This window comes from Pteronotus mesoamericanus, unplaced genomic scaffold (assembly GCF_021234165.1).
Source record: "Pteronotus mesoamericanus isolate MK-2021 breed Mesoamerican mustached bat unplaced genomic scaffold, CSHL_Meso_final contig_29, whole genome shotgun sequence".
Taxonomy (NCBI): domain Eukaryota; kingdom Metazoa; phylum Chordata; class Mammalia; order Chiroptera; family Mormoopidae; genus Pteronotus; species Pteronotus mesoamericanus.
The window spans coordinates 5435021-5574825 of NW_026555123.1; the positions used below are offsets into that span (position 1 = coordinate 5435021).

The 139805-nt window shown below is 58.5% G+C and overlaps 1 protein-coding gene and 1 non-coding gene across 2 annotated transcripts; one reads left to right on the forward strand and one right to left on the reverse strand.

The window, feature by feature from the left end:
* Nucleotides 1-1909: 1909 nt before the first annotated feature.
* ANKRD55 (ankyrin repeat domain 55) lies at nucleotides 1910-84218 on the reverse strand. Its single transcript, XM_054575369.1, has 17 exons — nucleotides 84049-84218; nucleotides 57894-58073; nucleotides 57400-57451; nucleotides 57162-57354; nucleotides 43889-44109; nucleotides 43738-43839; nucleotides 43043-43106; nucleotides 42484-42651; nucleotides 38180-38310; nucleotides 34744-34853; nucleotides 31289-31349; nucleotides 22812-22940; nucleotides 17779-17963; nucleotides 13513-13680; nucleotides 9979-10628; nucleotides 3782-3874; nucleotides 1910-2031 (listed from the first exon to the last, which is right to left on the reverse strand). The coding sequence occupies exons 1-17, from the start codon at nucleotides 84216-84218 to the stop codon at nucleotides 1910-1912; spliced, it is 2799 nt and encodes a 932-aa protein (XP_054431344.1).
* A 51051-nt stretch (nucleotides 84219-135269) lies between these two features.
* LOC129071992 (small nucleolar RNA SNORA38) lies at nucleotides 135270-135399 on the forward strand. Its single transcript, XR_008529328.1, has one exon. It is a non-coding gene; the product is annotated as a small nucleolar RNA SNORA38 (small nucleolar RNA).
* Nucleotides 135400-139805: the final 4406 nt, after the last annotated feature.

The window sequence follows — 139805 nt, forward strand, 5'->3', positions numbered from 1 at the left end:
GGCAGCCGCTCGGTTTACAGAGGCCGCCGGCAGGGGGACCCCGCTTCACAGCTCACAGAAGGCTCTCTCGGGGCTCGGGGGGCGGCCCCACACGGGAGGAATCTGAGCGTGTGAGTGTGAGTGCGCCGTGGGGCCACGCGGCCTTTTCCCGAGTTTCCCTCCCTCCCCTCCTTCTCCCCTGCCCTCCCCGGCTCCTCCCTCCCCTTCTGTTCCCTCCTCTCCCCCGCTCCCTTCCCCCCTCCCTTTCTCCCTCCCCTCCTAATCGCTTTGACCCCATACTACCCCCTCGGGAGGGCCATGCCTGCGCCCTTAGGGGCTCACCTGGGGCCTGAGTTTGGGTTAATGCGGCAGTTTCTTGGATTGGTCATAACCCTGCGATCCCCCGCGGCTCCCCGACACGCCGAAGGGCTGCCTCTCTCTCCCGCTCTTAAGTCGGCAGGGCTCATGACTCAGTTGGGCACAGGAAATGAGAGGCGGCGACGAGACTCACCTCCCACCTCCTGTGCGTGGGTCACCGGGAAGCGTGTGTTCAAGTGGAAACGAGGCCCTGGTGCGGGGCGTGAATCGCGAATGAGAAGAACGTGTTGGCCGACGAGGCTTGGGGGCTGGAGGGCGGCACCGTCTCACAGCCACCAGCTCAGTGCAGCCACATGACGCGGGGCACGGCCTCACCGACCAGAGAACGAGTCTTCCCCGGAAGAGGCCGCCGCACGCAGAGCGCAGGGCCTGCCCCGAGCGCCCCCTCGCGGCTGCGGGCCGGGCCCTGGGGCCGCCGCTGCGCTTACGTCACTTCCGGCATCGCTCCTCCCCCCGCCCGCTCCCCGCTCCCCGCTCCCTTCCCTGCCTTCCTCCCTGAGCAATGCGAGATGACCAAGTGCCTACCACGTCCCGGGCGCTGTGCGAATTTCTAGAAGGGCAAAGACAGACGGCTGTGATTTGGCTTCAGAGGAGCGTCCATCGAGTCTGCCCTCCCTAAACAAATGATGCTCATGTAAAAGGCGAATGTTACACTCGAGGTATTTACAGAATAACGTGTGGGCTTAAAAATACCGCGGAGTGACTGCGCTCTTACACAGCTCAGTTTCGAAGTTCACATCCAGCCAGACAACACCCACACACCCAGGCAAGGAGATCGGCAGCTAGTTTCAAACTTGGCCAAGTCATACCCTGGGGATTGTCGTGAGTAGGCTCAGATTGTTATTTTGAAACAGAGGGGGAAAAAAAAGGTTAAATACGTAGAGTATTTGAGGAATGTGTGAGAAATGTCTCTTCCACTCTCTTCGGCCAAGATGTAGACCTTCCCAACTCACATAATCTTCTTTCTATGGAAACCATCAGTCAGATCTGAAAAAGCCCATACATGGAAATAATCAAATAACAAAGAAGACACAGAAACATTGCCCAGGGACTCGCGCTGGAGCCAGGAGTGAACCATGTGAGCAAATATTTTGCAGAAGACCGCCCCTTTAAAAGTCATCAGCTGTGACTGCAAGGAATTTACTACTTTAATCAAGTCTGATCCGTACAAGGTAGAATTACACTAAATGTGAAGAACAGTTACAGAATGTGCTTTTCTGTTTTTTATTCAGCAAAGCGTACTCTGAGAAGCAAAACATAAAGCCATTCAGAAAGAACACACGTCACGAGGCCGGCCAGATGCCACCGTGCTTCCCTGCCGCTGCCGCAGGTGGACATTTCACGTGGGCACGCTGGGGGCACAGTCAAAGGCTGTCAGTGCTGAGCTGGGATGTGTCTGTAGTTCGAGCAAAGAACTCTGAGTTATAAAACTGTGAATGGCTTATCAAATGCAATTCACTAAATCAGCCTCTGTCCTTGCAAACCAGAGGGATCTCCTCCTTGGACAGTGGAAAATATGCACGGTCTGCGTCTGGCGGTCGGTGACCCGCGCTCAGTCGCCGTCAGTGGTGGGGGTGGCAGCGTGGTTGCTCTCCCCGGCTGCTGGGCTGGCTCCCCGGTGGCTTGGAATGGCCGGAAGCACCCGGTTCGCTCGTAGAGGCTCTCCAGACAGAACTGGGGTGGGAGACAGAAGGAGATGCTTTCAGAGGCAGCCGCCCTCAGAGACTCAGGAGGAACGGTGGGAGGAGAAGTGTGTTCTTTCCTAAGGGGTGAAGGCACGTCTAAGGGGCATGGGGGGCGGAGCTGGGCTGCAGGAGAAGGCTCTGTGTGTGTGTGTGGTATGTTCAGGCTCACACACATGCTCGGCGATGTCAAACACACACAAGCACCGGCCAGGGCCGAGCGCGGCTGCAGCGTGGCGGGTTGTGCGTGCCGGGCAGGGCTCGCCTGCCCAGGCAGAGGCCTGTGGATGCCCCGCCAGCGCCGGCTCCCCGCCAGCCCCCGATGTGCACACTGCGCTTCTATGTTAGTGCACCGGCTCCCGGGTGTCCTTTAGGAAACACACTGCGTACCTTTCCATTTCTTGCTCAGAGAGCGGATCAAAGATCTTTATCGTCCCTTCTCTCCTGAAATGCAGCTGTGAGGAGCCAAGCCCCCGGGCCCTGCCCAAGAAAATCCTCTCCGAGCCCGGCCAGGATTTCAGGCTAATTAAATAAATGGCTGCCTTTGTCTGGCCATTGAGACTCATTTCTGCTTAAAGATAGGACCAGGCTTGAACTGCACTCAGCGATGGCGTTCTCGCCACCCGGGTTGCTCTCCGGAGGGGCAGAGGGCAGAGGGGAGAGGGCAGAGGGCAGAGGCCTGGGCTTCTGCTGCTCTTGGTGAGACCGGGACCCATCCCTCCCCGTCTCCCTTTCCTCATCTGCAAAAACAGAGGGTCCTCCCAAGGCACCCTGGCTCACTGTTGTCATCTAAAGAGTTCTAGAACTTCCGACTGGCCTCTGCCATGCTATAGGCAGGGGCAGGACAGGCATGTTGGACACTTGCTCTGGCAAATAGTTGCCAACTGTTTGACGCTGAGCAGCTCCTACATCCCCTCTCGTCTGTCGTTCAGGGACGAGGAGGGTGCGTGTGGGCCTGGGCACGGGCTGTGCCCCGTGGCTGGGCTGGGCTGGGCTGGGGAGGAAGGAAGAACGTTAGAATCCAGGAAAGCGGCTGACTCGGTGCCCGGAGCTGTGCTCCTGGCTCCGCTGCCGACTCCGAGTCCAGTGGCCTCTCTGATCTCGGTTTCCTCCTCCGCGCAATGGGACGCCGCCCGGAGAGCAGAATTTCCTGGGTCTGGCCCGAAAACTACTGCATAACATGTGCCCCAGGCAATGCTTGGAAACGCTCAAACGTGAAGATCGCTGGCTGAGTGGAACCTATTAACATGTTATATTGTGAGAAACTCTTGTTTAAAATATAACAGAAATCAGTGATGCCAAACGTAACCCAGCGAGACTCATCTGCTGGACTGCGCCTTTCTGCTGAGCGATGTACCGCCTGTGCACGCAAAGGGGATGGGCCCTTCGGCTGCCATCGCAGGCCAGAAACTGGTGTCAGAGGTCAGCCGTGGGGGAGGGTTTTGGAAGCGCCCTCTTACACAGGTTAACTGGTGCAAAGCCAAATAAACTGTTTTTGCAGTCTACACGGAAACCTTCCTCAAGGGAATGAGTAGCCTTTTTTTTTTAAGAAAAACAAGAACAAACAAGCACCACCGAGTTGGATGAAGCTTTAAGGGCTATTTCTATTCTGTTTTCCTGTAATTTACAAGGGCTGGCACGAATGCTCACTTGAAAAGTGAAAGTAAATTGAAATGACGCTTAGTCGTGTCCAGACATGCTGGCACAGGCCCTGGAAGCCGAAGGAGACAGGGAGCACTTACATTTTTGGTCGGGCAGTGGGGCTAGGCTGCTCCGGGCGAAGGCGAGTTCCCTGGTTTTGGGTCCGTTTGGAGACAGAGGCTGAAAATTTTGTCCTGGAGACAAACACATTTGCATCAGTCACTTAGGAGTGAACCAAGTGCAAATCAGGAACTGCCGTGGGCCAGAGAGCCATAAACATTATTAGAGACCACTACCTTTAAGATGAATACCAGCATAGTAGCTACGCTTTATTGAATTTCCACTACACGCCCATTGCTGTTTAAAGGAAAAGGTATCAAAAGGTGCTTCTGGGATGAACTAGTTTAAGTAAAATGTTAAAAAACAAGCACAGCGGGCCACCCATGCTAAAAAACCTAAAAGTCTGAAAACTACAAGAGGGCATAACGTCTCCCAGAGTCACCAGCTCTGTGATGAGTGAGTGGGCGCTGAGCGGGATTCGCTCTTCTGCCGCAGCGCTTCTCAGCCCTGGCAGGACACGGGAGTCGCCCGAGGGTCGGGGAGAGGCCGCTGCCCTGGCCCAGCCCCAGATCCATGCGACGGGCAGCTCCGGGGCGGACAGCCGGGCCTGGGAGTTGCTGCCTAGGAGGCGGAGACGGTGCAAGTCCGGGGACGGCCGCTGTCCGACTCAGACTCTACGCGGCGCGGCGCTCCGGCCGCGGGCAGCAGCTCTCGGGAGCCGAGGGCCAGGTGTTCAGGGGTTTTGAGGGCCGGTGGCCGTCATGCTGGTGCCTGGGCCAGGCCACGGCAGACGTAGTTGCACCTCGGAGCGGCGAGCGCCGCCCCTCTGCCGGGGGGCCAGCTGGTACACTTTCGGCGACACGCTGCGGATCCCCCGAAAACAGAAGGGAGCGCGCCCGTGACGGAGGCCCCTGCAGCGGCTGGTCCTGGGGGCACAGGCAGCGGCGCGGGCTCGGGTCCGACGGGGTCGGGCTCGGTCCCCAGCTCAGGAGAGCGAGGTGTCCGTGTGAACCCTCAACTTGCTCGTGTGTAAAGCTCTGAAAATCGTCGTGGATCTGCCTTCTCCAGTTGTCACAGAGAAGAAGTGGGGGAACAAACGCACGCGTTTAGCGGGCAGCGTTACCACTCAACAAACGTGAGCAGTGGCCGCGGTTTTGTTCCGCGGAGCCTGGACGCCTCCTCCGGGGCCGCGGGGCCTGCGCTGACTCGACCTCTGGCCTGCAAGCCGACGGGACCCAGAGCTGGCGTGGCCCCGCCGGCCGGGTCCGCGCCCTCCGTCTGGGCGAAGGTGCCCGCGGATGCGGAGGGCGCGGGAAGGGCACCAGCCAGCGCGCACGGCCGCCCTCGCCGGCGAACCCAGCCGGCCCTGGCGCGGTGCCGGTTCACGAAGACGCGCGACATGCCTGTCTCCCGGCGGATGTCCTCCCATTGCACGTCTGTCCCTCTGGACGCGGACGGTCAAATGACTTCCTTATTTAAAGAACAAACCCACCAACCAACCAACCAGCCCTCCTGAGCGGAATGACAGTACACCCCGAACCCGCCCACGCGGGGTCTGTCCAGCAGCACCTGAGCAGGCGTTTGCAAAGCCAGTTTCTGAGAGGACGACTGTCGCCGGCCGGCGACGTTTCCCGAGCGCTCGCTCTGGTTAGACGCTGGGCCGCGCGCGCTTGTGTGAGCGCCCTCCCTGGGGAGACAGCGCTGTTGCCACCCCAGGCGCTGGCCGGGCCCCAGCTCCGGTCGGCCTGACTCGACACCCCGGCCAGGCCTCCTCCCAGGAGCCAGAGCAGAGCTGGCAGGCGGGGGCGGGGGCGGGGCGCTGCGGCCGCGGTGTGGGGTGCGGGCTCCGCTTTGAGGGAGGGTGGGGCCGGCCGCAGCCCGGGCCCCCTGACGAGCACTGCGGCCCTCGGGGTGTCCGCTGTGGGTCGGCCGACGGCCGCTGTCCTGACCGCGGAGGCAGAGGGGCTTTCACACGCAGCGGGGGAGCCCGGGGTGAGTGGGGAGCGACAGTCGTTACAGCAGATGCGTCCGGCCCCGGCGGGTGCGGCTCTGTGGACAGAGCGCCGGCCTGCGGGCCAAAGGGTCTCCGGTTCGATTCCTGGCCGGGGGCCCTCCCGTGGGGGGCGCGCGAGAGGCAGCCACACAGGGACGTTTCTCTCCCTCTCTCCCCCCATCCCCCTCTGTCTAAACGTAAGCACGCAAGACCTTTGAAAGCGCATGCGCACCGCCTGCTCGCACCTGGTGCGTGGCCGCTGTGCCCCGCCCCGAGCTCGGGGAGGCCGGGCCGCAGGAGCTCCCCGCGGGAGGGGCAGGCGGGCTCTCGGAGGCCCTTGAGTGCCGCTCGGCAGCCGAGAGAGGGCCCCGAGGGGTCAGGGCATCTTGAGCCCCATAGGCCTCGCTCCCTGGCCAGCGCCGGGGCCGCGGGCAGGCGTGCTGGTCGCTCTGGCCTCCATTTCTCTCCCTCTGGGAGGGCGACGGGCACCCCTCTGCCACGCTGCTGCTGGGGGAGGGCAGCTCACGGCCCCAGAGGGCTCAGCGAGGTGGGGCTGAGCAGTTACGCTCAGGGAGCGAGAGCCCTGGCCCCATCCCACAGAGGTCAGAGGTCAGAGGTCAGGGCGGCTTTTATGCCGACGGTGGGGGCGGGGCGGGGGGGGGTTCCTGAAAGGCTGCAGGACTCTGCTCAGCACAGGGCCGGGGCCGAAGGTGCTGGGTCGGCCGCAAAGTCCATTGCATTTTCTCTGGAGGAGGCTCTTGCAGTGCGTTGTTGTCTTTAACCTCGTTTGAAGCAATTTTGTTTGATTGTATTGTGACAGTTGTCATATCAACGTGCATTAAAAACAACTTACCAAAATTGGCGAATTTTCATGCTGACATTTTAATATTGAAGATGAAAGAAAATACACAACATTTCTGGCATGTTATGCTTTGTTATTTCAAGAAAGGTAAACACACAACCGAAACACAGAAAAAGATTTGTGCTGTGTATGGAGAAGGTGCTGCATCCCATTGAACGTGTCTAAAGCGATTTGCAAAGTTTCTTGGCACGAGTGGCATCCTGGCCAAACAATTCCTTGCCGGGGGGGGCTGCCTTATCACTGGAGGGTGCGGAGCAGCAGCCCCGGCCTCTCCCCGCGGGAAGGCAAGAGCGGGAGAGACCGACACGCTCAAAACATCCAGATCAATGAAGTTGCTGGTGAAAATCAAAACGTGTCTTTTATGTTATGGAAAGAAAACCACATGGACTTCTTGTCCAACCCCCCAAAAAGGGACATGAACAAGGTCGTCCTAGGGCACAAAGGCACGAGGGATCCCGAAGGAGCCGTTCAGGGGGTGGAGGTGCGAGACGGAGGGAGCTGGGCGGGTGCGTCGGGGGACCGCCTGCCTCAGGCCAGGCGGCGGGACGCCCTGGCCGGGCGGGGACGGAAGGGTCACAGGGCCAGAGCCACCCCGGAGGGGAGCGTATGGTGCTGGGATGGTCTAGAACATTCTGGAGAAGGAAGTCTCTCGTGAGCGAGGAGGGAGCCCGGCGCGACCGTCCTTTCCCTGGGAAGACCCGTGAGCGACTGGGCTGGGAGCAAGGCCTCCCCTCCCGTCCGAACTTTCTGTTCCATGTTCTCTGGAAGCCGCTCCAAGGAATGGGGCTGATGTGCCTGGACGGCCGCAGGGGCGAGGCCTCCCCTGCGTCTCTGCCTCCCCCCCGCCAGGCGCACCGACAGGTCGCAGCACGCGCCGGGCACTAAGCCTCAGAGCCGACGTCCAGGGCGCTGAGGCAAGCGTGGGGCGTGGAGCCGGGAACTGCAAGGCCGCACCCCCCGGCCCACACCATCTCCACTGAAACCGGGGCCAGGCGGGAGATGCCCAACGTGACGTCCGCGCTCGGCAGCCGGCGGCTCTGCCGCCTTGGCTTTCACGTCGGGCGCACGGGCTCAGGCTCGCAGACACTACTACTAACAAAAGCGCCCATTGTGGTCCAGACGCCTCGGCAGGTCTAAAAACATTTCGAATTGGGTTAAAAATGTCCGCAAAAATAAAACCCACTGGCAGCGGACCTTTTTATTGCGAGGAGCACAGCGCGATCCCTAAGAAACTGCGCGGTGCGGCAGGTAGGCCCTCGGGGGGGAACGCCGACACACCGCACTGTGGAGTCTGAGAGACACGCGTCACCACGGCGGTGCCTCCTCGTCCCCAGACCGGGGCTCAGGCTCTGAGTACGTCACCAGTGGGCTGTAGGGCTTCGAGCCCATTGTCTTTGCTTCTCTGGGCCCCAGAACTACAAGTAGGGAGGGTCCTCCCTAGAGGTGTGGCCTGACTTGCTTCATTATTGATCAGCCTTCACCCAGGAAAACAGGGGCCTCTCCAGGTCTTTGAAACAGGGAATTTCAAACAAAAAGCTGGTTATATTGGTCAAGGGAAAGCCAAGAGGCCAAACACAGCACCGTGTGGAAGGGCAACCCAGGCAGGAGCTGACCCCGCTGGGCTGGAGGGCGAGGCGAAGAGATGGTCTTACCACGGCCAGAGGCTCCTGGGAGCCGGACCCACGGGTGGGGGCAGTGGGGAGGGAGCTGGGAGGCGAAGGAGCCACTGCGGGGGGCGGGGCGCAGGGAGAGGTCCATAGCAAGCGCCTCCCTTCCCCTGGCGTCTCCTGGCACTTGGCCCAAAGCCCCCGGAAGCTGCTGGCGAGGGAGGCTGCGAAGTGGAGCTCCCCGAGGCGCCAGAGCGAGTGCTCGTTTCACCGCCCTGAGTGCGGGGCGTGTGCCGGGCCTGCGAGGCACAGGGCCAGGCGTGGCAGAAAATCAGAGCGGGGTCCGGCTGGTGCGGCTCAGAGGCGGGGCGCCGGCCTGCGGCCAATAAAAACGAATGTAGAAAAGACACCCCAAGGCTGTCCTGGGAAACAGGAAAGACTAGACTCCCAAATACTTCCAAAGATTCTCAAAACACAAAGCAGTAGCTCGAACAGGGCGACCCCCAGAAGGCAGGCGGGTCGAACCTGGAGACCACACGGGGTCCAAGGGGCGAGCGGCCCTGCTCCTCCCCTCCTGTCCTTCCGCGGTGAAAGCAGAGGCACAGGCCGGGCGACCCACCAAGTGGCCTCTCAGACGCCAGGGAAACTGCCGCCCTGGGCTTCTGTAGGTGCCAGCGCGTGTGAGGAGGCCGCCCCGAAGCCACAGGCCTCGCGCACCAGGTTCGCGCGGGCGGGCGGCGGCAGCCAGACTCCCGCCGCATCTGGCCACTCACCACACCCCCTGGCCCTCCACGCTCTCCTTGGAACACACATGGGGCGGAAGAGAGGTGTCGTGCCCCTGTCCCTGCCCCCGCGCCCCGTCCCTGCTGTAAGGGCGATGACAGGGAGCGCGGCCCCGGAGCAGCGGCCCCATCTCAGGCGCATCTCGGTCGCCTGCTTTTAAGAAGGAAAAACAAATGCTAGTGTGGTGCATTTATTTAAAACGGGGGTGTATGCCTATTTAATGCATGTAAATCTAGGGGTGTGTAGAAAATATCTCTGAAAAAATACCCCCAAATTACCACCCTTGGCAGCTGCGGACGAGGGGCACGGGAGGGAGGCAGGGGGACAGAGGCAGGAGAGGGTGTGGCCCCGTCCTCGGCGCGCGGCGCCCCGAACCACGAGCGCGCGCGTGCGGCCCCTTCTCCGTGGTGCCCCCCACCGCCCCGCGCCAAGGCCGCGGCTCAACGGGTCTGGAAGGGGCGGGCCCTGGGGCTGGCGAACGGCCGCGGGGACGGACGGGCAGCGGGGGCAGCCCCCCCCATGCCGCGCCCAGGGCCGGGCCGGGGCGCGGACACCCCCTGCTCCGCAGCGGCTGCCGCCCAACTGCTGGGGAGGCCGGGCGGCCCCCGCTCTCACATAAGGCGCCTGAATCCGGGGGGGGGGGGCGCTGCTCTGGCCGGGCGGCCCCATGGCTGGAGGGTCGCCCGGTTGATGCTTGCTAAGGTTACCAAAAGGTCGCAGGTTCGATCCCCGGTCGGGGTGCAACCGATGGACGGTTGTCACCTCACGTCTCTCTCCCCCTCTTGCTCCCTCCCTTCCTCTCTCTGAAGCCAATAAACATGTCCTCAGGGGAGGACTAGAAACAAAGAAAGGGAGAAAAAGAAAAATCTGTGACCGGTCCCGTTCTGTCCCAGCGCAGGCCTCCCAGCGGCTGCCGCCCCAGCCCCTCCCCAGGCAGGACCCCTGTGTCTGCAAAGGCTGTCGGGGCGAGGAGGGAGGGAGCCCGCACTGTACCTGCGGAGGGGCTGAGCAGGTGCGGGAGGCGCGGAGGCCCCGGGGCGTCCGGCTGCCTGGGCCTGCCCCACAGCAGCCTGTCGGCGGGGGACGCCGGCCACGCCCGGCAGAGCCCCAGGCGGGGGCCGCTGCGCCAGGGGTTGCCCAGCAGCGCCTGGCCGCCTGGCTGGCCACTCAGCAAGTCCTGCTCGCTCCGGCTTTTCTGCGACGGTGGGCCCGCGTGCTGGGGGCCGGCGCCGGGGCCGGCGGGGGGCGTGGCCCCAGGGCCAGCCGTGGGGAAGCGGTTGCCCGCGGTGATGGGCGGGAGGCTCTGCGTCCGGATCGGTGGGAGCCCCTGCCGGGCCAGAGGCCTCTTCTCTGGCCAGAGGTACTTTGACTCCTCAGGGGTCCTCTTTTTGAAGCCGACCATGGGCGCCTGGTCCCCAGGCTGTTGCTGGCAGTTGGTGCCCAGGACGCTGTCGAAGGTGGCGATGATGTCATCGACTTCCGAGGGGGGCCCCCCCTTGCGGGTGTCCCTGCTGCCGTCCTCCGCAGCGGCCCGCTGCTCCTCTTTCCTGCTTTTGCCGAAGATCTGGTTGAGTACGCCGAGGCCTCCCTCCCTCTTCAGGGGCCTGCCGCTCTGGGGCGCCGGCGGGTGAGCGGGCTCCGTCCTGTGAAACACCGAGGCAGAGGCGAGGTCAGAAAGCGCAGGCAGCCCCTCCGGCCCCGACCTCGGTCCGGCCCGGGCGCTCGGCCGGGAGGCTGTGGGCGCCGAGGCCCTGACGGCCCCTCAGGTCGCAGGCCGCATGCCAGGGTTCACGGTCCCTTCCAGGCCAGCCGTTTGCAACCCACACGCCCCAGAGAGGTTTAAACCCGCGCTACCTGACTGTCGGGGGCCCTGACCTTAGACTGTGAGATAGAAAGATGAGCACGGCCGGCGCAGCGGCAGCCGTCGGCGCGGATGAACCAGGGTCGCACCGATTTGTTCTGTCAGATCAGCAACACAGACCACCGTTTCGCTGTGCCGTGGGATTCCAGGGATGGGTTTGTGTGTGCTGTGAGGTGACAGGGGTTGGACGTCGCGGGTCTCGATGGGAGAGCTTCCGGGACACGGCCCATCCCTCCGCGTGAGAGCGGGTCCTGGGGACAGCCCCCAGCTTGCCCTGGGGCTGCCCTGTCAGATTTGTCCTGAGGGGTTGTTTTCGCCGCTGAGCGCAGCCTGTGGCGCCAGGCCAGGCAGGCGGAGGTGGGGCCCGAGCCCTCAGCCTGAGGTGACAGCGGGCCAGGGCGGCTGCGTGGAGTCAGGAGCCACGGCCGGGGCGGGGGGGGGGGGGGCGGTGCACGGGGGTGGCCCTGGCCTCGGCCCCTCTGCCTGGCCACGGGGACCCCGGGAGACCCAGGCTCAGCTCTGCCCGTCTCCACCGCAGGAAGCCTGTAATCTTGGGCAGGCTGTGCACTTTTTGAGTCCCTTTTGGTGTTTACCAAGTTTCCCACTGAAAAGTACTTCATAGCAAAGGCTAAAGGAGACCAAGGGGAGAAGCTGGCATCGGGGCTGCAGCCGCAGAAGAGGGAGCCCGAAGGCCGGGGGCGGGCAGGGTGGGGAGTGAGCAGCAGGGGCGGCGGCGAATCCCAGGGGGGAAAGTCAGCTCGGCCGCGGAGGGGTTCCCGGAGGCTCCGCTCCGCCTTTGCCCCTCGGAGACCCCTGCGCTTCTCTCTCCACGCAGAGCCAGGCAAGGGAGGCACGGGGTCTGCGATCCATGCGCGCGGCGCGTGGCTTTGCCACGGGACACACAGCGCGTACTCGCGCTCTGTTCCGGGAATGTCGTTCTGCCGCCTGCCCGGCCCCTGCCGAGCGGCTGTGGAATGCAGAGGGAGCAGAGAGCGCCCCAGGGGGTTTCTAGCCCTGTTTCAAGCTCCCTCCTGCAGACCGCAGCCCGGGGTCCCTGTGCCGACGGACTGACCCTGCTTCGTCTGCCGTGACCATCGTCTCCTTCCCGTTAGGGGACGCAGGCCAGCGGGCCTCCCCGTGTGGGCCGCGCGCTGCAGGGACAGATCCAGACGGCCTCTAGGGGTTTCGTGGGGTTGGAACAACATTCCCTATCACACCAGGAGGGGGCTGCCCTTGCCCCAAGGGTGCAGTGGGGACAGACAGGGTGAAACTGAGGGTGGCTCGGCACAGGTCGGGACAGCCGCCTCCAGGGACTCGCGTCACAAAAACTGCCACTTAACTGAATAGTGTCCAGTCATGCTTTTTGCCTTTTTGAAATATGGGTCCCTGACCACATGTTTTGACAAAACGAGTGCTCGTGAGCGGTCCCGCTACGCCGAAGAGGGCGGCTGTTCTGCGGTGAAGCGCCAGCCCGCTGCACTCGGCGCGGCGTTTGCGGGACACCATGTTTACACCTTACAGACGAGCAGCGGCTGTTCTGAGCGGTCGCCGGCAGAAACCTTCTCGAAAAAGAGCAGAGCAAGCCTGTCATTTCATGGGAAACAATTGGCGGTAATTGTTGCCAATGACCAAAGTCTAACTTTCAAGCAAAGATTAGAATTTTGGAAAACGTGGGCGGGTGCTGTCAGCCCGGCGTCTTCCTGGCCCGTCAAGGGTTTCCAAGAAGATCGGTGGTGACATTAACGGATGTGCTGTTTTAATGCTGGGCAATGGAATGTGTCATTGAGATCCTCCTAATGAAGTGACCCAAACGTTTTTCAAACGACCAAAGCATTATGCTATAAAATCATGCGTGTAGACAAATGGATTTGAACATAACAGCGTAAACAGCGTGCATTTGTAAGGTGACAGAGTCCGCCCTGCAAACAACTGCTGGCCAAGTTTTGTGTCATATCCAAGTGCCCACAGTTGTCTGAAGAGGCTCCCGAAACATTTCCTTGTCCAGCTGTGTGTTCACATGAGACCAGGCTGTTCTTGTCGCCTCGGTCGCAGCGAGGGCTGTGCCAGACTGGCCGTGGGGGCCGCGGGAGCCCCGCTGAACCCCGCCAAACCTCTGTGCCGATCTTAGAGATTTGCGAAGCCATGTCGAACAGCAATGCTCTTTTCATGACAGTATTTCTGTGTTTTGAACAACAGGTCATTTCAACTAACAGTATGGTATTTATGTTAACATGTAAACATAAAGGGTTAATCGTTGCTTTAAATGAACAGCGAAGTAAATATGATACTATAAACTTTCCTCACGTCCAATGTTTAATGTTTATGTGTTACGTCCCATGATCACAAGCTCTTTGGGGGTCTTCCATGATTGTTGAGAGGGCAAAGGGTCCTACGAAGAAGAAGCCTGAGGGCTGCTGATTCAGGCAAAGCGGAGGGCGGGCGTAAAGGGAAGGGGGGAGGGGAGGGGAGGGGAGGGGAGACTGAGAAGCCCCGTGGGCATCAGGCCTACAGGGGGGCGGCTGTCATTTTGCCCCACGGTGCTGCGGGCACGGCGCCGCGTGCAGGTGGTGGCACACACGGCCGCCGGGTGGCTGCTGCTGGCCTTGCACGCGGGTGTGGGGCAGGCTCCCCCGAGGGGCGCAGGGGCCCGCGGCCGGCGCACTCACCTGCGCGGTGGGGAGAGGAGCCGGGCGCAGGCCAGGTGGCCGCCGCGGAGGGCGTAGGCCAGCGCCACGCTGTCGTGCACATCCCGCAGGGTGCTGTCCACGCCCAGGTCCAGCAGGGACCGCACGCACTCCGCCTTCCCCGCCGCCGCCGCCCAGTGCAGGGGTGTCCTGGGGACCAGGCGGGAGGGAACACAAGTGTGAGCACGGGGCGGGGCAGGCTCCTGCCGACCGCCGGACGCGGCAGGGGAGACCAGCTGCAGCCGAGCGTGGGAACAGCGGGTGTTACAGGGGCCGCAGGGCGCGGGCGCGGGCGCGGGGCCTCTCCGCGAGGCCAGGGCTCCCGGCCTTCCGCCTTCTCTGGCCTTTCCTAGGAGAGGGAGGCGTGGGTCAAAGGGCAGGACCGATTTTAAGGCTCCTCACACTTCGTGCCGAACTGCCTTCCAAGCCGACTGACCCACTCACCTGCTGCTGACCGGCCCGGCTGCTCCGCGCTGAGCTTTGGCGCGGCCTGAGCACCTTGCCCGGCTGGAGGGCCGGGCGGCGCTTCACTGTGGTTTCCTTGGGCATTTGTTTCCTCAGCCGTGAGGCTGAGCTTTTGGACTGTGTTTAGCTGCCATTCGCTTTCCTCATTGCAATGACCCAGTGCCCTTGCCTGTTCTTCTATTAGTGCGTTGGTTCTTCTTATCAATTTACGTGGCTTTAGTGCATGTGAGACGTACGGATCTTTTATAAGATATCCTTATGCAAACACGCATCCAGTTTGTTACTTGACTTTTAAGCTTTTAGTGATCTTCTATAAATTTTTAAAAATTATTGCTTCCTTTTTGTTTCATGATTTAATGTCTAGGAAGTCTTTCATCAGCCAGAACCTAAATAAATATTCGTCAATATTTAAAGCTTTATTAAAATGTAAAACAGGTATTTTTTTTAATGAGATGAAAAGAAAAAGCTAGAGACTTGGAGAAAATATTTGCAAATTGCACATCCAATAAAGGGCTTATATTCAGAATGTATAAAAATCTTTCAAAACTGAATAAGGAAACACAGAAGCCCATTTTAAAAGCTAGCAGAAGGTCAAAACAGAAACTTCACCCGAGAAGACGTAGGAATGGTAAACGGGCTCGCGAGAAGGTGCTCGGCAGCGCTGGTCCCTGGCGGGACGCAAATGAAAACCACAGTGAAACACCACCACGCAGCCACTGGCAACGGCCAACATTCAAACAGAGAACCAGGCGAGCCCTGGCCACACCAGGCGCGGGGAAGGCGTGGAGACGCGGGGACGCCGGCACGCTGGCGGCGGCAGGCAGAATGGCGGCAGCTGCCTGGAACACGGCCTGCCAAGCGCGTACTCACCGTAGGAACAGCCGTCTCACCTATAGACCCTGCGGAGCCCGAGAAATGACAAGTTCCACACACACGGACACCGGGACTGCGTGCTCGGGGCAGCGCTATCCATCGTCACCCCAAACCGGAAGCACCCGGAGCCCTTCCACTGGTCGCTGCGGCAGCGAACAGCAGGTCCTCGCCCAGCGGAGTGAGCCCAGACCCGCAGAGCGGCCCGAGCCGTGCAGGGCAACGCGGGTGGGCCTCCGGGGCCGCCTGCTCGGGGAGAGAAGGCCAACGATGCCGCACCGCGGGTCCCGCATACGCGGCCTCCTGGGAAGGGCGGGGCTCGGAGCTGGCCAGCAGCCGGGCTGAGCGGCGGGGGGGCGGGGGGTGGTCTATGGAAAGACCGGACAGGCTGACGCTGGAATGACGGGCTCGCTCTGAGCCGTGTTTGTGGAGCTCAGGGACCTGGGCTCCCCCTGAAGCCCACGTGACTGCACAACAAGAGGGAGAATTTGAATGTGAATTTCAAAGAAAATAAATATTTATTTCCATATTTATTTGGATTAAAAAAAAACCCCCAAAACTGGGTGTGTGCTCGTGTGGGGGGTGAGGTGTGCAGCCGCCCGCTTCCTGGTACAGAGCCGGGTCCTCGGCGCCGTGTGTGGCGCGCACCCCACCTTTCCCCCTTCCCCCATTCACGCCGGCGGGTGGCCTCGTGTTCAACCTCGGGGACGGCTGTGGTGGGACAGACACGAGAAAGAGTGTCTCTCTGTTTCCAGAGCCAAGCCCAGGACTGACAGCAGGTCTGGCGTGGAAGAGTCCCCCGCCCCGTCAGATGGGGTAGGGGGCGCACGTGGGGGCTCTGCCCCCGGGAGCAGAGCCGGCCACAGCCGAGCTTCTCGCCTGAGCTGCTGGGAAGTGGGGGCAGGCGGACCCGTGTGGCTTTCTAGGTAGTAGGGCCACAGGAGGACAAGGGGCACAGGGAGAAGGACCTTCCTGTAAGTGGGGTTCCCCACGAAGAGAATGGCTGGGCTTCCCGTCAGTCGCTGGAAAGGGCCCGTCCTGGGAAAGGATGGGGGGCCTCCTGGCCCGCCCAAGGCACACAGAGCTCGCTCGGCCCGGCTCCTCCCTCGCCTCTGCCCCCAGGTCCCGGGCAGCGGCAGCCGGCCGCCTCCTGCCCCAGGGCCAGCCTCAGCCGCCGTAGGGAGGGGCGGGCTCAGGGCTCCTGGCGCAGGGCAGACCCCCGAGCGGGGCAGCGGGTGCAGGCGGCAGTGTGGCTGGGGGCCCGCAGCCCTGGAGCGACTCCAGGGATGCGCCTGCGCTGCCTGGGGAGCCCAGCGACGCCCGGGGCAGGGGGCGGGGGGCTGAGGCAAGGCTCTCCGTCCTGGCTGCCGGAGCCGGGGACCGTGACGCCGCCCGCTCTTTCTGGGTCCGTGGCCTGTGCTATCCGTCGCGGGCCAGCGCCCCTGTGTTTCGAACCGCGTGGATGTGCGATGCATCTTAGTATCCGGGAGGAGTTGCTCCCTTTACTTTTCTTCATCCTCTTTTTTTTTTTTTTTTTTTAATCAATGCCTTATTTTCTCACCCTTCCCACACAGACTTTCTCTCTACCAGGAAGGGGAAGAAGAAAAGGGAAGTCACAATGGCTGCCTAGGCACAAAGTGCCAGAACCTAACAATATTTTGAAAAATTCTGTTACTATAATCACACGCTGGACAGTTTCAGTGCGAAGCTGTAGCTGCCCAACGTGGAAAATGGGGAACAGAACCGGGCGGCATGCGCCCCGTGGCCCGGGTGCCGCGCTTGTGCAGGAACCGGCCTGGGGGATTTCAGGTCGCCTTGAACTCTCATGGCCCTGCCTCGTGTGCCCCCACCCGGTTTTGCTTCCTCCTCGAGGGCCCGGCCAGGGAACTAGATTCTCTCTGCACGCATGGCTGCACAGTGGGCCGGGTCTGCCCGGCGCGGTGTGAGCCGTGTTCTGAGGACCCCCGGCCTCTGGTCGCCTCCTCGAAGGCGCCCCCATCCTCCCGGTGGGGCGTCCACTTCCCTCCCCGGGGGCTGGAGCGCTGGCAGCCTCTCGCGGGTTCGGGCGGCTCCTGCCCGTAGGGAAGGCCTGCCTCGGGCGCCCACTCTCCTCCGAGCCGAGGCCAGCGGCCCGCCTGCGGCTCCAGGGCTTCCCCGGGTCGCAGGGGCCTCGGGCGCCGGGCGTGTCTTGGGGTCTCTAAAATCAGGGCGAGCACGTGGCTAATTCCGCACTTCAGTAACAGGGGGTGAAGAACACCATACCTAACACAGAAGCCTTAACTCATTTCCCACAGTCCTCTTCTTTGTTACGCTACCCCACTTCCACGGAGCCAGTGCGCGGCCTGGACGAGGGCTGGGCCGGCACCGCAGCTGGGGAGCGCCCGCCGTCGAGGGCGGGGCAGGCGCGGTGGCGGAGGCCCCTGCGTTGGCTGGGGAGACGGGGCGCGGGTCTTGCCTTAGTTGCTAACCACCCCTGAGCTAATCTCTTCCCTTTCTGGACCCCGCTCTCTTTCCCATGCCAAGGCCTCTTTAATGATTGGAAAAAAACGAACCCAGAGCCCTACCAGGGTCGCGCCTTGTTCTGAGTACAGAGCCTCTATTACGCTCCTGCCTGGAGAACAAAACTTGTTGACTCTATGACATAATTCAGGGATGAAGGAAAATAAAGCCCTCGGTCAAGAGCGGCAAGTGCACGGAGCGGGAAGCTGACCCCACCCTGAACGCCGTCCGAGGACGCGGCCCTGCCCTGAGGGGACGGGCGGCCTCTGTCCACACGAGCATGCGTGTCGACGCCACGGGGATGGCGCTGGACGCCCGCAGGGTCACCCCTGCAGCGGCTCTCTCTGCTGAGAGCGGCGTCCGCTCTCAGGAGACGCGGGCGGCTGCCGCCCCCCCCCTGCACCCCCCGGGTACCTGTCGTCCACGTCCAGGGCCTGCAGGTTGCACTCGGGGACCCTGGCCAGCTCGGCGAGGACGTCGCTGAAGCCCGCCGCGGCGGCCAGGTGCACGCACGTCTTGCCACTCCCGTCGTCGCAGTTGATGATGGACGGGCCCCGCTGGTGGCTCAGGATGAGGGAGCACAGCGCGCGGTTCCCGCTCTGGAAGACAGGGGCGCAGGGGCGCGTTGGGTGCCATCGGCCCCCCCCGCACCCGCACCCGCGCCCGCCACCCCCTCCGTCCGTGCAGGTAAAGATAGAGAGAGATACAGAGTAAAACATCCCGGACAGGAGCAGAGAAAATGCACCCGATCGGATCCGCCAACAAGCTGCACTGCGTGCAGTGGCTGCAGAGATTTGCCTCCCCTCAGAGCCAAGTCGTCTTCCACAGCTGGGGGTCCGAGGAGGCGCGGCGCCGCGCTGCGCAACACGGGTGCAGCAGACGGACCCCGGGGCTGGTGCAGGGTGGGCTGCCGGTCTGAGCGCTCGCTCCGTGGGCCGTCCGTCCTGGTTCCCCACTTGGCCCTCGAGGCGGACGGCGAGACGGGCCGAGCGCTTTTCCACGTTGACACCCGGACCAGCGCGCGCACTGCATAGTGACGTCACGCTGACCACGACAGCCCCGCGGCGATTACATCGCTGTTGAGCTACGTGAACATCGATCCCTGAAAGTCCTTTGTGGAAGGAAGTGGGTCCTGAAGTCCGGTGGCTAATCCGTTAGGAGACGAGACGCACTGGGACCAGGAGGAGAGGGGCCCGGCAGCCCGCGAGCTGGGCCGCGCTCGGTGTGGGTCTGCGCTCAGCCCCTGGTCTCACATCCCGGGGGCCGTTCCACACTGACTCGGCCACGGCCCCCAGCCCTTCCCGAGAGCGCGCGCCCCTCTGCAGCCTGCGGAAGTGACATCTGTGCCTTTTCCGGAGTTCGGCACCGTTCACGGGACTGAAACATCAAAACACTCTGCGCAAGCGCCTGCAATTTAAGAGGATAATGGATCGTCCTAGGGCAGTAACCGAAAACCTAGGTTTCTACTGCTTAGGGGCACGTCTTAGTGTCCCGATTTCTCCTGGCACCTGTGGGAAGACTGTAAGGCGGTCCACACTGTTCAGCAGCGCTTTGCTCTCCTCAGCGGGTCCTCGGCGAGGCCCAGCGATGGCGCACGCCAGGTCTTGGCAGGTCCCTGGGAGGCAGGCGGCGCAGCTCTGGGGGCAGCGGGGGCCTGTGGTCCTGGGAGCCAGGAGGACCCGGCTCAGGGCACGGAGAGGAGCTGGGGTTTTAAAAAGCTCCAATTCTGACAACACGGCGGATGCGGTTCGGGGGCTACCTCTTCCTCTGTCTTCCCCAAGTCTCCCGCCCCCGTCCTTCCCGCTGTCCCGCGGCGCGCCTGGCCAGGGCTGTGCTCTCGGTCCCCGGTCCTTCGCTCCGTTCCACGGGGCAGCAGCCCGCACCCTCCGGCTCCCCCTCCTTCCCCTCCCTTTGCGCCCGTGGCTCTCCCGATGGCCCCTCACTCAGCAGCCCCGGCTCCGCCGCAGGCATCGCACCCCGAGGCCCGGGGGTGCCTCCCTGTCCCGGGGACGGCTGCTGACGCCCCACCGGGCACCTCTGCTGGGCCAAGGGCGGGGCGCGTGGAGCCCTCGGAGTTGAGCCCTGAGTGGGCCCAGAACACTGCAGCCAGGGCCGGCTGCGGAGCTCGTGGGGCCTGGGGCACAGGGCCACGCGGAGCCCCTGCTCGCGTGGTGGGGAGCTCGCTCCCCCTCCCACGGCCTCTCGCCCCCCCTGCCAGGCGGTCTTCACCTGCTGTTCAGCGCTGCGCTCCCTGGGGCTGGGGGGTCTCACCGAGGCACACCCCTCGGGGGGTGCCTGCCCCGCCCTGCGGCTCCGCAGCGGTTGGCCCTGACCCCGTCCCTGCCGGGGACGGGGCTGCGTGTGCCAGGGTGTCACTGTCCAATCAGACTTTGCTTGACAACACGGATGCGAAGACGTCACTCTTCAGATTTGCCGGCGGCGACCGCAGCGCACGGCAGCCCAGGCGCAGGCTGCCCCGTGAGCGCAGGACCCTCTGTGGCCACGCTGCCTGTCCTGTGCGCATTGGGCGGTCCCTTCCCGCCCTCGCGGCTCCCTTTCGGCCCCTCTTCCACCCTCCCTCCTCCTTCCCCCGTCGGACAATGGCTCTGGGATAGTTTGGATCGAGATGTGCGGCTACGCTGAACACAGCTAAGCTTTTGTGCCAGCTTCACCGTCTTCAAGACTCCCTGGCCTGATGTTACTTTAAACATGTTCTCCTGGGGCTTGAAATGTATCTAGAACAATCAAGAGGCCCCTCCCAGCCCCCTTTAAAAACCACAAGCTATTAGAAAAGGAAAACAGAAGGGTATGAGTTCAATGAATTAATTTTGTTTCCAGTTTTGTGAAGGTGCAAAGGAACGCAGGTTGCCAAGGCGACCCAAAGGGCAATGGCCCGGGAGTGTCCCCTGGGCGTGGACGCCCGGGCACCCAGCCAGGACGGAGAGAAGGGACCAGCTCCCGGTGCGCGGACTCCTCCCTCCTCCCCGACCCCCGGGGAGCGGTTCCCAGTGGCGCCCTGCCCTCGCGGCTGCTGCCCCAGGCCCTCGGAGCCAGAGGACCCCAGCCTCTCGGGCAAGTGCAGACACGCCGCCCCGGGCCCTTTCCTCCCAAGGCCTTTGGCCTGAGCTCTCCAGGCCTCGCCTTGGCCTCTCCAGCTCCACTCAGTCCTGGCCCACACGCGGAACCGGAGAGCGCGGCGGGCGCCTCACCCAGCACAGGGAAAGCCGGCAACGCGGGCGCCCGCACGTTCAGTCCTTCAGGGACTGACCCGGGACCTGCCCTGTTCCTCTTTTCACCCCCAAGGCCGGTCGCACAGCAGGGGCTCCAGAAGTCTTTGCTACGTGGCTGAGTCAATAAAGGAGGTGTGATGCCAACAGGAGCCAGCGGCCGCACACGATGCCTTGGGCGGGGCCCGCGAAGGCTGTGGCGCCTGTGGACGGGGCTCATTTATCGCCTTCGACCCCGCTCCACGCGACGCCTGCGGGGCGGCAGGGGGAGGTTTCGGAAAGCATGGGCGCCTCACCCCAAGGAGGGACCGGGACTCCAGGGGGCGGCCTGGGCCTGGCCCTGTCTGAGCTCTGCGAGGCCCCAAGGGCGGGCGGGGGAGGGGGCGGCGGGCTCGCAGCCTTGGGGGTGGCCGGGGGAGGGCTGTGCCGGGGCGGCCGGGGGGCCCAACCGCCACAGAGGAGCCCAGGAGCCAGGACAGAAATGGCCCCTCCTCTGGCCACGCAGGTCGTCACGGCCGCTGCCACGGGCACGCAGTCAGCCACACCGCAGACACACGGGCGGTGGAGCGAGCAGGCGGCGCTGACTCTGCTCGGGTCAAGCCGCGGGCGGTGTCTGCGGGGCGAGTGCCCGCGCGTGTGAGTGCACGTGTGACGGCCCAGGCTGTCTGAGTTAAGGACACCAGCTTTCGGTTTTGCCAAACTGCCTCCTTGAGGAAGAGAACCGGGGTTCCTGCCCCCAAGGGCCCAGCTCCCGGGCGGTGGAGTGGGGCAGGCCCAGGACAGCAGCTCTGTGCTGGCAGCGGCGCAAGACGGGGCGGCGGGGACGCACACTGTTCCGAGGCCCCGGACAAGACTGCCCACGTGCAGGTCCCCAGTGGCCCCCCGCCCCACCGCCATCCGGGGGGGCAGGAGGCAGTGTGCGGAAAACAGCTTCGTTCTGGTGCCACGCTCCCCTCAGGGGACAACCGCCTTTGTGGGACCCTCCCTGGGTGCCCAGCCAGGCCGCCCCTGGCCCACTGCTATAGCGGTGACCATGCCCAGCCGGACGGCTGGGCCGGGCAGGCGGTCAGACACGGAGCGGACTGCGGGCTGGAGGCGGGGCGAAGCCTGGGACCCCGCGGTCGGGCCCGGGCTGGCGGGTCCAGCAGCAGCCGCCACGCTCGGAGGGACAGACACAGAGCGGTTTCCAAACCCCTTCTGCGTGCCCTGACCTCAGGCACCTGCATCAGCCCTGAGCGGCCAGGTGCCCGCGCGAGGCCCGTGGGGACAGCTGGGCGCCGCCCCTGGGGGAGGGGCGGCACATCTCCCGCACGGCCCCCAGCCCCCCCCCCGCCGCGCCCTTCGCCCTTCCTGGGCTGATGGGGGTCAACGGGGGCGGGGCGGGGGAGGCGTCCCACTGAGGCATCGAATGACAGAAGGGCTGTGCTGGAGGGAAGCAGTGGCACTGTCCCCCGAGGGACCGAGGGACCGGGCAGGTAGCCCTCAGTAGCCACTCGCCTCGGGGAGAAGGCGCTTCAGTGCAGGGCAGCTACTGCCACTCTCCCGTTTGGGCCTCGCGTTCCCTCCCCGGACAGCAGACGTCTGGGGTCTGTCCTGACACCCTTGGCTGTGTGTCCTGATACACACTCCCTTTTGAGATGGTGACGGGGGTCACGAGCCACAGCGGCTCGGCACAGAGTGCAGGGCCCCGGACTCCTCTGCTGCGGAGGGTTTGGGAGGAGGGAGAGGGTCACGTCCAAAGGCGTTGAGGGCTTATCCTGGGGCCCGTGAGGCGCACGGGGGTGGGGGGGTGGAGAGAGCGAGCGAGGGGGCGTGTGTGAGCGCACGCGTGTCTGGGCGAGTGCGTGGGACTGGGTACAAGTGCGTCTGAGTGTGAGTGTGTGTGCACCTGTGTGGGGGCGCGCGTGCGTGTGCGTGCCTGTGTGAGCGTGCGTGAGCGTGACTGCGGGGCGAGTGCGCGCGTGTGTGAGTGCACGTGTGACGGCCCAGGCGGGTTCTGCCTGAGAGCCCGCCCCCTTCTCGGCACAGTCTCTTCCCGGCGACCGAGGCCCCGCGTCCTCCGCAGGGACCGGCGTGCGCCGCCCCGGGTGTGAATGGAGGGGACAAGGGCGCTGTGAATCTCTCTGTCAAACAGGGAAGCCCCCCGCCAGTGTGGCGGCCGCCCGTGGGACCGCCCGCGGCTCAGCCCCGCGCCCCGCGAGCCCCGCGGCCAGGCCCTACCTGCACCGCCCAGTGGAGGGCCGTCTTGAAGTCCCGATCCGCAAGCGTGGGGTCCGCCCCCCTCTTCAGCAGCATCTGGGTGTGCTGCGGCTGGTTGTGGAAAGCTGCCCAGTGCAGGGGCGTCATTCCCTGCGAAGGCAAGGTCCGAGGGGGCGGGGGTGAGCGCGGGCTGCCGGGGGGACGCGGAGCCCCCACTCTCTCCCCAGGCCGGACGGCCGTCACCGCGCGCTGGCTGCCGCCTGCCAGGCCGTTCGCTCCTGAAACCCTTCACTCAGCCCAGATCCACTCGCTTCTGCCTTGTGCCAGGACATGCGTGCTGTGGCTGCTGCAGGGACCACGGCGAGCAAGACCCTTGCCCGCGTGGGAATCGCGCTCGGGGAGAGGAAGGCAACAGCTGCACACGAGCGACGGGAGGGTTGCCGGGCGCTGGGAAGAACACGCGTGCGGAGCCTGGCAGAGCGACCCGGGGCGGGCGCTGCTCCGCGGGCGTCCGGGAGCCGCCAGCAGGTCGCGCACGCTGGCCCCTGGGACCGGAGCCCCGCTGGGATGTCCCCTCCGCCACGAGGGCAGCGCGCGGCCTGCTGGGCTGCCGCCCCTACGGCGGGACCAGGAACGAGCCGGTGACCGAACGGAGGAGGGGTGAAGAGGGAGAGGCGGAGGGCCGTGGGAGGCGCAGCTGCGCGGGAGGCCGGCGCTGGCCCTGAGGGGTGGGGGGGTGCCCACCCCGCGGAAGGCACTGGATTCTATTCTGAGGTCAACGGGAGGACGGCGCAGGGTTCTAAGCAGATGCCGACGCGATCTGGTTTGCGCTGTGGAGAACTAATGATGCCGTGGCCTTTGGAGAACCGAGGTGGGCGAGTCAATCTGGTGAATGCCTGTCTCGCTCAGAGCCTAAGGTCACATGCTTCCAGCATCACTTCAGTCAAGCGAGCTCCTGGCGGCCTCTCTGCGCTGCCCACGCCTCTCGATGGCACGTAGCAGAGCTGAAGTGACTGCAGGTGGGACAAAGGGCTCGGCCGGCTCCAAAGCCTCTCTTGCTGTGTTCATCTCTGCAGACAATGCAAAGGTAGGCGTCCCGGCCTTGGCCTCCGCCTCACCCACGGCGGGCCGAGTGGGGAGACGGGGTCAGCAGGGTCAGGAGAGCAGGGCCCTTTGTCCCAAGTCAACGCTTGCTGGCCCAGGGCCTCTGCGGGTTCTTATGTGTGTTATCGCACACCGTCTGGGTTAAGTGGGGGGGAGGCCGCTACCTGCCTGCCAAACTCTAGTTTTCCCTTGTCCGGCACACAGACCCCACTTCCCAGCCTCCCCACAGGCGGGTGTGGCGTGGACGGCGTCCTGACCACTCCACGTGACCCCCCGTCACGGAGCCCCTCGGGACGCCCACGTGGTCCTGCAGGCATCTTCCCTTCCTCATCTGACAACTGGATGCAGGGGCGCATGGGCTCGAGAACGTGCTGGAAACGTGCGGTTGACCAGCCCGCAGCCCCGACTGAGCCGGTAGGACAGGGCCCTCTGGTCGACCAGCTCTGGCTTCTGACGCCAGCAGGGCGTAGGCGGGCAGCGCGCCAGGGCCCCGAGACGCGGGCTGGTTTGCGGTAGCAGTTAGCAGCTCTGGCAGGTGCCGCTCTGCTTCTCAGTTTATGGAAGAGGAAGCTGAACTCCGGAGAAGTCCCCAAGTACGTGGGCGGCCAGGGAACCGAATCTAGGGCGTGAGGTCTGCGGGGCACTGGGGGTAGACGTGAAATCCCCGTGGCTGGTTCCGTGTTCTGCGTGGCTGGGTTATGGTCTGCTTTCAAGTTTCAAGTTCCAGCCGCGTAACACTGAGCCTCTGGAGAGATCCTTGACAATATTTCAAGGAATTGGTTACATAGGGACAAGAACGCTGGTCTAAAGGTGGTGGAGCTCCTCACTCTTGTTCCAACAGCTGTGTGTTTTCTTGCGACTCAGAATATATCGATGCATCTCGCTTCCCAGCTGGGCCTCTGGAGCTGGAGGCCTGAACTCGAGAGCATCGGCTTCTTCCTGTCACGCATGGCTTTCCTCTTGCTAGTGCTGAGTCCCCTCTGCTTCAGCCATTGGCCTCGTTCTGAAGTGCCACCCTGCCCAGGGTTAAAGGCATCGGGACGAGGGAGTCACTGAGTGGGAGCTTCACAGGGCCTGGAGGCCTGTCTGTCTGACTCCCTGTAACGCCTGACCAGTAAACACCTGTTCAAGGAACGAATGACTTCTCACTGTCCCTGAGTGAATTTTTTGCTTTTGTATAATCTGGCTTTGCTTTTTAAAACCATGCACACAGGAAAGGAAGGCCGCACATGACCCACCTGTGTAGGAAATGAACTTGTCTAACACGATCGCTGTCACCAAATCACCCACGAAGCCTGTCAAGATGCATGATGAGCGCGCCCAACAAGGCGGCCCGCAGCCGCCGTGCGCAGAGACAGGACTGCGACGGGAGGACCCCACGGGAACATGTGGCTGGGACGGACCCCCGTCTACTGGTGGACCCTTGTCTCCTACACACAGTCAGGTTCCAATTGTCTGGAAACAACACCCCACCAGCTCCAAACAACCAACCCACCTACCCAGCTCTGCCTGCTTTGGTGAGGGCGTGGGGCTGGCACGAGCGCGGCTGTTGTGCGTGCGTGTGCCTGGGGCCCAGAGCTTCCTACACGTCACCTCCCTCTGTCTCCACGACAGCCCCGGCCATGCCCAGGGAGTTCCTCCCGCGCCGCAGGGGTTCCCGGGGAGGCGCTGAAGCGCAGGCGGCTCCCTGGGCCTCCCTGTGGAGGCTCCCGGGCCCGAACGCTGAGCGAGCCTGCAGCAGACACTGGTGCAGAATTCCACTTTTCTGATGAACAGAAACTACCGGTTCAAAGAACAAGGAGAGACTCGCATTCGGTTAAGAACGGGCTCTCCCGGTGTGCTGCAGGGAGGCGGCCCTGGGAGGCCCCTGGGGCAGAGCGTGGTCACCGCCGGGCTCAGGGGCCGCTTTGGAACCACACAGCTGCACTGATGAGTCATTTTGTGCCCTGAGCCTGTGCCACCAAAATGCCAGCTAAGGGCTTACAAGTCCTATCAGCTTCTGAAAGCTCCCCCCTGCAAACCACTGCAGCCCTTGTATTTCCTGAACCGGAGAGCTGGTTCAGCAGCGAGCAGTCTCTGCGTTTCGGAAGCGCTCTTTCAGGAGGGCCTGGTGGCGCTGCGGGCACCGGGACAGGTGTGTGCTGCGCCAGGTGCTCTGGGGACACGGTCCGAGCAGGCGGCGGGCGGGTTGGCAAAGCCACCCAGGTGCTTCCGAGGCCCCGGAATCGCCCGGAGTCCAGCCAGGCCTGGCGGGCCTCTCCCGCGCACGCACCATCGGCACGGATCTGTACCGGGCCAGGCCGCCCCCACAGGGGTCCGGAAGAGCTTTCTGTGGGCAAAGAGTCGCCAGCGGGGCTGTGCTTCGAAGGAATAAAAAGCCTTTCAGAAGTGCGGTCGTGAGAGCTGTCTTCTTTAATTTTTCATTGGAAAACATCTCACAATTACAGATCAAAAAGACTAGTAAATGGATTTGTCGCCTTCGTTCTAGGGTTCCCTGGTCTGCACAAACGGTGCGCCCCCGGGCCCCAGCGGGAAGAAAGCCGCCTGAGCTGGACGTCGGGGCCCCGCGCCCGCCTGCGGGCCGCGGCCTCGTTTGAAGCTCTCGCCCTCTCCCTGCGGTAATGACCAAGGCGATGTGCCTGCCAAAAAGAAAAACTGCCAGAAGGGACGTTTTCTTCACGTAAATGAGACACACATGCAAGAAAAACAATATAAATCCACGTAGGTCAGATTTAGATGTTGCGATGAAGCATCAGAGCGAAGTCTAACAAGAACCAACGAGTAAAACAAAGCCTTCAGAGCGCAGGCCTGGGTCACGCTCAGTGAAGCGGAACCTTCGTGTGCTTCTGCCCTGAGCTCTGGCCTCGCTCAGCACAGGGCGCAGCCCGCCCGGGGCACGGCAGGCCCCCGGCAACGCGCCGAATGCGTGAAACGACTGCTTTCCCTCGACGCGGGGGCGCACGGATGACAGAGGCGAGTCTCCCCCTGCAGGCTGACGCGGCGTGGGGCTGGGGCAGAGGGGCGCAGGCGCCTACAAGCCGCGACTCCGTTCCGTTTTCTCGGGGTGCGCATTTGTAGGATAACGATCCTGGTGCACTAGGAGAAAACGGGCTCTCTCATCGTACCTTTTGCCAACTATCAAGTGAAAGGATTTCTAGAGTTGGGGACTATTTGTTTTGATTTGCCTTTACAGTGTACAATGTGTGCTTGTGGCTGTATCTTAGGAATGTTAGTGCTAAGCATTACAGCCGAAGGTTCACATCTGTTTTTTACAGCTTGGCTTTGTTTTCTCAATGTGCTGCGGTAACGGAAGTTTGGCTGTGCGGCCACTCACAGAAAAATCTCCCTGGGTCCGAACGTGCATGGATATAGAATCCACGGCGCACCCCAGGCACCGCACATGCTGGTGCTTCCCGGGGTGGAGGTCCGGCTCTAACACGCGTGTCAGCAGCTCCTAGGCCCTCACGGGGTGTCTCCCTGCCCGCGCCGGGCGAGAGCAGGACTGGGCAGCTTCCGGGCTGTCCGTGGCCTGTGGGCTCCCCGGCGCCGCAGGGAGAGGCCCCCCTCGGCGCAGGCCCCCCTCGGTGCAAGAGAACAAGGCACAGCGTGCCTGGCCCGCCTGCCTCTCCCTCCCTGTGCAGCTCTGCACGGTGGCTGCTCCTGAATAAGTCACTTTTTAATTAAGCAGTGAGGTTAATCAAACAGAAAAAACAGAAACAGAAACTAGACCATTAGAGCAGACCGAGTTCAGAAGAGGAAGCAGGTATTTAACAAGGAAATCTTGTAGCCGACTGAAAGCATCGCAGACAGGCCCCGGGGGGCGGGGGGCCCACACAAAGGCAGCAGCACAAGCGGTCATGGGCAAGGGGACCGTTTGAGCGCAGCCCGTTTTAAAATCTGTGCGCAAGGAAAGACAGCATGAACAGTTCTGAAGGAAGAACAGGCTGAAAAGCAGTCGTGATCCAACAGCAAAGGATTCATTTTCAAAATATAAACTCCTACGAACGCAAGAGACACGGACAAGGAACCAGCGGGTGGGCGGACCGAGAACCCGAACAGGCAGGTCACAGAAGCAGCTCCAAAAACAACCCTCACGCCTGTGGGTGATGCTCCACCCCACCGGTTACCGGGGAGCACAAGTAAAGTGACAACAAGATCCAACAAGAGCAGGACAAGCCCTGTCGCGCTGCGGGGCGGAGCCGCGCGCTGCCGCAGCTGTGGGGGCCGCGGGGAGTCTTTGAGGGGCACGTGCGTGTCATGTGCGCAGGGAGGCTCGGACAGGGACACTCCAGGGCGGTTTTGCAAGGGTGGAAATGGGAGGCGACCTAAATATCCCCCCGGAGGGGACAGCGAAATAAACGAGGGTGTTTCGTAGGACGGTGGCCCCTCTTATCTGTGGGGGTCCTCGGACCGCGGCTTCGCCAGCCCTGCAGACACCGCGCTTTTCCTGAACACGCGCACGCAGGGTGAGATTTAGTTTGTAAACCAGGCACAGTGGGAGGTGAACAGTGACACCCAGGAGAGCTATGACAGCGCGCGGGGAGGGGGCGCGGGCGGCGCACTGTCGAGTAAGACCCGCCGTTCGCGGGACCCAGGCGGCTGCTCAGCGACCGGCGGCTCCAGCCCAGGAGCTCAGGGGCGCCGGCCGGAGGGCTGAGCCCCGTCCCGGCGGGACAGCGTGAGAGTCCGTCGTGCTGCTCGGAACGCTGTGCCTTCAAAACTCACGAGCTACTTATTTCTGGAATTTTCCATTTACTATATATTTTTTTTACCTCCGCTGACTCCTGGACACTGGAACGTGGAAGAGGGGGCCTGGGCTACCTGTGAAACACGAGGCGGTGGCTGAAGGGAAGGAGCCAGACGACACGTGCCACGTGAAGAAGGCCCAGGACTCTCCCCGAGGGAAGGCAACGAAGCTGCGGAACGACAGAGGGAGGGCGACACTCCCTCCGTGCATTCCGCGGGGTCCACGGACACAGAGAGGAGACCGGGGCGGAGACGCCGCGACGAGGGCTGCCTGGGGCCCCGGAGGTGCGGTGGCAGGACCCGGGGTGTCCCCGCATTCCTTGCGATCCTTGGAGCTTAGAAAAGCAAACGTGTTCATGAATTAATTACATAAGTAAAAGCTAATAATAATAATAGAACAACAACAATACGGACGTACTTCAAGGCCCTGGACTCGGGCAGGACGCCCCCGGCTGCTCGCCGCCCCGACAGAAAGTGGCTCCGTGCCTTGTTTTCCTGGGGCAGCTACAGCGCGGCTTCGGAAACAGACTTTCCTTCCCTCTCTCTGTTCTTTTGCTTCTGTTCTCATGAAGCTCAATTTCCACTGATTGACCCACTACTCTTTATCCGTTCTGGGGACAAGCTGGGGAGCCCTCCGGTGACCCCCAGAAACAGCCTCACTGGAACCGCAGCGGCGCTTCCCGCTCCCCACCGGCCACGGGGAGGCCAGGGCCCCCCAGCCCACACCTGGCTCCGCCCCGCCACCTGCCCTTGGTCTCTGCCGTCGGCTTCCCGCTCGGCGGCACCTCCAGGGTCTGGGCGCAGGCACTGCACCTGCCACCCTCGCGCCCGGTGGACACGGTGCTGCGGGAGCTCTCTGGAACTTTCCATGGGAGGTGGTGGGCGATGGTGTGTTCGGGACGTGGGGGAGCCAGAGGCAGGCCCTCCCCCATGGGAATGCGGAGAGAGGCAGCCTGGCTGCGTCCGCTCTGTTCCAGAACCATCCTCGTTTCCCGGGGCCAGGGAGCCCCCGCTCTTGCGGAGCTGTTTGCAGGGCCCCCCTGAGCGACGACACGTCTCTGCCCGAAATGGACAGCGTGGCAAGCACGCGCAGGCGGCTCTAGGTGGGGTCAGCCCGGCCGACAGGCCGGGACAAGCGGCCACACGGGGTGGGAGGTGGCCTTCCCAGGGCCCCTGCTCTCTGCACCTAGAAGTCCAGGGTCCGAACGTGGTTTCCCAGCTGGACGGAGGAAACTCCTCCGAGTGGTCACTTGGCAGAAGGACCAGAGGGCTTTTCCAATACTCGCGGCCCCCTGCCCCAAGCGCGTTACAAGGGGCACGGTTAGCAGGACGCGTCTCCTTTCCCTGGGCCCAGCAGCCGGGGCCCCGGGGTGGGGAGCAGAGTGAGGTTGCTTTGCTGTGGGGTGTCTGCCAGGCGGAGGGTCTGTGAGGGGAACTTCCTTTTCGGGTATGAGTGACTGAATCTGCACCACTTCTAAGCAGCCCGGTGTGGGGGCCCGGGGAGGGCTGCAGGCGGGCAGGGGCCGGCGCCTGCCCGAGGCCTTGATGTTCACCGTCAGCGGAGGCGCAGGCACTGCTGGCGCGCCCTGCCCTCACACCGCGGCCGCGTGACCGCTGCGTGCTTTCTCCTCTCTGGTTCTTGTTTCTAAAGCAGAAGTCGACCGCAGCGCTGTCCTCTCCCTTGGGTGTCCTGTTTTAAACCTCTGGGGACGTGGGAGTGAAAGCGGACTGCGGAGGGTGCAGCCGCCGGCTCGGGCGCGCCCACCCCAGCCCCAGGCTGCGGTGCAGGGACTCCCTGCCGTGGCCACCGGCCCAGGCCTGCTGGGCGGAGGCCCGGCCACCGAAGGCTGGCGGGGGGGCAGGGAGGACCAGGCTGGCAGGGGCTGCACCCGCCCCTGTCCCCCCCCACCCCCCGCCGTCGACAGCCAGCCTGCTCGTCGGCAGCAGAGCCGCTCGGCATTCGGGGCGGATGCACGTTCATCGCTGTCGGGCTTGCTTAACCATATTGCACGCTCTTAGCACAGGGTGGCCAAACCGAGCACAGATTTATAAAATACTTCATTAAAAACCAGGCATTTGAGTTGGTTTTCCGGAGCTTGTTAAAGCCATCAGGCTGGCTACGGCCAGTCAGCCCCGCTTCTGGAAAGAGCTAAGCAGGTCCCGTGGGGGTGGAGCCGCCGCGAAGCAGCGCCACGTCTGACCGGCCCTGGCTGGGAGCTGGCGTCTCGGGAGCCGCACCGGGCTCTCCCTGCGGCAGGAACGAAACAGCGGCCGTGGCCGCTGGCATTCAGAGCGTGGCCCCCCGGGGAGAGGGCCTGGGGTCGTCGTCTCTCCGACAGTGGCCCCTCCGAGAGAACGTGGCAGCCGCAGCTTGCCACCTGCGCTCTGGGGACTTGAGGGGACACGACAGAGCCATGTGGGTTTCTCGGTGTCCGGAGGGAAGAAAGTCACAGAGTTTCAGGGGCATGACAAAGGCCGAAGTACTTAATGCCACAACGGCCTCTCTGGGACGCTGCCCGCGGCCGCCGTCGGGGACAGGCTGCCTGAATGAAGGCCCCGGCGGCCCCAGCTGCGGTCTGGAAGGCCTTCCTCCCCCGCCACCCACCGACCTGCACAGTGGCCGCCGCCCCTCCCGCGCGCAGGCTCACCTCGTTGTCCTGGTGATTGATCTCACCGGGGTTCGACTGCTGCAGCAGCACCGCGAGGAGCCTGGAAAGAGAGCGAGGGGACGCTCCAGGGGCAGGCCCCGGGCGCGGCGGGCGGCGGCGCGGCGGGGGTGCCCCCCTGAGGCCGGCCCGGCAGGGCCTCCCGAGGCCCGTCCACTCCCTGTGTGACGGGGCGGGGGCGGCCCGGGGCGGGGACCGTGGCGCAGGGGCAGTGCGCCCGCCGCCCGGCCTTCACAGCAGCCGTGGCTGCCCGGCGCGCCCGCGCCTGCGGCTTCCTTTCTGAATTCTGGTAGACGAGGCCGTAAACAGGATTGCGTTTTGGATAACGCTGTTCTAGATTTGTAGTTACATTCTGCTGCTGGGCATGTTTTCCCCCAAAGCGGCCTTGTGGGGGGCAGCTGCTGGCTGCCTTTCTCCCTCCCTCTCCCTCGTTCTCGCTTCCCTCACCTCTCTCACCGGCCCCCCCCCCCCCCCCCCCCCGTCTTCCAGGAGGACATGCGACCGGAGGCTGCCTGCACGGCCACCCCACGCCGCCCCGGGTGCCCGCCTCCCACCCGCCTGCCGCCCGCGGCGGCTCGTTGTTGAGCTCTGTCTCCACCCCTCTTCCGTCGCCGCCGTCAGCGCCGGCTCCCTGGAGGCCGACGGCCCCCGGCAATAGCGCTCGGTGCCTCCGCGTGCTGCCCGGTCCTGCTGCCGCCCGCCCGGGAGGGGAGCCCTGCGCCTCCGCACTCGGAGGGAAGACAGCGAGCCTCGCCTCGCGCATCGGCGCGCCCCGGGGGACGTGGCCGCGGGGAGACGGCGCCCGCTCCACACTGACGCCTGAGCTGGCACCCCGCCGCCCTTGCCCCCGTCCAGAAGGCTCTCGCGTGGTTTTCCGGTGCACGCAGTGACGCGAGAGGAAAAGCGAGGGCAGGCGAGGAGGGCGGAGCCATGGTCCCGCCGCGGCCAGAGGCGGGGCACACGGTGGGCGCGGCCTTTCTGAACGCGACCCTAAGCCCCAGGGTCCACACAGGAAAAACGGAGAATAACTCTCCAGGGAAAGCAGAACAATTCCTTTCTCAGGGAAATTTTTCTTGTGGACTCTCAGGAAGGATTGCTGGACTTTGTAATGAATAAAACGCTTCCTGATCGCGAAGCGCCTTCGTAAGGCTGTGGGCCGAGGGCCGATGGCAAACTGTGGCCATCGAAATGACCCCCCAGGGCCCTCAGCAGACCCCGGCAGCTTGCTCATCCTCAACACGCACCAGGCCGCTCGTTCCGCGGGTGCCTCCGCTCCCTCGTCTACAGGATGACGGCAGCTGTCACCGTCCCCTAGGGGGCGGCGCCACCAGATTCCAGGAGCAGGGCCGCGGAGAGCACTGTCTGCCGTCGTCGCCCCGTTGCAGTGAAGACCTGCGCCTCGGGGGCAGCCGGGCCGACGGGTCCTCGCGTCCACGCAGGACAACAAAACCGCGTCCTCAGCAGGCTCTCCCGAAGGCGGTGGCCGCGCCGTCAGTCCCGCTGCAAGCACAGGGGAGCCAGCGCTGCCACGTCAGGGACGGCGGCGTGACGACCCCCCAGGGCGTCGAGGGTCACTGCCGGGCGTCAGAAACAGACTCGCGAGAAGAGAACGTGCCGCTGGACCGGGCTTCAGTTTGTTACGGCAGCGACTGCAGCCGAGGCACCTCACCGACAGAACAGCGTGGCCTCGGGTGTGACGTCGGCCGGCCGGGCCCAGGGCGCCCGCGGGAGCCATCACGCCCTTCTTCCTTGGTGTGGGGTCGCGGTCGCAAGGTGGACCCCTGGTCAGGGACTCGAGTCCCCAGCACCCAACACCCAGGTGTGGTCAAACCACAGACTGGTCCTTGAGTATGGAATGCGGGTGGGGGTGGAGGCGCCCTTTGCAGGCTGAGAGTTTAGAGGAGGAAGCGGGGCTTCCCTGCCCCCTCTCTCCCCACCCGCTGGCCGGACGCAGAGGGTCTGTGATCCCAGGGGAGGACAGCGTCGTCAGAGGGAAGAAGCGTGGGCCGCGGAGTCGCCACGTGGAGGGGAGCCAGCCGGCCCCCACGCGGGGCAGCGGGCAGCCGGCGGGCCCTGCAGCGCGGAGAGACACCGCGGCGCTGGGCTCGGGGTCACAGTGGCAGCATCGGCCGAGCCTGGAGGGCGCCTCCACCTCCCGGCGCCAGGCAGGCAGATTCGGGGGTGGCCGCAGGGTGAGGCGCACAGCAGCCATTACGTAGAGTGGATCAAGGCAGGGCGGCCCGAAGAGATACGTTTTGGCCCTATTTCCTGCAGGTCCCACCTAGGGAGCCGGCAGGATGTCAGGGCGCCCACTTCTGAGGCGTCTGGAGGGCGGCGCTCCCGCTCCGGCCTGGACGCGCCCCGTGCCTCGTGGTGTCTGCCGACTCCAGGCGCTGCGCGGGCCGCTGCTTCTCTGCACGTCTTTGTTTTGTGAGGCTGAGTAAACTCAGTTTTCTGTTATTCCTGGACGTAACCCAATGCTGGTAAGAAGCGAGGCTTGGCTGGGCGCAGACGTGGAATTTCCCAAGCCCTCTCACTTCAGTGCCCAGCAGGCTGAAGGAGTCCTGTGACCTCCGCCCCACGGGGCCAGGGCCAGCTTGGGGTGCGGCGTCCCCGCCCCCAGATGCTCAGTTCCTGTCAGTCGTGTCCTGTGCAGCTGCGGCTGGGGAAGTACCCAGGGTGCTGCTGACTCCCGGCAGGACGCGCAGCGGTCAGCGGGCCCGAGGGGCTTTCAGGAGATGGCAGACCGAGGCCGCTGGGGCCCCAGGCTGCGGAAGCTTCGCTTGGCCTGGGCAAGACTCTCCCCTTTGCTGCTGAGCTGCCTCGCAAAAGCATGGCCTTTGCGATCGCGCCATTGATGTGAGCGCATCTCTCCCCCAGCCCTCCTGCACGCCTGGTCGTCCGTCCCACCCACCGGCGCCCCGTCCCCTCCTCCCCCCGACCCAGGAACGCCCGCTGGGCCTGAGTTCCGGCACCCTCCTTTCTGCTGCCCCCCGCGCCCTCGCCTTGTTGGGTTTTCTCCCTGGCACTCTAGCCTGAGGGATCCTGTTTATGGTTTTACAAGTGGCCACGCAGCTCTGCCCTGGGGCGTGAGCCTCCTTCCCATGGGACGCGCAGGCCCTCGAACAGAGTGCGGCCCGCGGCACCTGCTCAATCAGTAGTTATGAATTAGTAGGCGACTGATTAATTGAAGGGATGAATGTATGAATTTGGATGATGACAAACAGCACTGCTCCTTAAACCAGACTAGGAGAAAAGGGTCGGTCGGCTAGAGTGTGGTCAGTCCAGGCTATTTTGATGTACTCAGATGCAGCCCTGTCCGCTCCAACCTCAAATAATTGGATGAATTTGTCTTGACTTGCGACAGAGGGTTGGGGCAGGTAACCTTCTGGTCCCCGTCGGCCCCCCGACCCGAGTGCCGGGACCCGGCCGCTCACCTCGCGTCGGGGTCTGCCGTGGCCGCGTGCAGCGGCAGGCGGCCGTTCCTGTCGGGGATGCTGTGCTTGGCGCCGTTCCGGAGCAGACTCACGCAGCCTTCCAGCCAGCCCTGGAACAGGAGAGCGGCGGCTCCGTCACGCGGCAGCCCCACGCCGCAGGCACCGTCTCTCGCGCCTCCCCTCCCCCCTGTCATGGCTGGACACACGCCATGCCTGACTCAGGGGGATCAGCACGTGCCAGGCGCGCACACCTCAGCCGGGGCCCGGAGCTCTGGAGGGGCCCTCGAGCTCTCCCGGCGGACGGAGCCTGGCCCCTAGACTGCCCCACGGCCCCCTTTCCAGGTGTCCCACTTCTGCCCTCGGCCCCGGGGCATGGGGTGGGGGTGATGGATCCGCTCTAGCCTCTCATTCTGCAGGTTCAGCCCCAAAACGCGCCCGTCCATGGTGCGACCTCAGCCCCACGGCCCCACACCCCTGCCGCCTCGGGGGCCGTCCCTGAGCCCCAGCCCCGCTCCGCGCCTCAGTTTACCTGCACCCGACAAACAGGCCGTGGCCCTCTGGTCCGAATCCCCTTCCTACTGACCACGGGGACGACGTCCGGCTCGTTCTCGTCAATCCCCTCCGTGCGCCCCGGCCCCCCGAGCCCTGCCCCGGTGGCCGGGACCTGCCACCTCGCGACGGACTTTTCCGATGGCAAGGAAGGGGTTATCGGCAGCACCCTCAAAGGGCCCCAGGGCTGCGTTTTCTCCACTCACAGGTCCCAGGACACCTTGCGCGAACCCCCGCTGCCTCCGCCGCTGTCCCTCCCTCCTCGGTCCGCACCTGCCGCTCGTCTTTCCACACGTCTCTCCCCCAAGAGCAGAGAGAATTGCGGGCTGGGCCCCTTTCTGTCCCATAGACACTGCGCAGCCGACTCAGCCCCGCCGATGACCAAGATCGTCTCGGCCGCCGAGGAGCGGCCTCCTCCATCGTCCACCGCCGCGGGGTGGGCCCCTCGCTCCCGAGACCGGTATGTGGGCGAAGCTACTGTCAGGAAGGATGATCGACAGCTTTCTTCCCAGCTCTCCTCCTCTTGTGGAAAGTTAAGCCTCAAGATTCCCAAGGAAGGTGAGAAAGATGCCTGGAGATTTCCCTCACAAATTTGGAAATAGTAAAAATCAAAATGTTATTAAATGCTCAGGGGAGAAGGGAGATAATGATAAGAAAAGGATTTTTAGGTTCCGAAAAGTCTGGGAAAAAACCTTTCAACAAAAGTACAGAAGAATCCATAGGTTATGATGTTGAATATGATTTTGTGGAGTTGACAAATCTAAGTCTTAAGTAGTTTTCTTCTTAAGTCAGCGTTTGCTAAGGAATTAGGTCTGGCTAACGCCCAAATCGTCAAGCTTGTTTATTAAGAGAAAAAAGTGGGACCAGGAGACCCCACACTGGACAAATTCCAGGAGTGCCCGAGTTTACAGTCCGTGAAAAACACCTGATGGGGGAGGGGTGAAACAGTCTCATCATTCCGCAACGTTCCCGGGCGCTCTGTGTGTATGGTTTTCTCTCTCTTCAGAAAGGAGCTGGGGGGCAGCCAAACACCCTGCAGCCCGCTGTTCGGAGCCCACGGCCCGTCCCTCCTCCCACGGGGGAGCCTGGGCTGCCGCTGCTGCCCCGTCTCACAAGCGAGGAAAGAAGCGCAGGGGGAGCGGCTCGCCTGAGGTCGCACGACTGTGGCGAACCCGCCTGTGTCCTGAGTTTGGAGCTGCGGCTGAGCCTTCGTTTCTGAGGCCCCTCTGCCAAGTCCCTCTCGTGTTTGGACGCAGGCTCTGCCAGGGCGCCTGGTGGGCGTTGCAGGGCCCGCCCGCGGCAGGGGGTCCTGGGACGGGCGGGAGGGGGCTGCCTGGGGGGCCACGCAGAGGCGGTGCGTTGTTAACTGGGTGGGTGAAGCCCCCTGGTGTCCTGCAGGCATGCTCCCCCGCCGCCCCCGGGTCTCCGCAGAGCGCGTCCCCAGGGAGGGCTGCCTGCCCGGCGGGCAGGGCCCTGGCTCGCAGTCACGGCGACCTGGAGGAGGGCCTCTCTGCGGCCCGGCTTGGAGCTGTCTGGCCCGAGGAAGTCGGGATTCTAGTATTTGAAGGAAGCGCGGCTTGGTTCCCCGCTGCTCGAACTGCCAGCGGCAGGTCAGCCTCCGAAGCGTCTCTGCTGCCTTGCCCCCCCCCCGCCCCCCCCCCAAGGGGGCTCCTTTCCTTGGCTCCCCGACTCCGAACAGCTCCGCAGCAGGAGGAGCTCGCAGGCGTGGACTCCAAGGGAGGGCCTGGGAGGGCGGGCCGGTGCCTGGCTGAGACCCTGACCTTCACCCAGGCCCTCGGACCAGCGGCCTTCTAACCTGAGTGGGCAGACAGACGGCCAGCAAGGGCCGTCTGCCACGCGGGCCCCCGCCCGCTGCCCCGCATCCGACCTGGAGGCCTAGGGCGCCCTCCCGCTTGGAAAACGCTCCCGACCCGTGGGAGGGGCCAAGAGGAAGGGGGCGGGCGGACAGGCTGAGGAAGCGGCCTGCACGAGCGCCTAAGCGCAGGGCCAGGAGGCACTGCGGCCCGCAGAGCGCGCCGGCGCCGCGCTGGGGCTTCACGGGTCCTGTTTCTGGGGGCAGCTGCAGCCTGCGGGGTGGGGCCCCGGGGGTGGGGGCCCAGGGCGGGTCCGCTGCCCCGGGGCAGCAACAGCAAATGCAAGAAGCGGCCTGGCAGCCGCGGCGGCTACGGTGGTGGTTTCCAGGAGCCTCATGGACGGAGGGAGAGTGACGGCCGTCAGGGGGCGCTAAGGGGGCCTCGATCGGCCTGCAGCGGGGCTCCCCAGAGGACCCCGGGGCGGGGCTCCGAGAGCCGGGCCTGCGGGTTTCCCGGAAGGCTCGCCAGGCGAGCTCCGAGGGGGCGCGGACTGGACCCTCCCGTGGCGAGGCCCTACTCAGGCTCTAAGCCGAGCACGGACTGTGGACCGAGCCCTCTGCCTGGGCCCGCCCCTCAGCAACCCCGTGTCTCTCCCCTCCCCCCGACCCCCCAGGTCTCCTCGCTCCCCGCAGTGCTCCTCCCGCACCTCCCACCCCACTCCCCCGGCCCCCGGGTCCGTGCAGCTGCAAGGGCGCCGCCCCCTTGGGGGACCCCAGGGAGCCCGGAGACGCCCACGGGACATCCCGACGCCGTTCCGATGGAAAAGACTCTCTCTCACGGCACTGCCATCTCTGTCTTAATTTTAAGGGTTGTTAGGAAGCTCCAAAGTGACTTGAATCCATGACACCAACTCTAAGTGGTGACATACACATGGGCGAGGACTGACGCGCAGCTTCAAGTTCAGTTTCCGCGGGCCGCACCAGCCCAAGGACGGCGCTCTGCAGGGGGACCCCGACACGACGCGCTCAGCACCCCCAGCCCCGCTCCCGGGCCGTGGCAGGCGCGGCCGGTACCAGGTAGGAGGCCAGGCACAGGCTGGTGCGGCCGTGGGCGTCCTGGGTGTTGACGCTGGCGCCCATCTTCAGCAGCAGCTTCACCGTGTCCGCCTGACGCCCAGACACCGCGTGCATCAGGGGGGTGCACCCTGGAAAGAGACATTGGACAGCCTGTCAGAAGCTGCTGGCCGGGCCCTGGCCGCGACCGCGTCTGCCGGGCCCGCCCTCCCCCCAAGCGCCGCTGCGAGCGGCCCGGGACTGAGCGGAGGCAGCGGCAACGCGCGTGTGAACGGTGCTTCCGGCCCGATCCGCTCCCGCGGCTTCGCAGCCCCCTGGGCGTGGAAGCGTGTCGCGCAGATGATGAACGCTGCGTGCCTTGGCTGGGGAAGCGGCGCCAGCCGGGGAGACGGGCCGGCCTTCGCCGGCGGCGGCCTCGCCCGGGTCGCGCACACGCCTGCTGGGAGGGGCTGCTCTCTCTGAAATGCTCCTCTGTGATCGGAGTCAATACAGATCAAGGCCTTTCGTTTCCCAAGTGTTTTATCCCCGAACAGAACTCAAGACAAAATGACACGTGTCGGCGGACCTGGCAGGGCCGGTGCCACAGGCGAGACGGGCGGGAGAGCCCCGGGGCCCGCCCTCCTCGGGGGCGGGACCAGCCGCCGCGCGCCCTGCCGGCCGCGCTCGTTAGGGGCCTTTCGGCTGGAGATGCCCGTTGAGGTTGTGATTCTCCTGTGACCCGCAAGCTACGCGCCGTAGAGGGCCCCGAGAATGACAGATTCCAGCTGCTATTCTCACCGAAAGATGGTGGCCGGCAAGCCAGTTTCCCTCCAAATGTTCCCAGCGCTCTCTCAGGCACCGCTCGGGGCGAACCGGCAGCGAGACGCCCCGTCTTCCTCCCTCCCTCCCCCCCCTCCCTCCCCTGCTTTGAGCATATCTGTGTGTGAGTCTCTGACTTCTCCGTTCTTTCCCATTGACCTCTGTCTGTCCCTCTGCTATACCGTGGATTTATGTAGCCATGTAATGTCTTGAAATTGGGTAGACTGATTCCTCCCACCTCGTTCCTCTTTTTCAAAATTGTTTTTAACTATTCCAGTTCCTTTGCCTTTCTATATAGATTTCAGATAAGTGTGTCTATATCTGCAAAAGCATCTTGCTGGGGTTTGATAGAAATTACATTAAACCTGTGTATGACATCTGGGGAGCTTTACTTGTTTACTATGTTGTATCTTCTAATCCATGAACATGGTATGTCTTCCTATTTATTTAGATCTTCTCTGAGTTCTTTCTTCAGCAGTTTATAGTTTTCAGAATACAAGTCCTAAAAATATTTTGTTATATTCACACCTAAGAATTTTTTATTGAGTGGTTTTAATTTCGGTGTCCATGTGTTCATTTCTAGCATATATAAATACAATTTATTCTGTATATTGATCTTATATCCTGTGACCTGGCAGAACTCACTCAGTTGAAGCAGTTTTTTGGTAGGTTCTGTAGGATGTTCTGTGTAGACAATCAAGCCATGCAAAAAAGGAACACGTTTATTTTTCCCTTTTCAATATATGGGCCTTTTATTTGTCTTTTGCCTCTGTACACTGGTGAGAACTTCCTGCACTATGAGTGAGAGTGGACATCATTGTTTTGTTTCCGACTTAAGAGAAAAGAATTTAGTCTTTCACCATAAAGTAAAATGTTAGCTCTAGGGGTTTTGGTAGATATCAAACTGAGGAAGTTCCCCTCTTTTCTTATTTTCTTCTGAGAGTTTTTATAGAATGTGTGTTAAATTTTGTCAAATGCTTTTCCTGCATCAATTTATAAGATTATACAATCTTTTATTTTAGCTGGTTAATATGATGGATTACATTGATTGATTTTCAAATACTGAACAAGACATATCCCTAGAACAAACCCCACTTCACTTGGTTATGGTGTATAATTCTTTATTATATATATTACCAATTCTATTTGCTAATATTTGCCAAGGATATATGTATATTCATAAAGAGTATTGGTCTGTAGGTTTGTTTTTTATATCATCTTTGCCTGGCTTCATAAACATAATTGAGAAAAATTTCCCATTCTTATTTTTTCTGCAAGAAATTATATAAAATTGATATTAATTATGATCTAAAAGTCTGCAGAAGTATTTAGTGAAACTGTCTAGGCCTAAAGATATCTCTGTCTAAGAATTTTAATGTTAGGAATTTAATTTCCTTAATAGCCATAGGTCTATTCAAATTACCGATTTCCTATTGAATTGTGGTAGTTACTCTTTTTAGTGAATTAATCCACTTAATCTAAATAGCAACACTTCTGCATGCAGAGTTGTTGGTTGCATTTGTCTGTTGCTCTCCAGGTGTCTGCTGCGATACTTTGGTCTCATTCCTGACAGTGGAGGTTTCTATCGTCTCTCAATTTCTTTTTGTCAGTACTATTGCTAGAAGTTTGTCAGTTTTATTGGTCTTTTCAAAGACCAGGTCCTTCCTTAATTGATTTTTCTATTGTTATTCTGTTTTTAATTTCATTGGTTTCTACTCTTTATTATTTTTTCTTTTGTTTGCTTTGGGTTTATTTTTCTCTTAAGTGAGAATTTAAGAATGTTGACTGGTACTTTTCCTCTTTTCTAATGAAAGTATTTAGCGTTATGAATTTCCTTCTTAGCATGGCTTAAGTTGCTCCCACAAATTCCGCTACATTGTACCCTCTTTCCCATTCACAGCCAGTCAGTACAAGTCAGGATTGAACTCAAGTGGCTCTTCCATTTATCACACAAGGGGTGTTTAACCTTTAACTCTCATTTCCACATTAGCCCCAAGGTAGATGTACAAGTCTGCTTTAAAAACAAACAAACAAATTAACAAACACTACCATGAATACATTAGGGAGCAAAATCCACAAAACACTTAGCAATTATGATAGGGGAATTCAAAGCTCCTTCTGGGACGGGTCAACTGGTCAGAAATTATTGACTTCACAGAAGCACTTGGGAGGGAGAAACCAGGATAATCTTTTATTATATCATAGCTCTGTAGGTCCCTGGGGCTCTGTTCTTTTTTGTTTTTTTTTTTTTTAACTTCTTTTTGGTGGTTCAGCGTGGCTCATTTCTGTGGAGGGGCTTGTCCATCGAGCTCTAAATCATGTATTTTTGACTTCTAAAAATTTCTACCTGGTTTTTCTGTGTCTGTTCTTTGCTGAGGCTTTCTAGTGTTTCATTTGTTTCAAGCATTTTTGTAATTGAAGTATTCTTTTTTCATGGCTACGTGAGAATCTGTGTCCGATGATTCTAGCATCTGTCATCTCAGTGTTGTGACATCTATCGACTGTCTCCCTTTTCATCCAGTTCGAGGTCTTCCTGGGCAGGACAAGTGATTTTCTATTGAAACTTGGGCTTTTGGGGTACTGTGTCACAGGTCCCTTAAGCTTACATACACCCTCTATTTTCTTCTGCTTCCTCTGACCCTATTCCAAAGCGGGGGAGGGGAGCCCCTTCGTTACTGCCTTGTGGGCCTGGGGGTCCGGGTTCCCTCCGGAGCCATCTGAAGGGGAAGACTCTTCACGACTGCGGGCTGATGGTGCGAGTCCCGTTCCCCAGAACCTCCTCTGGCCCCAGCACAATAAGTCGGGGGGTGGGGGAAGCTTGCCCCCCGCAGGCGGAGGCGGGGCGGGCGGGGCGGTGCGCGCGCGCGTGCGCACACGCGTGGCGCCTGCCCGGTCGGGGGTCGCGGCTGTCCGAGAGCCTCTGTCTCGCCAGCCGGCTCTTCTCTGGCTCTTCAGCTGCAGGGCGCAGGCTTCGGCCGCGGGTCTGGTCTGACCCTGCGGCTCCCCTGCGTCTCTGGCTTCTGGGGCCCCACGTCTGGACTGCAGGAAGCAAGGCTCCGGGAGCGCACCGCCGTGTCACTGCTTGACGCCGCGGTCCCAACCAGTCCGTCACTTCACTGCCACCCTCTGCAGCATCCCGTGTTTATTTTGTGTGACATCAGGGAGTGGCGGGCGTATTGAGCCAGAAGGGCAGGGACGAAAGCGCCCCCATCCGCCCTCTCGGAAGCGGGCCCCCGCTGCTGCCTGCCGCCGTCCCCCTGGCCTGCGCCGTCGCTGCAGAAAGCAGCCCTTCTCCCCATCCCTGCTCTTGGCCCCTGACTTCCGACATTCCGAGGGAGACGTCGGGAACAGAGTCAAACCGACTGGCTTCCCTAGAAGAGGGGACGCAAAGAAATCTGTCACCTGTGCCCGAGACCCTCATTTAAAGAGGCCGAGGCGCCCTCCGCTGCCCCCAGCGCGCCCTGCCTGCGGGGGCGAGCGCCCCGCAGGCCCGGGCCCAGGCTCACCTTCGCCGTCACAGCACTCGAGGACAGACGGGTCCTCCCGGATCGCAGCCGTCAGAGCCCCGACATCGCCATTCGCTGCCGCCTGGTAGACCAGGGTCAGGTCGACTTCCTCCGATGACTCGCCTGCGTGACTCAAACAGAGACACCCTCGGTGCGTGCCAAGATTCACTGAAAGGGCAGCGCCCAAAGGTCGCCCGCACCGCGGATTCAGGAACAGCTCTCTGTGAGGGTGGGCGCAGGGCTGAGTCAGCCGCTCACGGGCACCGCCGCTGCTCCCCGAGAAAGGCGGCGGGGGTGGCCGCAGGACCGTGCCGCCAGCCCTGGGAAGGAGCCTGGGGGACTAGCTGTGCCCTGAGACTTCTCCGATCCCTCCCGGCATTGGCTACGCGAAGCCTGAGACCCGCCAGTCTGGGCTTCCCCTTTTTATCTGAAACATGTCACTTTTCCTTTCAGTGACTCGGTGTATCCACCTTTGAAAGCAACCTGGTGCCTCTCCTCCTCTGTCCTCCAGCTGTGCTCCCTCCCCTTTTCCCGCCCGCTCTGTGCCCCGAGAGCCCACCCTTGTTGACAGCACCCCCACTGCTGCCCCCCACCAGCCTGTCCTTGGAGATGCGGGGCAGGAGCTGGCGGGGAGAGGGGCAGAGGCCACTTCTTCCTGCCCTCCTTGCGCACCGCGGCCCACGGAGGCTCCTCCTGCCCCAAGCCGCTCGCCGGCTCCCGTGGGGAACCAGCCTTGTCCTCGGCTCTGCCTCGTCTTGCAGTCGCCCCCCCGCCCCCGCCACGGGAGCCCCTCCACGGGGCCGACGGGGGTGTCAGGACAGGGGCGGCCAGAAGGAACAGAGCTGTGTGCAGCCCCTTTGACTTTGGTGGCGGCCGGCACAACGCCTCTGGGCCCACCTGGACCGGCGGTGCCGGCGGAGCTGCGGGTGGAGCGAGACCAGGGCAGCGCCGGGAGGCCCGGGCGGCCGGTCCCGCTCGCAGGGGCACCTGGCGCGACGCTGTGCCGAGCCGCCACTCACACGCTCCCCCGTGCACAGCCACCATCCGGGGAAAACGTGTGTGAGGAGAGCTCTGCATTCTGCTCCTGACGTGGGCGTGGGGCCTGAGGAGCGTCTCAGCCCAGCTGGCCTCTCGCTGGCAGGGGTCCTGGCTCTCAGGCTCGGTCTCCCTTGCCCGGTATTCCTGGGGCGTCGCCGATGGTGTTTTACGCGGCGGACCCATCCTGGGAGGAGCTCGTTATTGAAAGCAACCCACCCGGAACAGCGAGCTGCCTGGGATGTGCGTGGCTGCCCCCCTCAGGCACCGCAGCAGGCGGTGGCTGCGGTGTTTCTCAAGCCGCCCCACGGGGACGCCTGCCTAGGGCAGGGTGGGGCTGCAGTGGGCGGTAAGGGGGGTCCAAGGCCACCTCCGCAGCGAGCACCGCTGCCTGGGCTCGGGTCTGGGGCGTGACCGTCGACCTCAAGCATTCGGGCCGGTTTTTGCTCCTCGGCCTCCATTGCCTTTTCTTCCCCTGGCCGCTGAGGGCGATGGCCACCTGCCTCGTCAGCTCATTGCGGAACAAGCGAGTGGCTCCCCCGTGCGGCGAGAGCGGTGTGTGCTTTGTCACTGCCACTGCCGCCTTCTCTCCTGCAGCGAGAGGCCACCGGGCACCCAGGCCACAGAGAGGAAGAGGCCTTTCTCTGGGCGCCGAGGCAGCGCGCCCACAGGCTGCGGGGACGCTCGCTGTCGTCAGAGGCCCTCCCCGCAGCGCAGGTGCTTTGCTGAGGCTGCTCACAGTGTCTCTGGCACAAGAAAGGGAAGCCAGGCCCAAGGACAAAGAGGGGGCCAGTCTTTGTCCGATGCCACCTGGTGCAGCCGGCGGCGTCACCCGGGAAGGGAGCGCCTGGGGATGGCGGTGGAGCTCTGTGCTGATGGCCTGGACATCACACACAACGTGCCCACGCAGGGAAGGTACGCGCATGTATGACATGCTCATCGCTGCACGCGGAGAGACCTCTTCAGGCTCTCACACTGTTGGGCACACGCAGCTGAGAGAGGTGGGAACGCATGGCCTGATAGAGTCAGGGTCCAAAGTCACTTCCCCTTAGGACTCCAAAAGGGTTGTATTCATTAGAGGTAAACGTGGGGCAACGTGTCTTTGTTCGAGACACACCCACCTGAGCTCGCTGGAGGGCAGCTGAGCCTGCCGCTTCTCTTGCTCCCCAGCCCGCGCCCTGGCGGGGGCCCGCGCCCGAGGGTTTCCTGGCCGCCGCCACTCCGCCACTTCCAGCGCCTGGCCTGATTCAGGGCAGCTGGCGCATCTCCGCTCGGGGCAGCAGAGGTGACCTAGGACCCAGCTGTTTCGCATAAAGGCCGCCCTGGGCCCAGAGACCAGCCCAGGAACATGCCCCTGTGAGGGCCACTAACGGGCCAGGACAGCTGGACCAGGGTCGCTGGGAGCCATGCTATCCTTTCTCCTGCCACCCGTGAACCTGGGAGCATGCGGGGGCGCCTCGCGGGGGGAGAACCTAAAAATCAAGGCTCTCAGCGAGGGGCAGAGCTGGGCTGAGAGGAGGCGGCCCCCCCCGGGCTCCGAGCCAGCCACGCCCGACGCCAGCGCCGTCCCTGGAGTGGGCACAGGTGCCACCATGTCCTTATTTGCTTAAGTGAGTTTGCACACACATAATGTGTTTTCCTCTTAGGACCTGAAGAGCTCTCGCCAGACGCCGGTCTCCGTGGTGACACTTGGGGGAAAGAGCCCAGGTTTTGGTTGGCAGCTAGAGCCACAGGAATGAGCAGGTGACGATAAACTAGGCAGAGCGATGGCAGCACTAGTGACAGCCTAGCAACCAGACCGAGGGAGGTCACGGGCCTTTTCCAACCTCAGCCGGCCGGTGTCACGTGGGCGTCTGCGGCCTGTGGATGAAAGGGCTCCGGGGCGGCAGGAGGACACGCAGCGGCGGGTGACGGGAACGGGCTGTGAAGGGGTTCCAGGTCCCATGACCGACCGGGAAAGGAAACAGCTGTGTTTATTCTGGAGCTTGCTCCCCGGGGTCATGACTGGAACCTTCAGGGAGTTGCAAAGCTTGCTTTTAAACATTTTTTAGAATAATTGTGCTAAGTATACAAAGCATAAAATTTGCCACTTCAATTATCCCTCGGGGCACGGCTCGATGGCACACGGCGCAGCCGCACCGCTGTGCAGCCATCGCCACCGTCTGCCTGCGGAGCCCCTCTCATCCTTCCCAAACGCCTGCGCCTGCTCGTCCGCGCTGGTCGGACGGGCGCTCCCTGCCCCGCCTCCCCCCGCCCCTGGACACCAGCAGTCCGCTCCCTGGCCCTGGGGCTTGGCGGCCCCCAGGCACCTCCCGCAAGCAGAGTCAACAGTACGTGTGCTTTGGCGACGGCTCATTTCACGCGGCCTCACGTCCCTGTGGCCGTCCGCACTGCACTGCGTTTTGTGTGTCCGTTCACCGTGGGTGGACATTTACGTTGTTTTACACTCTTTGGCTACTGTAACGATGCTGCTGCGAACCCAGGTGTACGAACGTCTTCCAGACTCTGCTCTCAGTTCTTCCGGGTATATACTTAGAAGCAGGATTGCTGGACCATAGGATAATCCCATGTTCACTATTTTAAGGAACCACCCCACTGTCTTCCACGGTGGCTGTGCCAGTTTATATTCCCACCAGCAGCGCATGAGAAAATCTCCAGCCCTCCCATGACCTCACCAGCCCGTGTTAGTCCCTGTTTTCGTGTCATGTGTGTGTTTGAGTAACAGCTACGCTAATGAGTGTGAAGTGACGTTTGATGGTTTTGATTGTGCATCTTCTTACGATTAGTGATGTTGAACATGTTTTCATGAGCTTTCTTGGCCATCAGTAGATCTTTGGAGAAATGTCTATTTAAATCCTTTGCCCATTTTTGATCGGGTTATTGGGCGCTTTTTTGTTGTTACACTATTGCAGGCACTCTTTCTACAGCCTGGACACTAACCCGCCCTGGTGTGTGGCTTGGTGCATCTCCTCCCGCCCGTGGGCTGCCTCGTCACTCTGCCGACAGTGTCCCTGGCGCATGCCGCTTTAACGTGGGCGTGGTTCAGTGCGTCTGTTTCTCTGTGCTTTCGGTGTCATCCCCAAGAAACCAATGCCAGATCGAATGTCACGAAGCTTCCCCCGTGTTCTCCTCTAAGGGTTTTATAGTTTTAGGCCTCGTGCTTTGGTCCATTTTCAGTTACTTCTGCACATGGTGTTCAGTGACGGTCTGACTTCAGTGTGTGCGTGTGACTGTCAGTTGCCCCAGAGCCATTTGTTGAAAGACAATTCTTCCCCCACCGAATGGCCTTAGCACCCTGGCTGAAAATTAAGTGAGCATAGGTGTGTGGTTATTCTAGACTCTCGGTTCTGCCCCACGGGCGAACGGTCTGTCTTTGTGCCAGTACCGTGCTGCTTTGGTTACTGAAGCTACGCAGGAAGGCTTGAAATCAGGAAGTACGAGACCCTCAACTTTGTTCTTCTTTTGTAAGATCGTTTTGGCTCCTTGGCACCCCTTGAGATTCCATATGATTTCAGGGTGGATTCTTCTATGTTTGGAAAAACACCATGGGGGTTTTGATAGGGATCCCATGAAACCTGCAGCTCTGTCCGGGCAGTATCTTAACAATATTGTCTTCTAAGCCATGGAACCCCGGGGGCATTTCACTCATTACTATCTTTTTCAATTTCTTCCAGCAATGTTTTGTAGTGTTCGGTGTACAAATCTGCCACCTCCTTGGTTATGTTTATTTTGAAGTATTTTATTCTTTTTAGTGCTATTAGAAATAAAATTGTCTTTTACAGAGCTTCTCAGCAGACGCTTTCTGGTTCAGTGAAACTCTGGCAGGGAGCAGCAGCCGCAGGTGCAAGTGGCGGCCAGAAGAGGGTGTTAACTGTTAGAACGCCATGGAAACCTTCCGAGTCACCTCGGCGGCGCCCCTGTGTGGGGCGGGGGGAGACAGAGGAGGCAGAGCGGGCCGTGCTTCTGAGTTCCTCCGCCCCGAGACAGCACCTGACCACAGGGCGGTCAGGACACGGGGAAGCGGGGAAGCGCGAGGCTGTGGAGCGCCAGCCCACTCACTGCAGGCGGAGCTAGCAAGCGAGCCCGCTCGCGAGACTCTCAAGACTCTGCGTGGAGATGGGGGAGGGCGAGGCAGACATGCCAGGCACGAGGAGGGGAATGGCGGATGGTCCTCACGGAAACTCCAACTGGGCAAGAAAAAAGTTTCTACCTAAGGGCACAAAGCCATCTAGCAGAGGGGTCCCCTACCCGCAGGCCACGGGCTGTGCCGGTCTCTGGCCTGTCAGGGCCCGGGCCTCACAGCAGGAGGTGAGGGGGGTGAAGCCACGCTCGCATTACTGCCTGAGCTCTGCCCACCCCTGCGCCCCCACCCCCATCCGTGCAAAAGTTGTCTTCCATGAAACTGGTCCCTGTGCCACACAGGTTGGGGACAGCTGACTTAGGATATGCAGAAGTTCTGTATCAACAGAGAACACATAAATTCCTCCTTCCCTCCTTCCTTCTCTCCTTACCTGTTTATCGAGCTAGCTGGCTAGCTGTCATCCATCCGTCTGTCTCTATCTACCTAGCATCACAGATCTCCCTCCTCTTTTTATCATCTTTCTTTCCATTCAGCTTAGAGAAGGAACTCAGTCTGACTGGCTCTCGTCTCTCTGGCCCTGGGAACTTTGAACAGATAGACTCACACATGGCTCATAAAGAGCAATCCCAGAATTCACACAGAGAAAGAGAGACTGAAGGTCGAGAAAGTGGGGAAGACATAAAGAAATAGGAAGAGAGAAGCGTGTGCACAGAGGTAGCCATGTCTTAAAAAAGAATTGTCCCCGTGTGTGTGTGAACTATGTAAAAGGCTGGAAGAACACGCCTCAGAGAGCCGCACAGGCGGCCTCCCGGACAGTCCAGTCCTAGTGCCCACGCGCCCCCAGGGGGCCCGTAGTTCCCCGGTCACCCAGGTGCACCAGGCTGTTTTCTCCGGTGGTGACAGAGGGCCTTGCAAGCTTCCTGCGCACGCGCGACGGGGAAGGGGTGGCAGAGCCCAGCGGGGCTGTGTGCAGACCGGTCCTCGGGATTAGACAGAATTATGAAAGATGATGTATCTTTCTAACTCTGACCTTTAAACTGTCTTGGCTTCAGAAGACAACAGGTACATATTCTGATTTTTATTAAGGTTTCCCTAAAGATTGGAAGGGTAGGTGGTATCTCCCTCAGTGGCACTGCTGGAAGCGGAGCAGCTTTCGGGCCGGGCCCGCCCTGTAACTGCAGGGCCCCAGCCGTGTGACCGGCCGCGGGGCGGTTTTGACAAGATGGCCTTCGCAGAGCTCCTCGGGCTTCTCACGCGTGGCTTCCTCTGGTTGTGCTTCCCAGGGGCCCTGCCTGGGGAGCCCAGACCCTCCGACCACGGGGCCTGCGTTCGGGAAACGACCCAGGGGGCAGCGTGGCGCTTGCTCTGCTTAAGCGGTGGCCGTTGGTGGAGGGGCAGGCCGCTGGGAGGGTGGATGGGCGACGGCAGTTCCGAGAGGCTGGACCAGGATGGCCTGAGGCCCCGGGGCGGCCGAGCCAGAGTCGGCTGCGAAGCCCCGCTCCATGCGGGGCGACGCCCGGGGACTCTGCAGATCCTCCTCGGGTCGCTCTCGGGGTGGAGGCGATCCCTCCGAGAACTGAAGCTGAACCCCTCGCCCGCTCACCCGGCACCTGCTCAGGGGAGTGAAGCTCCTGGCACAAAGCGGGTGGAGTCTCTGTCGTGGAGAGACATGCCCTCGTGGGCAGACGGTGCCGTGTGCGGCTTTGCTGTCCCGGGGTCTGAGCGGGACAGGGATAAATAGCTTAACAACCAGGTCCCTGAGCACTGCCCCGGCTCACAGCCCCGTGTCCCCTGCAGCCTCCTCCTGGGTGTGGGGGGACGGTGGGGAGGTCACATCTGAGAGCAGCCTGGGAAGACCCGTCCATAAGGTGCTGAGGCCTCGGTCCATTCTTGCGAGTGCCAGCCCTTCGCTGCACCTGGCTGGCTCCACGTGACAACAGTGCCGCCCACCAGTGAGGGAGAGTCTGTGGCCTGGACCGGGACCCTGAGCCAGGACGGTGCCAGGTCTGCGGGTGGGGTTAGGAGCCCTGCGGGACTGAGCTGGAGGTCACTGACATGCGTGGCCAGCACGAAAACAAAGCCGGCCCCACGTGGCACATCGTGTGCCGGACGCGTGGAGGTGATGCGGAGAAACGGGCGCGCGCAGCCCCGAGCTCAGGGTTTGAGCCCCGGCCCCCCACCCCCACCTGCCGGCTGGGCGACCCCCGTGAGCCCCCCGCCCCCTCTATTTCCACTTGTCCAACAGGGCGACCGCAGCGTTCCCCTCACAGGGCCGTCCTGGCAGCCAAACCCATGTGGCTGCAGAGAGCAGTGTCGGGCTCGGGGCCTCAGTTCACACCGTCCGTGACCGGCGCCGCTGGCACTTCTTGGACGCAGACAGGCGCCTCCGTCTCTTTCCCCTAATGGCGGAGACCCTGCGCCTGGCCGAGCGGGCTGCAGGGCCCTCCCGCACGGAAGCCTGTGCCGCTGCTCCTGTCTCCTCCCCCGGGCCCTTGGGAGTCCTGGCTGAGGCTTTGAGAGTGTCTTATCATGTGCCAGTCAGAGCAGAGGAAAAAGAGTTTCTTTCTAACATTTTGAGGTGAGAAGTCGCTCCAAGCCTTCTGCGCGGAGCAGCGGAGATGACACAACCTCTGTGCCTCAGGACCTCCCCCGGTCGGGGGACGGGGGCGGCGACTGCATCTCGAGGGCCAGTTCCGGCCACGGGCAGGCCGTCGGTCACCAGCAGCCTTGCAATGCAGCGCGCTGCAGCGCTTTGAGCCTCAGCGCCCGCTGTGCTCCTCCCGGCTGCCCCTCCGGCCTGTGAGCGCCAGCCCCGTCAGCACCTCTGCCGGGTGGGGGTCGGGGGGTGGGGGCCGCGCTGGGATGCACTTACACAGGTGCACTTTCCTTTTAATAGTGTGAGTTCTTCAAACGGAAGACCCAGTCTTCCCAGCACAGGGCTCTTGGCGTGTGTGCAGCAGCTGGTCCGCGGACGCGGTTTGCGTGTCCGGTGGTCTTCTCCCCTGGAGTCTCAGGGGAGCCCCTCCCCGACGCCGAACGCTGCGTCGGGAGCTCTCTCGTGAGTGGGCGGGTGTGCTTTGCGCACTTCGGGCAGGTGGCCTTGGAAACAGGGGTTGTCACTTCCAACGCCCTCCTTGGAGCCCCCTGCCGTCCTTCTGAGGCAACTGGGTGACTCCACCCACGTCTTCCACTCCAGGAACGCCGGTGTCGGCCCAGGCCTTTACGGTTTTAACGGAGACTTGGAAGGTGAGCCATGGGGGAAGAAGCAGGATTTGCTTAGTTTGGAGAACATCAGACTCACTTGGACCAGGCAGCTGTTTTCAAACACTGGAAAAGGTGGAAGAGAGTTGAGGCTGCTTGTCTGCGCAGCCAGAGGGCAGAGCAGCTCTGATGGGTAGAAACGGGAACGTGCCAAGCTTTGAGCAAGGAGAGCGGCTCAGGGCGAGCGGGGCCGGCCGGTGAGCTCGTGTGCGCCTCTGCCCCGTGTGTCTCGGCAGGTCCTGACCAGCCGCGTCTCGGGCGCTCCTGGCGAGGAAGTGTGCACGCAGCGGGAGGCAGGCCCCAGAGGTTCTTTCATGCGGGACAGCCTGTGTGTCCTTCCTTCTTGTTCGCATCTGTCGAGCACCAAATAGTAAGTCACCTGCTGTGGACGCGCCATGGCACCCAGGCTGTGAGGGGTGTGGGGAAGGGGCCTTCCCGGTGGCTCTCCGCTGTGGCCGCCCGTCAAACAGCCCCAAGAGCTGGGGTCTCCTGAAAGGAGCTGAAGAAGGCAGGAGCCGTTCGGGCGGCCGGCCCCCGGTGGCAGGGGTGGAACAGGCCTGTCTCTGTGGTCGTTGCGTCCCTCCCGCAGCCACGTGGCAGCCAGTCTGCCGCCGGGCCTCCCACGCGCGCCCTCGCCACCTTGCCTGCGCTCTGCCTCCTCTGTCGACAGTTTGTTCCCAGAGGGGACAGGGTCTCTTCCTTCTTTAAAATTGCGCCCACCCCGTAAAGCACCCACATACTCTTCCTGTCCACAGTCAGACTGGCCGTCGGCCCTGGGCGGCTGTCCCACGGGTCCCTAAAAATGCTTCAGGGCAGTTCTCAAGTGGCATCATGTTGTGACATCAGGGTTGTGGCTGGCCCCCCGCCTTGGTTTCATGGCCGCTGTGTGAAGACAGAGGATAAAACGGCCCTTGAGCCCCGCCCCCCCAACATGTGACCGCACTGGACTCTGGCTGCGCGGTTTTGCCTTTATTTCAGAAAACAGTTCCTGCCGGAGGACAGTGGCAGGTGGAGGCACGTGGGCTGCGTGGTGGAGGCCGGGCAAGTACGCGCTTGCGGGCTTCATCAGCACTTCCGTGCCCCAGTGGAAAGCTGAAGAGGGAAGGACAAGCAAAACGAAGCCCATCCCTCGTAACCCTGGAACAGGGTTGGGAGCAGTGATGGAAGACGAGACATCTGCTCCTTTACGCACCTTGATAAGGCGCATCACAGCGCTTTAAGTAGAGCTGAGATGAGAGAACACTTTCCTCAGCTCCCCCGTGACAAACACGTGGCTTACGTGAGGCTGATGGGGCCCAGAGCACCACCATTTTGCGTGAGGCTTTCTTTCCTCCAGGACGTGTTCTGGCTCCTTTGTTGAAATTATTTGTCCCTATATATGTTGGCTTTATTTCTTGGCTCTCAATTCTGTTCCATCGTTCTGTGCGTCTTGTTTTTCTGACAGTACCAAACTGTTTTGATTATTGTGCCTTTGTAGTATAACTTGAAGTCAGGGAGTGTGATACTTCAAAATGGATCAAAGACCAAAATATAAGACCTGAAGCAATAAATTACATAGAAGAAAGCATAGGTACTAAAGGTATGGACTTGGTCTTAGAAAGGATTCTATTAATTTGACCCCAAAGGGCAAGGGAATTAAAAGCAAACATAAATGATGAGACTCTGTCAAACTAAAAAACTTCTGCACAGCAAAAGAAACAATCAACAAAAAAAGGTAACCAACCGAACAGGAGGAGATACCTGCAAACAGCAGCTCTGACCAGGGGGCTAACATGCAACCGAGGGTCCGGCAGAGGCCACACTTGACTGAGTGTGGATGAAGGGCACGTGACTGTCTCCCACGGGACGGACAGCAATCTGAACATTTCACCTAAGATGTCATATGGCGGGCTTGCGTGCGATATCGTTATGTTACACAACGGCGTGCTTACGCTTTTGTAATAAAAGATTTTATAATAAAAAGGAGCATTATTTCTGCTGGATCCTGTATATATAAGGGACTCATACAACTCAACACCAGAAAACCCCAAACAATCCAGTTAAAAACTGGGCAGAGAACCTCAACAGACACCTCTCCCAAGAGGACATACAAATGGCCAGCAGATCCAGGAACAGGTGCTCCACTGCACTAGCTACTAGGGAAACGCCAGCCGGAACCCCAGTGAGATGCCGCCTCCCCCCGGGAGGGCGGCCGTCACCAGCGAGGCGGGTCCTGCCAAGTGCGGGGAGGTTCTGCAGGGAAGGGAACCCTCGCTCGCTGCGGGCGGGATGCGAGCGGGGGCCGCCACGGCGGGAACCTGTGGAGGCTCCTCAAACATTAGGACTAGAGTCACCGTATGGCCCAGCAGCCCCTCTTCCGGGCCTCCGCCTTCCAAAACTGGAAACATGTATTCGCAAAGACGCACGCACCCCTCCGTTCGTGCAGCGCTATTCACGGCGGCCGGGACGTGGAGACAGCCCACTGCCCTTCGGTAGGCGGTTAGGTGAAGACGGTGTGGGGCCCACACGCCGAACGGAGCACCGCTCAGCCGTGGGAAGAGAGGAGACGCTGACATTCGTGACAACATGGATGGACCTTGCGAGTATCACGCTAAGGCAGACAGAAAAGTCAATAACCATATGATTTCCCTCATATGTGGGACATAAAACTAAAAGCAACAAACAAACAAAGACTCATAGACACGGAAAAGAGCATGGCAGCCACCAGAGGGAAGGGGCGGGGGTGGTAAAGGGGGCCAAACACAGGGTGACGGGAGACTGGACTCTGGGCGGTGAACGCACAACGCAGTGTGCAGACGACGTGTCACAGGATGGCACACTTGACCCCTATGAGATCTTACCAACCACTGCCACCACATACATTTACTAAAAAATAACCACGCCACCGGAGACCGGAGCATGTCATCTTGGGAAGTCCGCGAGCGCGACAGCGGACAGGGGTCCGCAGTGACTGAGCTCTGGCTTCCCAGTTAAAGCTGAATCCCAGCGAGAGCTCTCGCCTTGGACGGCACGCGTGTTAGCCAGGGCTGCTCCTGTGGAGCACGGGCTCAGACGCTGGCCGTGCAGAAGGACGGGCTGAGGACTCCCTGGGCGCGGCCCGCACTGCACTTCAGGGCCGCCTGGCGCTTCCCCCGCCGATGCCCCATGCCCTCCCCAGATACCTGACGTGATCGCTCTGTCGTTTTACATGTTGTCTTATTGACAACACTCTCAGGCCATTAAAACTATGAATGTAGGGGAAGAAGAAGAGCAGACGGAGTCCAAGACGGTCCCCGCTAAGGTGCAGGTGTGTTGCACTTACGGGATGCGTGTGTCCAGCCCGCCTTCCGCCCTCGCCCTCCACCCACCTGCGGGCCGGGCCAGGCACGGGCGCGGGCGCAGGGCCGGCAGGAGGAAGGGTCGGGCTGCTGGAGGCGCAGGCAGGAGCCTCTGCCCCGCCACCCCCCCAACCTGAACTGTCTCCTGCTTTCACTGCATCCAAAGGGACATGGCTCGAAATGGGTCGTAGGCCAACCCCAGGGCACATGGAGGAGAAGCTGAATCCCCCCAAGGAGCAAACAAGGGGAGGCCAGGAGGCAAAGAGCGGGCAGGGGAGGATTCTGGAAGGTGCTCCACAGCCTGGGGTGGACAGCCCCTCGGGGATTGGGACCCTGGCTGGCACCCGGGGGAGGCGGCTGCTGCGGGGGAGGACCGGCTGACCACGCTGGGAGTGGGGCCGGGCACTTCCAGCCGCTGGATCGTGGGAGTGGGCGAGCTCCTGGGCGGTGCCGCCGGCCGGGCGAGGGCGGCGTTTCCCACCGCAGCAGCTGGAGGCAGTGTGAGCCCCGTGCTCGGCTCTCGCATAGAGTTGCTCTCGACAAAAATAAGATCATGCTGTATGCGTAATTTTGACTTTTGCTCTTTTTCACATAATATTGGATTATAAATAGTATTTTCCCACGTCATAAGGTAAGATTTGAAAATGTTATTTATAAAATATCACATTAAATTCCGTTGACTGAAAACTTAGCACAACTAATTTAATCAATTTTCTTACTCTTGGACATTCACATTGTCTCTCTTTTGGGGGGACTAAAGCTTGATCGCTCCTCCATGGAAACTATCCGGACGATGCAGAGGGCTTTCGGGGACAATGCAGGGAGTGCAGCACAAAGGCAAGTGTGGCACAAACGCTTCCAAGACGGTCGAGGGTCTGTTGAAAGTGCTCCACGTTCTGGAAGGCCTGCGACAAGCAGGACCCCTGAGACTGCGGAACGTGTCCGGGCGGCGATCAGCGAAGGTCGGCGACTGACAGTGCGAGAACTAGAGGCTGATCTGGGGATTCCAGAAACTACCGTGCCCCAGATTTTGACGCAGGATCTTGGCCTGAAACGTGTGGCGGCCAAATTTGTTCCGCGGCTTCTGCTGCCACAGCAGAAGGGACATCGTGCTGCAGTTGCTAATGACTTGATTCAAACCACTCCCAATGAACCAGATTTCTTCACGGTCATTACTTTGAGGGGACCGAGGTGTCACTGTCCCATGTACAATGTTTCTTGTATCTTCTCCGATAAATGTCTACTATTCACAGTACATGGCCGGGCCCTTTCTGGACAGGTCCTGTGTATCTGCTCCTGCACCGCTGATCGTTTGCTTTGGGCACATTCCTAGAAGGAGCTTGGGCGTCAGTGGATCTGCCTTTGCCCATCTGCCCCCTGGGGAGGTGGAACCGACCCCTCCCCACGCACAGCGCGAGGACACACCCTTAGCCCTGTTGGTTATGACACTGCGCATCACCGTTGGTTAAAAAATCAACACCGACGTGAAAGGACGATAGCATACTGTTTGCTATGGCCATTTCTTGCATCGTCTGAGAGAGAACTCTCTCCATGTTTACGGCCACCCTGCGAACGGTTCGTGGCTGCCTTTGTCATCTTAGTACGGCAAGGCACCGGCCTCCGCCTCGCTGGCCGGGCGCGCTCCCCACGCAGCCGCCACGGACTTCGCCGTCGGCCCCGCCGTGGCGGCCTTCCCCGATCTGCCACTGCAGTGCTCAGCTTGCTTCAGTCGGCTTTCGAAAAACACATTTTTAGTGTTTATGGTAGAAAATATGTGGATATTGCATTAAAAAAATATATTTCATTGTTTTCATGATTAGAAAGGTCATCCCTCTGGAGCCTTATATCTATTTATTTGTTAACATTTTACTGTAATTAATATGACATTTTTAAACTTATTTTTCATGGCACAGTTAATTTTGCTGGAAATAGTCACGGGCTGGGTTTCCTCCCTTCCCTCGCCATTTGCAAGGGCGGCCTCACCGGGGGCCCTGAGGCGACCCCCGCCGCTCCGCAGGTGGGCTGCGGCCGCGGCCGCCCGGGCTCCTGGTCGGTCCGCAGTGATGGTTCTTAGTCCGCTTCTTCGCCTGCTGGACCACAGAAGTTTTAGTAGCGCACCTGAGGGAACTGAGGCCCAGAACAACCCTACCGTTCGCAGACACCGCCCCGCGATGACTCCTCCAGGACAGCGCTGTCGCCCAGCGGGCTGGTCACGGGCGGTCCCAGCACGTCAGCGTCCGAGCACCACTCCTACCGACGGCCCACACTTACGTCCCACCTCACACTGAAATCAGCTCGTGACGGTGGCTCATTCCAATGAGAATGGGGAATGCCCAGGAATAAGTGTTCAGCATGCGAGCGGGGAAAACTTCAGCGCTTGACTGAGGGCACGGCGGACGCACTGCAGCCAGGGAGGCACACGTCATGCTCTCCGACGGGACGCCCGGCCTGGGTGACCCATGTTAACTATTACACCGACTCATTTGTAAGTTTAATGTCATTTCAGTAGACGTCCCGACAGTCCTTTTTGGGGGGTGTGGGGCTCAAGAAAATGATACTAGTTTTCATTTGTAAAACTAAATAGGTCATTTTATACGTTAAAGGAGAAGGAAAGAATATGCTTAAGCACATGTGGATCTCTGCCGGGCCAGTCCCTGGGACGACACTGGCACCTGTGGCCGCCGTTTTGCTTGGTGGAGGATGCGGGGGGGAGGGGGGCGCGAGACTTTTTATTGTACTTTGTTTTATCCCTTGAAAGTGTTTGAATGTATCATCATTCCAAAGGCAAAAACAAAAAAGAGAACAAAAAATGGCTAAGAATACCCAGTAACAATGAAAAAAGGAGCACTTTGAGAGGTTTTCTCTATCAAACAGGGAAACATGAAACCAATAATTTAAAAAGTGAGGTCGGCCTCCAGCCTCACAACTGGACGGATCTCTGGAGCAGCGCGGAGAGCCTGGCCCCCCTCCCCTCTGCCCCGCACCGTGCACGGGGGCAGGCGTGGCCGCCGACAGGCGGCTGGAGCGCAGGGCGGAGCCGACCCTCGGGGCAGGTCTCCGGCCCAGGGGGTGACCAGCAGAAACAGCGCAGGGGGCGAAGAAGCGCTCCGGCCTGAGAGCTCCCCGGAAGCCTCCTCTCCTTCTGAAGCGGATGTCCAGCTCGGGCCGCTCCTGCCCCTTCCAGTGTCCCCACCAAAGGGGAGCTGAGTGTGGGGCCGTTACCGAGGGGGAGGCCGCAGGAGGGCCGATGGCCTTGCCCGTGTGACTGGGGACTCTGGAGGTGAGAGTAGAGCTGGTGGCGTCAGTGACTCGAGCCTGTGGCAAGGCCCTCCCAGGAACCGGGCCGCCTGACCGGACTCCAGGAGGTGTGACAGGCCATCCAGCCTTGAGCCCTAGACGGTGTCTGAGCCACGGGGCGCCAGGGAGGGAGGTCTGTGGCCAGATGAGGGCCTGTCGGTCAACAGATAAATACGGGGCTGCAGCTCTTCCCTGGCGGGGCTTTTCCCAAACCCCTGACTCCCCGTCTCCTCCCTGCAGAAAGGTCGGCTGCCCGGGAGACGTTGAGGCCGTTACTGAGGGTCCGTGACCCGCCGTCTTCCCGGAGCGCTGGCACCCGAATAAAGCGCCTGTAAAGGTTCGGTCCCTCTCTGCTTATTGGTTCTGGGGGTGACAGGCAACACGCACGCTGACTTTTCCGGGTCCGCGTGTGACCCTACGTAAGCCGTGTGTAAGGGCCGCCCGCACTTGCTATGCGGCTCCTCTGAACCAGGCGCAGCCCCCGGTGCTCGGTGTGTCGCCTCATCACGTCTTGGCAGCCGCCCCCGAAGGCTGTCACGGCCTCCTTCCAGCGGACCCGTCGCCGGCAGCAGCGCCTGCTGGGGGTCCTGCGGCCGGGCCTAGTGGCGGGTGCCGGCGTGTACCCAGTCATTCCCTCTCCACACGGTCCTCGTGGCGGTGCATCTTCACGTGCAGGCTGGGACGGGAGGGGTGAGATGCCGAACAGCCAGGCCCCTGCTGTCCCAACCCCACGCTGCCACTCGGCCCTCTGCGTCCCGGCTGCCACACAGAGTCGGTGAGCGAGGGGGATGGCACGTCCACTGCGGCGACTTCCAACTGCATAGGCACGACTCACTGAAAGCAAACGCTCCAGGACCAGCCCTCGAGTTGGTTTCCGCTGTGACCGCCCCAAACCCGACTCCAGGGCCACCCCCGCCCCTCCCGACGGTCAGGGTCGCGCGGAGTCAGCGAGTTCTGGCCGAAACCCCAGGACACGGTTTTTGAGGAGCACTAAGCAACCAGAAGCTAGAAGTGTCGAGTCAGGTGACTTTCAGGCGTCCCTCTTATGGTTCTTAAAAACAAAAAACAGAACCCCCCCGAGACCACACTCTGGCTCCCTGGGGTGAGCTGGAGGGCCGAGAAGCGACCCCAGGTGCCTGCCGTCAGAGCCGAGGGTGCCGAGGTCGAACCAGCTCTCTTCCTTTACATGCGCCGCCGGCCCCGTGTAATGGTGGCCGGGGCTGGGGCTCTGAGCCACCTCCTGGAGAAACGCCGGCCTCCGGCTGCACAGAACGGACGCACGGGCAGGGAGTGGCGAGGAGCCGCCTGCAGCGCTTCCGCGACAGACCCAGGCCCTGACTCTGCGATCTCCCTCCAGCTCCCAGCTCATCCGTCCCCAGGTCACATCCGGGAGACCCACCGGCTGGCTCCCCCTCCCTCCCCCTCCGCCTGTGCTCCGAAGACAGCAGCCAGGACACTGCCCACACCCCAGCCCCGGGGGAGGCTGGCTGCCCCGGAGCCGAGCCCCCGGAGCAGCGCGCGGCGAGGGCCGCCCCGTGCGGCCGGCCCAGCCTGAGCAAACCTGTCCGCCTTGGCTTTTCTTTCCCCTCCTGTGCTAGGGGTCGTGGAGCGGTGGGTGGCTGGGCTGTCGGGGTCCCTGAAGCGGAGCTCGGGGTGAAGGGCGCTATGAGGAGGTCTTGGGCGTCACTGCCAGAGGTAATTTTTAACCGGCCATTCGCAGCTTCGCCCCTGACCCGTGTGGCCTTGGGCAAGCGGTGTCAACTCCGATACAGGAGGAAGCCAGCGAACCCCTAGGCTGTGTCGGGGATCAGCTGCGGTCCCGGAAACGGGCCACACGGGGCCGGGCACACGGGGCTGTTTCAGGAACTGGGCTCACTGCTCTCCTGGCTAGGAACACCGCTCTGGTCAATGAACATGCCCGGCCTGACCCTCTGCTCCCTCCCGAGGGGGCAAGTGCCCTGAGTCCACGTGGCCGGGGAAGCTGGGACGGGCCGAGAGACGGAGGCCGAGCCTGGTGCCCGTCAGAGACACGGCGCCGCGTGACTGAATTCGTGTTTGCGGTGCTCGACTGTGTTGAAGAAGGCGTTGTGAATTTTACAGTGAGGGGGGAGGACCCAGTATTTCTAAAACCCTGCAAGAGTCAGTCGATACGCAGTTGTCCCGCACCCATACCCTCAAATTGCCCTGGAAGGGTTCACGCAAGACAGAACCTGCCCGAGGCGGGGGCGCCACCACGTGGCGGCACCAAGGTGCCACCAAGGCGACCTGGAAGGAAGGAGGGCAACCCTCAAAAACGCCAGTGTCACACAGGACGAAGGACGCTGCGGGCACGGTCCGGGTTAGAGCCGACGCTGGGCCCGCAGCTTGCCAGGCGCCGAGTGTGCGGAGTGTCAGCCCCGCGCGTGACCTCAGCGCCAGAACGAGCGTTCGGCCAAACCACAAGTGTCAAAACGTAGGGGCTCCCGATTCGGGTTGAATGTGTTCCCCGAAGCTGAGCGCTTTCCCATCAATCTGTTTTGCCAAAATTCAATGCAATAAAGGGTTTCTAACGTGGAGAGGGAGCGGGCAATGAGATGTAATAGGTAACCTGGGACCGGGCCCTGTGCCGCGGGGCAAGCCGCAGGGGACGCTGTCGGGTCAGCGGACACGAGCGGAAGGCGGACAGGCCAGGGGGAAGTCCGCACGCGCCCAGGCGCCCAGGGAGAGGGGGCGGCACAGAGAAGGGGCGAACAAGCAAGCAGGGGGCCCAGCGTCACCGTGAGGTGAGTCCGGGTAAAAGAGACACATCTGTTCTTCACGCAATTCTTACGGCACCCACGTTTGAAATCCTTTTCAAACAAGTTAAAGAATTAGACTACTGTTAACTATTATGTATGTATATTGTAAAACTCTGGGGACATGTTTAGAAATAGGACTCTCCCTTGTAGACCAGAACGGCTTCACCCCCTCCCCGCCCCCAAGCCAGGCCCAGCAACACGTTGAAATAACAGGGTCCTCAACGAGTAAGCGTCGGTTTCAGTTTTTACAAAGAGAAACCGTTCCCAGGGCCCTTACTAACCACACAGACCGACCTACAGGTTTAAAGTTAGTATTAGGATAAAGCCGCTGTGACTTTAAGAGCGAAATCAGGAAGTCTGAGCCGTTGCTCCTTCAGGGTACACGCGAACCCTCAGAACGCGCAGACGCTTCACACTGCATGACCGGCAGGCGCCCTGAGCGTTTGCGTGTGCTGAGCACGGGGCCCTGGCTGGACATGGTCCTCAGGCTCATGTCCCACCTTCCACCCTCAACCTTGGCGCATCGAGACCCTCACCTTGTCCCACAGTTTGTTTCATAATTGCTTAGTAATAAAAACAGCTACAAATTCAGCAGCGTTTCTTTAAAGTTCTCTTTGCATCCAAACGGCTGCATCGAAGGAAAATCCATGATGTCAGTTACCCAGTGTGGCTGCTAGTCATGGTCACAGAGTCGTGGAGTCCTGGAGAGAGGAGGCAGGAGAAGCTCAGCGCCGAGACCTAGCCCGGGGTCCCCAAGCCGGGGCGGCCGACTGGGACAGGTCCGCGGCCTGTCAGGACGGCGGCCGCACAGCGGGGGGCGCGCTGAGGGAGCGAGCGGCCAGCGAAGCTTCGCTCACATTAGCTCTCGCCTGAACTACACCTCCTGTCCCACCCCCCACCCCACCCTACCCCCACCGGTCTGTGGAAAGACTGTCTTCCACGAAACTGGTCCCAGGTGCCAAAAAGGCCGGGGACCGCCGCCCTAGCGGCTTTGGGACAAGGGGCCTGAGCGGAGCCAGCCTGGCTGCGCTGTGGGACGCGCGGCCGAGCTGACTCCGGAGGCCTGGCTGCCAGGGGGCCCTCTTCCCTCGGGCGCTGCTCCCAGACCTCCCGCCCAGGCGCACCCGCAGGGGGAGGCCCCTCCCCTGGACCGCGGGCCGTGGCTGCAGAAGCTCGCTGTGTGGGTGGGACAGTCCGGCCTTCCCTCTGGCCAGGCCTGCGAGGGGCCAGGGTGTGCACAGGGCAGGCACAGCCCTCCCCGGCCGGTGGTGGGAGGGAGGGGCCTGCGCTCCGGGAAGGGCAGGGAAAGGGCGGGGCAGGCCCCCAGCAACCTGGTTTGCCTCAGCCTGGCCTCCGGCAGGCAAGGCCCTTGGCAAAGAATTCCCCTCCCGCCTCTCTCTCCCTCTCTGCTCCTGTTTTGTGGCGAGAGAGGGAGGGTTGCAGACACTCTGCTTCTAGACCTGCGATTGGCCTTTTGCCCCCAAATCCTCCTCTCTCTGGACACCAACCTGAAACACAATCACAGAATTCTCCCCGATGCTCCTGCGGTGTTTCCTGCCAGGAAGGTCTGTGACCGAGACTTACCCACCGGGGCCGGATCGCGCCCACGTTCCTGGGCTGTGCTCCCACGCCCCTCTCCAAACCTGCTCGGCCCCCTTTGGCGGCACCTGGCTGGCACGCAGGGGCCGAACACCCGCTCCCCCAGCACAGCACAAGGCCGGGCCCTCTCAGCTCTTTGGTGGGGCACCCCCACCTCGGACGAAAAGGCGGGACCTGAACCAGCCCGTCCGTGCGCGGCAGCCGTGAGCGCGCACAGCGTGGGAGAGAGCAGCCCAGTCGGGAAAGCGCCTCCATCCCTGACGTGAATTTGCACTGATGTCTCATTTCTTCAGTAAAACGTAGGGTCGGTCACGGAAGAACAAGCAGGCGTAGGCCCGAATCGCCACTTTGCCGCTTTCTGCCACAGCCTCTGAGAGTTTCCTCCTCGGCCGACGCGGGGACAGCAGTGGGGCCGGCGGGAGGGTTAAAGCCGGTCTGCCTGCGGCCCGGCCCGCCCAGCGCCTCCCAGCCTCGCGGAGAACGGGTCTCCGCAAAAGCCAAGTCGTGGCTGCGTGCTCTCTGCGAAGGACTTGAGGCCTGACCGCGTTCCCTGCCGTGCAGCGGGCCCTGGGAGGGGCGCCTTGTATGGCCAGAGAAGCAACAAAGGGAAGGATGTTTGTTTCCCTTTTTACTGACTGCGTTGGGGTGAGGGTCCTGAGCGCGGAAGATCGGCCTGGCTTTTTTGGCTGGGCCCTAACTGTGACCGCCTGCATCGTTATAAGAGCGAGGCAGGGGGGGTGTTCAGACAGACCCCCAGCAGAGACCGACCCCCAGAGAAGGCCCGGTGAAGACGGGGCGGGGAATGGGGGCACAGGCGGCGGGAGGCGGGAAGGCCGCTCCCCTGCGGCGTCTGGGAGGAGCGCAGGCCTGCCGACGCCTGCACCCCAGACACGGGCCCCACGACCAAGGGCAGGCCTGGGCGTGCTGTCGGCTGCCCCGAGGCGGCATCTGCTAGGGCGTCCAGGACCCCAAGGCTCTGTCACAGCCCTGGCTGGCAGGTGAGGCTCCCGCGCGTTCTCCCCACAACCTGAGCAGAGGAGAACCTGTGCGGCTGGCGCGCGGCCCGCGGCCCATCCCCCGCCCCCACAGGTGCCTGCAAGCCTGCTGCGCAGCACATACTTTCCTCCCAGACGCTGGGCTAGGTGGGGCGGGGGGCCCTGGACCACACTTGTCCCGGCTCCTCTCTGAGGCCCGGGGTCCTCCCTCAGGCCCCGCGGAGGTTCTCTTCCCACAGCTGGAGACAAAGCATGAAATGCAAACATCTCAGGTGCGCGGCCTCTCAGCTTCCACAGGACCCTGCGTGTCCCACAGTGAGCGGCTACTGCGGCCCCTCCTGCCCACCGGCCCGGGGCTGGGAGCAGCGTTGCCGTGGTGGCAGCCAGGGCCAGGCCCCTCCGTCACACGTTCACGAGTTCACCCAAGAGAGACCTGCCCTGAGCCTGGCCTGTCAGAGGATATTTAAGGCTCCCCGCGATCCTGAGACCACCTGCTACTGTCCCCACGTTACCAACGCCGAGGCAGACGCGGGTCCCCGAGCCCATGCCGCCGGCAGGGACAGGCAGGGCCCATCGGCCGCACGCGCCGGCCCCAGCGCCTCGTTGCCTGTGCAAAGCACAGAGAATGCAGCTGCTCTTGCAGGGCCGCAGACTCACCAAGTCCCCTCGCCGGAGCCGTGAACGTGTTAGCTGTCCTACTCTTCAAGTGCACGGCCAGCCGTTCCCTGGGGGGCCCCCCGCCCCGCCCCCGCCAGGGGCCGCAGGGCCAGAGAGTGGGCAGAAGAAGTCCCCGCGGCTCCGCTAGCGTCTGGCTGGGACCCCTGGGCCTCAGAGGGCTACTAAGGACCTGCCCTCCCGTTGAAGGGCCCGCCTTTAACCGCCCGTGCTCCTCGCTCCCACCGAGACGGCAGGGGTGGGCTGCCCGGTGGTCCCCTCTCTGCCTCGCTGGGCCGGCCCCCACCCGGTGGGCGGGGGTGTCTGGGGGAGCCCTGGTGTCAGCAGTTTCAGAACCAACCCGGCAAGTCTGGCGGGGCCCAGCGTGGGACCCGGAGGCTCTGGCGGCACCTCGGGTCCTCGCCGCTGTGACGCCCGCGGCTGTCGTTGGCTGGGCAGTTGGGGCGCTGCCGCTTCGACGCCCCGGACCTTCGAGGTTTGTGGAGAACCGCCTGCGAGAGCCCCACACTCAGCTCCGCCAGAGGACGTCGCTTCGCTGGGCCCGCCCGCCCCCCACGGTGGCACGCACAGTCCACGGGACGGCCCAGCCCTGCTGCGGCCTCTCACGCTCGCAGGGGGGCAGGCGGACGGGCGAGGGCACAGAGCGGCGCAGACACCGCCCAGTTGGCTGCGATCCTGGGGGCCGCCCCCCGTGGTGCCCTGGAGCCCTGGGAGAGGAGGCGCGTGCGCCGTCAGCCAGCGCCGACCAGCGACGCCCGAGCTGCGTGGGGAGGCGAGGCGCGCAGGCCAGGGCGGCGAGGATGGCGAGGGGTTGACAGCAAAGGCGGCCCCAGGTGGAGGCGCTCGCTGCGCACGGGGCCACGGGGCGGGGGTGGCCCCTGCGTGTCCCTGCCTCACGTTGGACCCTCCCAGCCGCCCTCCCTGCCGCATTCCTGCCGTTTCACTGCTGGGAGGCCAAGGCCCAGAGAGGCTGGGGGACAGGCTGGGGGACTCGCTGGGGTCTCAGGGCTGGGTGGCTGCTCTGCCCTCCCGCCCGATGGCCCACACTCTTGCCACCGGAGCACGGCCTGTCCAGCAGGCAAGGGCTGAGAAGCGCGGGCGGAGAGGCCGGGAGAGGGCCGGCTGGCATGGGAGGGGCGCGGCCTGGGGCCAGGACGTGGGGCGAGCGGCGCGCGTGAACTGTGCTGTAAGAATAAACGCCCCACGTTACATCTGAATGACACCAGAGGCCTGGGAGCAACGACGTCCCTGCAAAGGGCTGGTCCCCGCCGTCACCCAGCACCCGGCTCGCCTCGGAATAGAGCCATCGAGCCCTCCTTGGGTGACAGCTCAGCGGCGCTGCTCTCCCGCCAGGCCGAGGCCCCCGATCCCCTTGCGGGCACGCTTCTACTGCTGCCGATTGTCCGCAGCACCGCCGCGTGGGCCAAGGGAGGCGGGGCCGAGCTGCAACGGCCACGTTCTCCAGGGACCTGGCACATGCCGGGGGCACACACGTACACGTGTGCACAGACACGCGCACACACAGGCATATACGTGGTTACCCAGAAATCTAAATGTAAACCTGTTACCTGCAAAAACACCTATGAAACCAGAGGAGGCTGTAAGCCTAGCACGCCCACCGCGGTCTAGAGGGAAAAGGCACGAAGGAAGAGGCAGTCCGTTTCCTTCACGAGGCTGCCGTGGCTGAAGCAAGCCAGGACCGCAGGACCCGAGGACCCCGGGGGACGCTCGGAGGTGAGAGGAAGCCGTCGCTGCTCCCACGGAGGCGTCACCTGTGCACGCGCGGGCCAGGTGCACACTCACGCGCAGGGGCTACGCTCACGGCACACACGCTTCAGGCGCAAAGCGCACACTCGCAGACTGCACGGCCGACCGCGGGTCTTTCCGACGAGGACGGGCCAGCCCCGCGCAGCTGTGCCGTGCGGAGCCCCGCCTCTGCTCCGGAAACTGAGCGAGAAAGCGACGCCCTGTCATTGCGGGTAACAGCGGGGGCGCAAGCCGCTGCCGGCCCCGGAGGGGGGAGCATCAAAGACACCGCCTGTTCCTGAAGGAAATCAGGGGTGTTTGTGGAACTAGCAGTGAGATATTGGGTTAATAGATTGAAAAGAGACACAGTGTTTGTCCTGTTTTGTATTACTTACTCTAATAGATTTTTTAAATAGCTGAAAAAAACTAATGAGAATAAAGCCGACACTCTGAAAAATAGCTTGAAACCCAATTTTAAAAATGGGTAGGTAGGAGCACTTTCACCAGACAAGCAGGCCAAAAGCCGATCTAGAAAGGGCTGGTTTCCTGTGTGGAATCCTCTCCCCATGCCTCACGCACACGCACGCGCACACACAGGCCCCCCGCCCCCGCCCCCAGCCGCAGGGCCTGCTGTGGACCGAAGACCGAGACCCGGAGGCCAGTGAGAGCCGCCCCTACCTTTGTGCTGGCCGAACAGGGACGGAGCGCTGAAATCCATGGCTGCCTGGCTCGCCCGCCGCCGTCAGGGCGGCAGGCGGCACGCAGGCCTCCGGGGAGGAGAAAACACCGTCTCACACGCCGCAGCCGACACGCCGTGCGACCCGGCGTCTCTGCCAAGACCTCCGGGTGAGAATCACACACGCGTTCGGGCTGCAGCTGTTGTCATGGCAAACGATGGCAGCAGGGAAATGTCACTCCTGTAAACACCCGCCAGGAGGGGGTCACTCTGCGGCCTCGTTCATCAGCCCCGTGTGCGCGTAAGCATCGCGCACCCTCCGCCCCGAAGCAGAACTCAGAGAAGCTCAGACCCTGAGGAGCGGGGCTCACGAGGGCTGTGCCTCGGGCCCGGGCCAGGCGCACGCCGGAAGGCACGCGGCCTCAGCCGCTGGGCTGCTGCTTAACCCCCGGGCGCGCTGCCGGCGAGCGGGGCGCGCAGGGCGACGGAGCTGTGCGGGCGGCGATGCAGCTGGGGCTCGGCTGTGCTCCCCACGCAGGGCACTGCCCCGGGGACGCGTGAGCGGGGCCGGCCGGGGGGGATGGGCTGCGGGAGCTGCTGCAGGCGGCGGCTGGCCACAGGCGCCGGCTCCCCTTCGGCCTCCCGGGCGCCTCCTCCAGACGACAGGGAGGAGGGGCGGGGTGGTGTCTGAAAGGCTCAGGTAGCCACACGACAGAATTGAAGATGCTGCCGTCCCCATCACACACGTGGCAGCAAAACCCTGGAAATCAGTGCAACATTCCTCATTTGAGAGCAGTTGAATAAATGGTAGTAAATTCAAACTAGGTGAAAAAATCTGGGCAAAATATATGGTGGAAGGTCTCCGATCTATTGTTAAACAGACAAGTGATGCATTTTATGTGTTTACAGTTTATAGAGCCAGCAGCCTCCCGCCACACGTGCACAGAGGTTTGTGCGTTGGCAGGCTCAGGGGGAAGGCGCAGAACACGACACGCTGGGCTGCCAACCTTGGTGGCCGCCGGGGAAAGCAGGAGGGTTCCACACTGTTCTTTACCTACCTTTGTATTTTCAGGCTCATTATAACAAGTATCCATTGTTTTATATTTATAATTAAAAATCTGATAAAATATCTTCAAAACAAACAAAGCTCTACATTCAAGGCTCAATCAGAGTTTTGGAAAAGTCGAACAGCCACGCAACAGCTGGTCTCACAAACGCTGTTGACAAAGGCAGTCCCTGTTTTCTTTGTAGCTGAATTAGCACATGAATGTGGTCACGGGAGCGGAAACCACGCCCCTTCATCCTGGCCACCTTCGCTCTGACACGGGCTGACACTGTCTGTCAGCTGCGTCCTTCGCCAGGTGACCCGCTCGCCTCTCACGTTTGTTCCTCATTTCCTTCCAGCGACACGTTGTGACAAGTTCGCACTCACTGCCCCCCCATTAGCTCCCCATGCCTGTGCCCTGTGGGCTTTGTATTTAAGGCACAGGTGGCACCTACTTCTTATAAATACTGCCCAGAGTGCGCGCGTGGGTCAGTCCCCGTGGGTCAGTCCCCGCCGCGTCCCTGCGCAGGGTTTTGGCGGCGGCCGTGGAAGGTGATCCGAGGCGCAGGGCGCCGGAGCGGACGGGGGCACTGACAGGGCCGGCGCTCGCCGAGGAGACCGCCCAAGGTCGCCCAAGGTCGCCCACGGACGCAGGTGAGAGAGGTGGCCGCTCTGCCCCCAACGAGAGAGGAACAGGGTTTGGACGAACTTCCCTGTCATTCATGGCTCGCGGATTCACCTGTCCCTGCGGCAGGGCTGCGGCGCTCCATTCATTCGCACAGGAGCCTGCAGGGCCGCGAGCGCGAGCCGGCAGACAGGGCCCGCTCTCCTTTCCGTGCTTGGCGGCGGCTTCCGCGCAGGCCGCGTGGGGACCGCAGCTACCTGCCTGCTTAAACGGCTGGGAAACGGGCTGCAAATGGAAACTGCACTGTTTCGGGGCAAGCGGAGGAGAGACGCGCAAGGGCTGAAGGCCGCGGTGGGGGCGGCGAGCAGTGGGCTCAGGGATGGCCCCTGAGAAAGCTGTGTCCCTGTCCCTATCCTCAGAACCCGTGACCGTGGCCGGATGTGGGGTCTTTGCTATAGATCCTGAGTTGAAATCATCCTTGATTTTCTGAGTGGGCCCTGAATCCAATGACAAGTGTCCTTATAAGAGACACACGTGACCCGAGATGGCAGGGGCGCAGCCACAAGCCACGGTGCCCCTGGAGCCACTGGACACCGGACGAGGCAGGAACAACTGTCCCTTGGGCCTTGGGAGGGACCGAGTGCTGCCTGGGCCTCGACCCCGAGCCCCCGCCCCACAGGGCTGTGAGAGCGCGCGCCGCTGCGCGGTCGGCCCCCGGGTTCGCGCTGGCGTGTTGCAGCAGCTTCAAGAAACTGCTGTGGAGGAGGAACTCTCAGAATAAATGAAAAGTCTCCATAATCGTCCCATTTCTGGGTCCGTTAGCACCGTCACCAAAACCAAATTACAATGTAGGCAGTTTCACGTCTGGAACAGGGCTGTCGCGGACGCATTTGGAGGAAGGCAGTCGCGTGGGGCAGGGAGGGCCCAAGCTTCCGCGGTCTTGTTGGCGCTGTGACTTGAAGACGTCACTTTTGGAGCCTCGGTCTTCGTCTGTGGCACGGGCCGTGCTGCGCCTCCTGGGAGGGCTGCTGCCGGCCGGGGCAAGTTTTCTGTACGTACGGCCAAAACCAAGTGTAGCCCCCGGCAGTTTGCTGCGGAGTTCGGCGTGAACTCGCATGCCAGCTCCCTGCCAGTCACCGAAGACAAAGGGAAATGTGTGTTTCCTCAAACACCTGCAGCAGCTTTATCATCACTCCAACCTGGAAGCAGCCAAATGTTCATCAGCTGGTCAGCGAGTGGAGACACGGTTCTGGCCATGTTCTGTGATTTCAGAGAGAGGGGAAGGGTGAGGGAGAGGAGGGGAGAGAGATCCCAACCCAGGGATCGAACCCACAGACCAGGCACGGCCCTGACCAGGAACTGAACCCGTGACATGTCTGTGCGTGGGATGATGCTCCAACCAACCGAGCCACACCTGCCAGGGCCAACGCACGGATCGTAAGTGCACGGTGCTGAGTGGAAGAAGCCAGACACGAAGGCTGCGTCGCCCCATTTACCAGGCTTTCTGGCAACAAATACAGAGATAGAAATCACAGGGGCTCCTTCTAGGGAGGAGAACGGACTACAAAGGGGCCGGGGAGCACATGCAGAGCGACAGAAAAACACACCCGCGTGTCAAACGCACAGAACTGAACACCTCAAAAGGGTGAATACTGCCACATGCCAATTTAGCTCGACAAGCCTGAAAGAATAAGCCATATCCACTTCTCCACTGAATTCTAAGTTCTCAGAAGGTGTGGGCTGAACAACAGGTGTCCTGGCTCTCACGGCGCCCAGACAGCACCGCACACATGGTCAGCGGTCAGTAGGACGTGCTGGTTTGTAAGGTGCTGCATGTTAAGTGACCCAAAGGACAAATCCGACTTCTGGCAAAACGGTGAAGAGGCCGATAGAAGCCCTCTGGCACACAGCTCGGCCCCTCTCCTCCGCCCTCCCAGCCCGCACGACCCCGTTCCTAGTCCGCCCAGGCGCCCCGTTTCCGACATGACCCCAGGATTTCCTTTTTGGGCTCCCGACGCTACGCGCCTGTCGTGATGCGGTGCTGGCGGGTGTTCAGGCACTACCAGCCTTCGGCTGAATCTGGAGCAGGGACTGGGGGCCTCCAGCAATCGCGTGGCCCCTCAGTGAGCACTAAGGACGCCCCGGGGGCGGTCTCGCTGCTGGAGACGAGGGGGCGGCCAGAGCAGGCAGGCGGTTCCGGCCCGCAGAGCGCACCCCGGTTGGGAGGGCTCCCGAGGCCTCTGTCCGGGGCATCTCAGAGCCCTCGGGGCCCTGCGGGGTCACCGGGGCCCGGGAATGGCCCCAGGACGGCCGGGTTCTGTAAGCGCACACGGCCGGGCACACGGGGCTCTCCGGCCCCGCCGTGCTCTGCCCTCTGACGGGCGCTCGCCAGCCTCCTCGGCCAGGCACGTGCGAAGGGCGGGTGCCCCGCTGGCTCCGCTGGACACGCTCAGGCCGGCCCGGGCCTCTGGGGCCGCTGTCACTGCGGGTGTCCACACAGAATGGTGTTGGCCTTTAGTTTTAACAGCTCCCGTGGATCCTTTTGAAAGGTAAGAGGCGAAAGATTTATATGACCTGAAGAGAAACCAGAGTAAAAACTGCTTCTTCCTCCAAATTGCGTTTGTTTCATTTCTAGACTTCCATCTCCGCTGGAAACCCCGGGGATTAACATCCTCAGCGACCCAGCAGCTCCGGGGAAACACGGGAAACACTAAAAGTGAGACCTCACGCAGGCCCCGCCCGCAGGGCTTGGGGAGGTCCGTCCGGGTAGTGGGCTCGCCGAGCACCTCTGCAGGGGTTTTGAACAGGTCGGACTCCGGCCGCACCCCCTTCCCTTCGCCTTGCGGCCCGTGGGTTCTCGGGGCGGTCAAACGCCGTGCCGCGGTTCGCTCGAGGGGGCCGTCGTGGAGTCTGGCACCGGGGCCTCCTTCTCCGCCCCTCCCTGGCAGAGTCTGCAGCGCTTCAACGATTATTTCCTTTGCGTTAACTTTTCTGAGAGGAATCCTTGCGAGGAGCCCACTGGAGCTTGGCTCTCCCACGTTTCGCACGGTTAGGAAAAGAAGACACGAGGTTACTAAACAGGCCGACGGGAGGGAAGCGGGGCTGTTTGCCTGGAACTGCCGCGCGTGAGGCGGAGCCTCGCTGCCCAGCGCGCGTGGTCTGTTTGGTGACCGCAGACAGTGCTCTCACAGCCACCAAGGGGACGGGGAGGGCGAGGCGCTCCTGAGCCGGCGCCAGTCGCTGCCACCTGGGGAAAGAACAGTCGCCGAGGGACAGCCCTGGCCCACGGCCTGCACGGTTGCCGCGGGCCAAAGCGCCGCTGCCCCAATGCCGACCAGCACGCGCGGCGCCTCGGGGACTGTCTCCCAGTGCGGGCTCTGACTTGGTAGATCCGGTGGGACTCGGAGATTCTGGACTGCGAGTGAGGTCCCGGATGATGCTGGTTGTCAGTCCATCCTCCGCGGAGCAAGGCCCAGAATAGTTTTCAAATGCTAAGGCAAGTGTTTGGGTTGGCCAAAAAGTTTGTTTGGTTTTTTTCCATAAAATGGCTCTAGTAGCGCTTAGTTGTCTTCAACTTCATTTAAAATAATTTTGTTAGATTGTATGTGACAACTGCGAGATCAGTGTGCCTTTAAAAAAGTAAAATGTACCAAAATTGGTGAATTTTTGTGTAGCCATTGTAATACTGAAAATGGAAGAAAATATATTTTCAGCATATTATGCTTTATTATTTCAAGAAAGATAAATATGTAACTGAAACACAAAACATGGTGTGCAGTGTATGGAGAAGGTGCCGTGACTGATCAAACGTGTCCAAAGTGGTTTGCAAAATTTCACGCTGGAGATTTCTCGCTGGACGATGCTCCACAGTCGGGTGGACCAGCTGAAGCTGAGAGGGATCAAATTGAAACATTAATTGGGAACAGTCAACATTCTGCCACGTGGGAGAGAGGTGACACGCTCAAAATACCCAAATCAATAGTTATTGTGAAAATGACAAATGTGTCTTTCATTTTATGTAAAAACAAACAGACTTTTCGGCCGACCCAAAGCTCACTTGCGGGTGTTTACCCAGGGGCCGTCCACGGAGAGTACAAATCACTGTAGACTGAGCCCCGAGGCGCCCCTGGCAGCGCCTCTGCGCCTGAGGGGGTCAGGGGAGGGGCTGGTGAGCGCAGCAGCCGCTGCCGCCTCGGGCCCCTGAGGGGTGCACAAGCAGCACCACCGGCTTCCCCGCCGGAGGCGGGGGCCGTCGAAACCTGCTGCTGGCCCCAAAGCTGCGCCCCGTTCTGCCGGACCCCACGACCGATCAGTGCCCTGCTCCCTCGCCTCCCCAGGGAGCCCGCGGAGCACGGCTTCCGAGTTCCCGGAGCTCGCCGCTGCGACAGCTCTGGTCCCCGCCACGGGCACCCCCGAGTCTAAGTGGGACAGCCTCGGCGCGGACCCCGGGAGAGCAACGTCTCCCGAGGCCTGTCGGACGACGGCGACAGCCGTGCCTGAGTCGGGACAGGCGGGAGCAGAAGGCAGGCGGGCGCCGGAGAGCCCGGGGTGCCCCAGCCACAAGGCTTCGCACGTTCGTGTAAACAGTCGCAGCCGGTAGATACGCTGGAGGGTGGTGGCTGCCCCAGGGGGCCGGGAGGAAACGTCCCCTGTGTGCCTGGGCCGGTGACACACTTTGAACGTAAGGGACCTCACGAATCAGACCAGCCATCGGGGCACATGCCCTCAACTCTCCTCCCCTGCCCTCGGACTCTCCCGTCCCTCCCCCAGCCCCGCCTGCCCCCCTGCTGGGCACTGACGCGCCCCCCACCCCCGCCCAGGGCAGGAGTGCACGCCCATCGCGGGCCTGCGCCCTGGAGCCGGGGTCCAACCCAGCCCCGCAGCGACCCTGTCCAGCTGTGCCTTCTTGTCCTCATCTGCAAAGTCTGATTCTTTCAACCTTCCCCTCCCACGGGTTTTGCGTGAACTGAGTGGATTCCGTTACGTCAAGCTCTCGGAGCGACGCCGCTCACACGTAATTCCTACCCTCACTTACTCTTGTTGTTTCCATCCGTTATTCCATCTCTTGGGCAACTTCATCCTTTTCCTCCCTCAGGACCCCTTCCCCAGCCCCTGTGTGTGCTCACGTCTTTCAGTCCTGAAAAACAGGACAGAACAAAACAAACTACGACGTTCCTCCAAACGGGCCGCCCTGCCTTCACGGCCGCCAGTCTCCCCCGCACGGCCGCAGCTCCTGGCCGCTGTGCACCTGCCCTCACAGACGGACGCCGGCCCTGCTGGGACCGCGAGGTCCCACTTCGCCTGCGGCCACACTTAGGTTTTTAATGGCTGGGGAGCTGACCGGCAACGCCTGCTGTGAAACACACAGCCTTAAGCACGACTTCCCACAACTCTCGGGCTCTGCCGCCTAAGCACCCAGAATTATTTTGGGGGTGGTGGCGGGACCTTGGCCTTTAGCTTGGGCAGTGTGGTGCGGTGGAATGAAAGGGGAACTTGATGTCACAAAACTTGGGCTCAAGTTCCCCTTCTGCTCCACCCAGGGAGGTGCTCAGCGGTGCTTCCCTGGCTGAGAGGGACCGCCGGCCCGGCAGGCCACTCAGAACTGTGGCCTTTGGTCTCCATGCACTCGCACCGGCTCCGCAGGTTGGCTCTGGGCCCCAGAACCTGAACCAGGGCTGCCTGTCTCCAAGCCCAGGGGCTTTGAAAGGATTCGCGCTCTGAAGGAAGACTGAGGCCGGGGTGAGGGGCCCGCCAGCCAGCCAGGCCCGGCCCCTTAGACGGGGGAGCGGGACCAGCCCTGCCCTGCTCCTGCTGGACCCCATCCCGCCGTTTCCAGGGGTCATCGACCCGCCTCCTCCCCTCCAGCTCTGCCGCTGGTCTCTTATTTGTCGCAGGTGACTCTCAACCTCCAAATCCCTTCTGCCATGTGTCTTGAGAAAAATTCCCACCGTGCAGAGACTCGAAACCCACCTCAGAGCATAAAGCCGCCTGAACCGTCCGCATTTCACAGCGGGACCCGGAGAGCTGATAGCTAGACAGACGATCATCGGAGGGAACGATCGTCTTTTATCTGCAGGAATTAAAATGCAGCGGTTTTTGGACCGTTGCTCGGCGGGCTGCAGTGACGCTCCCGCGGCACAAACTTGCGCCGCGGGGTGACGGCCGCGGGGGTCGGGGCTCCCGCCGCGCGCCGTGCGAGGGGTGTGGTCGCGCGTGGCAGCGCCGGGAACAGTTTTGAAACGGTGTGTGACACCAGCAATCCCTGTTTTGATTTCACAATTCTTTGTAAGACACCAAAAGACATTTTAAATCCATTTTCTTTCCCACTGAAAACGATGTGGGAGCAAATAGGTTTATATGAAGTTTATGGAGCAGAAAATAGAAATTTTAGTCAAACCATCATGTATTTTATTTGGTCCACATAACAAACAACTAGTTTCATAGGCTGTGGGTCCCCGTAGTGACTGTCTCTCTGGCGCTGTGTTGGCACAGCCTGTATGTGTCTTAGTGAACCAATGCCTGGACCTTTCTTTGGCCGCATTTGTCTTACGTGCGAGAGGGCTGCTGTGGGAGCCACGCGTGCGGCCGTCCGCCAGCCTTCGGGGAAGGTTAGATTGGCGGGACATGTCACCTGTCTGCCGGATGGACGCTTCCAGGGCTTACATTCCGACGTTCCCCCTCCTTCCCTCGGGGGAAGAAATGCCACTGAAATTCAAACTGAGAAGCGGGAAAAATAAAAAGAGATCTCAGTTTGGAGCCTGAAATTTTTGGCATGACTAGGTTCGGGGACACAAAACGATAATTTTCAAGACCTAATTCTGAATTAATCTCTGAATCTCCAATCAGGTAACAGGTTAAAAGCTCTCCTGCATCCAGTGAAACAAACTGAAAGTCTGTCTGTATAGGAACAAAGTCGTCCTTTTATTACGATATTCTTTTGTTGTAATTCAAGATACAAAGAACATTTGATGAAGGCTTAAGCCGCTTGTCTGATAAACGGAGAGGTGGGAGAAACGACGTTCAGTACGGGTCACGAAGAGGACCTGGTGGGAATGGGGGCCGTGGGGGGTGGGGCGCCCCCGGCTCTGGCAACGCCCGGCTGCAGGCAGAGGGCCGCCTGCCCAGGGTCTGAACAGCTCTGTCTGCGGGGCAGACCCCTGCGTGTGGCGCGCTTGCTTGCCACGCGCCAGTAGGAATCCCAAAGAGAACCCTTGGTTTTCCTCTTGGTGAAAACCGAAGCAGCTGAGTTGGAGTGGGCACCGGAGCTCCCTCACTGACTGCAGATCAAGGAGGATGAATGTTTCGGATGCTCACCGGGCTCCTGGCCCAACGTTTGGTGCCAAGACCACCTGTAGGACCCCGACATCCTCACTCACGAGCCCCCAGTCTCAGGCCTACTGCGCCCCATCCCCACCATCAGAAAAGGTGTTCCCTCGTCCACAATCCTGGCTTCTAGGCAGGAGCGGCCACGTGTTGTCTCTGGCGCCCCCTGTCTGCCCGTTGTCTCCTGATGCCCCATTTTCCTTCCCTGGGGGCTCAGGACTCTCACGGGGTGACCACCCCAGACGGCAAGCGCACGCCAGCCCTGTGCCTGCTCAGCTACACCCACCCTCCCGGGCTGGGGCCTGTGGCGGCTGCCGGGGGGCGGAGGAGCTCCACCGAGACCCAGCCGGGGGTGCGGCGAGCGTCGTGTCCTCCCAGAGCAGCCGCACGGGCCAGAGGAGAGCGCCGGCCGGACATTCCGACCTTGTGAAGGACCAAGCCAAGGCCACGGAGGTGTGCGGCCCCGGCCAGCGCTGTCTCCGCCTCCCCGTTGCCCATTCCGCTGGTCTGTGGTCACAGCCACGTCCTGGGACGGCACCTCAGCCAAGTGCCCGCAGCTTTGAGAGCCGGGCACAGGGGGAGACAGGGATCAGCATGAGACTTGACGGCTCCACGTGGCCCTAAGGAGAGCCTCTGAAGGAGCCAACCCCGCGTCTTGTCTGTCCCCACCTGCCCCCTGCCCCTACTGTGTGTCGCTCGGGGCGCACGTGGGTGACGGCGCGAGCCCAGCCGCCCGGGGGATTTGTGCAGGCGGGTGCTGGGCCCGGCGTCAGAAACACTCTGAGCAGCAACTATGCACACGCACGACACCCGCTCAGCAGGCCCTGCGGGGGACAGGGCGTCGCCTGGGCAAGGTGACGGCCCAGCTGCACGACGGGGTGAGTGCCCTCGGCGACGCGCCAGCAGTAGGTGGAAGGGCGGGGAGGGTCCCAACCCTTTTCTTTTCCTGTGCGCCAGGACTTCTCTGGTGGTCTGGTAAAACGTAGGGACCTTTTACCAGGATAAATGCATAAAATACAAAGCGCGGAACTGCAAAGGAAACCAGTTACACAGCAATACAGTAAGCAGAGCGTGGAGGTGCTGCGCATAGCGCTGCACAAGCTGCCGTGTTAACACATGCCACGCGTGGCACAGCGGCATCCCTGGCGGCTACAGCCACGTGGGAGCCCGGCTGAGCATGTTTTGTGACAGCCACAAGGAACGTAAGACTTGGCGATCCCTGCGATTTCTGTTGGCGACAAAGTCACATTACACCTATTGCCACTGTGATCTGTGACCGAGGAAAATTCTGCATTCAGGGAGAGGTCAGTGAAGATACAGAAGAAACTGTCCCCTCTAAGTTTCCTGGGCCCCCGGTCCTGCCTGCGAACCCCGCGGGGCTCCGTGAAGGCGGGACAGTCGCCTGTGGTCTGGAAGCCCAGGCCATAGATGCTTTTTATCACATTTTAAAAACATTTTTTAGTTGTGGAAAAAGCACGACGTAACTTCGCCAGCTTTACGGGCGCAGTTCACAGTTGTGCAGCAGCTCTCCTGACCTTCCCCGCTTGCAGGCGGGGACCCTGGCCCATGGGACCCTGGCGCCCGCCCTCGCCTTCCCGTCCCGTGAGTCTGCCTGCTGTGGGCGCCTCACGCAGGTGGGTGGAGGCCGTGTTTGCCCTTTCGTGACGGGCCTGTTCCACTCAGCACAGTGTCCTCAGAGCGGACCCCTGCGGCGGCGCGGGGCGGGCGGGCGGGCGCGGGGCGGGGGAGGCCACTTCACACTCGGGCCGGGGAGCACGGGGTTGGGAGATGACGCAGGTATTTAACCCCCGCCCTCCGGCCCCAGTCCTCAGGCCCCCCAGGTCCCCTCTGCACTCCAGGGTTGGGGAGTGCCCTTCACCCACGTGGCAGCGGAAAAGTCTCTTTTTGAAATAATCGGGTCGTTAAAGACTTCACTCAAGTTGACACCCTGAGAACCACGGCGCGGAGGGAAGGGCGGTGGGTCCCGGGGCCGGGGCTGGAGGGAACCAGGGCGCGCGGCCTGGGCCGTGTCACCGACCCGCGCTCGCCCTCCGGGGGTGAAAACCGCGCACGGCCACGCGCTAGGTCTGTCATCGCCACGGAACCTTCGCGCTCTTGCACTGTGGTCCCGGCCACTGGGATGTTTGGAAGGCGGCGCAGCCCCGGCCTCCAACGTTCCTGCCCGGAAAGGCACCCGGAGACCCAGCGCTGAGCACAGCCAGCCGTGGACGTGGAGGGCCCGCAGTGTCTGCGGGCAGGGGGCTCCCGGCGCAGCGCGCCGCTCCTTGTGCGGGCGGGCAGGGGCCACGGACGGAGCTCCCACGGGGGATGACAAGTCATTTCCCTGCCAGATGAGAACCTTTGCCAGAAACCTCCCTCTCCGAATTAAACCAGGCTGCTAATTATTGACACCTATTCTACTTCACAGTCTGGTGCTCGGAGCTGTGGTTTTGCAATTGCTTTTTTAAAGAGAAACACTGGCGTTTTTGGAGTATAAGCAACATATGGTGTCAAGATGTGCTGTTAAATGTGAATTTCCCTCCTGAGTGGTGAGGCGGGGCCCTTTTTCACTGGCTTATCGGCCAGTTTGAGATCCTCTTTTGTGAAGTGCCTGCTAAGGATCCTTTTTTAAAATTGTGTTGTCTTTTTCTTAACAATTAATAGAATTAAAAATATATATCCTAGATATGAAAGCTTTGTTAGGGTGCGCACGCGTGTGGAACATATGCATGTGAGTGAATGTTGCATGTGTGCGTGTGTGTGCGTGTGTGCAAGTCTCAGGATTGCTTGGCCGTTCTCTTACAGTGACATTTGTTAAATTAACTTTCTTATTTAAATTGAATTCACTTTATCAGCATTTCCTTGCGCCCTGTTTTAGAGACTGCGGCCTACCCCGAGGTCCTGCAGATATTTCCTGTGTTTCCTCTGGAAGTTTTACTGTTTCGCTTTTCACCTTCAGGCATATGACCCGCCATGAGCTGGCTTCTGTGTGCGGGGTGAGGCAAAGGCCAAGGTCCTTGTTTTCCTTCTGAGTCAGCACCGCTTATTGGGAAGACCTTGCTTCTTCCACGGAATTGCTTGGGTGTCTTTTTCGTAAGTCAAGTGACCGACCCCTGGGGTGCGGACCCGTTTCTAAACTCTACGCCTTCCCACAGGCCCGGCCTCGTCTTGCACCCACACTGTTTTACCTGCCGTAGCTTTGGTGTCTGGTGTCTTTTTCTTATTCACGATTGCCTTAGTTATTCTAGTCTTTGATATTTGCATGTAAGTTTTACAAAGACCTTGTCAATTTCCACCAATAAAAAACCCTGTTGGGGTTTTTACTGGGACGTACGGGGATCGCCTCCACGCACAGACGGATTGCGGGGGACGAGACAGCGACGACGCTGCGGGTCTGGGTCCGATGTTCAGGGCGCGTTCCTTTGCTGGCGTCGAGCTTCCTTTACTCCCCTCCGCGCCGTTTGGTTGTTCTCCGTGGGGAGGTCGGGTACATCTCCGTTTGATCTATTCTACGCAGTTGGTGTTCGGGGGGATTCTAAAATTTTGCTATGTAATTGTTTGATTCTTTTTCAAAAGAGAGTTCCTTCCTTGCGGGAACTCTCCAAGTTTTCTTCTGTTTGCCTGCCGTTTCCTAGAGCTTCTTGACTCCTGCTAATGTCCGTATCCGAATCACCTGTGCATTTGTTCCCAGTAAATTTTTTCACTTGGATGGTGGTAATGGGGTCCTTTCTATTTTTATTATATTCTTGCATGCCTTGTAATTTTTGGTTAAATGCCAGAGGTCGGGACTTTGGGTGATGTTCTCTTCTTCCAAGGTTACATTCTCTTCTGACGGGCAGAGCATCGAGAGCTTGTGAAAACGACTTTACGCTTGTTTGGGCAGCTCCTCTATCCCGGTTTTCCCTAGTCCTGTGGATCGGCCCTCACCCCGAGCGTGGTCGTGACTCTCCAGGCGCGAGGGACCCGTCTGAAGTTCCCGTTCAAACCCGGGAGAGCTACCGAGCTGCCTCCCCCTTCGTAGGAATGGAATTAGGCTGCACCTCCCTCACGCCGCTGGGATCTCTGGTCATGCTCAGCTGCCCGCTGACTTCTGCTTTTTTTTCTTTTTCCTGTGCATACTCAGCGCAGGAGTCAGCTTAGGGGATGCATATGCAGATCTTTGGTCTCTTCTCTGCTGTTCTCCCTTCTCCAGACCTTGGCTACCTAAGTAGCAAACTCCAAACGGCTCCACACTCTGACCTCTGCCCCTTCAGCCCGGTGAGGCTGCCATTTTGCAAATCCGCATCCTGCCGTGAACGGCTTCAGAAAAATATCCAGGGTGCACGTGGAACGCATGCTGTGGGCTCTCCTTCCAGTCCTGCCTGTGTTTGTTGTCTCCAATGCCTGCAGACAATTGCTTTGTGTATCTTGTCCAATATTTACAGTTGTTTTTGAAGTCAGGGTTACTATAATCTGACCTATTCTATCATGGCTGCATAGTGCAGAAATGTTTTTGTGGGAAAATAAAACAAAACTTGCCCTAAATCCCTTCTCAGGTGGCACCAGCTCATCCAAGCTCTGAGGTGGGTGTGGGGCGGAGGGGATTAAGGGGGGATCCGTGATTATTCGCTCCGCAGGAACCGTGTGGGCAGATGGAGTGGAGGCGATGTGTAACATTTCAAAATATTATGAAAATTATACTTAAGGAATTACCTCTGATAATTTAATGAATTAAACTCATACTGTTTCATATTCATTTCAAAGGAAAAAAAAGACGAAACCACACGTGGCTCCAGGACTTTCTGGGGCGTCATGATGTTCATGGGACAGATCCATAGTGGTCAACACTGGCCGGAAGGAAAAGCGTATGTAACCCTAACTGTCCTAGAACTTGGAGATCAAAGTACTTTAAAACAATTCTTAAGAATTCAGAGGCAAGGCAGGCGAGTTTGTGTAAGAATGTGGGGGATGAGACAGAGAAGGAAAACGAAGGAACGTCGAGGCGGGGCCCTCGGGCCCGGGGAGCACCGCTCCGGGGAGCAGCAGTGGCCGCAGGGGCCCCCCCGGGTCAGCCCGCCGTCTCCGTGTCCCCTCGCCTTCTATTCGGTGGCCCGCAGAGGCTCCCAGGGTCCCGGTGGCGCTCAGGGTCCTCACTGCTGTGCGCCTGTCCTTGGCCAGGGACCTGGCCTGGGCGAGAGGCTTGGGGGAGCTGCAGCGCCGCGGCCGGACGGTGACCCGCCCCGGGTTACCAGGTGGAGCCGCTAAGAAGGCTTCGACTGTAACAGGAGATCAAGCGCTAAGGGCTCGAGCAAGAAGAAGACTCACTGGCTTGTGTGTCAGGGAGCCTAAGGCACAGCCTCTTCAGGGCTGGGTTCGTCCCTGGCTTGATGACGTCATGAAGCACCAGGTTCTGTTTCCATCTCTCTGCCGCCTTCGACACAGTACTGTTGTCTTTAGCTGCTTTTCTTGGTTCCCTGAGTCACACCTGGACACAACATCTGATGGAAGCAAAGGAAATTTCTCTTCCCATGTGTATCTTTTTATTAGCGGCTAACCCTTCCCCAGCAGCCCCCCAGCAGACCTTGCCTTGAGAATTATTGAACACGGCTTGGTCACCTGGTCCTGCCCCGCCAGCCCCCAGCAAGCAGGGCGTGGCCCTGGGCTCGGCCTCTCAGGCTGGAACACCAGTCGGAGCCCCCGGCAGGGTCAGACATCTGGACAAAAGGGACCTCTGCCCATGGAGGCGGGGCGGGTACGGGGGAGGGGGGGTACAACCGCCGGCGTCGGCTGCACTTAAACTCGCTAGGCCTCCTTTGCTTTCCCTGCAAAGTGGGGGAGTCGTTGCATCTGGTTTATGGGGTTTCTGTAAGGATTAAATGCAGTAATTCACGGATTATTCCTCCAAAATTCCTCCAAGAAATGTTTTAAAATCTCTGTGCCTCTCCTGAGCGCACTGATGGACAGCGCGTCCCACAACCAAACGCGCAGAGCGGCCTCCCTCCGCCAGCGACTCCGCCGCCTGTGGTTTGCCTCAGCGCCCTGGCGGCAGTCGGTGTTTTACACGCGTGTCCTCCAACCCGGACAACAAAAGCGCACTCACGCGCGGTCCTCGTCCGTCCCTCATTCATCCACCCAGCAGTCAACACACATTTTGTTTCTGGGATCTCATTTTATAGACAATAAAACAGGTTTGGAGAATAAGACGTTTGAAGTGACCCAGCTGGTAAGCGGCCCCGTGGGACGTGGGCTGGGTCCGTCCGCCGGCACGGGCTGCGACCCTCTGTGACCTGCTGTCCTGACAGCTTGCTTAGTGTGCGGTGCCCCAGGCTCAGCCTAGTGAAAGGGGTGCCGCGAGCCGCTGCAGCAGCGTGTGCACTCGCAGCCCAAGGCCGGGGAGAGAGCGGCCGCCCGCGGCCACCCAGGCCATCACAGCCCGGGGACCGGGGCTGCCCTGTGTGGCGCCAGCAGGTGGCAGGCTGGGATCAGCCAGGCCGGCCGCCTCCAGGGAGCCGTGCTGAGGGCGAGAGCGGCCTTCTGGGCTGAGGGCGGCGGAAGCCAGGCTGGCCCTTCGGGCTTCTGTGCAGGAAGGAGGGAGACGAAACTGCGGGCGGGCCAGCCTGCCCACCGCTGCCAGCGCGCTCGTGCTGTCTGTGCGCATTCGTCCCAAGTCAAGCGCGAAGCTCGGTGCCGTCTCCCGGTGTCGTCCACTCTCCTGGTTCCGTCCCACGCTCGCTGGACCTGCCCGCAGCCCAGGGTGCGTGTTCTCCTCTCTGGGTGTGCGGCGCCCGGCGGGCCTGCTGCGTGGCGGGGGTGCCCGGGGGCCGGCTCGGCACCAGACTCCCTGGGCGGGAGCCCCACCGTGGCCGTCCCTCCCGGGCAGGCTCTCGGTCAGCCGTCTGCTCTCTGAGCCTCAGTGTCCGCCTCAGGAACAGGGTGGGGGTGGCAATCCCACACCGGCATGCCGCGCGGCGAGCACGAGGGCTGTAGGGAAAGGGCTCGCCGCAGTGCGTTCAGAGGCAGCTGTGATTGTTAGGGGTGGAGCTGATGTTGCAAAATGTGTGGGGGAGGACGCTTTGCGGAGAGGATCGGACCACGAGGCGACCGGGGCAGGGCTCCGGCAGACCCCGCAGGGCCACGTCCGCTCTGGTTGGCTCTCGCTGCGCACGGCGTCGCCGCCCCGCACGGGAGTCACGGAGGGTCTGCTGCCTGTCCTGGCCCCGGTCCCACCTTCTGCGGCCCGATTCCGAAGGCCTTCTTCGTCACTGCGCTCCGCCCTGCCTGTCGCCCGGCTGCCGGGCCCGGCCACTGTGCCGGGAAGCAGGAGTGCAGCGGCCGCCGGTCCCCGCTGGAGCCCAGCGTGCCTGGCACACGACCTCCGCGCCGCCTGGGGCTCTCCTGCACCCCCTCCTCCCGGCCCCAACCGCACCTCCTCCGGGGCCCCCCCCAGACACCTCCTCAGCTTGGCCTCAGGACAGCACCCCAAGTCTCTCTGCCCGGCTCCGCTCGCCCCCGCACGGTGCAGACCCCGGGCTGCGCGCGGCTCCCTCTTCCCTCCCCGCTGCTCCTGCGGCTGCGGCACAGCTTCGGCCCTCGCCTGCTCGCGGGAGGCCCGGCCCGTCTCTTCCGCGCCGGCGTGGGCCCCTGGCTCTAGTCTAAGCGTCCACGTGCCTCTTGGGCACCTCGGCCACACATCAAATGCGCTGTGGGCAGGCCCAATGCCAGCACCTTCCTTTTTCTCCCCCTGCGCCCCACCGTCTGCCCGCCGGGCTGCCACGGCGCGTCGCTCACGGTGTGCTCTCTCCTTGGCAGTGGCAGCCACTGTAACAGAGTCACAGAGCCCTGGGGTGTTCGAGTGCGATGGGGCTGGAGTCGATCTGTATTTGCATGTTGGCTTAGCCCCTCGAGTGGCCTCTGGGAAGTTACTTAACGTCTCTGTGCCTCAGTTCCACATCCAACAGACAGAAGAGTGCCCTGCAAGAGTGCCATCCGCGTCACCGAGAGGCTGTGTGTAGCTGTATTACAGAGAGCTAGCACTTGTGAAAGGCTCAGCGGGTGCTATTTACCTCCAAGGGCTCCACCCCCGGATTTGCCAGACGGTGACACCGAGGACAGGAGAGACGACTGGATTAAGCGCTAGTGAGAGAACTGGGACTGGAACCGGCCTGATGACTTCAAGGCCCGTGGGCCTCAAGGGAGTCGTGATTGAAAACAGCCAGGAAGCTGTCTTGGGAGAAGCTTATTTTTAGATCATTACTTGGGGAAGGGACCATGTTTCTTGAGCTTGCTGTCAAGCCCTTATTATTTATGCCAAGTGGGACTAAGAAAAGCTGGTTAAATGGAAGGCTTTTAAATAGCCCAAATGCCATTAAGCCTCAGCTCACCCTGCCCCACAGCGACTGTTCTCAGCGTGCGAGAGGCCCTGCGTTCACCGTGGAAACAGAGCACGCGACGCAGCAGAGTCCTGCTTGGCCTCGACCCGGCAAAATGGCATAAATAACGGCGTCGCAAAAGAAACCTTGAAGGGAATTTTGAAAGACAGAGATGGGACGAGGGCGTGGCAGTGGCTAAAGTGAGGCAAGTGGAGCCCTGTGTCTCCTGCTGTCGATGTCTGAAGGTGGCCCTGTGCTGGGGGAAGTCACTCCCCGCTCCCCGAGGCCGCTCTGCACAGTTACGGATCTTGTTAACAGGAAATAACTTCAGCATTGCCGTTAATTTGTTTTGACGTGTCTCAAGAAAGCCCCTTTTCCCTTTTGAACAGCGCCTGCTGCCTTCTGTCAGGCCGAGCCCCCGCGGAGGGGCATGGGCCGTCGGCGAGCCTTCTCAGGAGCAAGGGGAGCCCGCGCGTCTGCAGAGGCCGCAGCGAAGGCTTCTGTTTGAAGCCCGCACTTGCAGTGAACGCCTGGGTGTATTTGCATTTATTTTTTAAGTCTTTCCAGGCATTTGAGAAAGTTGCCATGGGTGACAGCTTCTTTGAGCTCCACGCTGTCACCCAGACCCGACCCGCAGAGGGCAGCACCCGGGCTGTTCCCCCGGGAGGTGCGACGCAGGCAGGCAGCGCTGGAGGCTTCTACAGCCCGCAGGGCGGGGCTGCAATGCGAGCTGCATGTTTTTGCAGGGTAACTCCTCACTCCTACCTGAAGTCGACGTCCCTGCCAGTGTGGCCGTCCAACGAAGACCTGCTGCTCCGCGACGCGGGCTCAGACGACGCCAGCTCCCGGGGCCGAGGCGGGCGACGCGACTCCCGCTCGCCCCCCACTGCCAGAGCGCGTCGTTTGTTGAAGTGCGAGCGAGTCCTGGGGTACATTTTGGCATAGGTATTAGTATTTATCTATACACGTGGGAAACAAATGCAAAGCTATTTCAAAGGCAGGATGGGCCAGCCTTGTAAGTAGGTCAAGTTCATCATGAGTTCAAAGGTGCAGGGTCAGGGTTCTCGAGAACTGAACCTGGGGCTGCCAGAGTCTTACGCCAAACTCAGCACCACTGAGATGTATTGACTGATTCCTGACTGGGAGTCCCAGCATCTAAGTACCACCCCCTGAAGAGCAGACCCCTAATCAGGACACTTTGGACGGTAGCTCGCTGCTGCTCAGTTGCTGGACGGGCATTGGCTTGACGCGTCCGCGCCGCCGCGCACGGCCGTGCACAGGACCGTGAGTCCCCGCGCTCCCGGCCGGACGCGCGGCCCGCCGGCGTGGGCCCGCTGCCCTGCTCAGGGATGGGCTTGTGCGGGATCAGCGGGCGCACCTGGCTCCCCCGCATCTCCAGAGCCATGGGCTTCAGACGGTCCTTGTCAAACACTCGCTCACAGGGTCACAGCCTCCTGACGGCCGGTCCCAACCTTCCCCTCTCCCTGTCACTCCTTCTCTGCGCCCGAGTCCTCGCCCTAAAACCAGGTCTGACCCGCTCACTCTCCACACACACCCCGCGAGGGCCCCGCCTCCTCGCTGACCGCGCGGCCCCAGCATGTGCCCATCAACGGCGGCCGTTGTGTTGTGGACGGCAGGATGGTCGGATACAATACGGGGCGTCCAGTTGCATTTGCGTTTTGGATAAATAACGAGCGATGTCTGTTACCCGTGTGCCCCATTCAGTGTGTGGAACGCACACTGGTTCTCAGTTGTTTGTCTGAATTTCAAAGGTAACTGAGCGTCCTGGTTTCTGTTTTCTAATTCTGCCATTCCCCTGTTCACGCGTCTGTCCCTCAGCCGCCAGGGAGCTCCTCGCCGGCACCTGCGTCCCGGTGAGCGGCCAGGCTCCAGGCCCAGCCGCAAGCTCTCCCTGGAAACATGATGCTTGAACGGATGCAGAAGGGAAAGCAAGTGATCAAAAGAGGAATGACAGTCACTGCTTGTCTCTGTCCGCTCAAGAGAACTAAGCCCTCTGGGCGACCGCCGGCACAGGTGGCAGCGCTCCCTGCCCAGCAGCATCCTGGAAGCAGATTTTCATCCAGCGCGAGGGAGGACAAAACAGAGGCAGAGCATACGAGCACCTGCCGGTGTCGTGTGTAACGTAGAAACAGCAGCGACAATGGAATAATGTCACTTGCTGTGGACCCCAGGAACACATGCTAGGGACGTCCCCGGTGAAGCCTCACAGGTCCTTGCAGGCGGGCGCTCACTGCCAGGGCAGGACTGTGTTGCTCCTCAGCTCTGTGCCACGGCATCTCTGGTCCCACCCACGAGTTCGCTTCCCTTCCAGAGACCCCCGGGGCGGGGGAGCGGCTCCGGAGAGGGCCGCTGAGAGCCCTGCCTTGTAATGGAAAATGAGGCCCAGGGTTGCCAGGCCTCCGTGAGGGTTTGGACTCAGGCTCCCTCCTCCTCCGGGGAGGTCTCCTTTCCGGTAAGGGGGTCTCAGACCTTGGTCTCAGTCCTGTGGCCTGAGTGCGTTTTAAGAGCTTCCGGCTCCAGGGCACAGAGAGGTGCTGAAGGAGGAGGGGGCACGAGCCTGCAGGATGGGCTTCCATGTGGGAGGCACCAGGCGGCCCTGCCCCTCCTGCCCCCGAGCCCGCGTGGCAGGCACGGGAAAGGCCAGCCGCTTGGGCGATGGCCCTTGAGTCGGCAGTATCGGGAAACGAACGGACCCGCCTGGCTCGAAATGCTTTGTTCCTCCTGAAATTCCTAGTTCAGGCAGATTGGTTGCTATGGAGACCCGAGCTTCCTTCACCCTGGATGGTCAAGAGGGGACATGCTGACAAATGGCGGGAGAGGGCCTGGGGTCCGAGCTCCTAGTCTCTGCTTGACCACGCCTTCCTGCGAGCCCGCCCGTGGCCCGCGCCTGCCCACACAGCCCTGCCCCAGCGAGGCAGGCCGGAGACGCACCTCGCTCGGGCTCGCGGGCATGTGGCGGGCAAGGCGTCCTCCGCTCTCCTTTCTGCCGAAGAGGCGGAGCGAGTCCACCGCCTGACCTGATGACTCTGTGGGAACACGCTCCCGGGAGCCGCACCCAGGAGCAGGGCGGCCTCGCTCTGCCTAAGCACTTGCTGCGTCTCAGAGACGGGGCCGGGCGGCCAGCCCAGGCAGACGCAGGTAAACTCAGGAGGGCCGAGGGCACCAGCAGGAGCCCCGCGACTTCCCCTCCAGGCTGAGCCCGGAGTTAAAAGGATAAGGTTTATTTCCCAAGCCTGTGTTTCTCCTGGCGTAGTCCCAGCCTCAGGGATCCGGATGCGGAATTGCTGGAGGCAGCTGACGAGCAATGTAATCAGCGGAGGCGAAAACAAATCAGTCCACAAAGACACTCCCTGCACCAGGATTCTGTCGTCACCTCAGCCGGGTGCCCAACAAGATGCACAGCGCGAACGAGGAAAGCGCTCTACATCCGCAGCGAGCGGGGAGCGGCGGGAGGAGGTTACTAGGCAGCTGCCTGCAGCCAGCACAATGCCGGACACGCTCACGTGGCCCCGGGGGAGTTTTTGGTTCTGTTGAAGTCCTGTGCCCCTCGGTGTCCCTGCCATCGCTCTGAGAGGAAAGCAGTGGCAGTCGCTGGCGGGACAGAGGCGGGGGTGAGCTGGGAGAAGCAGGATATACCCAGAGTGAGAGCCCTGGGTTCGGCCACACGTGGGCCTGAAGTGCAGCTGCCCCCGGGAACGGAGCTGTGGGGTCTGTCCGTGGGCCTGAGGGCCGTTCGGAAAGAGGGCGTGTGCAAGACGTCGCCAGCAAAGCAGGGCCTGGAGCAGGTGTAAAGCCCACTCTGGCACGGCCCTTGTCTGCGCACGCACGCTTTGGTGGGAGGCTCAGAGCGCTGGAACCAGGAGGCCACGGAAACCCTCGCTTTCTGACGGCAACCTCAGTGGCTGGGCCAAGCTTCTTGGCCTGCCTGGGTGCTGGCCATAGAGCTAAGGTGGAAGGTAGTCCTCACCTCGTAGGGCTGTTTTGAGGTTAGAGTGGGTGAGGCTTTCATCAGAAGCATTGCTTTATTCCAAGAACTGGACGCAATTACTCCCCATCATTCCTTTGGGATCAGTCAGCAACTGCTGACCACGCACCCACTGTACACCCTGACCCTCCCACAGCCTCCCTGGGCTCAGGGAGGTGTCGGATCGGTGTCCCTGCCCTCAAGGGAAGGCGCCAGGGGCCGAGGGTGGGGGTGGCAGCCGCCCCTGGCTCCGGGGGCTCGGGCGGGACGACCGCGGAGAGCCTGCCGCCTCCCCGGCGGGCACGCGCCGAACCCCCATCGCCCCGGCAGGCGCTGCTTCCCGGCTGCTAAGCACCACCACCCCGCGCTCGCGCCCCGACTCTGTCTCAGGTGGGCCTGCCTCGGCGGGAGGACGGCAGCCCCTCCCCGAAGCTCAGGAGAGGGAGCCGCAGTGGCTGTGAGCCCAGGGGCGTGGCTGAGGGGAGGCCAGCCACCGTCCTGAAATCCAACACAAGGAGTCTGCCTGAAGCTCCTGCTAGGAACTTCACTTTCCTCGTAAAAGCACGGGTGTGGTTCGCGAAGCTCCTGCCTTGTCCTCCCATCTTCAAAGTGGAAGTGAGGCCTGAAGCTCCAGGAGCTGCTTTGGAGCCGTGAGGCAGCAAGCATGAGGGTAAAAAGCCAATAACCAGAAGAGGAGAACCTGGGGTGCAGAGAACAGCCGGAGCCTGGATTCCTGGCTATGCCGCAGAGCCCCAGCTACTGAACTCCTTACTAGGGGAGACGCGTGTGTGTCTTCATTGCTTAGCTCACTCTGCAGTGGGTCTACGTTATCTGCAGCTGAGCACATTCCTCTCTGCTGTTCCCTCCCTTTGAACAGCGCCCCTTTCTGAAGCGCTGTGCATACTGCAACCTGCCTCCCAGCCCGGCTGCCACCCTCGCCTCCAGCCCGGGGGCCCCTGTGGAGGCGAGCCTGGGGACCTCGGCGTGAGCCGGACCGAAGGTCTGACTCCCTCCAAGAGTATCACATTTTAACAAAGGATTCCTGTGACCAGAAAAACTTCCTAGGGACAAAGACATGCAATCATGACGGTGGATTGGAAGGTCGGGGAATCGATACGCTGCAGACGACCGGAAGCCTGAACTCCTGGCCCTTGAAGCATGAGAGTGGCCGCCTGGTCCCCCTGCGTGCGCCCCTCAGAGCTGGCTGCGCAGCGTGCGGTCCCCCCGCCATGCCGGCATGCCAGGGGGACCACCGCAAAGGCGGGCCTCGGGCCCCGCCCGGACCTGCTGGATCAGAACCCAGGCCGCCGCTGAGGTTGCCAAGCGACTTGTACGCGTGTCTGTTTCCCAAGCGCTGCCCCGGGAACACAATTTCCAGGCTAGAAAAAAGTCTGGTCTCCTGGTACCAGGGGCGCAGGGGGCGAGGCACATGCCGCCGTAGGGAAAACTCCCCACCACCTCTATCTGGTTGTAGGGGTTCTGCTGGAATAGCTTGGTGGGATAGAGAAACAGTTCTTTCAGGATCATTGGAAGGTGGAGACGAGAACCATCAACAACTCAACGCCTTTCAAGATTATATCTTATTTCTAAAAGAGACATAAGTTATGCAGGAAATGAGAGACAGAGATGGGAGGGTGGCGTGGTCTCGAAAGGGCCCCCTGGAACTGACGCGTCACGTTGCAGGCCCTCCATGAAGCCGCCTGATGTGTGCCCCCCCGACCCCGGGGGATTCAGAGCCTCGCTATCGGCGGTGCCTGCTTACCAGGCCAACAAAAGAGCTGGACTCAAGGGTGCCAAAAAAGTGATGCCCATGGACGAACAGCCACCGAACGGTCAGGGTAGCCCGCATGGCCTGGTCCAGAGAATTTCCTCCCCGTAAGAAGCTCTGAGGAAGCCCGAGCCATAACCAGAAGTTATCTTGCTGACCCACAAGGAGGCGCCCCATCTCCGCGCCCAGAATGCCCGAGGGTCCTCACAGCAGATCATTTTACCTCCTAGGCAAACGCGCACGGGAAGCAAAGCCAAAACGAGGAGGACGCTTTGTGTGCACGGACTCAGGATGCGGAGCGCAGACGGTGGGACCGAGGGCACCGGCGGCGGCGCCCCTCACCGCTGGGAGGGTCCTGGGGAGGGAGAAGCTGAGGCCGGGTGTCGAGCGCCCCTCCCTGAGCACGGTCAGCTGACACCCCACATGCTGCCCTGGTCAGGCGAGCTGTCACCCCGCTTCTGGTCGGGGGAGCGCTCGTCCCGCACGGAACGTGCGGAAGGCGGCGTCACGTCACTCACTTCCCAGCCCTCAGCAGCACCCCCAGGGCCGGCTTTAGTGGAGACGATGAGGCAGAGTCAGCTCTGCTCCCCGCCTTTGGCGGACAGCGGCGCAGCCCCAGTGTGAGCCTCTGGTCGGAAGCGGGGCTGGAGGGGCCCGCCCTCGGCCGCAGGGACACAGGCAGGCGCTGACGGCTGGAGCCTCTGGGGCGCTCCCTCCCCACACAGTGGGCTGTAAACTACTATAACTTCCGTGCACGGCAGCACGTGAACAAGGCGAAGCCCGTAGGGCGGGGCGCCCCAGCTGCGGGGTGGCCTCCCGCGGGCCGCCGCACCCGCAGAATTGCGGAACCCGAGACAGGTGGACAGAGCCGCTGATGCTGGCCCGGCAAGGCTACTCACACTCCCTTGGTGTCTCGGTCTGCTTGCGCTGCTACGGCAAAAGTACCATAAACTGGGTGGCTTCTCAGCCACAGAAATCCATTTCTCAGAGTCCTGGGGGCTGGGAAGCCCAGGCTCACGGGCAGGCTCAGCCCGGGGAGGGCCTGCCTCCTGCCCCACAGACGGCCGCCGCCGTGCCGTGCCTGCACGTGGGGCGGTTCGGAGAGCAGGGAGGCCCGGGGGTCTCTTAGAGAAGCACGAACCCCCCTCCCGAGGGCGCCACACTCCTGACTGCTTGCCTCCCAAAGGCCTTTGGTTTCGGCCTGTGAATGTGGGGGAGGCCCGCCCCTACCCCCTTATTTTACTTAATCACCTCCTTAGAGGCTCTTCCTCCAAACACGGTCATGCCCTGAGGTCCTGGGGGTGGGGCTCCCACATACTGATTTGGGGGGCTCAGTTCAGCCTACAACAGTTACCATTAACACTAATATTAATCTTGGCTGGCTCAGTCCTGGAGAGCGAGAGCGAGAGAGAGAGAGAGAGAGAGGATACAGCAGATGCTTTTTAAAAAAGAACCTTTTATTTTTCAATTGTAGTTGACATGCAATAGTATATTGGTTTCAGGGGCACAGCACAGTGATTAGCCATTCCTGTAACTTATGAAGGGCTCCCCGCAGTAGGTCTAGTGCCCCCGACACCAAGCCTGGTTATCACGGTGTTACTGACTAGACTCCCCGCGCTGTACCTGCACCCCCGTGACGGCTTCTGTAAGTGCGTTCGTACTTTTAATCCCTTCACTTGTTTTACTCATCTCTCCCTCGCTCCCATCTGGTGACCGTCGGCTTGTTCTCTGTATCTTTGCGTCTGTTTCCATTTTGTTCATTTATTTTGTCCTTTAAATTCACATACAGGTGAAATCATATGGTATTTGTCATTCTCTGTCTGACTTATTTCACTTAGCATAATACCCACAGATTTATCCATGTTGCCACAAATGGCAAGATTTCATTCTTGTTTATGGCTGAGTAATATTCCATTGAGTAACTGTACCACAACTTCTGTATCCACTCATCTAACAGTGGGCACTTAGGTTGCTTCCATAGCTTGACTATTGTAAATAATTTTGCATAGAACACCAGGGTGCATATATCTTCAAATCAGTGTTCTGGATTTTGTATTTCTTTAAGTACATACTTAGAAACAGAATAGTTGAATCATATGGTAGTTCTATTTTTAATGCTCTGAGTAAACTCCACACTGCTTCCCACAGCGGCTGCACCATCTGCATTCCCGCCCACAGCGCCCGAGGGCTCCCCTTTCCCCACAGCCTCGCCAGCGCTCGTATGTGCCATTCTGACCCGTGTTAGATGGTGTCTCACTGTGGTTTTAATTTGCATTTCTCTGACGATTAGTGGCATTGAGCATCTTTTCATATGTCTATTGATCATCTGTATGTTCTCTTTGGAGAAGCGTCTATTCAGGTCCTTTATCCATTCTTTAATTGGATTTTTTTTTTTTATGTTGAGCTGTATAAGTTCTTTTTTGGATATTAACCCCTTATCAAATAGATCATTTCCAAACATCCTCTCCCATTCAGTAGGTAGGTTTTTTTTTTTTTGTTTTATTGATGGTCTCCTTTGCAGTGCAAAAGCTTTTTAGTTTGATGTAATTTCATTTGTATATTTTTACTTTTGTTTTCTTTGCCCTAAGAGACATCTTAAAGAATACTTCCAAGGTCAATGTCAAAGAGTTTATTGCTTATGTTTTCTTCTGGCAGTCTTATGGTCTCTGGTCTTACATTTAAGTCTTTCATCGACTTTGAGTTTATTTCTGTATATGGTGTGAGAAAGTGGTCCAGCTGCTGCTGCTGCTGCTGCTGCTTCTTCTTTTTGCTTGTAGCTGTCAGGTTTCCCAAAACCATTTACTGAAAAGACCATCTTTACCCCAATATATATTCTTGTCTCCTTGGACAGATTTATGGCTTTAATTATACTAATAGCTTACAAGACTTTAAAAAAGAACAGTGCCTCTTTTTATAAACACAGTATTAGAACACAGCCACATTCATTTATTTAAATATTGTCCATGGCAGCTTTTCTGCAACATTGGCAGAATTGAGTAATTGTGACAGACACCATGAAGAAGACTTCAATACTGAAAATATTTCTCATTTGGCCTTTTACAGAAAAAGCTTGCAGACTCCTAAGCTGAAGATGACATTTCCAGCCTCCCTTGCAGCTATGTGAGATCATGTAACCAGCTGTAGTCTAGGGAGACATGAGTGAAAGTAATAGACAAGTAGGCCACTGCCATGCCTGGGCCTTAAAATATTGGCTGTATATTTGTCCATCCCTGTTCTATCTTTCTGTCACTTAGCAAATTTTTTCTGTGAAGTCCACATAGTAAATATTTTAGACGTTGTGGGCCACAGAGTTTCCACTGCAACTACTCAGCTCCACACTTGGGGCACAAAAGCAGCCACAGACAATACACAAACAAATAAGCATAGCTCTGTTCCAACAAGACTCTGTTTACAAAAGCAGGTGTTGGGCAGATTTGATCTGCAGGCTGCATGTTGCTGACCTTCACCCTGAGACAACTGAGTAATGCAGAGAGGGAGCTGAGTTCCTGAGTGACCACGTGGGAAAAAAACCACCAACCTGGACTATTGATCTCAAGACTATTGGTTTACAAGGAAACTAAACGCGTAAACAACCTGACTTATTTAAGCCACTGTATATTTGGGTCTTTGTTAAGCCAGTTAGCCTTATATAATGGTTCTTGAACTTGTGAATAGTAGCCAAAATAGGGAGATACATTTGAATGTTTGATCAACATCTTGTTTCTAACATTTGAAATGGAATGTTCCCTGAGTACTATTGTGAGCCAGTCTCTGTACAAAGTTTAGGGGATGAAAAGATTAAAAAAGACATATTTTCTCCCTTCATAATGTACAACCCACACGTTAGGGCTCACTAATGGGTTGTACTCAGTTGTGAAGTCATCACTAGCAGTTTATAACTTTATAAATAAAATTTTAAGGTTTGTGAATGATGTGTTGTGTGGTGGGGTCCTCAAGGCCTTGAGCCAGCCCCGCCCCCTGTCCAAGGCGCATGTGCACACCACTGGGGTTCACTGAGGTGCATGAGGCAAACCACTGAGTTAAGACGGGGCTCGGCAGAACAGCCCCCACCGCCCCCAGTGGTGGGTGTGGGGTGGCTGCGCTTGAGGCCAAGGACTCCCTCTGTGGGCCATTGTCTCTCCCTTGTTTTGTCACTTTGGGTGGTAAAGTGACTGTCCCTTTCTCTGTGTGCGGACATGAAAAATGGCTGAGGAGCACTAGGACAAAGTGTGAGGACTTCTGTCAGAAAAGAGGCCGTCACACTGAAGTGCTCCCGGTTGTTAACGCCTTGGTGTGAACTTTCCTGGGGAACTTTTTCTGCCAGTTCTCCATGGAAAGGAATAGCTGTCAAGCCCGTCTGGATGGGAGGCTATGGGAACGTGGGTTCCAGGCAGCCCTGCCCGGAGGAAAGAGCTGGTGGGAGGCCCGGAGCGGGTCCTGGAGTGGGCGCTGGGTGGCCTGGAGCCAGACAGCCGAGAGGCTAAGACAAGAGAAAGGCCCTCAGGGAGACTGGGAGGCTCCGAGGGGGCCCCGTGTCCCCAGGGAGGGTCGCAGCCTCAGGTCTCCACGCGGCCGTGGCCAGATCGCACACGCAGATGGGCTGTACTCCTGAGTCCACAGTGTGCGTGCGCACGAGGGGCACCTGGGCGTGTGGTCATCTACCTGGGAGACGGCTGGCGTGAGTTTCAAAAGGGTCGGTGAGTCATCCCAACTGGGGGCCCGTCTCGGAGGAGACAGTCCCTGACAGTGTCCCCTGAAGGAGCAAAACGTGGTCACCTCCCCCTCCCCGGCGTCCCGTCCTCTTCTTGGGCTCCGACCCCTTTCCCACGACCCCGACTGCCGGCCCCGGAGGTCTCGCTGGGAGCGCTGTCACCTCGTCCCCGCCCGCTTAGTGCTGGCCCCATCCTCACGCGACCCGCTTCTCCAAAGGGCCCCCCGAGGGGCCACTTCCTGGCAGGCACCTTCAATGACAAAAGGGGTCGGCCTCTGAGGACTGAGGCCAGACGGACAGCGGAGCCGGCGGGGTCCAGCGAGGGTTTGGGATGCTCAGCCAAGCCCCCGCCGCTGGCCGGGCCCTCCCCTGGCTCCCCGCCCCCCGCCTGTCCTCTGCTCGCCCAGCCAAGGCCTTTTCAGTTCCCAGCTCCGTCTTGGACTCGGGCCTGGTGAGGCCTGGAGAGAAGACCCTGACGCGCGAAGCCGGGCGCCTCTTCCAGCGCCACCCGGAGCGACCGGCCTGTCCTTGGCCCCCGCCCCGCGTTCCCAAGGCCCCGTTCTCACGTCTGAAGGGGGGCCCGTTGGACCCAAACACCAAGGGAGTATTTGCACATGGAATTATCTTCAAATGAGAATCTGAATCAAATGAAGGAGCCATGTTGACAGAAATGTCAGGGGAGATTTTGGGGCAGGGAGAAACCATGGAGGGAAAAACGGAAATAGACACTGTCCTTGTACAAAACTGGAAGTCTTCGGGGACAGTCAAAACTCACACTCCAAATGGCACAGTCCCTTCGGAATCAGGAAACCCCGATTTTTGTCTAAATTCACTCCTCATCCAAGTCCTTCTTCTGAATATTCTGGGCCAGCCCCAAACTCATGTGCCTTTTTTTTTTTTAACCAAATCGGTCATTATTTCTCAGCACGACGTCTCTGTGTGCACAAAGTACGTTGCTGGCCGTTGCTCACACCGACGTGCCGCGCCCACCCAGGCCCTGCCCCTCCCCTGGGATGAGCCTGGCCTGCCTGGGGGTTTGTTTTTCAGTCTAGGACCCCCCCGGGCGCACGAGGCGCCGGGCACCGGACGGACGGGCAGCACCACAGCTTCCCGCCCCAGCCCGGGAGGTAGGCGTCGGCCCTGCACCCAGCCGAGGATGATGGCAGATAAGAAAACGAGCCGAGGAGGTTGAAGCCACGTGGACAAGGACAGGCCACTGTCACTAAGTGGCAGAAACAGGGTTTTAACTCCGGCACGTCCGGCGGCAGAGCCGAGCCCTGGCCAGCGGCGCTGACACTGCAGCCGCCTCTGCTGCGTGAGCCTCCCGAGTTTGGCGCATTTGGCCGCCCGCGTGCGGGGCAGGCCGCTCTCTTGCTGCACCAGGTGTTCAGGTGCCAAGGGGGACGGTCTCCCACCCGCACCCTTAGGTGCTTCCCTCGGTCAGGAGGGTCCCACAGCCACCCTGGCAGTGACGGGGGGATGCGCGTGGCCACACCCCAGGGCCCCAGAGCCTCCCACAAAAGGCCAGCACATCTGTTTCCTTCTCAAGCCATGGGCTCAGAGCCGGGCCAGCCCTGCCTGCGGCCCCTGCGGCCCCCACGCCCTTCACGTGGTCAGCAGTGCGGGTCCAGGGCTCCCTGGCCTCCCGGCCCCTGGCCGCCTCACCGCTGACCCTCAGTTCACTCCCACGGGTTGCAATATCGCTGGGCCTCAGGCGGGGCTGAGGGGGGCTTGAGTCCCCTCCCTGACTGCAGATCCCTGGGGTCCGAGACCCCTTGGTACCCGCCTCTCTGAGAACCTCAGGCAGCGCTTCTCAGCAGCCTCTGCAAAGATCCACGCTTCGCCTGCCCCTGCTCCTGCAGGCGCCTCTCGGCTCTCGAGCGGGCCTTTGCTTCTGCCACGGAGCTCCCACGTTCGTTCTGGCCCCCGAGCAACACGGAGGCTGGACATCCGCGAGCCCCTCACGCTGCCACTGGCCCTCGGAGCCCCGTGACTGCTGTCACAGGCCAGGACCCTGGACCGGCCCCTCTGTGCTTTCGTCCTTCCTCCTCTGCTTAGCGCTGCTGGGAGCAAGGATGAGTGTTCCTGGCAAGGCGTCTGCACGCTTCAGACAAGAGATGTCAGGGGCAGATTCCTGGGGGGTTTGTTCTCAACCAGCCCGTAGCCTCTCTGCACTGACCTCGAATCGGAAAGGAGCTGAGCCGAATTTCCAGCTCTTCCGTCTTCACCCGTACCCCGGGGGACACCGGGAGTGCGGCCCAGAGATGGGGCGAGGCTGGGAGGGCTCAGAGCCTTTGAAAGGAGCTGATCAGCACCACAGTCGGGGGATTCCGCTCCCCTCTCTGCTCTCCTTTGATCTGGCCCCAGCTGGACGTGGGAGGCCCGGCTCCGGCTCCGGGCGCCCGGCCCAGCGCCGCTCCTGCTGGGCAGCGGGGCCTCGCGCGGGGGGGGCGGGGCGATCTCCCTGTGCCCCCTGCTTCCTCCCCACTCTCCCTGCAGCTGCCGGGGGTGGGTCCAGGCACCAAGGCCACAGGGCACGAGGGTGTTCTCTCCCCCTTGGGGCCCCGCGTTGGGTTCCGTCAGCCACCGTGAAGAAGCCCACACGACGGAAAGTGCCACTTCTTAGGGGCCTTCTGCGGCCAGGGCCTCCGCAGGCAGTGCCGCACGAGCCCCCACGGAAACACTGCGAGGGGGAGTCGTTCCATTTCCCCCCTGGGGCTGGCGCGATGGGCGAGGCACGCCCGGTGGGACGCCTTGCTGCTCGTGCTGGGTCGGCCGAACCCGAAGCCGCCGCCTCCCCGCCGCCTCGCTCCCGACGGCACCCCGCAGGAAGCCGGCCAGGGCAGAGTCGGCCTGCTCTGCGACTGGGTCATGCTTTTTCGCTACCAAAAATGTGAAAAAAAATACTAAAATGTCATTTCAGTGGGTGACACTGATTTTAAAACACAACTAAGCCCTTCTCTATGTCATTAACTCGCTCCTCTCTGAGTATGGTTTTACCCCACAGCCAAGTAAAACCGGAATTTCTCACTCGCTCTCGGGTTGCTGTGGCACTAGGACGCCGCCCAGCCTCTGCACCGCTGTCCCATCGCCGGCCGGCCAGGGCCTTCCTCTGTGGTGGCCGCAGGCACAGGCCTCAGAGCTGCGCGGGGCCCAGGGCCGCCTGCCGCCTGCTGGGGACGGAGGCTCTGGTCACGCGAAGATGAAACGAGTTACTCGATTCACAGTTTTCACAACAGTGAGACTTCAGGAATTTTAACTACTGTTGATTTATTTTTTATTTTTAGGGAGAGGAGAAGGGAGGGAGAAAGAGAGAAATGTTGAAGTGACAGAGAAGCATCGATCGACTGAGTCCTGCACATGCCTTGACTGGGGACCAGGCCCGCAATCCAGGCACGTGCCCTGACCAGGAATCGAACCGGTGACCTTTCACTTTGCAGGATGATGTCCAACCCACTGGGCCACACGGGTCAGGTGAATTTTAACTATTATTTACAATAATGCTTTCAACTGTCCTGAAGAAGAAGCTCCTCTGTGACTGCTCTCTGATATCGCCACTCGGCTGCAGGGGGAAGCCAGCCGCGCATCAGCGCCTGAGGGGCAGCGTGGGTCTGGGAGCAGCGCCGAGAAGCCCCACGCTTGGGCCGAGATCCGCTTAGTGTGGCAGCGCTGAGAGCTGCTTCGCATCATGAGGAAATAGGACTCAAAGGAGAGGGGACCCTTTTGACTCCTGTCTTTTATAGTAGAAGTTATTATAATAAAAAAGAACCCAGGTGCCGCCTTCCCAGAGCGAGGGAGCATTCCCCATTTTGGCAGCATGGCCCCCGCCATGGAAAGGAAACTGTTTTATACGGGAAGGAAGTAAATAAAAATAGTAGCAGTGGTTGTCTCTGAAGAGTAAGTCCACTAGAAGAAGTTTGACTTCGTGTGGGGGCACTTTTCCATCATTTCTAAAACCCCTGATGAGTGTACTTTACTTTCACAATAAAAGGGTGATGAAAAACAAAGTTACAGGACCTGTGTCATTTAATGACAGAGGCCCCTCCAGCTTGTCTGTCCTCTGCCAGCGGCGGCTTGGCTGACCGTCCTGCGCCTTCCCCTCCTCTGTGCTTGGACACACTCATGAGGTTGCCAGACCAAGTGTCTGAATAACTGTCCTCTCAGGAGCAGAAATCAGCATTGTGCCTCTGGCTGAAACTAAAATGGGGGAAATTGGGCAAATTCTAGGGAAAGCATAGAGTTCAGAGTTTAATGAAAATAAAATCCACAAAGAAACACGCTAGTCCTCAGCCTGAGCCCAGGCGACCCGGTGTTACCTGTTTGGGTTGAAAACACACAAGTGACTCCATCTGACCTTGCCCCGGTTTGTGACGTTTGGCTCAGAAAACCTGGTCCTTCCTAAAACCGCCGCGCTCTGTTACAGTTCCTCTCCCTGAGAGTTTCAGCGCTTGGTGGCCTGCAGAACTTCTACACACCTGGAAGACAAACTGAACTTTTAGGTTGACCAATGAGCTCAAAAGGCTTCAGAACCTTCCGGATTAAAAGAGAAGCTACTAGAAGATTTTAAACAATGGTCCCTTCTCAGTGTATTTAGTTTACTTTTTCACTTACACACAGTTTAGTATATAACTCTTTAGAAAACATGCCCGAAGACGCTGAGAATGAAGGAATGATTCTGGAGTGCTTCTCCAGAGCAGGACGGCCATTAATGGTAAACAGGCGAGGCGACAGAGCCCGGCCGAGTCACGGTGCCAGCCCAGGAATAATCGCCGGCCACATTTCTGGAGGCAGACGTTTCTGGGGCGTCGACGCTTCTGGAGCACAGATGCTGGTCTAACATCATGACGTCATCAGATCCTCACAAGAGCCTCCTGAGAGGACTTGGTCACCTTCGTGTCGCAGGGCAGACGTGGAGGCCCAGAGGTGAAGGGAGGTCAGTGCCGCAGAGCCGTCGAGTGGCAGCTCTGGAGCCGATCCTCGGGCAGCTGGCTCCTGGGCGCACTCCCCACCACCCCCTGTCCGGGGCTGGAAGAGGGAAGCGTGTGGCGTCACGGCTCCATCCCCAGCAACAGCCTCGGACGGGACCCTGTCCAGATCCCCAAATGTTGAATGTTACTCTATTTTGACGAAAGATCTTTGCAGATGGAACCGCATAAGGAATCTCGCGTCCCGGAAGTCATCCTGGATGTGACAGGTAGACTCTGAACCCAATGACAAGAGCCCCCTGAGGGGAAGACAGAGGGAGACTTGAGGCAGAGAGAACACATGTGGGAGAGGAGGGGCCCCCAGCAGGGACGGGGGCGACGTGACCTCCTGGAAAGGAAGGGTCACAGCTGCTGGGAGCTGGAAGGCGCAGAGAGCCGGCTGTGCCCGAGAGCAGATGGGGGGCTGCTCAGTGGGGGTCACCCCTCACCGCAGCCTGGGACCAGCCCGACCGGCGTGCCCCCCGGGCAGCCCTTCCAGGGCCGCCAGCGATCCGATCCGAACGGGCCCGCACCTGACGCCAGCTGAGTGTGGGGGCCCAGCTCCACCATGAAATGCCTGTGGCGCCCTGAGAAAGGCAGGAGCCAATGACCGTGCCCGCCCAGGCCCCGCCCCCCCCCCCCGCTGAGCGCCGCAGGGGTCAGAAGGGCAGAGCGCGCACAGCGGACGGGCTCCCCACACTGGGAAGGGGTCCGGGCCGCGCTGGGCGCACCTCCCGCACTGGAGGACAGCGGCCTCACCGCCGGGAGGGCGACGTGGGGCCCGTGTACATGCGGCGGGGGGGCACCTGCTCCCGGAGACCATCGGCAGCTGGAACCCTCTGAGCCTGGGGCGGACGCACAGGGGGTCACTGGAAACGGGGACCGGGAAGGACGGGCGACGAGGCCGAGCTCCGCCGTGGCCCAGCCACGCCACGAGCCCACGGAGGACCGGCGTCCTGGGGCGGACCGCGCGGAAGCGGCTGGCCGCCACGGAGGTGCTGGCCCCGTTCTCCGTGTGCACAGGAGCCCGGTCCCCGAGAGGCGCGAGCGGAGGTTCGGTGTCCCGCGGACTGTTCGCCCCTGAGCCTTAGGGCGCCTACAGCCCTGCGCGGTAGGAGTGAGCGCCCACCGAGGCGAGGCTCTGGTGAGGCCGACCCCTCTCCCTCAGGAGGTGGGCTGAGACCTGCGCGCCAGCCGCTCTGCCAGGGGACAGAAAACTAAAGCGGAAGTTCAGTGCAGCCCCGAGCTGCACGGGGAGCGCCCTCCTCCAGCCCCGCCCTAGGGCGCCTCGAGGCCATGGGGCGGGAGGGGAGGAACAGGGCTCCTGGGCTGGACGCCACCCAAGCACTGGAACGGAGACGTGAGTGCTGACCTGGGGTGGGGGGCGGGGTGACTCCGTGTGGGTTTACAGGACAGAATAAAGCTGGGCGCAGTCAAAGGCACCAAATTCAGCCCAAAGCCATTTCCCTATTTTTAATGACTTATGTCATTTATGGTCTGTCAAACTTCTTGTCTCTGGTTTGGTTCCGCTGCTTTCCTCACAGGGAGTCAGAATTCTGCTAGTATTTGGCATCATCAGAAACAGGCTCCGCTCAGATTACAATAACCTCTGCCGGTTCCCCTTTCTCCTTGGCCACAGCCAAGCCTCCCTCCACCCTTGCACTGCGGTCCCGCAAAGGCCCATCGGAATGCGGAACCCCTGCCTCCGCCCTTCCCTGGCCGCTTACTGCACGTAGGACGGAACCTAAAACCCTCCCCGTGACCGATGGAGCGCTCAGGCCGCCACGGCTCTCCCCAGGGGCTGGGCTGCAAGCCTCCTGCCTGCCTCTTCCCTGGCTGCACGCACGCATGCAGGCCCTTCGTGTGTGCGCCCGTGTACCGCTGTGCGTGCGTGCGCGCACACGGGAGCAGGCAGCCACAGCCACGGTCTGCAGTCACCTCACCGAGCCGGAGCGGCACGTCCCCCGACCGACCGCTCTCCCCGCACTGTGCCCCACTGACACTCCCTCCCTCACCTGTCGCTCAGAGGCCTCCCAGGGCGCGGGCTTGCTGCAGGAGGCGCGGGCGGGTGAGGGGCAAAACTGGAGGGACGCGCCGGGAGGCTCTGCCTGGAAGGGCAGTCCGGGGTGAGTGGCAATCAAGACAACTTAAAAAGCCGTAAGAAAAAGAATGAACTATTTTTCTATACAACAAGGATGAAAATCAAAATGGTTACGTTGCGAGAAAGAGGCCAAAGAGAGAACCTACTGCATTCCATGCACAAGCAGTTCTAGACGAGGAAAAGGGACCTAGGGGGACAGGCAGCAGACTGGCGGTGGCCCGTGACCTCACAGCTGTCATTCAACAGACTCCTTGGACCGCCTGGCGTCACCCCGAGCCCCACCCCTCCCCTGCCCCCCGCGCCCCCGCTGACGAGGCCGCAGGTGCCATGGGTTCCGCCATTTTCGTGTGGGTCACGGCCGCCCTTTCCTCCCAGCCTCACGGTCCCTCTCTCAGGCCAGAGCTCAAGCACCTGCTGTGCGAGTTATTGTTGGCAGCCCCTGGCCGGTCTCCATCCCTCTGCTTCCTGCTTGTCCTACTCACGCTCCGAACTGTTGCCACAGCGTAACTACGCAGTGTTTTCCATCGTTTCCATCTTTTAAAAACCCAACAGAAAACATTTTAAAGAATGATTTTAAAACGCAGATAGAGTTGCAAACATCTATGTGTCTATCATCCAGAATTAGGAACTGTTCACATTTTGGAACTTCTGTTTGGTCTGTTTAAAAACAACCCCAAACGAAACTACTTACAGTGAGGTCTTCTCTGCCTTCCTCCCCGCCTCCAGCGCCACCGGTGTCACCCAGCTTCTCGCCCTGGCACGCACCTGTTCGCGTCTATTCGGCTCGGGTGTTCCTGCGTCAAAAATTAAACGAATGGTATTTACAACTTGCTTGTCACACCTATGAGATCTATGGGTTTGGCTGGAGAGGAAGATGACAGCGACTCTGCGCTGTCCGTGATCTTCTATCGTACGGTCTGATCGCCCTCGTGAGTCCTGCGGCCAGGACGCCGGGGACTGCTGTTCTCACTTCCCTCCACTCCCCGAGCCCTGCCTTCAATCGCAGAATCGCAGGTCTGCCTCCAGGCTCCTGCCCAGACTGATCGGTCAGCCTCCTTCCGTCCGCTCTGTCTGGCTAATTCCTAATTATCTTTCAAACACTGTCTCTGCAACATCGCCTTCTCAGAGACACGCTCCTTTAGCTTCCTCCTTCCCCACCACATTTTGACACACTGCCATATAATGAACCTCATCGCTTTATTGTCGTTACTGATTTCACGTGCGCCTCCCACACCCTGAACACATCAATCATACACTCCGGGCTCAGCACGATGTCTCCGATCTAGCAGGTGTTCTGCAAAATTAACTGCCCGTGGTGCGGGGGCGGGGTTCCCCAAGAATAGGTGAGGAGCCTCCCAGGAGTCTTCCGGAGACGCCCAGGCTTCTGGGGGAGAGCAGGAGAGCCCTGAAGGCGCAGAGCACCCGGGTCTGCGGAGGCAGTGGGCGGGGCTGCCGCAGGCCGCGCAGACACGCTCCGGAGCGCCGCCGGTGCATCCTGCAGGACTCCTCCTGCTTTGAGGGGCTTGGACAAGCCACCGATTTTTTTCAGGTTTTCTGGAAGTTTGAGTTGGGGGTAGAAAACACTAGCATTTTGTAGTCACTCTCAAGATTTTCTCTGACTTGCCTCTGAGTATGAGGGAGATGAAATTTGGGTTAAAAAAGAATATTTTCCCGAAGTTCCTAGAGCGATGCTCGAGTCAACTTAAATAGAAGTTAAATAAATGTGTACAAGGTGTCAGGCACTGTGCTTGGCACCCCATTTGACCCTGGAAATAACCTGGGGTCCAGAAGAAGCCACAAGCTTCTCTGATAGGAACTCAACACGGGCAGCCCGTTAGCCTTGCACGCCAAGGCGCAGGCACACCGTGGGAGCGTTTCATCACGGCCTCTCCTGGGCAAAGTGCTGCTTTCTTCTCTGTAAAGGATGCTGTTCATAATGTTGATCATAACGGGCAGCACTAATGAAATAAGACGGGAGATAAATGGATGAACTGGAAGTAGTAGTCGTGCAAAGGACCATTGATGTTGCATGGCAGGCCATTTTTCATTCTCCTGTGGCTGGGTTTACCCACAAAGAACGCAAACTTCTTCACTGCTTTTCCTGGAAAGACTTTACTGAAACTGCATCGCCTTCCCTGTCCTCTCCCCGCTCTCAGCCGCAGTCTCGTAGGCCGGACAGTGGCTATTAGCAGCTGGCTCACTGTCGGCCTTATTGGAAGGAGAGTCACCGCTCCAGAGCGGGGCCCCCATTCCTGGGAAGGCCACAGAGCTGCGTTTTTAAGGAAAACTCTTTGTCTTTGTTTGGGACTCGGACAGGCAATGGTGGGTTTGGGATCCAAAAGGCTAGACCTGAAGACCCTTAAGAGACGTCCGGCTTCTTCTCGTTGCTGTGGAACAGGAAGCGGCCCAGGACCGGACCGCACCGGCCTGCCGGCAGCCCTTTCGCAGGCGGGAGTTGGCTGGAGGGGCTGCTGTGTGTGCGCTTCCCCACCATCCCTCCCCTCCCCCTCCCACCAGCCCCTCGGCTGCCCACTGGAATCCGAAGACCCCGTGCCCTATGTTTCTTGCTTGAGCTGAGCTCTTTGACGGGTGAAATCAGAACAAATCTGCCGTATGCAAGGCTTTAGAACAATCCTCCTCCTCCCCGATTTCATCGTCCTCCTAAACAAAACACTGCACAGCCTCTGTCTGCGCTGGCCGTTTACCACGGGCCTGCCGCTCTCGGGAGGACTTTCCACGCACTGTGTCACTCAGGACTCGCCGCAGCTCAGCGGGGTAGGCGGTGGCTTGTTTGCCTGTCCCACACGGGAAGGCTGCCACCAGAGGGCTTCCCTGACCCGCCCGCAGTCCCCGTGAGTGAGCGGGCAGAGACGGAGGCCAGGACCCTCTGACCGCGAGCCCGCGCTCCTCGCCGCCGCGCCCCACGCGGCATACAGCGTCGACACACTCTGCAGCTTGTGGCTTTTTACTGTGGCAATTTTGGTGGTGACATCTTGATCCCAGTCCTGATGTAATGGCCCCTGAGAAGCATATGCGTATCCTACAAACTCATCCTAAGGTTGTTCTAAGCAAAATAAATGGTAAATCTGTTTTTTTTTTTTTTTTTTTAAGTACACTGTTCAAAGTAAAATACATAGCAGTTTTTGCCCTCTGTAAGAGTGAGTTTTGGAGAGTTGACTTTTTATAATCTTAACTCTGTATTTTCTGTTCCTTAGTTGCTTTTTAAAGAAGTCTTTATATGGAAGCACTAAATCAAAGAAGGAAAAATCAATGTGATTTTAAGGGTAGATTGGTCCAGGCTGAGTTTTAATTCATTCCAATTCCATATTTGAACATCACTTAGTAACCAAATTATTACCAATATTCTTCTTGCCAATAAGAAATAAATTATGAATGTCTATACTCCTTGAAATAGACTTTAAGAAAGAAACTTCATTGATACACATTAATTTACACCCATTTACAATAACAAAAAAAATCATGACGTATATACATATTTAACAAAAATGTGTAACAACAAAACGTTGCTGAGTCAAAATAAAGAAGACAAATTCAATAGGGAGGTAGACTACGTTCAGGCCTTGTTCGATGCCCACTGATCTGTAACAGAGGGTGAGGAGGTTCAGAGCGTGCCACCCAAAATATGACCCCCAATGAAGAAAAGGCGGACGTAGGAGGAGTGCTCTGCTCTCCCTTTGCCTACCGGAGAGCCGCACAGAAGCCCCCTCACGGAGGCGCCCCCAGCCCGCGTTCTGCACCAGGAACAGGGAGCACCGTGGCCGGGGGGCGAGGTGGCCCTCCACCACGGAACCTTTCCCCTTAGCCCTCACCGTCCAGCAGTTGCCCTGTTTATTTACCCCTTTGTCTTGTCACGTCTCTACAAACGTGCTGCTCTTTGTTAAAATGCTATCTAAGCCCAAGTTCTAACCATCCCTTTGAGTTATCCATCACCGAGTTTCTCCCACGTGTATGTGCAGTGTACATGTTAATAAACTCTTGCTTGATTTTTTCTTGTCAATCTGTCTTTTGTCAGCCTAGTTTTCAGGTCCCCAGATGTAGAACATAGCGGGGTAGAAGGAAACAGTTTTTCTTCCCCTATGGGGTCAAAAATCTATGGCCCATAGGCCAAATCTGACTTGTAGTCTGCCTTGGTAAATAAAGTTTTACTGGGACATGGCCATGCCTATTCATTTAGTTATTGTATGGCTGTTTCTGACCCCCAAACCTCAAATATTTACTATCTGATTCCATAAAGAAAACGTTTGCCAGCTTCTGATCTATAGATTTAGAATAATCTCAATCAAAATCCATCAGACATTTTTAGTGCATAGAAATTGAGAAGCTGATTCTAAAACTTGCATAAAAATGCGAAGGACGCCAACCCGTTGACAATCTTGAAAAGCGACGACATTAGAGGACTAATGCCACCTGCCTTGAAAGTGAACTGGATTGCTTGGTGCCCCGACAGCCTGCTGGGGCCCCTCCTAAACTCTGAGTCTCCTTGATCTTGACCTTGGCCGATGCTGTAGCTTGCGGGGGACTCCCTTCCTGGACGGGGCTGGGGTGTGCCCTGCAGAGCCCCCGTGGCAGCTCTGGTCTGATGCGAGCGGGGTCAGCTCACGGGAAGCCAGTCCCCTACCCAAGCTCGGTTCCCCCCGGGTTTGTGCAGAGGAGTGCCACCCACAGGAAGTCCCCCGCGGGTGACCTGTCCATCAAGCAGTCCCTGGTGTGCGTGTCCTCCATGACCCTGGGGTTTTTCTGCTTTGACTTCCTCGGCCACAACCTCTGTAAACTCACTGCTTCCCTTCCATCTCTGGGGCCAAGTGAGGGCAAAGCCACGAACTTTCTTGTGTTCCTTTTGCCTCCTGCATCATCTAGGCTCCTCTGCTTCTGAGTCTCCAAACAAGTTGCTTAATTGAGGACATCTTCAAATTCCATTGGCAAAAGGCTTCTCCTCAAAGCCGTGAAAACCAGAAGGAGAACGACCAAGGAAGTAACAAAACTCAAAGCGTCCGGCTCCGGAGTGTGGCTCCCAGGCCTGAGAGGCCACTGCCGTCCAGAAGCCATTCAGCTCCTGTGTGGCCCTGGCTTGCTTTCTGCTCCACGTCATCTTGGGTCACTTCCCAGTACGTGGAAACTGAGCTGGATCTTCCTGGACATTTCTTGGCCATTTCACCTCGTCCAGGGACTGGCGACCAACGTCTTAAAAACCAAACCTGTTCAGGACTCGGACTCTTCTGGTGGCTGGGAGTCCCCCATTCAACGTCGGTGTGGAGGGGCAAGCCTGGTCCACAAACGACCTAGGTGCAGCGGTGGCGGACGCCGCCCCTCCCCGGGGGCCGTGCAGCACGGCCAGCGCAGCGGCGGCAGAGTCGCCCGCAGAGCCCGCCGCCTGGCTGGAGCCCGCAGCCCCCGCGCTCGCCGGCACCGAGACTCGCGCAGCCTCTCGCCCCTCCCCGCCTCCGCGGGCGCGCGGGTCAGAGGCGGCCAGCGGCGCGGGCACCGGCCTGGCTAGCAGAACGCAGTGAGAAACCAGGGCGCGTCTGCTCCCGTGGTGGCGTGTATGGATCCTTTCCGGGCCTGGGTCCCAGTTCTGCCCGCCTCGGACTTCACGCTGGCGGGCGGGGGCAACCCGCGGGTGGCGGTACTAGCTGCCGGGGCTCGCTCAGGCCCAGCAGCAGCAGCAGCAGCAGCAGCAGAGGCAGCCGCCTGCGTGAGCGGGTGGGCAGCCGAGAGCGGTAGAGCCGCAGGCCCGGAGACACGCGCTTCCGGGGCAGGAAGCCCCGGCCCCGGCGCCCTCTGGCCCCACCCCCAGCGGCAGGCTCCCGGGAGCGGAGCCTGAGCCCGTCTCCGTCTCCCTGCCACCGCCTTAGTCACAGGCGTGGGCCTCCTCTCACCCCCGGGCCTGCGTCGGCCTCCGCGCCGCGGCCCGCCGCGCGGCCCGTCACCGTGGGGCGGCTCAACGGCGACAGTGATGGGGCTGCTTCTGCTCTTTGCTACTCTCTTAACATCCACCCGGTCCCAATCGACCCACAGGACTGTATCGTTCCCCGAGTTCTGAGCTTTATTATCTCACTACAGAGAATTTTATTTACATACATATGTACACAGCCAGCACATTAAGTCATTTGAAAAATGACCATCATTTTGCAGAGGTTGTTTTGCTCTGTTCTTTTATTTTACTATGTTCCAGCCGACTGGCCCACTGGAATTCTCCATTCTGAGAATGAACCAGAAGGGTCGTAAAACTGCATTCTGAAGTATTTTTCCTGAAGTGTTTGTTCTGCATGCATGCCTTCCCGCCTTAGAAATTATTCAAGCTTCCAAAAGAGGAAATGATTTTCAATAGGAAGAGTTAAAAATTTTCTAGTGCATTAGTATTTCTATCTGGGGAGCATGTTAAAAATAGGAGTGTCAAGCATCTAAAAGTTATGTAGGTGGAGGCAGGAAAACGAGATGTGGGCGTGAGAGGGAAGGAGCACCGCACCGTCCGCTCCCCACACGCCGCCCGCCCGGCTGTTCAGCGGGGGCTGGGCCGTCAGCCCCCAGGGCTGGCCTGACCGCGGTGAGGACCCTGTCTGGGGGCGGGGCTGTGGGCGCAGTCGTCTCGGACCCCTCGCCGCTGCCCGCGTGTTCTCTGCAGACGGAAGGCTTCTCCTCTTCCCTGGCAGAAAAGCTTCTCAGTGACAGCAGGTTGGGGGGCGGGGGGGGGGGGGGGGCGAGAAGAGAGAAACAGATGCCAAAGAGGGAATCATGAAAAGTAACAAGATAAAAGCAGTTAGTTACCTACAAAGGAGCCCCCGTAAGACTGTCCGCTGATTTCTCAACAAAATTTTGCAGGCAAAAGGGACTGGCAAGACGTTTTCAAAGCATTGTAAAGCAAGGACCTCCAGCCAAGATGACTCTACCCAGCAAAGCTGTCATTTAGACTGGAAGGGCAGATAAAGTGCTTCCCAGACAAGAAAATGCTAAAGGAGTTCATCACCTCCAAACCAGCATTTTATGAAATGTTTAAGGGTTTTCTTTAAGAAGAAGATAAAAATATTGAACAATAAATAGATATCTATCAATAATTGAATATTAAAAAAAAAAAAGCAGAGCAGAAACGGACTACTAAGACACAGAGAATGTTTTGACTTTGACGGTTGCCAAACGGGAGGGGTGCTAGGGGAATGGGTGATAAAGGTGGAGGGATTAAGGACAAATTGATAGTTACAGAATAGCCATAGGGTGTAAAGGACAGCCAGGAAACAGAGTAGCCAAAGGACCTGAACAAGGATGTGGGGACTGCCTGAGGGAGTGGGGCGGGGCTGGGTGGAGGGGAGCAAAGGGGGAAAATTCGGGTGACCATAATAGCATAATCCATAACACATAATTTTTTAAAAGATGCCTATCTGCAATCTCAAGAAACAAAGTAAACATTTAATCTTAGTATTATTTTTCTACCATGTCAGCATGACAAAAAATTGCCTTGTTTGGAAGTTTCGCTGCTTAAAGGTCAAATTGAACTCACAACTGTGATTACATAAAAAAGGGAGAGATTTTGACAACGTCTGTTAATCAAGAGTGGCCTGTGTCAGGGGCTCGAAGGGGGCCCATTGCTCCCCGTCACCGCAGCCCAGGGTGAGGGGGGTGCTCCTTACACCTGGTTCTGCGGCCTCCCAGGTGCCCTGGGCTCCTCGGCACCGCTGCATGTGGCCGGCAGAGAGAGCTGGTGGCGGGGCGCGGAGCCCGCAGCGGCGCGCTGACCGCGGGGGAGACCGGGCACGGGGCATGCTGTGCGTCCGGCAGAGACGGCGGCCCTGGGGAGCGGGCTGCACGTTTCCGGCCCAGGCTGTAAAGATCCCATGTCCGTGGCCGGCGGGCTGGGGGCTGCCCCGCTGGGGCTCCTTTGGGCCTGCAGCAAATGCCTTAAAAATTCACTTAGTTTAAAAATTTGAATATGGAACAATCTGACAGATCTTCCGGGCCTGCATTTCCACGGCACAGACAGGGGCCAGAACAAAGGAGCCTCGAGCCTTCCAGCCCCCGCCGCCGCTCCGGCCGAGTCCCCGAGGGGGCAAACCCCTGTGTTCTCTGGTCTGCACAGTGATTCAGCCTTTTCTGCAGTTTTATCTCATCCTTCACTGTTATCACAACACTTGAAAGCAGGGCCTTGACTCGGCCTTCAGTTGTAAGAATGTGCTTCGGGTCACGGTGAAAACCACTGGTCCGCCCTCTGAAACTCCCCTTCTCCGGGGCTCATAAGTCCAGTTTTGAATGAAGTGAGATATGCTATTTTTAGCCTAATAATTTATTTGTGTTGTCCTATTTTGAAGAGGCATGGTAATCTACCAGAAAGGCTGTTGGCTATGAAAACTTTGTTTTTCTATTTCTTCCTAGGATTGATGCTTGTGGGGCTTATAACTGTAAGATCTTTTGCATGAACTAAGTGCCCCTCACAGAAAAGCCAGCCTCAAGCAACGGAATGGTCCTTAGGTTTACAGAGCACTTGCAGAGTTATGATCTACTGCATGGTTGCTGATCATTGGTTACACGGGGGAGGGGTGGGATGGGGTAGATTTGATACAGGTACAAAAAACTTGAATAAAAGATCCCAATATAGTCCTCCTGTAGTTTTTTTTTTTTTATTTTTCAAAATATTTTATTTACTTATTTTTAAAGAGAGGGGAAAGGAAGGAGAAAGAGAAGGAAATAAATCTGAATGTGAGATGTGAGAGAGAAACATGATCTGTTGCCTTCTGCACAGGCCCCGAGGATGGAACCCGAAACCCAGGCGCGTGCCTGACCAGGAATCAAACCAGTGACCTTCTGCTTTCCAGAACATCCAACCCATTGAGCCATGCCGGTGAGGGAAGGTTTGTGGCTTTTCTAACTGAACTTGAAATTCGTCCGCAGTTGAAATTTGAAAAACTGAATTATATGGAAGAAGATGTTGTCGTAGGTGAATTTTAAATAACAGATATAAGTGCTGTTTTTTGGAAAACACTGTCTCTAAATATCTAAGAATTTAGTACTGGAAGTTTTTGTGTCATTCTGAAGAGGTCGAAATAGATTAATGAACTTAAAATTGAACAAACTGTTTGCAAAGAATCTCTTTTTTAAATCTTTTTAAAAACACTTTATTTATTTTTAGAGAGGGGAAGGGAGGGAGAAAGAGGAAGAAAAACATCAACGTGTGGTTGCCTCTCACACGCCCCCTGTTGGGGACTTGGCCCACAACCCAGGCCTGTGCCGTGATTGGGCCTCAAACCAGTGACCCTTTCATTTGCAGGCCAGCGCTCAATCCACTGAGCCACATCAGCCAGGGAGAAAATATCTCTTAACACCCTGGAAATGTGAAAAAAAAAAAATTAGTATAAACACCCCCAAGGTCAATAAACACAGAATGAAAGTGAACATGGTATTGAGAGCTTTATCTTTTTGTTTGTTTTCTTAACTGAGCAGGTTAAAGTGTTATTTTTAAAAAATCCCCTGGGGGTATTTCAATATCCCGGTAAACTTGAGGACAAAACATTGGCTTTTCTACCACTTTTTGGTTCACGTGTCTGGATTTATAAAGAAGTTTCATAAATTTTGTGGGGGAGTAGTTTTGAGTGGGTTTGCATAAAAGACCCACAGAACTGAGCGTCTGTTTAGTTTTTATTGATTTCGACGGGGACAGTGAGCTGCTGGTATGGTTTTGCAGATGAGTCAGCCCTGGGTATCGGGAATGAAGAGACAGCAGAACTACAAATCCTGGCTGTAACAGAAGCAAGCTCTCCCGTGAGCGCACACGAGAATTTTGTAAATCGCCTTTCAGTGTAGGCCGGAGACCGTTCCCAGCGGTCAGAGGTGATCGGTGACGCAGCGGAGAGGCCTGCTGGAGAGGGCTGGCTCCCCAGCTGCTTGGCCAGCTCCAGGTCCTCACACACGTGGCCGTGGTCATCCAGATGAGCAAACTGAGGTTCAGGCAGATTGGCCAACGTGCTCCAAGTCCACAAGCCAAAGAATGCCAGCCCAAGGCCCGCAGGCACGAAGGCCTGAGCAGAGGAGGGGAAGGAGTGAACGCGGAGCCCTGGCCCGCTGAGGCCCTGGGGCTGGATTCCAGGGGAGCAGTGAGAACAGCGGAGGTCGTGGGGGTCGGCCTGCTGGAAAGATGGACAGACCCTATGTGCCCCCAGGAATGGCGGCGGCCCCGAGACGCGGCAACTCTTTGAAGTGCAGGAGGGTCAGCCTGCAGCGTGGGAGCATCTGGGAGTTGAAGTCCTGGAATGTAGACAAGACACCCTTAAGCTGATCGCAAAAATTGCTTTTTGGAAGAGCAAGGCAGCTCCCTGAGGCTCCATGTTTCTCACGTTCCCCGAGTCACCCTTTCTCTGGGTGTCCTAGCGGCCCCTGCAGGAGCCCCTCTGCTGTGTGGCTGTGGCCGCAGCAGGTGGACCCGCCAGGCCGCCCGGGGGTGAGCTCCCAGCACCGGGCCAGAGACCCACGAGGGCGGGGCAAGGCGCCTCATCTGCCTCCCTCCCTCGGTCGTGTCTATGAGTCATGTGCACTTTCATCGAGCCCAACACATGGGAAAGTAACATCAAAAAGCCTAAGATGTTGTTATCAAATGTTTAATGAAAAGGAAAAATCCCCTCATATGATCCTTTCAGAAAATGTTTACGTAGTCTTTTCATGTTGTTGCCATTTCTTTGATTTACCCAAGTCCAGGAGGTGAGGTGGCAGAGGCAGGCCATGCGCCGGACAGAGAAAGACTGCGGGGCTCCGCTCGGCTGCCCCGAGGCCGGCGCCAGGCGGCCTGCCCTGGGAGGGAAGGGCCAACAGTCACACCCTGCTCCGACAGAGAGGGCTCGTTCCTTGAATAAGCGAGGAGTTCTGGTCAACGCAGAATTAATCCTCCAGCTCTGTCTGTCAGAGCACGGTGCCTGTCGGGGGGCTGGAGACAGGACGACGTGGGGGCTATTTACGAGCAAGGGCACTGACGTCAGGCGGATCTGGGTGGAGTCCTGGGTTTGTCACTCACTGCTCGCGGTTCAAGCTCAGGCCAGACGCCGACGGCTCTGAGTCTCAGCCTTCAGATGTGCGCAGCAGCTGTGACGAAAGTAACAGTAATGGGAGTGCGGCCACATCTACCGGGCACCATGCCCCTGCTCTGCACCAGACTTTGCTCTCGGGCCTTTACAGATGTCACCTCACGTAATCTTCAGAGCAGCCCCCAGCACAGGAGCTCACAGTGTCCCTGTTGTACAGGTGTGGTGCCTGAGGCACAATGTCGAGGGACGTGCCCAGGGCTGAGCCCTGAAAGCACGTGGCAAAGGCTCCGGGGTGGCTGTGAGCCTTCCTAATAGCGGCACGTATTAGCGCCCAGTGGACAAGCCACAGGACACGTGCTTAAGAGTTTGAACCTCAAGGCGAGGGGGGAAGAGCTCCCTTTGCAGTCGCCCCGGTGGTGGCCTCTGGCGCGAACTCTCCCCGCCGGCAGGGGGCCACCTTCACTGTGTCCTCACCCGCGCTCCTGGGTGTGTGAGGAGAAAGGGGATTATCTCACTTCTCCCAAGGCAACCAGCTCTGCAGAGGAGCACCCTGCCCTGTGATGTCCCTGCACAGCAGTCGCCTTGGAAAACCCCACCTCCAATCTAGTGACTGGAACGTCAGGGCGAACTCCGCCCCCAGCAGCCGGGTGCAGGCTGCGCTCCCTGGGCCCGAGCCCTGGGAGCGCCAGCCAGAGTCCGTCACTCGGCCTGCGGGTTGCGCTCCTCCCCAGCGCCGGGGCTGCCCAAGGGCTCCAAGTCAGGGTTTTGCGGGCCCACGACCAGAGGAGGTGTAAGAGGTTAGGTCTCCTGGTGAAGCAGAGTGGAAAGAATCTGGGAGTGCAGGGTGGTGGTGTTCCTTCTAAAAATACGTCTCAGGGACTATTGTACGCCTAATACTGAAGGCGTTTGGGAACATAAACAAGGTCCTGAAAGTAGAAGACCTGGAAAGGAAGGGGCCCGTTCTGCAGAAGGCCGTGTTCTCTCCAGCGGTTTGCATCATTTCCTGCCCTGCTCTCGTGGTGCAGAAAACAATCGCTTAGGTGTTGGGACGACTCTGGACTCTCTGAAACCCACTTGAGCTGGATTAGTTAATTCAGGAAGGCTCATAACTTTCCTTCCACGTGCACTTTACTAACACTTTGGAAATACGCAGGTGCCGTCTGCTTGCTTTCGAACTTTGCTGCTTTTCCCATCTGGCCACAGGCAGGCTACGAGGGCGAGGGCACCTTCGTGCACAGCAACAGGGCAGGGCGGAGGCAGGAGGGGCTGGACACAAATTAGAGCTTTCCAATGTCAAGAGCCCAGATAACACTTCATTTCAGGTGTTCAAAGTAGAACCTTTATTAGTCTATTGTCTTAAGAGAGGATTTTCAAGAAAAGACAATTCAACCCCTTTGTTAAGAAACCAGGACTAGAGGCCCCCCGGTGCTTCCCCAAGGCAGGAAAGACGCCTCCCAGGACCGCGGGGCCGTGGGTGTCCCACCAAATGGGGTCGGCACTAGGATGCTTGTTAGAGCCAAGTCTTAACCCAACAGGACTGCACAATAGAACCTCTCAGGTTCGTCACTGACAGGTAAAGAAAGGGCATCTTACATTCTCTCTGTAGTCCTGGTACACGGTGTGCGTGGGTCTTGCTGCACTGCCTTCCGGTGTCATGAATGGCTGTGTGTGTGCATGTCTGTGTGTGTGTGTGTGTGTCTGTGTGTGTGTGTGTGTGTGTGTGTGGTGTGTGTCAGGGAAAGGAATCGAATTGAGTGCAGTTTTTCTGGGAGCAGGCTTGCAACACATTCACCCATTCAAATGGAATTTCAGGAAATGTAAGAAATATCCAAAAGCAAAACAGAAGGTCCAAGGCAAACACGCACACGAGTGTGTATGCACTTCCGCCAGACATGCGGGCACTGAAGGCGCTGCCTCTCGTCGGTTCCTCACGGCGATGTCCCCCTGGCGCTCCCGACCTGCGCCGCCCTGAACGCAGCCCCTCCAGCGAGCCTGGCAGGCATTGGCAGGGCAGACCTGCCGCCCCCACCCCCGGCCCCCTGCACTCTCCCCCAGCCGCCGGTCACTCCTGTCGACCAAACGCTTTGCCCGCTGTGCCTGCCAACCTCGGCAGCAGGCCCGGGGATGGAGGCTCGCAGCCGAGCTTTTCCAGACTACGCGGCACTTGTCCCCACGTCCGCGTGTGTTTTCCTGAGAGGCCATGCCATCGTCACTTCTCAGGAGAACGACACTTGTAGAAAACTTTGCAGGGTCTCTGAGGTTCACCGTTGAGGCTGGGTGTTCTCTGGGCTGCAGGTTCATGGGCCTCCCCACCAACAGCGCAGCCGCGGTGAAAGCTCGCTCGCGGCATTTCCCATGACACCCGTCAGAGTCCTGCCCGGCAGTGGGGGGCTTCCCGGGGAGGGTGAGCAGCTCAAGGGCCCCAGCACTTTCTGGGTGTCCGCGGCGCACCCGGCCCAGGCCACCAGTCCCCGTCCCCTTCGGCAGCCTCCCAACAAGCCTGCGAGCTTCCAAGGATTCCGCCCTCACTTCCAGGTCAGCAAGCGGAGGCAGCGTTCACGTGACATGGCCCGACCCCTCCTGAGGTCCGCCCGCTCCGGCAGCACCACAGTCACAGCGCTGACGCCGCCCTTCCCGCTGGGCCACTGCCCGTGCTGCCGGTGGGAGTGCGGGCCTTGGGGCCGAGGTTCCCTAGAACAGGCTTTGCCTGCTCCAGACCAGAGCCAGGGCCCCCTCCGTGGGCCGGAGCTGCCTGTCTGCGCCCGGTGTGACAGCACATTCTGTCCCCGCCAGGGGGTGGGGAGACAAGCATCACCCCACCCCCAGGAAGAGTCAGGAGGTTTCTGACAAGGACCCCCTTCCTCAGCCTCCTCTCTCTGCAGCTCTACCATCCTCGGGGGTGTCCTTGTCCCCCTTCCGACTCTGACACACTCTGTCCCACCCGCCCGGCCCTCCTGCCCAGGACAGGCTCTGGCAGCAGACCCTTGGTGGGGACCGTTCATGCTTTGCCTGGAACACATTCCCGCTGGGCGACCACACACATTTGTTTATGTTCTCGGAGTCCGTGTGCTCTTCTGTGACTGCACTGTCAGCCCCCGACACCTGAGGAGCTGAGGGGCACGGCGGGCGCGGGGGGGGGGCGGTTGCAGTCCCGCCCGTGCGTCCACCTGGCGCAGCTGCCCGTGTGGAAGTCCACGAGGCGTGCAGGCTCGCCCCCGGGGACACGGGCCCTCCGTCTGCCCAGGACGTGCGTCGCACCGCCCCCTCCCGCCGCCTTCTCTCCCGGAGGCCCCAGCCCAGCCCAGTGCCTCTCCCCTCCCCTCCCTCTGCTTCAACATGAAAGGAGCGTGTTTTCTCACACATGCCTCCTCATTTTGGTTGGTGAAGTATTAAATAAATTGTCTTATCTAATATCCTGAAATATGTCTCTATTCCTCTGACTTGTTTTTCTCCCTCTCTGGGCAGAGAAAAGTACCATTGGGTACCATCTCCGCATGAGCAGAAGCTTTCAATGTTTCCACAAGGTTTCTCTCCGGGAATATCTGACACTCAATTCCGAATATATCCGACCCAGCAAGGAGGCCGCCCGTACCAGCCCTTCCTTCTCCGGGTCTGACCGAGCCCTTCACCTGGGGAAACGGAAGACCCCAGCCCGCTCAGGGAAGCGCCTGCCGGCCTCGGGGAGCCCAGCGCCTCCTGCCAGATACTGGCAGCTTAGAGAACTTCCTCTCATCACAGCAAAGGCTTTTACATTTGCATCTCTGCTCTCCATGTTGTCTTCTTTCTCAACCGAAGTTGTCCAAGTGTGGCTCAGCCCGCTGTAAAGACGCTGTGGTCAGCTGGGCTCGGCTGGAGCGCCGACCTGCTGCCAGGCTCACCCGTGGGCCTTGCTCACTAAACCTCGATCCAGGACCCTCCTCCGGGGGCCTTCGCAGACGCCCTGCACCCACGAGTGAGGGGCCCGCGTACGGCTCGCGTCTCGTCTCAGTGCACTGCTGTCTCCTGCACGAAGGCGTTTCCGTCTGCCCACGTGTATGTTCCAATATGATGCAGACGTTTGACAAAGGCAAACCGGATGGATGAAGGCACTTGAACTGTCTCAAAGGGATGACTTGGGGTTGGTGTGACTCAGAAGAAAGGAATGCTTCTTGTTTTGCCATTTCCTGGTAGTGGAAAGCCCCAGCTGGTTATCAATTAACAGTATCAAACAACGATCTGTTTAGTGTTTAACGAGGGGAGGCCTCTCAGCCAGCTGCACAGACAGAGCCTCCCGTGGGACAGGCTGCCTCACTGGTCTCCGACGGCCATCCACCCCGGCCATGCTGCCTGTGGAGACCCACGCAGTCACCGGGCCCACATGCGTGAACGAGCCCGTGCCCCACGCTCCCCAGGCCGGCGCACACGCCGCCGGGCTCCGGCCCTTGTGAGCCTGTGTGTTTATGGTCTCTGGGTGAAACGCAGCGATAGGAACACAAAGAACCCATTTTGAGGGTCATCCTACTGGCGGTCCTGAACTTTGTCAGGCAGAGGAGGGCGAAGCAAAGGCAGGCGCGGGCAGCTGTGGGCTGGGGGCAGCCGCGGTGCTGGGTAAACAGCTCTAAACCCCCAGCGCTGGACCTCGTTAATGTTCTACAGATGCTTCGTCCTCCTGAAAGAGCCACACAGCAAGAGTGAATCCACACAGCCTCACGGGGTCGGCGGGCTTTCTCTGAGTCTGTGGAAGATCACAAATAAATCACGAGCTACTGAGGCTCACCGAGCTGGACTTCGCACCCGACCGCTCTCACTCGGCGGCCTGCACGAGGCGGCTATGGGTAGAGGGGGCCAAAAAAAGTCTGGTTCCCCCAGTGCTTGAAAGGAAACTGCAGCTGGGCTCAGGGGAGCCACCCGTCTCTCTGTTTGGTGTCCTTTTGGTGATGTGCATCCATCCTTCCTGCCCCACTTTGCATTGCTGCCCCGGGTTTCCAAGGCTGGGGGGGCGTCTTCCCACCAGCAGCCTGGGGCAGCTCAGGGCCCCGCGGGCCCCACAGGGCAGTTGGGGAGGGGAGCCTACTCTGCAGGTTCAGGCGTGGGGACGTGACCTGGGGCGGGATCCAAGCGTGCCCGCTGCGCCGAGTGGCCGTCCCCAGAGCTGATGTCGGCAAGAAGCCTCAGGGAGAGGCTTGCACTGTCATAGCAGCCGCAGGGCCAGAGCTGCTGGTCGCTCCCGGCAGTGAGAAGCACTGGGAATTGTTCTCAGCGGCACTTCCATTTTGGAAAGAATGTTGGTTTAGAAACATAAATTAAATGTTATCTCTTGGATGAAATAAAGGCTCAAGAAATTAAACAATTAGCCGTTAAGTGGGATTTTTCTCAAATAACCCATGACTCTGGGTTCTGGAAAGAAGTGTGTGTCCGCAGCGGACAGACAGGGGCGGGGGAGAGGCCCGCGACCCGCGGACCAACTGCTGCGGGGGAGGCACCGGACAGAGAGGCCGAGCACAGGAGCACTGGCCTGGAGGGGTCGGGGCCGGGCCCCCTTTTATGACTTTGACGATTTAGAAAAAAGACAAAGAAGAACCCCAGAATGTTTTGAATTTTAAGATAATGAAGATGACATCTACAAAATTCGGAGGAAGAACGATTGCTGTCGCGTTTCAAGCTTCGGGAAGTCGTGACAGCAGGGCCGCCAGCTCATGGCTGGGAACGGGTGTTCGTGAACCTCGGAAAAATAGAAGAATCTTGCAAACCTATAGAAAATTCACCATAATAATGTAGAAGCAACATATGAATTCACGTTGCATGGACAGTAGTTTAAAGTAGGAGTTACGGCTACTGAAATAGCCACAGTAAGTAGGAGTATTTATCCGCTGCTTACAAATCCATAAAATTATTAGATGAACAATAGGCACCATAAATACAGGCTGTCCAGAAAGTATCCAGCCATGTAGTATGAAAAATAGAGACATTTATTGAAGAAGATACAAGATACAAGAAACATTGTACACAGGACAATGAGACCTCGGTTCCTTTCAGAGTAGGTACCCTGGGGCCTCACACAGGTCTCCCAGCATCATTAGCAACTGCAGCACAATGTTCCTTCCGTTCTGGTAGCAGACGTCACAGAACAAATTTGCCATGACACGTTTCAGGCCAAGTTTATGTGGAATCCCGTGATCAGCCTCTAGTTCTCGCACTGTCAGTCGCCGACCTTCGCGGATCGCCGCCCGGACACGTTCCGCAGTCTCAGGTGTTCTGCTTGTCGCAGGCCTTCCAGAACGTGGAGCACCTTTAACAGACCCTCGACCGTCTTGGAAGCGTTTGTGACACACTTTCATTTGTGCTGCACTCCCTGCATTGTCCCCGAAAGCTTCTGAATCATCAAATAGTTTTCATGGAGGAATGTTCAAACTCAACGCAAAATTTGATGCTGATTCATTGCTCTACTTGCTCAGTCATTTTGAATGTGATGGTCACAGGGTACACAAAGGAGTCTACTGGGGGCCCCCACTGACTTGTACAGGGAAGGCGTCATTGTTCACGCATGCGCATTCCAGTCACTCTCCGTGGCTGCCAGGTTACATCGATGTTGTGCACACCATTCTCATTATGTTAACAATGGCTGGACTTTTCCCTGACAGGCCTCATACGTAGAACTCTTTTTCATCCATTTACTTGAAAAATTACTTTAACATCTATTGTTTAGTTGTGTTCACATCACTCCTGAGAAGCTGGTTAGAGCAGATATTATGCCGTTTTACAGTCTGGGGAGGTCAGCCTTCAGAAGGCCAAGCCTAGCTGACGGCGCTTCCCGGTCCTCGGCTTTGGGTGCCCTGACGGGCCCCCCCCACCAGATTGCGAGCTGCCCCCACACTCGCTCCTTTGAAGCACTCAGCCCACCGACGAATAGCTATCAAATGAGACCCAAGAGAGCCTCAAGTGCGGAGGGAACCAAGAGGTACAAGCCGCAGCCAGAGGGCCGCCCCAGGACGGCTTTGGGATGGTCCTGCGGATCCCTGTGGATGGCGGAGCATCTGTGCGGCCTGCCCAAGGCCTGGGAGGGGCGGTGCGTCAACTCACTGACCTCTGGGTCCCTGTGTGTCTTTGTCTGGCTTCAGAAGGCAGGGCCTTGAGGGTGCGGGACGCAAGCTTTGGGGGATGGTGGGGAGACACCCCAGCATGCCAGACCCCTGAGACCACGCCGCTGAGTAGGATTCTAGGTAGGCGGAGGGCTCTGCAGTGGTGCTCAGAGTTGCTGGGGAGCAGCACCCCAAAAATAGGGGGTACAGGAAGAGGGGATTGCGGAAACTCTGAAAAGGGTTTGCTTATTTTTACTTATACTTCTGCAAGTCCTTCGGGGTGGTGAGGCTGTGAACAGCTCTCTAGGACCAGCTGTGCTGGGGTTTGGAAGCTGGTGTGAACCCAGACACGTCACTGGACCCCCGAGCACCACAGCCTCATCTATAAAATGAAGATGCTGGACTTCGTGACCTTCTTTCCACTCTAACACCTTCTGGAAGGTAATACTTTCTGGTGCTTCCTGGAAGGAAGCCTTACACTAGCACCTAGCAGGACTTTAACCCCCCTGAGCCCCTCCATTTGGAAGGCAATCGCCTCCACACCCCGCAGCGATCAGGGCCGGGCCTCGCGGCCACGGACAGCCTGAGAGCCTCGGAGCTGGGCTAGCACCGTCCTCGGGTGCACGCGCCGGGGAGGGCAGACACTGCTGGAGGGAAGTGGCCTGGAAACGAGGCCATTCTCTGCAGTCGACGCCCCGTCCCCAGGCCAGGCTCTCACTGTGCAAGTCAGAACTTTGAGCAGCGTTGCGCGTGTTTATTCTCTGTGTATCAGAGCAGCTCTCATCTCTCCAGAGCAAATTATTAACACATTCCAGCAAAGACGTGAGGGGGGAGGCTGGCCTCGGAGAAAACAAATAACAACATCATAATATAGAGCTGCCCAAGATGTGAACTTTAGCAAAATGAACATAAAACCCCCACTTTTAATGACAGTGGTTGGCCCGACGCCAGGCCCTTGTGCCCAGGGGAGCCCGGCCGCCAGCTCCCTGTCTGCAGGCTGACCCTTCTGAACCCAGGAATTTTCCACTTAGAGGCTGGTGCGGGGGAGGAGGGGCCTGGACAGGTTCAGCAGGTTGAAGCATTAACAGCCGGCCTCCTTCGCTCTTAGCCAGAGACCCGGTTTTGTTGGCTGAGTGAGCAGCGACTCTCGGTTCCAGGCGGTAAATCTTGGCTTCTCTAGATTATTTGGTTGGAAAGAGGGGGAAGAACTTTTTTTTTTTTTTAAAAGAACCTCAGTAACTCTCAGGTATATCCAAGAAGAGACGCAGACAGAAACGAGGAGCCTGGCCTCGGGCTCACCCACGCAGCGCTGCCTGAGCAAAAGGCTGCGGGCGCTGGTCTCCAGAAGGAGGCCGCTCCATTTCCGACAGCAAGTGCACTTGGTTCACAGGGGCCTTCGGGGGCCTGGCGCCCTCTGGGCACAGCATCAGCGGCTGAGCCAACGGGACCCAGAGCGGGAGACAACACAGGGACTCCTTCCATGCTGTTAGAAACCAAGCCCCAGGGGCTGACTCTGGTTGTGTTTGCCATTTTAAAAATGTCTCCAGGGAACACCAAAATACATGCTGCCACAATCTCATGGCTGCCAACTGTGACGGCCAGGACTCTTGAGTGTCTGACATTAGCATCAGCTTCCTCCTCTTGGGAACAGAGGAGGAAGGATAGAGAAACTGAGCCCAGAGCAGGGACTCGGAATCCCCCGTCCAGCTCCCAGCCAGGGGCCTCGTGTAAAGCAGGTCAGGATCGCGTCCCTGCTTGGCCATGTGACATCGAGAGTGACTGCTCACTAGTGAGTGAAGACAACCCCCAACACCCCGCACAATGAGAAGGGCCCTCGACAATCCCCCCGTCTCCGCTGTCTCCTGCGTGGGGGCTCACGCCTGGGCCGGCCGTGCACGGTGCTGTGTGCTCAGCCACGGCCGCCTCAGGGCAACCTCGGTGCCACTGCTGCGGCCGCAGGCAGGTCAGCCACAGACCAGCGCTCCGCGTGGCCCGGTGTGCCTGCGCGTCCCCCTCCGCCACGCCCACTCTGCACCACCGGCCCTCAGCACGGGGCCTCCTGGTAGCGCCGGGAGACGTTCTTGTCTGCCTCAGCTAAGGAGGGAAGTGCCATTGGCACTTAGTGGGTGTATGCCAGGGACATGGCTAAACATCCTGGAAGTTACCAGACACCCTCCAGTCTCCGTCATGAAGCTCTGTCACCCTGGACCGTTGGCAGCACCCCGGCTGAGAAAGCCTCCCGTCACAGGTCTTCTTTGACTTCAGCTACCATTTCTATACCGACAGCTCGCAAATCCATCATTTTTGTTCTTTCCCCAACACTCCTGTTGCCGAGTGCCCAGCAGAGGCCCTACCTGGTTGTCACGTGGGAGCTGTAAACACAGCCTGGCCAAAGGGGAGCCTGTCTGCCTCCTGGATTCTGACCTTGACCACAGGCCCTGCTGTCAAGGGTTGGGCCTCTTCCTCCCTGCTTTCCTCCTCACCACCCCCAAACCCAGCCGGCAGGACTTCCAAACGCGCCCGAGAAGCGTCGGTCACGCGCGACCCGGCCTGTCCCCACACCGACGCCGCTCCAGCCCCGGCCGTCACCGTCTCGGGCGGCCTCGCTCGCCCGGAGCAGAGCCTGCCAGCGCCGTGCTCAGCCCCGTGACCCAGCATCGCCACCCTGGCCCGCAGACGAGGAAATACCGTGCGGGGTGCAGTGGCTGGTTGACGCAGGGGCCACGGTCAGGCCCAAGACAGACTCTGTGTAGGGACAGAGCCCTACATGCTGGGACCCCTCGAATCCTTATCTTAGACTCAGCTTCCTTCTTCCCCTGTGAGTCCAGAGCGCCAAGTACTCAGATCTCCTTACCCCCGGAACCTTGCAGAGCTGCTCATGTTTCTGTGCCCTTGAAAACAATGCCCACCTGGAAGAGCCTTTCTTCCCTCCTTGCTGGCCAGCTCCTGCCTGCCCTCCAAGGCCAGCAAAGACACGCGCTCTTCGAGGGCGGCAGCTCCGTCTCATCCGTTAGTTTACAGACCCACAGCGCTGTGTCTGAAAGTCCACCGCTGAGCTTCTGCCCCTCCAAACCTGCCCCCGTCAAAAGCTTCCCCACCTCAGACGCTCAGGCTGGAGACCTGGAGCCACCGAATTCTTCTCTCTGCCCCCGCCCCACCCTGTGCAGTCCGGTTGCTCAGGGGGCAGCTCGCCCTCCAGAGTCGCCCGCACCTAACCCCGGGGCCCCCACCCTCTGCCACGCGCAGGACTTCCCCAGCCCCTGCGCGGGTCTTCCGCTCCTCCCTGCAGCCAGGGCACGGCCCTGCGGCCAGGGAGCCTGTGCGAACGGAAGCCGGGCCGCGTCCCCCGACTCGAACCGCTCCCCCCCCCCCGAGTCCCCTGCTGCACCAGAGTCAAAGTGAGCACCATCAGGAGCTCTGACGACTCTGTGTGAACAGGTTCTTCCTCCGTTCTCAGTCCTCGTCTGCTCCCAGCGCCGCCCCCCCACGTCCGGTGCTATAACCGGGCCCCACGGGTCTCCCTGTGGGTCCTTAGCTATATGCAGGGCCCTGCCTCTGGGCCTCCACTCTTGCTGTTTCCTTGGCCTGGAAACTTTACCCCAAATGTCCACTCGCCCCTTCACCCCCCCGGCTTCCCTGTCACCTTCTCACTACGGTCTACCCGACCACCCAACTTAAAATGCCCCCGCACCCCGCTCCCTTGTCCCTGCGGGAGTCCCTCCGTAGTGCGCCCGCCGCACTGCGCATTGGGTAGGTGTGTTGTGCTCCTTTTTCCTCCCTCTGTAATGGGAATGCCTGAGCAATGCGGGGATTGTTTTTGCTTTCTTGCTGCTGTTTCCCTGGGGCTTAGAACGGCCCCCTTTGGAATTCTGTCGGGAGCAGTTAACTGGATGAACGGCAGGAGGGGCAGCAGGCTCCTCCTCACAGGGAACGCAGAGGCACAGGACGCTGGGCCCGCCCTCACCCTCCTTCCTGCCGGGATCACACCTGCAGGTCCTTCCTGACACCGGGCACGTACGGGACGTGGCCCACCCGGGGACCACGCTGCATTCTCAGGCTGCAGGGCCAGTCCCGGGCTGGAAGTGCGCCTCATGTTTACTGCAGGACACAGCACTCCCCGGTGGGAAGCCCACCCCCCTCTTCTGGGTCTGGGCACACGTCGGGGGGCAGGGTGCTTAGCTCAGGTTAGCCCTTCCCTGCTGGAGAAGCCATACCGAGATTTGGGATTTGGGATTCTGAAATTCCAGGACAAAACCCAAGGAAATCCACCTGGATTTCTCTCAGTACTTTGAAGTTACTGCTGATCACCCAATGAAGCACTGTGATCACAGCGTGGGCGCACGATTTCAACAATGCAACAAAATGCTTGTTTCCCCCATCCCTTCCTGTCTGCACAACCCGGGATGGCCCCACGGGACGGAGAACACAGACCCTGGGGAACCGGAATGCTGGAGTTGGCCCTAGAGGGGATGGACCCAGACGAGCAGGTGGAAGGGAAAGTGGGGGCTGGGCAGGAGCTCATGGTGCCAACCCCGCCTGCTGGAGCAGCCAGCCAGTGGCCAGCACAAGGTGCCAAGCCAGGTTCTTTCCAAATGTCAGGGGGCACGTGAGGTGCAGAGGACCCCAGAACTGACTCAGGCAGCCTCCTCACAGAGGGAATGGGCCGTAGGAGGGGCAGTGGGACAGGCGCTAAAGTGAAGTGTTCCAAGCTCTGTCCCGAGTGCAGGCAGCACGCCCCTGGGTGAGCGAGGGCCACAGGGGGCTCTCAGTGAGTCTCCCCTGCGAGCTGTCAGTGTCGTGGGCTGACACTCAGGATCCATACCTGGAGCTGCAGTTCTGGGCTGGAAGGCTGGGGACACTCCGGTGGAACAATGGACTGGGGGAACACCCCGCAGTCAGAGCCCCTTGCTGTCACTGCTGAGGCACAGCTGTTCTAGACAACGGCTGTGTGGGGGTGTGTCCTTCCTGGCGCTCACTGTGATAATGACCCTCTTTTTAAACCCACTCGACTCCATCACCCATCCTTGCACATTAGCATTCTTGAATCTTCTATTTTTGACCTCCAGCACGGCTGCCTCCTGGCTGGGGCTGGAAGCCAACTGGGCGGGGGCGGGAGGGGCCAGGCTCGCAAGGGCTAATTGTCTCCCTGCAGCACCCTCGGGCCACCCCCGGCCAGCACACTGCTTTGTCTTGGGCCCTTGCCCACAAAGGACAGAGAGTAGGGCGCTGTGCCCTTAAGGGTGGGAGAAGGTCACAGGCATCATGAGCGCACTTCCACAGGTCCAGGTGTCCCGTCTCCCCATCCCCGTGACTTTCTAGGCCCAGCACCGCCGAGAGACTCCTCCTCGGAGACACAGCAGCCTGTGCAGAGCCGGGGTGGCAGTCTCAGGACGCTCTTGGTACTGTAGCGGGCCCTGAGCTACAGCTCTTCCCGTGTTATCTTTGTCGTTGGTGACCTCAAACCAAGGCAAAACGGCCGTGAAAAGGACACGCTGGCAGTGAGCTCCAGGGACACATACAGATATCTTCTTTGACCTGTGGCAAAGCCCAAGGGAAGCCCAAAGGTGAAGGAAAGAGAAAGGCTAGGTTTTTCATAAAATGCAAAAGTAACCAGGATCAATCATGTCGAACAAGAAAGCTAGAAGCCAATGTAGGAAAGTTTTTTAAGTCGATGAAGGGAATTAACCAGAATTCAGGGACAACAGAAAAAGAAAATAGCTCATCTTAGTAATGACCAAATGTGAAACAACATGTTTAATATTTAGAGAGGTTTCTGGGAGAGCCTGTTGGGTTTCTGTCTTCGGTGGCATATGGATTAGGTAGCAATCTTGAAAAAGCACAAAGTTGGAGAACTCACACTTACATTTCAGAATTTACTACACTGCTGTAATAATCAAGGTGGGGTGGTACTGGGGTGAGGGAGGCGTAAATCCATGGAGCAGTGTGGAGAGTCCAGAAACAAACCCTCACTCACAGATTGCGCCTGTGCATCCACCTGCTCGTGGACATCTGGGTCCTCCTAGTTCCCGTCTGCTACCGGCAAGGCTGCTATGAACCTCTGTCCACAAGCCTTTGTATGAACAGTTGCTCTCATTTATCATAAAAAAATACCTAGGAATGGAATGGCTCTCTCGTATAAGAAGTGTATATTTAATTTTATTTTGCATTTTCTATGGGTGTAAAAACATACAGCAGGAAATTTATCATCTTAACCATTTTTAAGTGTCCATTTCAGTAGTGTTAAGCATATTCACATTGTTGTAAAACAGATCCCAGAACTTTTCCATCTTGCAAATCTGAAACTCTGTATTAAACAACCCAGGGTAACCACCATTCTAATTTGTTTCTGTATATCTGACTACTGTAAATAACTCATAAAGTGAAATCAGGCAGTATTTGCCTTTTTGTGACTCACTTAATTCACTCCCCATAAGGTCCCCAAGTTTCATTTGTGTTGTGCATGTGTCAGAATTTTCTTTGTGGGGAAGGAGAATATTCAATCATGTGTATATTCCAACGTTGCTGACCCAGGCACCTGTCCATGGACACCTGGATGGCGTCCTCCTTTTGCTTATTAGGAATGGTTCTGCTATCAACATGGGTGTGCAAGTATCCATTTGTTCCGCTTTTTAAGAAATGGCCAAACTACTTACTAAGGCAGTTATTCCAAATTATATTCCAACCGGTACTGTACAGAAGCTTCACTTCTTCCACATCCTCGTCCATGTCTGGCATGGCCAGTCTCACCAAAGTTGACCATTCTTACAGGTGTGAAGCAGCATCTCATTGTGGATTCAATATGCGCTTTCCTGATGACTAAGGGTGCTGAGCATGATTACTGATATCTATATACCTTCTTTGTACCTTCAGGTGAAACAATAGCTTGGGAGCTAAGTATCCCAAAGTCATGGCTGCATGTTGTCACTGTGCAGGCCACAGCTGCTCCAGACAACGGGGCTGAAGGGCTATGCTTCATTCTTCTCGACTCGACTATGGTTATGGTCTTTTTAAAAAAATGTTTTGGATTTAATCATCTCTTCGAATCTGTGCATTTTTGAAATTGTGTTTTCTTATTACTGAGTTTTAGAGTTCTGTATGTATTTTCATATGAACGCTTTATTAGATATATGCTGACATGATTTCAGTTATTTTTTGTCCCAGTTTGTGGTTTGTCCATTCATTTTTTTAACCATGTCTTTAAAGAGAATATGTTAATTTTTATGAAGTTTGTTATTAATTTTTTAATTGACCACATCTTTGGTGTGATACCCGAGAAAACTCTGCTTAACCCAAGGTCACAAAGATTATTCCTGTTTGTTTTTCTAGAAGTTTTGCATATGTAGGTTTTATCTTTAAGTCTATGATTTATTTAACATTTGCATTTTATGCAAAATGTGAATCAAAGTTCACGTTTCTGCCTGTGGCTATCCAATTATTCTAGCACTTTCTGTTGAAAAAACTACCTTCTCCACCAAATTGTCTTTGTATCTTTGCCAAAAGTTGGCAGTCCACATGTGAGTGGCCTATGTCGGGACTTTCTGTTCTCCTCTGTTGATTGATCTGTGCGCCACCGCTTTGACACCGTTGTACAAAAGCTTTGTATGTCTTGAAATCAGGTGGCATCAGTGCACCAGCTTTGTCCCTTCAAAGTCACTTTGGATAGTCTAGGTCCTTTACACTTTCATATGAATTTTAGAATCAGCTTGTCAATTTCCCTAGAAAGTCTGCTGGGATTCTGATCAGGATTGCGCTGAATCCATGTATCATTTCAGGGGCAGCTGGCATCGTACCAGTAGTGACTCACCTGAGGCATGACCAAGCCTGTCCATTTAGTTTGATTTTCTCTAACTTCTATCGGAGATATTCTGTAGTTTTTATTGCATAGGTCTTGCACATCTTTTGTCAGGTTTATGTATTTCGTATTTCAATGGTATTTTAAAGAACTTCCATTTTTCACTTATCCACTGCTAAGCTTGTCTCTTTTTAACTTGCAGCTTTGTGCTATTATGCTCTGTCTCCTCTCTCGTGACTAAATGGGCGAGCAGCTCACGGCTTGTTTGCAGTAAGACACTTACTGGCCCAGCCCTGCGCACGCAGGCCTGGGAAAAAAGACTCACCCTGAGGCTCTTCTCGCCCCTTCACAGGCGGAACCTTTCCCTGCCTCTCTGGATAAGGAAACCAGTCTCTGCAGTTACTGCTGGAGATTCCGGGTTCTCTGTGGCTGCAAGCAAACCCCACAGAGACTGAGCTCCTGGCACGAAGGCCACTGTTTTCTAATCACTTGGCTTTGGCGGCTGATGGTCACAGAGCTTCCTGGCAGGAAGTGGGGCACAGACAGCAGGTGGCTGTGCCAGAGCAGCTGAAGAGAGCTCTGTTCACAGCAGATTGCAGACCGGCCACTTGCTGGGACAGCCCTGCATACCTGCCAGCCCTGGCCTGCCGATTCGTGGGTTTTAGGTTTTGTCTTTGAGCGTCATCACGAGAGCTGTTGGCGGCATCTGTGGCGTGGAAGTGAAGACTCGTGTCCGGGGAATGGCGGAGAAGCCCAGGGGGCGCCTGTGCTGGTGTGGGAGACCGAGAACACAGGTCCATCTCAGCCCCACGCAACTGAGCCTGGAATCGTGAACAGAAAAACACACACAGCAGAGGTTATAGCCTCCTGAAGACACGTGGGGCTGACGTGCTGCCGAGAGCTCACCGGGGATGTTCCAAGCCCCAAGGATGAGTCATAAGGGAAGGGTCTATTTTTCAAAAGCATATGAACCAGACTGTGGTCCCAGAGGCTTAGTAGGACGTCTCCCAGAGTCACTATTGGCCTTTGTAAAATATTAGGCCCAAGACCAGCATCTTTATTTTGAGTGGGATTGAAGGTGATCACTTGGTGTGATTTCAGGAGCAACAGAAAGGCTTCCCATGCTCTGGCCCACAGCAGCCTGTAACCCCTGAAATGCCATGACCGCCTCGCTCCCTTTTCACCTACTGAGACCCTAGCGACTTTGGCCAGGGGTGAGTCATCAGGCCCCACCTGTCATTTACCCCAGGCGGAAAGAATCCATCAGGAAGTAGTTTTTCTTGCCTGTGGAGAGGACAGTGTAAGAGAAGTGAAGAAACTGAAGTCTCTGTGAAGACAGTACTTCAGCTTTCACATGGGGCCAGCTTTGTGAAAGCCACATGTGCGTATCAAAGGGCACACTCCAGAAAGTGAAAGACAACCTACAGAATAGAGAAAATATTTGCAGATCATATATCTGATAAAGGTCCAGCATGCAGAATACGTAACAAACTTACAACTCAACAACAGAAGAACAAAAAGTCAAGGACTTGAGTAGACAGTGCTCCAAAAAATATATACCGATGGCCAATGAGCCCATAAAAATACTTAAAATTGCTAATCATTAGGGAAATGCAAGTCAAAAAGCACAGGAAGACACCGCTTCACACCCACCAGGATGGCTCTCACCCCGAAATGGAGCTGTCCAAGGGCTGGAGGATGTGGAGGCATCGGAGCCCCGCAATGCTGCTGCTGGGGCATAAAGCAGCGCAGTGCCAGGGAGAAGGGGCGGGAGTGCCTCTGAAGGTCACACATTAAAACCCCAGAGCACAGCAATTCCATTTCTGGGCACATACACAAAAGAACTGAAAATGGTGTTCACATAAAAACTTGCACACGAATGTTCGCAGCAGCCAAAGGTCCAACAGCCCAAATGCCCATCCGCTGAGGAATGAGTAAACAGAACACGGTATGTCCGCACAGTGGAGTGCTACACAGAGCCATCAGGAAGAACAATGTGCACACAAGCGCTACGACGCAGGCACACCTTGGGCCATGATGGTAAGTAAAGGGAGCCAGACACAAAGGTCACATGGCGTATGATTCCATTTACATGAACCATCTGGAAGAGCAAGTCCACAGAGGCAGAGGGCAGCCTGGCCATCCCCTGGGCAGGAGGGAGGGGAAACAGGGGTGGCTGTCTAAGGGGCTTGGCACTCCTCTTGGGAGACGCAAATGCTCGGGAACAGGACGCTAGTGACAGAGCCCCCGTGCTGTGAGTGTGCAGGGAGCCACTGAACAATTCCTTTGAAAAAGCCACTCTCAGGTGGTTGAAATGGTGACTTTTGTTTACGTACATTTTACATAAATGAGAAAATAGCATCGATCACACAGAAACACCACGCACCTTCCGGCTAACGCGAGGCCAACCTGGGTTTGGCAAGGGACCATTCCTGGGGAGACAAGCCTGTGCTGCAGCGGTGTCCACAGACCGTGTCCCTAGCCCAGTGTCTGCAAAGCCTCAGTGGGCAACAGAGCCTTGAGAATTAACTCATATTTTCATTCCTTCTGCAGTACCGCCAACGCAGGGATCAGAGCCAGAGTGAAGTGACGGGCGTGGGGAGCGGGCTCTCAGCACCAAAGCTCTCAGGAGCGGAAGCCCCAGGCACCGGACCGTGCTGCCATCCAGGGGAGCGCCAGGCGCCAGACCCGCAGGCAGGACAAGCACAGGGGCCTTGCTGTCTGCCCCGGGACGGATGCTTTCTTCTCTGTCATCTCCAGCTCCGAGGGCTGGGGCTCTGAAGTGTGCATGCACGTACTCACAGAAATCAGGCCCGCTGTGGACATATGTGTATTACATCTTGAGGAGTTATTTCAGGCTTGTCCAGATATTAGAAATATTCAGGGGTTCATTTCCCCTTTTCTCCTTTTCTACTCATGGTTGAAACATTTTTTTAATTGGAAAAGACGGAATTCAGTATTGCTGAATCAGAAAGTTCACTGCAAGACCTTTGCCTAAATCTGGTGATGCAGCAGGAGCTCCGCCATTTAGTCTTCACCACAGTTAGTGTCAGTGTATAAACAGCTGCTCTTTCCCCTGAGAAAACTCACTTGGCGGGGCCATGAGGAGTCCAGGGTCAAGGGCTTGGTGGTTGCATGGGCCAGTCAATTTCTCTTCTGTGGCCTCAAACTGCCCCTGAGGGAGCCTCTTGAAAACAGCCCCAAGTGAGCGGCTCATGGAAGCTGAGAAAGGTGCATTTTTGATCTTGATGATGAACAATATATGCTTGTCATATTTATAGGTTAGGAAAAGCTTAAGTTTTCAGGCAGCAGCTAGGAGGGACTCGATATGCTTGTGGTAAATGAATGGCTCAGGCTATACTGTTTCAAGTTCTGCACCAGGAATAAACTTATTTTCCCCCAAATCAGCCTGGCACATTAATGCACTTCCATCAAAAGATAACAACAGGACCAGTTTGCAGAGGCGGTTATAATGACCCTGATAGAGGCTGAGAAAATGAGGCAAACCTCGGCTTGAAAAATCACCCCCATTGGGAGACTCCCCCCAGATCATTCCAGTCTCAAGGACAATGACAAATATTTTGTCTCCAGGATGCAAGGAAGAATAAGACAGGTAAGATGAGTAAAGAACCTAATTTACAAACAAAGTGAACAGAATTCTATTTCATGAATTTTTAAAATGCCTTACGTCCCCCTCTCTAGGTTTTAGCCTTAAAGGTGGTCCCTGGTCATTCAGGGCACTGCGGTGACACAAAGTCCGCCTTCAGACACCCCCGGGGCACTATTCGCCAGTCAGACTGACTGAGCCTGAGTCTGCCTGCTCTTGCTGGCCTCATCAGCCCGAAGCCCGCGTAACAAAGGGCCCCTTAGCCGAATGTGAACCGAAAGTCCAGGCGGCCCTGGGTTCGGCTGAAGTTCATTTCCACGGAAGCACGCTGGGACCAGCAGGTGGGTCTGGGACCAGGGGGTGGTTCTGGTTATGCAACTACCTGAGTGCTAGCTTGTTCACGAACCAAACAGGCTTCAAATTTATTCTCCGTTCTCAAGTCTGTGATTTTTGACATTTGCAAAAATAAACAACCAGCATGGTTGGGATTTATTTCCATAAATGGGAAACATATTTGTCCAATGAATTCTAAACCGGGAAACTTAGTGAGAAGACTCCGAGGGGTCGGGCAGCTGTGGTTTAGCAGAGCCTCGCGCTGCCCGTGGCTGTCATTTGGGACTGAAGGGCATTGAGAGGTCATCCCATGCAAACCCCTATAGTGGAACCCGGGAGACAGGCCTAGAGGCACCGCGGGAGACACGCTCAGGGCGGCTTCAGGACCAGGGTCAGTAGCTCTGAGAAGCAGACGTTTACTGTTTTTCCACCACAGCAAAAAACGGTCTTTGTTTTTTGTTTTCCCTCATCTGAAGATTTGCTTATTGATTTCAGAGAGGGACACAGAGAAAGAGAAACATTGACTGGTTGCCTCCCACACATACCTGGACCGGGGACTGAACCCACAACCTTTGGGTGTACAGGACGATGTTCCGACAGGCTGCGCCCCCCGGCAGGGCTCACCGTCTGCTTCTCACAGAGTGAGAGCAGCCCTGCAGCTTCCCCTCGGCCTCAGCTGAACGAACCTGCACAATGACCGTGAATCATCCTGCTTTGAAAATCAGAGAGTGACTAGGTGAAGGGAAAATATGGCAAGACACAGGAGTGGCTTTGGCCAGAGATGCCAACCCGACAGGAGCAGGCCGGTGTTAACCCTCCACTCTGCGCACAGACAGAGCGGGCCCTGCCGGGAGCCGCGGGCCCTCCTGAACGACTGCCTCTCAGTCACCTGGGTCCCCCACGGGTGCCCCAGCGCAGAGCCATCTGTTTCAGGGACAGTCTACTTCCTCTGAGGCTTCTGTTTCTAGTCAGGACACAGAAAAGTGCTAAAGGCGGTCGCTCCTTTGCTAACAACAAAAGCCCCAGACAAAGTAAAAATTACACTTCTCTACAGGGCAGGGGAAGAAAAAAGGATACAATGAAGCCCTGATGAACTTAATTCCAAGAAAAGTAAGCTTTTCATCATTTGTGGGCAGCTGGGACGGCTGCCCCATGTGGGGCCTGCACCTGGTCTGGGCACGGACAGAAATCGGTACAGATGAGGATGCTTTTCAGGGATGGAGGGAACTCGGCCAAGCCTGTGGGATAACACGGTCTGGCTGGAAGGGCCGGTGTCTGGAAGGGCCCCCAAGGCAGGGGCAGAACCCTTGGATCCGCCACGCTGTCCTGTACCGACCCCAGAGCTCTCCACGCGGCCTGGGAGAAGACGAGCCTGGGGGGGTGGGGCGGGGTGACTGAGAAGCAGAGAGAAGCCACACAACTCTGCAAATTCTAGGGCCCTGTCAGTTTAATCCAAAGGCAAACAAGACACACCTGAAACTTCAGCCACTCCTCACCCAGCTCGGCTACTGACAAAGCCAAACATCATCAACTTGCGATGAGGAGGTTGGGCTACACCCAGGTGAACCCGACAAGGTAGTGCTGTGATCCAACCCAAGCACAACGCAACACAAGAGGAAATCCGAGTTAGCAACTCCTCCTCCTAAACACCAGAGAGAGGAAAGGTGTCCACTCTGGGAAATAAAGCAGTTACACCTTGGTATTCATATACAATGTCCACAAATCAATTTCCAAAATTATATTACATGCAAGAAAGCAAAAAAATATATAACCCACATTTAAGAAAAAAAGCAGTCATTAGAAGGAGTTTTGCAGGTGACTTATCAGAATAATCATACAAGGACTTTAAAAGAACTATTACAAATATATTAAATCCTTTACTGAAAAAGGTGATCATGTTACATAAAGAGATGGACAAAAATTAACACTCTAAAAAAGAACCAAAAGGAATTCTACAGCCAAAACACTACAATCCTTGAAAGTTAAAAATCACTGAATAAAATTAACACTAAATGAGAAACTGCCCAGGAAAGGATCAGTAAAATTGAAAGATGGTTAACAGAAATTATTAAAAGTAAAAATGAAAGCAAAACATTGGAAAAAAGAAGAATGTCAATAACCTCTGGGACAATGTCACAAAATCTAATATATAAACAATTGGAGTCCCAGCAAGAGCAGAGACAAAGAATTGAGAAAAAGAAATTGAAGAAATAATGGCAAAAATTTTGAAACTTACCAACCCACAAATCTGAGAATGGAATCCAAGAAACTCACTAACTCTCTAGCAGGATTATGGAAAGAAAACCATGCCTAGGCATATTACGGTAAAATTTCTGAAAACCAAAGATAGAAAATTTAGGAAGCATTCAGGAAGAAAAGGACACATTAAACGCAGAGTGAAATCAATGTAAATGACCATTAACTTTTCACTAAAAACAATGCAATTCAATGAATATAATGAAAAATATCTTTAAAGTGCTGAAAAGAAAAAAATAAAACAAAACCTGTCAGCCCAGAATTTCATATCCAGTGAATATATTGTTCAAACATGAGGGTGAGATTCAAGATATTTGCAGATAAATGAAATCAGAGATAATTTGTCACAGCATGTTCGAACTATAAAAAAATACTAAAAGAAATGTCTTAAGGGTGAAGGCAAAAGATACCAAATATAAATTCTGGTCTACAGAAGGAATGAAAAGTGCCAGAAACGACGATTATGTGAGTAAATATAAACAATGTTGGGTTTCTCGCTTTTCTTAATTATTTGAAAGATAATTGGCCATTTTTAAAGCAAATTTATAAAACTGTAGTGAAGGGTTTATAAAATATAGTGTGGGGCAAAAGTAGGTTTATAGTTGTCCATATGAAAAATGATACAGTAATAAAAAATACAAGAATAAACTCTGTGTTTCGCCTACTTACTGTAACCCTACTTCTGCCCCACCCTGCAGGCTGAAGTAAAACGTGACACAGTAACAATGGGAAGGAACAAATAGAGGTACACTTGCTGTTGTAAATTCTTGTATGTGAAGTAGCATCGTGTTAATGCAAAGCAGAGAGAGGACCGTCACTTTTTTCTGTGCACGCAGAAGCAGCTCAAAGAGGCTGTTGGACTTGGCTAAGATCATAAAGTTAGTGCCAAGCTTAGCTTAGAAACAGGTCTGCAGATTGTCATCTATCGCTTTCAAAGCAAAGTTAGGATTAAGTTAAATATCTTACATGGGTGCAAAGCTTTATATAACTAAATAAATTTTATGTCTTAATGTACAAGGTTTTGGGCTCATTTTATTTATCTAAAAGTACGCTTATTCCCCTATGAGGTGGCGTATTATTTATAAAGTACATGGGGAAAAAGGAAAAGCACACGGCTCTGTTTCATTTCCCTTCTTTGTTCAGTTTCTCTCTGAAGCTTTTACTGCCCCCCTCTCCCCGCTGACCGAGTCTGACGACCACTCTCCTTGTCCATCAGAACAAACGAAGACAACGTACAGATGATATATTACAGAATTGCACACTTGAAACTTATTTAATTGACCAATGTAACCCAGTAAGTTCAAAAATTTAAAAAAAATCATCAGCCTTACACAAACACACGCACGCGCGCGCACACACACAGAATGGATGCAGGGAAGCAATGTGGCACAGGGGAGAGTAAGCAGGGGTCTTTGCAGGGGTGTTCATTCAAGCACGTGTAAAAAGTGCTGAAAACCCCTGAAGAGTAAGAAAATTGTGTGCCTTCGTTTTCCACTAATGATAGTACGAGCTTTTCCCCTCTTGGTTTGCATCTCGAGTATCTTGCCTATGATGAGGACTTTTATAACATCCTGTCTCATCAAACCAGAATTTCGCATAGAACAGGGTGACCTTCCATAATCCAAGAGTAAGTACGTGAAACCCTGCTGTCCCTGCTGCCGCTCTACTGACACCTAAGTACCGGTAGAGACAGCGGCCACATGCTCTCAGCCTGTCCACCAGCAAGGATCACCCCATCCAACAGCCCAGCTCCGAAACAAAGCACGCGGTAGTGCTGTTCTGCTCCCTCCTCAGCTTTTCAGGGGCCAAGAGGAACCCCGTGAAACCCAGCAAGAAAAGGTGACTGGGTCTCTTATCCACCCTTATTGAGCTGCGACTCGATATAACCTGGGGCTTCCAGCGCAGGACAGTTGTAAATAGCTGCCCTAAGCTTAAGGAAAAGCCACTCCATTCAGTCTTGGTGAAAGGAGTGCTTCCTGGGCAGGTCCCCTAGAGTCAGTGCGGCCTTGTAAACGCGGCAGTCCCTCTGGCCAGGTCACTGCAAGAATTCAGGAGGCAACAGCGGTGACACATTTCAGGTGTGCCGATGAACTGCACCCAAGAACTGGGGTTTGGGCAAGTCCCACGCGTGTAGATGATCACGCGAGAGGGCCATATGGTTTTTCCTGGTTGCCCTGGCTTAAAAACCAGAGTGTCATTCAACAAGGACTGCGACAGAGGAGTTGGTGTCGTGGAGACAGAAAGTCTAGGGGAGGACCTGGGGTGCTGTGGCGATGAAGTTTTTACTTTGGGAAGATGAAAAATGTTCTGGAGGTGGATGGTGCTGATGATTGCACAAGATGTGACTGTATTTTAATGCTACTAAACAGTACACTTCAAAATGGTCACATGGACCCTCCTACAAAGGCATGTCTGTGGTTCTGTCCTCAGACACGGCAGAAGTGAAGGCAGGGAAGTGGACTTGGAGAAGCCTTGGAGAAGCAGCGTGCTTCCGGCAGGCTCAAGATCAACCTTCTCACATGTGGGAGCAGCGGGGGCGGGGGGGCGGGCGGGTAGAAAAGTTAAATGGGAAATTTTATGCGTATTTTACCAGTTTGTTTTTTTTTTTTAAGGAAAAAATACTGTGAGTTCATTGGTCATTGGCCCCAACTGTCTTGGAGAAATTGACAGGCGGTCACTGCTGTTCTCAGCACCTGGCCAGCCGTGCACACCCCACCCCGTGCATCACTGGGGTTCTCTAAGCCACGTGAGTGCGGAGCACAGAGCACCGGGTATGCTTTGCACGCGGAAATGTATTAAGATTAATATTCCAGACAACAGTGTGGTGATTGTGCGGGGGAGAGGGTGGGCAGAGATGGATGGAAGAGAGTATAGGGGGGTAAATGGTGATGGAAAAAGATACAATAAATAAAAATAAAAAATTTTTTAGAACATTAATACTCCGTGCCAGACATCATTCTAGCACTTTATCTATTTTATTCAACCTGGAATTGAGCAGACATTTCTAGGTCTGATTTTAGGAGTTCTTACATCATACCTGAGGTCCTTGCAAGTAACCTGGTTCACCTGCTTCAGGAGTAACAGGCATACGTTGGGGAGACGGAGCATCAGCTGGCTTTGAAAGGGTAACCGAAATGCAGGTCTGGCTGCCTGCTGCTACAAACGCCAGCACTTGAGAGGCAGGGGCTGACATAAAGGAAAGCGGTTTGTTCAGATGCCAGGCTCCTAGAAGACGGGGACTCACGTCTCAAAGCCCATCTCCCCCTCTCAGTCGAGGTAGAGGTTTTTTGAAGCAGGGAGAGGGGACAGAACAATGAGATCAAGGGAGGGGGTTGCAAAGTCCTCCACGTGCAGATGAGCACAGTCCATTCCGATAAGGCGAGCGGTGGTCCTGTGCGCGTCATCCTGGTTTCGTCATCCTGGATGGACATCAGCCTGGCTTCATGGTTGAAGGCCAGCAAATCCTCCGGAGCTGGGATGCCGAAGGTCGGGGTCTGTTTCTTCTGAAGGCAGGTCCTAGGGTTCTTATAAAATGGGCTGTTCATCTACAAGCTACACATCAGTCCGAGTCCGCACTCAGAGACACGGTGTCAAAGAGTGGCGCGGCGGGTGACAGTTCCCCGCTGTCACAAGGCCCACTGTTTTAAAAGCGATATTGATGTCTGTGGAGCTCATTTTCTCAAATAGAACACAACTTTCTCCTATCCCTGAGCACACATCTGTAGTCTGAGAAACGCCGACTTACACAGCTGACGCCTTCTTCCATTGCCGCCATGCAAATTAACGCGCTAGACAGGGGTTTCATCCTTCCAACTGATCAAAATGTGGTCATGACTGAAAACACCGAATTAAAACAGTTTAAATTTTCTTATAATGGGGACCTACCTCTGTTTGAGAAATACTTCTCTTAGGAAGTTCTGGGATCCTCTAACAGCCACGACTGATGACTGATGGGGAGGAAAGCAGGATAAAAACAGAAAAAAGAGAGAAAGGTTTTGGTGGTGGTGGTGGTGGTGATCCTCGAAAAAACCAAATCACGTTCAAACGAGCTAACTTCCTCAAAGAGGAAGTAGGGTCAGGGAATGAACCTGTGGACACAAGGCAGGAGAACTCGTTTTCAAGCAGCTTTTTTATTTTCAGCAGCTGGAGGTGGCTTCCGCTAGCACGTTTGGTCCTGTGAGAATGGCACCCTGTGAAAATAAGCTTTGGCAGCAAAAAGCTTTGGGGTGTCTCCATTTCTGCTTCTCCCACTCTTCCCAGTCAGTGGGATTTGGGCGACCTGTTCTGGGAACTTGGAGAAAAATGCCCTGTGGGCATCGATAGGAGCAGATTCTGTTTCCCCGCGGCTGTCCGGCTGCCAGCCGTCCGCTGCCTGCTGGGTCCCTGGCAGGGTTTTCTGTGTTTTTTTCCCCCCTTTTCCTTCTTGTGGTTCCTACAATAGAAATAACCATTTCTTTTTTAGATGGAAAGGAACCCACTCCCTTTCCATAATCTCAGCTACAGATATGCTTTTGAGTCTGCAGGCTGCACTTGTTTGCTGATGGCAAGTTTGGAGAGCTGAGCAATTAACCCAGGACTCGCAGGAGGCCGTCCCCAAAGGCGGCGGCTCTGCCATGCTGCGGCCACCGCGTCGGCAGTGGCTTCTCAATAATGGCGCCTTTCAGACCCCGGCTGTCTGCACAAAGATGCACTTGAAGCCAGCGGCCTGGCGGAGTGTGAGCAGGCCACTTCCATTCTTTCCTTGGACAAAATAGACCCCTTGATCTCTGGGTTGTAGCTATTTTTATTTTAGTTCAGTTCTTTTTTGCTTTTTAACTTAATGGGCAAGTCTTTCACTTATATTTTGATCCACTGCTTAATCTGTTGCCCTTTTTCCCCAAAAGACCTGCAAAAAGACACCCCTCCCTACCAGGCGGCCACCATCCGTCCCTTCAGTAGACTTAGCGCCCCGCTTTTGAGATGAGCAGTGGCTGGGTCCTGGACAAAACGGGAGCCCGCTGCTGGGGTTGCAGTGCGCGTCCTGCCAGTAACAGCTGATGTCCCTGTGCCCGGACAGTCACGCCTGCAACTAGCAGCCAAATGAGGGTGTACCTTTTCTTGGCAAGTGGGAGCCCTAGAAACTCAAGGGCGGCTGCTGCCCTCCCGTCTCAAGCTTTCAGCAGAGACACGAACTAGGAATTTTTGTTTCCTATTGGATAAATTGGTACATTTTAATAGATCCACCAAATGTCTGCAGAGTGCTTGCTACGTAACAGACACCGAGGCAGACGGGGTACTTGATCCCTGTCATCAGGAGCACCACGCCTGGACCTGGGATCCACTGTGTTTATACTGCCATGCACACAGTAATCATGTACATACATACACATCACAACCTAAGCACAAACTTAATAAGAATTAAATGTCAACCATCAACATATCAACTTAACTTGTAAACAAGCTTTTCAAATAATTTCAAAAGCATATTTAATATTTAAAACCATTTCCATTTTTTCCAAAAATCAGAGCTGACATGATATGCATCAGTATCCAAGTGCTTAATATGATAAAGCCTCTGCAAGCTTCACAGCAGCCCATGGAGAGCCGGCAAGACGGGCAGGGCTGGGGGGTGCCTCTCAGAGGACACGGTCCCGGTGGACAGGCCTGGCCACCCAGAATGCTGGCCCCCTGGTGAAGAAAATACAAAGGATGTATATTCAGAGCCTGCTGTGTTCCTGTGGATCCTTGGCTTTTATAAAGCACACTTCTCTCCAGATTGGTCTGAACATTGTCTTGACTATATGAAGACAACTTTCATGCCAACGCCAAAGGCCTTTCCTTTCTGCTTCTTTCTGTTACTTATGCTATATCATCCTGGTCCTTTTCTTTCACTGATCCCTCAGTTTGTGTCTCTTACAATTGGGTGTCCAGAAAGGAAAGCTACAGTCCAGAGGTGATATAACAAGAACAAACTGTGGGGGAGTCTGGCCACCCCACTGGAGTTTGGGTCTTAGATGAATTTAGCTCACCTGTTTTTTCCACGCAGAGTGGGCCGGGCCTCTCCCATTCGCGGTGCCCAGCAGGCCAGCCTCAACAGGTGCCTGTGCCGGCGGCTTCCCAGTGCCTCCGTGCGAGTGTTTGTTAAACGCAGTATTGTCATTCTTTCTCCCCTCAGAAGAGCGAACCTTGATTTTATTATCTGCCTTAGTTATTGTCCCTCCTCCCAGCTCTGTGGCAGCTCAAAGTGACAAGCTTGCTTTCTGATTGTAGAGGGCAGAGGTAAGGAAGTGGAGAAGGGGGGACTGCACCCTAGGAACTACCCCAAAACTATGTCAGCCCCTGTGGGTGGGTAACGCATTCCATCAGCTACACAATCCAACAACAGCACATTTCTCTATTTTGTCAAGGGAAGCACCACAAATTATTTCTTTAATGCTTTACTGAAATAATGACATTCTGATTTTCAAACACCATCGAGGCAAGAATATTGCTTCCGTAGTTTCCATCTGCAGTTTAATGTTATGTGTCATAATTTTTCTAGGACCCAGGACTCACATGTCCTAATTCATTATTTCTTACGCAGATAAAATGTCCGCATGCAGGGGGATGAAGTCAAGTTTAGGTGACATCAAAGCCCAGGAAGGGAGGGACTAAGCAGACTGTGTCAGCTACAAGGGCGGGCGGGACCCGCCTGCAGTTACTCACAGCGCTGCCTTCACGCCCCACAAGGCTGCCTTCATGCGCCTCCTTCAGCATTCTATACGAACGACACAGTTTTCTGGGTTGTCTTAGTCTAATTTTTAAAGATTTGAGAAGAATGTCCAATTCACTGTTCCTTGTTTGGCATGTCCTTTGGGCCCAGATCTGAAGTAACGGGACCTTCGATGAGCATGTCACGGCCTTGGCCTCGCAGAGAAGCAGGGCTCCCGCTCCAGAGTGAAGGGTGCAGG

Excerpts from the sequence above, each read along its gene's own strand:
- ANKRD55 (XM_054575369.1), bottom strand. The coding sequence starts at position 84,218 with ATGTACCCCAGGACTCGCTCGCACTTCAACAAACGACGCGCTCTGGCA. Across the intron at positions 44,110-57,161 it reads CACGCCTGCCCCCGTGCACG|GAGAGAAGGCGGCAGTGGCA; the intron begins GTGCGGGGCAGA and ends CTCTCGCTGCAG. Across the intron at positions 17,964-22,811 it reads CCCTCCACTGGGCGGTGCAG|AGCGGGAACCGCGCGCTGTG; the intron begins GTAGGGCCTGGC and ends CCTGTCTTCCAG.